At 63.4% G+C, this 102,649-nt stretch overlaps 2 protein-coding genes and 1 long non-coding RNA gene across 15 annotated transcripts; 1 reads left to right on the forward strand and 2 right to left on the reverse strand.

The window, feature by feature from the left end:
• Positions 1-40,986: 40,986 nt before the first annotated feature.
• LOC122696136 lies at positions 40,987-44,375 on the reverse strand. Of its 2 annotated transcripts, XR_006341693.1 has the most exons (4): positions 44,252-44,375; positions 43,594-43,690; positions 43,314-43,449; positions 40,987-41,123 (listed from the first exon to the last, which is right to left on the reverse strand). It is a non-coding gene; the product is annotated as an uncharacterized LOC122696136 (long non-coding RNA). The 2 variants fall into 2 exon arrangements; XR_006341692.1 differs by lacking the exon at positions 44,252-44,375 and having other exon boundaries at positions 43,594-44,178.
• A 195-nt stretch (positions 44,376-44,570) lies between these two features.
• On the forward strand, positions 44,571-59,477 carry FGFR3 (fibroblast growth factor receptor 3). 10 transcript variants are annotated; one of them, XM_043905955.1, is made up of 18 exons: positions 44,571-44,762; positions 45,128-45,338; positions 50,488-50,754; positions 50,870-50,923; positions 52,350-52,522; positions 52,613-52,736; positions 52,818-53,008; positions 53,639-53,789; positions 55,097-55,293; positions 55,587-55,732; positions 56,097-56,218; positions 56,302-56,412; positions 56,618-56,808; positions 56,895-57,017; positions 57,097-57,167; positions 57,330-57,467; positions 57,561-57,666; positions 57,760-59,477. In XM_043905955.1, exons 2-18 carry the CDS (start codon positions 45,230-45,232, stop codon positions 57,904-57,906), a joined length of 2,421 nt encoding a protein of 806 aa, XP_043761890.1. In that variant the 5' UTR covers positions 44,571-44,762; positions 45,128-45,229; the 3' UTR covers positions 57,907-59,477. The 10 variants fall into 10 exon arrangements, with proteins under 10 accessions (XP_043761890.1, XP_043761891.1, XP_043761899.1 ...); XM_043905956.1 differs by having other exon boundaries at positions 55,097-55,287; positions 55,584-55,732; XM_043905964.1 differs by having other exon boundaries at positions 52,818-52,969.
• Positions 59,478-63,265: 3,788 nt separating this feature from the next.
• On the reverse strand, positions 63,266-90,756 carry LETM1 (leucine zipper and EF-hand containing transmembrane protein 1). 3 transcript variants are annotated; one of them, XM_043905967.1, is made up of 14 exons: positions 90,379-90,756; positions 86,440-86,500; positions 81,215-81,626; positions 79,910-80,053; positions 79,245-79,382; positions 78,358-78,561; positions 74,128-74,247; positions 73,450-73,581; positions 73,036-73,194; positions 72,573-72,704; positions 69,311-69,445; positions 67,592-67,782; positions 66,319-66,457; positions 63,266-65,594 (listed from the first exon to the last, which is right to left on the reverse strand). In XM_043905967.1, the coding sequence occupies exons 1-14, from the start codon at positions 90,455-90,457 to the stop codon at positions 65,445-65,447; spliced, it is 2,196 nt and encodes a 731-aa protein (XP_043761902.1). In that variant the 5' UTR covers positions 90,458-90,756; the 3' UTR covers positions 63,266-65,444. The 3 variants fall into 3 exon arrangements, with proteins under 3 accessions (XP_043761902.1, XP_043761901.1, XP_043761903.1); XM_043905966.1 differs by having other exon boundaries at positions 72,573-72,707; XM_043905968.1 differs by lacking the exon at positions 72,573-72,704.
• Positions 90,757-102,649: the final 11,893 nt, after the last annotated feature.

The raw sequence follows: 102,649 nt of genomic DNA on the forward strand, positions 1-102,649 counted from the left end.
GCTTGCCCCCTGCTGCTTGCCACTCCACAAGCCACCCAGGGCCCTGTCCCCAGCTGAGGCCTCTGAGCAGGGCCTGGACAAGGCCACAAGGGGCGGCTGGCCACGCTGAGGACACGGGCCGCCGGACAGCGTCCTGGGCCGGCAGCCTCGCCCTGGACAAAGGGGCCTTGTGCAGCTGAATGGGTGTTTATCCTGGGGCCCGAGTCAACTCAGGGCCGAGAGGCCGGGCGGGGGCCTGGCACCGAGCTCCTGTGGGTAAACATGACCCGAGCCGGGCACGCAGCCCCAGCCCTGGCTTCCGCACCCCTGCGCCCAGCACGCCATCACCATGGCCGGGGGCCTCTGCCGGGCGGGAAGGGGTCGGCCAGTGAGGAGGCTGCGGAGGCTGAGTGGGCCCAGCCCTGGCAGCCACCTCTGGACGCACAGTCAGTGAACCCCTCCCAGCAGTGGGGTGGGACCCAGAACCCCACTTACAGAACAGACGTTCGTGCCCCCCAGATTCAGGGACTGGAGTCCTAAGGCCAAGGCGATGGAATCAGGAGGCGGTGGGCCCTTTGGGGGAAGCTGAGGGCTGGTTCCCGTGATGGGATGGACGAGTGTCCTCACGTCGAGGCCTCTCTGCCTCCACCGCGAGGATGCGGCAAGAAGGCAGCGTCTGCAGGTCGGCGGGACGCAGCCCCGCATCCCGAAGCCCGGATTGTGACCCTCCAGCCTCAGGGGCTGTGGGATCAGTGTCCCCTGCAGTGGAGGCCAGAGCAGTTCATGACCCCACCACGCGGGGTGCCGTCTCACCCAAGGCCCCCTGCTGCCGCCTGTCCTCCAGGCAGCTGTGGCCGCACCCACCACGGGCTGGCACCTGCCTCATGGAGATGCCCAGGTCCATGGCTATCACCGCCGGCCCCTGTCCCCCAAGATGGCCTGCCTGGGCCGTTTCAGCCCTCTCACTGGGGAGCTGGGCAGAGTAGGCTGACCACAGGGCTCCCCACTGAGCCTCTGTGTCCCCACCCCTGCCACACTCCTGGGGGTGACCCCAGCCCTCTCCAGCCACGGGTTCCCCCCGGCAGTCAAGCGCTGCATGCATAGCAACCCCCAGGGGAGGCCAAACCCCAAACCCCCTCAGCCCCTCACAGTCCAAGCAAGTGGGGACTGCTGCGCAGCCAGGCAGGGGCACACGGCTCTCCCTGGGGCTGGCCACCCCTCCAGGCTGCCTGCCCCCAGGGAAGAACCCACCGGTGGCGTCTGTCTGTGCCCGTGTGACCCGGGCGTGCCCCCAGAGCTCCCTCCCTGCCCCTGGCTGCCCTGGTGCAGGGCTCCTGTTCCTGATCTGGGGTGGGGGCCCAGAAGGGAGGGCCCAGCGGCACCCGGGTCACTGGGAGACAGGAGCTGGTGGGGAGCAGCCGGAGCCGCCTGGGCAGGGCATGAGCAGGGCCCTCCTGACTTAGCCGGGGCTTGTCTGGGGGCTTCCTGGGGTGGGATGCGGGGGGAGCGGGGGGCGGGGGCCTGCCTGGGTGTTGTGGGGGTGTGTTCCAGGGGCCGTGTGGGGCGTGTCCCCGGGGCCGCGTGGGGGCGTGTCCTCAGGTGCCGCGTGGGGGCGTGTCCCCGGGTCTATGTGTGGGGTGTGTCCCCGGGACCGTGTGGGGCGTGTCCCCGGGGCCGCGTGGGGGCGTGTCTCGGGGCCCCGTGGGGGCGTGTCCCCGGGGTAGAAGGCACACCCGCGGGGCTGTCCGTGTCAGCACAGACATGCCCTTCCCGGCCCTGGCGCCCGGTCCCGGGTCTCAGGCCCCCGTGCGCCCCCCCGGCCGCCGCTCTCCGGACCCTCAGGTGCCCAGCCCCCCATGCACTGACGGGGTTGCTGTGGCCCCTTGGGAGTTGGGAGCGCAGGCGACCTGCAGGGGGCAGTGTTGGGCAAGCCTGAGACGCCCGCGGGCGGTCCGCACCGCATCGAGGGTCCAGCCCGGCCCGGCCCCCCGGGTCTCTGGGACCCTCACCACAGGGAGTCAAGGGGCCGCCTCCCTGGTCCCCTGCCAGGCTGTCTGGGGCGAGGTCCTGCCCTCCCACAGTCCCCTCTGTTCTTCAGACCCCTGTGCCTGGCCCAGCCCCTCGTTTGTGGAGGGCAGGCCCACCCACTACACAGGGGCCAGCAGGCAGGGCCCAGGCCCAGGGAAGGGGGGGAGCTGACCGACACCATCGCCACCGAGCGTCTGAGCAAGCCTGGGGTGCGGCCGTGGGACCGTCCACAGCAGGGCCCCCCCACCTTCCTCCCCAGCCCAGCCTTGTCCAGTGACTTTTCTGGGCTCCCTCGTAGAGGGGTGGGTGCTGCCACCCCCCTCCCCAGCCAGACACACGGGCATACGAAGTGCTAGACTCAGGGCCTTCATGTCTATAATGACCCAGCAGTGGGCTGGGCTGAGGTGGAGATACAGCCTTTGTCCCAGACCTGGTGCTGGGCACCAACAGGACAGTTCAAGAGTGTTGGTAGGGGGAATGAGTGGATGGTGGGCAGGTACCCAGAGACCTCCTGCAGCCTGCCTGGATCCAGAGCAGAGAGAAAGGGTGAGTCCTGGCTCCTGTAGACAGTGGCTGGGATGACCTGACACGTGAGTGACTGAGTGACTGAATGAATGAATGAGTGAGCTAATGAATGAGTGAATGAATGAGTGAGCTAATGAATGAGTGAATGAGTGACTGAATAAGAGCATGAGTGAATGAATGAATAAGTGAGCAAGTGAGTGAATGAGTGAGTGAATAGAGTGAGCTAACGAATGAGTGAATGAATGAATAAGTGAGTGAATGAGTGAGTGAATAAATAGTAATGAATGTGTGAGCAACTGAATGAGTGAATAAATGAGTGAGTCAGTGAATGAGTGAGTGAATGAGTGAGCAAGTGAGTGAGTGAGTGAATAAGAGTGTGAGTGAATGAGTGAGCAAGTGAGTGAGTGAATAAAAGCGTGAGTGAATGAATGAGCAAGAGAGTGAGTGAATGAGTGAATAAATGAGTGAGTGAATGAATGAGTGAGCTAGTGAATGAGTGAATGAGTGAGCAAGTGAGTGAGTGAATAAGAGCGCGAGTGAATGAATGAATGAGCGAGTGAGCGAGTGTGAGTGAAGAAATGAGCAATAAGCTAGTGAGTGAATGAGGGAGCGAATGGATGAATAAGTGAAGGAGCAAGCGAGTGAATAAGATCGCGAGTGAATGAACGAATGAGTGAGTGAGTGAGTGACGGGATGGGGAGGAGTAGAGCCACGAGACAGCCTGGGGCTCGCCCTGCAGTCCCCCCACCCCGTTCTCTCTCTTGGCTGCGCACCGTCTTCACCGCGACACGTGGGATCTTGATTTCCGCTGCGGCACATGGGGTCTTTAGTGGTGGCATGGGAACGCTTAGCTTTAGCATGTGTGTTGCTGAAAAACCGGCCTCTGTTCGCTGACGCTAAATGTAAATATGGAGACAGAGTTTTGGAGGAGTAGAAAGGAGGAAATGGCAACCCACTCCAGTGTTCTTGCCTGGAGACTTCCGTGGACAGGGGAGCCTGGCGGGCTACAGACCACAGGGCTGCAAAGAGTCAGACACGACCTAGCGACTACACTGAAAGGAGTGCCTTTGTTACTTTGCCAGGCAGAGGGGACCACAGCAAGCTGACACTTCCAAGACTATGCCCCCGTTCCTGGGAAGCTGGAAGAGGTCTTATGGTTTAGGATGGAAAACAGGCTGAAGATAAGGAGGGTTGTTGGTGTGGTTGGGCGTTCTCCTCCTCCTGGAGGCACTGAGATCATTAGGGTGATTCCAGGGCAGGTTTGGGGGTCCTCAGGGTCACCATCACTGTGACATTCTTTCTGCAATGAAGACTGCTTGCAGAGGAAGGGAGAGTTAGGGAGTGTTGTCTTGGAAGGGTAAATGTCAGGTGTAGCTAGAGGGCACTCATTTTCAGAGTGCAGTTAAGCAAGAAAGTCGGAGGACAAACATCTGCGGGTAAAATGGGTGGGGAGAACAGGATGGATCAGGGCTAGCGATACGGGGTGCCTGGTTAGTTTCTGCCATAGCACGTGGGATCTAGCTTACCAACCAGGGTTCAAATCTGGGCCTCTGCATTGGGAGCTCGGAGTCTTGGCCACCGGGCCACAGAGAAGTCCCCCTTTTAACTGAGATCACACACCTGGTCTCAGGACTTAATGAAGCTAAAGATGTTTCACAGCAGAAAGAATTCAGTGAGCTACAAAGTGATAGCTAAGAAGTGGATTTATTCAGAGAGAAACAAGCCCTGCAGACTCCGGGTCATCTCAGAGGGCTAGAGCAGCCTTAGGGTGCGGGGGTTGTCAGTGCTTATACTGAAAGGGAAAGGCGCTCAGTCACGTCTGACTCTTTGCGACCCCAGGGACTATCCACTCCATGGGATTCTCCAGGCCAGAATGCTGGAGTGGGCAGCCTTTCCCTTCTCCAGGGGATCTTCCCAACCAGGAATTGAACCCAGGTCTCCCACATTGCAGGTGGATTCTTTACCAGCTGAGCCACCAGGAAAGCCCAAGAATGCTGGAGGGCGCAGCCTTTCCCGTCTCCAGGGGATCTTCCCACCCCAGGAATCAAGCCGGGGTCTCCTGCATTGCAGGTGGATTTTTACCAAACTGCGCTATCAGAGTTTATAGGGGTGAGTTATTTCAGGTGGTGCAGTGGTAAAGGCAACTGAGGGTGCAGAGAGTCAGAGGATGCACATATGCATTGCATAGGCTAATGAGTGGGCGGAGTATTCTGGGTAGCTTGGGGAAGGGTGGGGATTTCCAGGAATCGGGCCACTGCCCACTTTGTCACCCTTCCTGGTGGGCCTCCAAACTGCCCTGGCACCCGCGGGCGCATCACTTAGCTTACTGATCCATCACAGTGTGTTCTGAGGCTCAAGGTCTAGTGGAAATCAGCTCTTCTGCCATCTTGGACCTATTGTTTCCAATCAGTTTATCTCCTGTCCTTGGGCTCCGTTGTTCTTTAAACTGCTGTGGTCCGGCCCCTTCCCTCCCATTTCAGTGAGTGAGTGGGTGAAGCTGTGCCCCACGTGGTGGCGGCCTGGTCCCCACAGGGGTGCCCTGTCCTGTCCTCCTTCCTCATGCCCTGCTTCCCGTCTGTCCACCCACCATGTGCCCACTCCCGAGTGGGGCCGCTGACAGGCCCAGCTGGCTGGCTGCAGGGCTGGGATGGGGGCGGAGCAGCTGGATCGTGAAGGGAGCAGGAGCCTGAGGCCCAGAGTCCGGCCAGGCCTGGCAGAGTGGCCGCCGTGGACATCCATGGGAGCGCAGGGTGGAACACCGACCTGACCTGCTGTCTGCCCACCAGGTCTTCGCCAGGACAGGGCATCAGTGAGGGCCTGTCCTGGCAGGTGCCAGTGTGGGCAGAAGCTGGGGGGTGGGTGGGGCGGGGAGGGTGAGGGGCCCCCAGAGCACCGGGGTCACAGCGAGTGGGCCCGAGGGGTCCCCCGAGACAGGTCGCCCTTCCCCGTGTGCCTGGCCCAGGGGTGATTCCCAGATGGGGTGGGGCCCCGGGGCTCCTGTCTGTCCACGCCAGCCCCCTCCCAGGGCCCAGGGCTGGGTCCCCAACAGCTCCAACGGGTAGCAGGGGTGCTCGGGGCCGCGAACTCTGGGTAGACCCCTGTCCAGACCCCTACTCACTGCTCCCCAGCCATCAGCAGGCGTGTGATCCCGAGATCCAACGACTGCTCCACACGCTCAGCCGTTGGTTCTTTAGTTCACTAGCACCTTCCCGGCTCCACGCGCTCTTCCCGGCCCTGGGGTCAGCGCGGACAACCCGTCTAGTCGCTGCCCTGGTGGACTCAGCTTTCTGGCTGGGGGTCGGGTGGGCGGGTGAGGAATGAAGGAATGAATGGGCAAACGCAGAGCTCGTCGGTGGGTTGACCGCGGCAGAGGGGGGCAGGGAGGCAGGGCTGCAGCTGCTTGAGGGAGCTCCCGGGGGCCACTCCGGCCAGCAAGGTCAGGCCACGTCCTCACAGCACCCTGCCCACCCCTGCTCAGCATGCTGGCTCCCCACCCACCAGGCTTCCCGGCCTGGGGTGCCTGCTGTCCACGCAGGATAGCTGGATAGAGAGTCCTTGGTGCCCGAGGGCCAGAGGCCGGGGCTCCGGGGGTGACCCAGGGAGGGGCTGGACCTGCACCCTGGCCAGGCTCTGCCCCTTCCCGAACAACAGGCAGACCTCTCAGCCTCTCCCAGCCGCAGGAGGTCGCAGGCCAAGGACCCACAGGCTCCTCTGAGCCTGGAAGACAGCCTTCCACCGGGGTCCAGCCCCACGCCACAGGCCAGGGCTGCAAGTGGGTCCTCCCACCGGGATCCAGCCCCACGCCACGAGCCGGGGCCACAGGCAGGTCCTCCCGCCCCGAGGAAGGGGGTGCCTCTCGCACAAGCTCCACGCCGGGCAGGCATCAAGAAACCAGAAACACACGTGCAGCCAACTCAGGGTCCCCACGTTCCTGCATCCTGCATCCAGTCTTCGGGTGGCTCACCACTGAGCTGAGCCAGGACGGGACCCCGACGGCAGGATCCTTGAGCCACCCAGCCTCACCAGCCCGCCCCACCGGGGCCCTGCCTCCCAGTCTCCGCCCCGCCATCACACAGCCAGGCTTGCTTGCTTCCGCTGCCTGGAGGCTCAGGTCTGCATGCCCAGCTTCTCCAGTTGGATGTGGGGGCTTCTCTCAGGAGCATGTCACTCCCACCCCCAGGCCAGCATCTAGAGGACCCAAGGAGGAGTCAATGCCTCCGCCTTCACAGTACAGGCCTCAGGGGGCAGGAGGGGGCTTCTGCTCACCGCCCAAGAGCAGAGAGCCAGGAGCAGCGTCCAGGCCCGGCCACCCCACGCTGCCCGAGAAGCCTAGGCCTCCGCGTCAGGCCGGCCACTCCCCCCTCCTCTCCGTGAGGGCGCCGCTGTGGGCCGGCCTGGGGGTCCGGGGACTTCCTAGAGGAGCAGGTAGGCCGGGCGGGGGCCTCTTTCCTGAAGGCGGCACGTGAAGCCCCGCCTACCCCATGCCAGGAGGGTCTCGGCGTGCCCTGGGGCGGCCAAGCCCAGCCCAAGGGCCGCAGGCCGGGCGGGTGCGGCTGGGTACCTGTCCCAACCTGCGAGCCGGAGCCCGCCCGCACGGAGCGTGATCTCATTCCCCGACCCTGCAGGGCGGGCTGCACGGGGCCCACCCCACAGGGCCCACCCCTTGGCGAGGAGACTCGCCCACGGCCACGCCCCCACCCTGCCCTGGTCACCCGCCCTCCTCTGCTTCCTGGGGGGGCGGGCTCCGGGCCCACATGTCCTCACGCAGACAGCCTGACGTGGGAGCCGAGGGAGGACACAGTGGGCAGCAGAGACCGGGAGCCCGGCGGTGCCAGGGCCGGCGAGTGGGGGGACCAGCCTTGTCTGGTCTGCGTCGCGGAGGGGAGGCCGCGGGGCCTGGGCGGAGGGAGGCCAGGAGGGGGAACCGGGGGGGTGCCCAGGAGGGCGGGCACGCACAATTGTTGTTGCTGCCCTGCGCCCTCTTGCCAAGCAGGAAGTGCCGGGGGCTCTCCCCGCGGGATGCTGGCCAGGCCTCCCCGCGCTTCTGGGAACCCCCCTCCCCGCAGGCTCGGGGAGCAGGAATGCGCCCTCGCCCCGGCCCAGGCTTGTCTGGCCCCCCAGCGCCCCACCGGAGGCCCGACACACCCTCCCCGGCCAGGGACAGCCTGCTTCCTGGAGGAAGTTGCCTTGGGCCTTGCCTGCGGCCAGACCAGGGGGAGGCCTGAGGCCAGGATACACTGGGGGCCCGCACTGGGGCTGGGCGGAGGGGCGGGAGCCGGGTGACAGGGTGCCAGGGCTTCCCCAGCCGGCTCCTCCGTCACGCGGGCTGTGGGCCCCCCTCAAACCCGGCCCCCTGGCTCTTGACCTCCACCTGCTCACAGGGCCCCTCGACCCACCAGGCTGACGGGACGGCCGGCAGGCCGGGTCCTGGCCCGAGGCAGAGGCCTCGCTGCCCTGCGGCTGCAGTTCTCAGAGGAGCACCCCCACCCCAAGTGCTGACCCCGCAACTTCACTTTCCGGGGAGCCTGGGGTGGGGGGCGGAGGCTTCTCAGCAGGTGCCGGCCAGGACAGTGACCCCCGGGGCCACGCGAGACGGGGGCAGGGCCTCAGGGACCCTGCGGGGAGGCCCCGGGTGCCCGCGCCGGGCAGGGAGGGGCGGCAGCCGAAAGGTAGATAGGAGGGGCCGGGGTCCTGACCCCCACGGCCCCGGGTTAGGGGCGGGGTGACACGGCCCACCAGACCCGGACAGGCCGTCCATCCCGCCCGCATCCAGCCTGCCCCGCTGGGACAAGGGCTCCTCCCGACGGAAGAGCAGCCTCGGGGCGGGTGGGCAGGGGCCCCGTTGGGCCCGAGCCTGTGGTGCACTCTGGGGCCCACCTGACCTGGGGCCTGTGCCAGGGTCCCGGGTCGGGTCTGGGGGGCCGGCCTGCTGCCCCTTCCCCTCCCTGAGGGGCTGTGATGGGGAGGGGGGCAGGGACCTGTGGCTCCCTTGCCTCCCCAAGGGGAACAGCAGAGGGAGGCTCAGAGAGGCTCCTTGGAGAAGGAAGGGCCCCAGGGCCCACCCAGCACACACCTGCCCCATGAGCGCCCCCAGCAGGGGCCGGCATCTCTGGGGGCTTCATTGGGCAGGTCTCAGGCCCCGGACGCCTGGAGCCTGTGGTTTGGCTGAGGCACCTGGGCTGCAGGAGAGGCTGGCACCGCACACCCCAGACCCACCCTGGGCCACACACCCTCCCTGGGGGCCAAGACGCCCCTTGAATTGCCCAGGTGGGCTGCTTGGGGGAGAAGGGCCCCCCCCGCCAGGGAGGCTCCCGGGCGCGAGGGATGAGGTCTGGAGGATGAAGACGCAGAAGGGAAGGGGTGCTCCCGGGAGGAGGGGAGGACGGAGCCGGGGCCTCGCGTCCACCGCCCAGCAGGCCACCCTCCCGGAGCAGGACAGGGCCCCTCCGGCCGGGGGCAGCGGCCCGGGGCAGCCACGACCCAGCGGGCTCAGAGCAGCCATCCGTGCTTGCGATGCCCCAGCCCCACGTCCGAGCGATCCAGTTTCATAACCAGCCTGGATTCCTCCCCGGCCGAGGAAGGAGCATAAAAACCCAATATATTTTAATTATATCTTTGAGGGCCACGGGCGCAATCATTTCCAGATGGGGACCCCGCTGACGGCTGCTCCACGCTGGGCCTAGGGAGGGGGGCCGGGCCCCTCTGGGGTGACGGTGGCCCCCGCGGCCCAGGGCTCACTGCCCACTCCCCGCCCGGCCGGGAGCAGCCATCGGCGGTCGTGACTGCCGTTCTGCAGATACGGAGGCTGGAGCTTGGACCTGCTGGGTCGCAAGCCTGACGCAATGACCAGTTCCCTGACCTGGGGGCCCTCCCAAGCTGCAAGGGTGGCCGGCCCAGGCGCCAGAGGGGGCCAGCAGGAGCCCGTGTGCCACTCACCAAGGGCCCGGATCAGGAGGGGCCTGGATCACGCTGCCCAGGAGAGGCCCATCTCCTAGGCCCTGTCTGGCCCCTTCCAGGCAGGGACACACCCAGCAGCGGCTGGCCGAGGCCTGGGGTGGTCAGGACGTGGCCGAGGGCACCGATGGGCAGCCGGAGGCCCTGGTTTCCCCCCCAACACACGCACGCACACAGAGACCCAGCCCCCAGGAGCAGCGCAGGCACAGGGCGGACCACGGATGAGGAAGGTCGGCGGGCGGTCAGCAACGCAGCTTCGGAAGTCCACCTCTGATGACGTTTGCCTGCTCAGCCTTCCTGGCTCTGTCTGTGGACGCAGCAGTCATCTGCCTGGGACTCCCCTCTCTGCCCTCTGGCGCACCCCCACCCAGCCCAGCCCTGCTCAGAGAGCGGGGTGGCCACAGGCCCCCGCGTAGCAAGGAGGGATGGGCCGGATGGCAAGGGGCCTTGAGGGGCCGCAATCTTATGTCTGCCTCTGCATCCACCTGGGGACCCCATTACCTCTGAGGAGGAGATGGTGGGAGGAGGGTGCGAGGGGCGGCCCTCTGCCTCTGGGGTGCTGCTGACGGCCAAGCTGGCCGGCACTGGGGGGCAAGTGCCCGTCAAACCCGGGGGCCTGGGGCCAGCGCCGCGGGTCTCCCCTGGCCCTAATAGTGCCCAGCCTCAGTGCCCCGCCTGCCGGCAAGTGGGCACCAAGCAGACGGTCCCCTCCAGAGTGTCCAGGGCGCAGAGGGCTGGCGGCATCCCATGGGACCCCGGCGTCCTGGGCTCCTGCCTCGGCCTCCCTGCTCCTGCTCCAGGGGGGAGGCGCCCCCCCTGACCCTCAATGTCTGCCCCCCAGCCTGGCCCGTCTCCTCACAAACCACCCCAAACTCCAGAGGGTGGTCGGGCTCGACCCCCAGCCAGGCTGCCCCTGCCCAGCGAGGAGGCCGGGGACTCAGGGAGACCACGTGAGGCTGCCCAGGAGACGGTGCCCGCCCACTCAGTGACCCCGGGGTGACCTGGGGGTGCGGAGGCTGGCAGGGTTGAGGTGGGGGCCCGTGCCAGGCCCCGGGGCCCCCGCTGCAGACATGACATCAACCTTAGGCCTTGCGCCCGCTGGGAGCAGGAACAGCAGGGGAGTCCTCGGGGCCCACTGAGGCAGGCCAGGTGCTCCCCACCCCCTGTGTGCCCGCCGATGGTCCCAACTCTGCTCCAGGCCCCTGGGTGGGGCCTGGACTCCTGGGGCCGGAAGCCCCAGCCAGCCTGGAAACTCTCCCCTCCCGGCGCTTCCCTCCCCGGGACCCCCGCGCCCCACCCCCAAGGCCGCCAGGCCCAGGCAGGTGCCCGGCCACCCTCTCTGCAGGCGGGTGGATCGGGCCAGGCGCTCTCTCCCCTGGGACTCCCGCTGCCTCCGTGGCAGCTCCGAACACCACCCTCGCCCCACGCGGGGCTCCAGGATTCTGGGAGACATGCTCCTGTTTCCACGCTCATCCTCCAGGAACTCAGCCCTCCACCCACCATCCACCCGTCCACCCACTGCACCGCGTGCCCACCAGCCACTCCCGTCTCCTCACCTGCAGCAGCTGCCTGCACCGGCCCCCCCCCGCGCCCCCACCACGGCTTCATGGACCCACTGTGTCCCCCAGCCCCACACCCCTCCTCTGCCCGCCATACCCCACCTCACCGCTGGACCCAGCACCCATCGAGGGCTTCCCAGGGCCCTCAGCCCACCTGACAAACACCTGCTGACCGCGCTCCGCGCTGTCCCAGGAGCTGCGAAGAGCTGGACACGACGGAGCGACTTTCACTTTCACTTTCATCCTCTGACCTTGCCCCACAGGGTCCCAAGCACCGCTGGAGACCAGCGCTTCTGCCCTGGGGGGAGGCGGGCGGGGGGCCTCCCCAGGCAGATGGCAGGTGTCGGGTGAGACTTGGGGGCCAAGACCAGGGGGGAAAGTGGTGAGAGCCAGTCCCGGGACGCGCCCGCACACGTGGGAAGACCCTGGGACCCCGAGGCTGAGGGAGGCTCACCTTGGAACGGCCAGGCCACATCAGGGAAGGGGACGCGTCCCTCTGTGTCGCGGGGCCCTGGGGCAGGCCTAAACGAACCCCTCTGGCCTGGGCCTGCCTCAGGCCCACGGGGTGGGGGAACCTGACAGAAGGCTCCTGCCAGAAGAAGGGGGGGCACAGACCCCCCCCACCCAGCCCTGCAGCCTGGGGTTCCGGGAAGGCCGGGCCGGGACAGGCCTCGGCAGGATGGAGGTAGCAGCAGGCGCAGGCTGAGTGTCTCGAGAGCATCCCCCTCCCCCCGCCCCGCTCCCCACCCGCGGGGGTTCGAGGGCCGACATCTCCACCCACAGCCCGCTCCCCCTGCACCGCAGGCCTCCGGCCTCTGCCAGCTCCGCCACCGCCACCCGCTCCAGCCAGGCCGCGAGGGAGAGAGTCAATTTGAAGGTGTCCCCCCACAGATGGATTTCGAGGGGGCTGGCTAAGGACGGCTGCCTCCTGTCCTCCCCTCAGGAGCACTCGGAGGCCAGGGGGAGGGCCGGACACGTGGGGCTCCCCCACCCTGGGGCACACCTGTGAGGGGGCCGCCCGTCCGTGACTGCGGGGCACCCTGGGGGCTGCAGAGTGGACACATGCTGGAAGGGGACAGGCAGGGCGGGCAGGCTCTTCTCGGCCTCCCTGACCCCCGGCCCGCACAAGATGGAGCTGGAAAAAGAGTCTGGGACCGGGGGGCCGAGCCCAGAGCACACCTCTGCCTGAGCCGGGACTACCCGCCGAGCGACTGCGAGTCCCAGGATGGGAAGCAGGGTTCTAGCGAGACCCAGGTTGCAGCTGTACCCCAGCCCCACTCCCTGCCTCATGAGCAGCGGAGCGGGGATCGGGAGGGCTGCTCCCACCCTCACACGTCCCCCAGGCAGAGGGGTCTCCTGGGGAGAAGGGGTCACACATGGGAGCCCTCCCAGCTGGCAGGCCCTCCGGGGGTCCCCGACCTGCGGAGCCGCCCCACCGGCCTTTTCACCCCCAGGCCGCCTGAGGCCCTCGGTGCCCCCCTCCCTCCCAGGGCCCCACCCTGCCCCTTTTCCAGGCAGAGATAACCTGTTGGAGCCACACATGAACTTCCCCGCCCAAGGCCCTGATTAGCAGCAAATCCCAGGAAGTCTCCGCCCCATCCTGAAACCCCATCTGACCGGGCTCAGCCCAGGCGGAGATCCCACCCATCCGGGGCAGGCCCAGAGGGAACAGTGCCCACTTCAGGGGTGGGGTGCCTGCAGGGCCCATGGCGCCCCCACTCCAAGTTGGCTCTGGAAAAGCAAAAGCTTCCCTGGGGACACCTGCTAACTGGGGACCAAAGCGGGGTCCCAGGTCCTGGTGTGGCTGGAGCAGCACCCCACAGGTGCCCGGTGGTGAGGGTCAGCGCCCCACAGGTGCCCGCTGGTGAGGGCCAGCGCCCCGCAGGTGCCCGCTGGTGAGGGTCAGCGCCCCGCAGGTGCCCGGTGGTGAGGAGTCAGTGCCCCGCAGGTGCCCGGTGGTGAGGGGTCAGCGCCCCATAGGTGCCCGCTGGTGAGGGTCAGCGCCCCGCAGGTGCCCAGGGGTGAGGGTCAGCGCCCCGCAGGTGCCCGTTGGTGAGGGTCAGCGCCCTGTAGGTGCCCAGTGGTGAGAGGCAGTGAAGACGCGGATTCGTGGTTTCCTGTGCCCCCTCTGCCCTGGTGCCCTCCCAGGGTCCCCCCCAGGCTGGACTCCTCCTTTGAAGTGGTGGGGGGCTTTGCAGAGAGAGCGCAGGGCCCTGAAGGCAGAGCCCCCTCCCTAGAGGTGGGACAGAGACCAGCCCCCCCAGGAGGCCCTCCTTGGGGACGGGGAGACACTGGGAGCAGAAGAAAGGTCAGCGGGGGGCTCGTGGACCGACCCCCATGCCTCCTCTAGGTGAGGGGGCCCTCCACCCACACCGGCCCACTCCTTGGGCCCCGCGGCAGCACCCCCAGCTCAGAACGGAGCTCAGGCTGCGGGGCCGGAAAGAGGGCTGGGGGTGCATGGACAGGGCGTCCGGGCCCGGGGCCTTCCGCCTGCGGAACTGCTGGGGGTCCCAGGCCAGGGGTCCTGGCTGCGGTCGCCCTCAGGAGAGTGCCAGGGACACCTGGGCACTGGAAGCTCCACGGCAGGGAAGAGTGGACAGGGGCAGACCCCCGGACCTCGGCGGGGGGCTTTGAGCCTGGCCAGGGGGCATAGGGCTGGGGGGCGGTTCGCAGTGACCACAGGGCGTGGCAGGAGTGGCCCTCTGTTGGCCGGAGGGACGCGCGGGGCGCTGACGGGCAGATGACTTAATCACAGGCTGGCTTTGTCCCTGGGCGTCCGCCCCCGGCCCGGGTCCTCCGCCCGCCGCACGCCCCCACCCCCGCCTGGCTCCTAGCAACCTTCAGCGGAGCGTGGGCAAATGCGGGGGGCTAGGGGCTTGCCACCACGGGCCTGGGAACAGCCCAGGGGTGGCCGGGGGGTGCGGCTGGGGCGGATCCACCCCAGGCTGGGCTTGGGGGGCCGCCCGCCCGGCCTGGCCCGTGCCAGCCCCCGGGGAGGGCGTCCTGGGAGCGGCTCCGGGCTGGCACCCTGGCAGAAGAGGCGCCAGAGCTGGGGGGCTTTATGTGCCGTGCCCCTCGCTTCCTGGGCCCCCACCGGGCCGATCCTGTCAGACTCTTAGAAAGTGAGACAAAGGCCCCGGAGGCCCCAGGAGGGCTGGGACACAGGCGGGAGATGGGGTTTTAATGACCGACTGTAACGGCGGGGGCGCAGGCAGCCGCTTAACCCCGTCGGGCCCTCGCCTGGGGCTGCCCACACTGCCAGGTCCCACCACTGACCCCAACAGGCCAACAGGCTGGGAACGAAGGGCAAAGTCTCTCCTCCAAAGAGACCCAGGTTTCAGATGCCCCCAGCCTGGGCAGCCCACACCCAGGCCCCTGCCCGCGGCGCTGGGTGAGACGGAGGCCCCGGACAGCCCCAGACACCCACCTGCAGCAGCCCGACCCTGCCCGCCCTATGCTGTGGACGGTCTTCCCTGCTGCCTGGCCTGTGACCCCGCCCACCAAGTGTCACCTGCAGAGGGGGGACCACCCCCTCCTACGCAAAGCCCCCGCAGCACACCCAGGCAGAGGGAAACCAGAGCCCTCTGCGGGCCCAAGCCGCAGCGTGAGCCAGTCAGAAGGCCAGTGGCCGCCTCCCTCTGCACCATTCAGGGGCCTCTTGGCCACCTTGCCTCCGTCTCTCCAAGATGGGCGCACCCTGGGGAGGAGGCCGGGTGTGGGTGGGCGTCTGCCACGCTCCTCAGTGAGTGATGGAGTGGGGGTCTGGGGGCACCCTGACCATCCTGCGTGCGGTCCTGCCCAGGAGGGCCTGGAGTTCGGCAGAGAAACCGCCCACGTCTCCCAGGGGCTAGGCCACTGAATGGACCACAGGGGCCAAGTGGACGCAAGGAGGCCAGCGAGGAGCCCCTGCGGTGGCCCAGGAGCGTGGGGGAGAAGGCCGAGGTCCATCTGGGGGCGCCCCAGTATTCACAGGGTGACCAGACTCAAGGAGGACTCCAGGGGTGGGCCTGAGAGCAGGGGCTGAGGCTGGGCGGGGGGTGGGACCAGGAGCCGGCGTGACCCTCGCTGTCTCAGGGCACAGACCAGGATGTCCATCACCGCGCGGACGCGTAGGCAGCACGCCGTCCATGTCCGCATTCCTGTGAGTGCCCACGTCCCCACATCCCGTCCGTGTTCCTCTGCGCTCATGCTTCGTGCGTGCCTGCAGGCCTGTGTGTGCCGACCCGGAGCAGGGCCTGGACCTACAAACGCCCCCAGACTCGTGTGTGGCAGCCATGTCCACATCTGTGGGCAGCAGGCCCCTCTAAGAGAACTGGTCACAGCCCGGGGCCTCCATGGGAACCCCCCAAGTCCTGCCCACGACAGCATGCCCTGCTTGGGGTCCTGACTTTCAGCCTCTCTCCAGGGACCCCAGTGCCTCTCAGAGAAGGCCTGGCCCCGAACGGGCACCCTCTCCCTGTCCTCCTCGGGCTGGGGGTCCGGGGTGAGCAGGGCGCCCCGCACACACCGGCCGTTTCAATGGGTGAAGCCACGTCCTGGCCACAGGCCCGTCCTGAACCTGGAAGCCTCCAAGCAGGCTGTCGTTACCGGGATGTGATCAAGGTCCCCTCCTCCAGGCTGGCAGTCCTCCCGGGGGAACCTGACGTCCGGCTGACTGGATGGAGAAGCTGTCAGGGCCGGCCATCCGGGCGGTGGCCGTGGGCCGCTGGGCACCAGCAGGCGGCCTGTTTCCACCTGGGATTCTGCGGGGTTTCCACCGTCCTCACAGGGAAGGCGCCGGGCCGGGCGGGAGGGCGTGCTCGCGGCCGCCGGCGGTGGGGGGGGGGCCGGGATAAATGGCCCCAGTCATGCGGCCACGGCGAGTGCGCGTCGAAGAAGCTATAAATTACCCGGCCGGCCCGCGCCACCGCGGCGGGAGGGGCAGGGGGGCGCGGCGCTCCGTAAATCGGCCCTTTCACCACTGGAGGCCGCGCACGAAAGAAAAACTCTGTTTTATTAAAGCAACATCAGGGCTGTGGCCGGCCGGCCGCGAGGCGCCGGCAGCCAACCTGGGCACCGGGCGGGCGGGGGGCTCCGCCGCACCCGGGGCCGGGAGAAAGGCCCTTCAAGAGGGACGAGCCCCAGCCCAGGGGGCACGCGGCGGCCTCGCCTGAGCCCCCCAGAGCCTGAGACGCGGCCAGGCCCGCGCTGCTCCCAGAACCCACGGGGCCTGCACCCAGAGCTGGGCGGGGAGACCCCGGCCCTGGCTCAGCCCCGGGTCAGATGGGCAGACCCCTCTGACCCTCAGAGCCGCGGCGCCTGGGGCCACAACCTCAGGCTGCCCTCAGGGGTCCCCCAGCCCGGCCAGGCCTCCACCCACTGCTGGCAGCTCCAGCTCCGGGGAGGGGGCCATGGAGCAGCTTGGGATAATATTTAGACAGTTTAAGTGGAAGTGAGTGGGCTCATCTCCATTCCCTGCAGGGCCAGGCTTGCTGGGCGAGAGGCAACCCCGGGGCAGTGGGCGGGCTGCTCCCACGAGTCACCCCTCCTGGGTGGCCCTTCGTGGTCTCTGGCCCTGCCGCCCCAGGTGCTTGGCCCTGCAGGGGCTCCCCAAGAGGGGTCCTGGGCCCCCTGGTTCCTCCAGAGCGCCCCCCTCATCACTCCAAGCCCCATAAAGCCACAGCGGGCATCGCAGCTGGAGCCCCGCGTTGCCCGCACGCTGCCGGGTGACAGCCGCCCGCCTGTCTGTCCGTGTCCCCCGCAGGACAGCACCTGGCTTGTCTCTGGGGCAGGGTGAAGGCTCCTCTGGGCTTTCCAGGCACCTTGGCTGGACACAGGGCCCGGCGGGCTTCCTTGTGAACTGGAACCCCCCCTTGCTCCAGTGTGCCCGTCAGACTGGCCCAGGGCTGTCCCCTGCCAGGTCCCGTCCGGCCCCCCGGCCCCTCCAGTCCTGGCAGCCGGCGCCCTCCTGACCCCAGCCCCCCTCAGGTGAGTGTAGGTTTTCAGGGGCACCAAGAGCTGGAAGAAGGTGCCCTGCCGGGACCCCAACTTGTACCCAGGCAGCTCCTCTTCTCCAGGGGCCCTGGCAAAGCTCCAGGGACAACCAGGGTCCCCAAGCCCACCTGCCAAGCTTGGTTCACACTGCCCCCTGCTCCCAACCTCACACCCAGCCCAGAGGATGCCCCCTGGAACTGACCAGGCTGAAATGGGGCACCAAGGCTCAGACTGACCACAGCCCCCCCGGGGTCCTGCCCCCCTGCCGTCCTTCTGGGAGGCGGCAGAGGGGAGGTCACTCACAGGCACGCCCCACAGTGGGCCTGGGCGGGGTCCTCACAGTGCAGCCCCTGGGGTCCAGGCCTAGGCCAGCACGGGGCAGCCCAGTGTCGGAGCGAGCACCTGTGTGCCCAGCTCACCCAGCGGTCACCGGTCCTCTCTGGGGATCTGGAAGCAGAGTGGGGGTGGGGGGTGGTTCCCAGCTGCAGAAACGGGCTCCCCGGGGGTCACACAGCCCTTTGCAGATGGCAACCCCCTGGGGCATCGACCGCTCATCACACCTGCCCTGCAACTTAGAGTGGGGTCCCAAAAATGAGACAGGCCAGGGTGGGGCCAGCCACCCAGTGAGGACAGACCACAGCGTGCGAAAAAGACCCCCAGTGAGGGCAGAAGGGTGGGCCAGCGAGGGCTCAGGGAGGGCCGTGGGGCCGTGGATGAGGAGCAGGAACCGGCCCGAGGGCTCAGGAGCAGCGGGGCTCAAGGCACAGGGCTCCAGGCGCTCCGGCCTCACAGGCACTGCGGGCTCTTGACGCAGAGACCCTGGGAGCCAGGGCCTGCGGGGCTCCCGGGCCTCTGATGACAGGAACCAGCCTTCACTCAGCCTCCAGTCCCCCTTCCTGAGGTCCAGTGGGCAGGTCCGAGCAGTTCATTAGGGAGGGAGTGGCCGTGAGACCAGGGGGGAAACAAACAGGCAAGAAAAGACATGGGGTGACAGCCTGTCTCCCCACCAGCAGGTCAACGCAACGGGATCTGTGAGCTGTTCCGCAGACACGGAACCCCCTCCAGGTGGAGTTCACGTTTAACCGCGGTGAGCTGCCCACAGGCATGCAGACCCCACGAACTAGACGTCAGGGTCGATGATGCTGACGCCTACGCGCCCCGCCACTGACCACCAGAAGAGCGTCCACCCGCTGACCACGTCCTCTCTGCACAATCCCTGTAAAACTGCTCAGTACCGCCCCCCGGCTGGGACGCATGGTTGTCGGGGCGTTGGCCTGCTGTGGCCCCCTTCGCCTGGCAAAGGCATAAAGCTGTCCTGTTCTACTTCACCCAGAACTCTTGTCTCCGAGATTGGATTAGGCACCCCAGTGTGCAGAGGAGCGGAGCTTTGGGCGTCAGCAGAGGGCAGACCCCAGGCCGGGCCAAGTGCCAGGAGGGTGCCAGGGAAAGGGCCTGGGAGGTGGCTCTAACCCCCGGGATCAGCCAGCCCCCAGCTGGCCACCCACGAGATGAAAGGCCCTGCCCGTGCAGGCCCCACAGTGCCCTTTGAAGGCTGTGGGAATGCCCACAGGGCAGTCAGGTGCCAGGCGCTGGGAGGGGAGCTGCCGGTGCCGTGGTTGAGGCCTGGCCACCCTCCCGCGGCCACACTATGGCACTCCTGTCCCGCCTGCCGTGACAGCGGGCAGCGGGGTCAGGCCATATCACCCTCCTCGACCCCTTGCCAGAGCCTCAGTCTCCCAGATCGGGACTGCCCGGAGAGACAGAGGCTCTGGGAACACAGCCCTTCGGGGCTGGCCTTGCTGACCCCGAGGGCCTAAGCGCAGGCTGGCCGGGCAGGCAGGCTCCTCTCTAACCTCTGCGCTCAGGGCCAGGGTCCAAGGACCTGTCTGGGGCCGCTCCCACCCGAACCACCTCTTAGTGGTCAGCACACGCTCCAGCCATAAAGGGGGGTGCTGGGCCGGTCCCTGCCCTCTCTGCAAGACAGGCACGATGACCAGGAGGGCATGCCCAGCGTCTGCCACCACTCTGCTCTGACCCCTCCCCCACTGACGGCCGGAACCCCAGAACCAGGCGGCCACCAGCCGCGGGGGCGGGCGCCAAGGACCTGTGGGAAGGCGCGGGCCCTGTTGCTCCCCAGGGCCCGGCAGGGGCTGGAATGTTTGCACTCGCTGTTTGCCTGGGGGCAGGGCGGGGGGTGCCCGCGGCCCCTCCTGGGGCGCCCTCCCTCCGCCGGCCTGGCCTGGGGGCCCAGGCCCAGCTGAGTCCACAGCTCTCTGGTCAGCTGGGGAGGAGGAGGGACCCTCTGGCTGAGATGGGGAATTCCAGGGCGGCTCCAGTACGACAGCGTCCTCCTGCCTTGACCTGTCCCCTCGCCAGGTCCAGGCCCCTTCCGTGCGCCCGTCGGACTGGGAGACCCCAGCCCGCAGAGGAGCTCGGCCGGCTCCTCCCCGCCCCCGCCCCCGCCAAACCCGGGGCTTCCCAGCCCGGCTCGGAGATTATGCAAATCCCCGGCGGCTCCTTAATTAAATCCCTAACGAGGCGCTGGGGCCGGGCCAGGGGCGGCGCTGAAAGCCGGGGTCACGCTCCGGAGGGGCCCGGCCCGTCTGCGACGGGAGGCCCCCGCGCCCCGCCCGGGGCCTGGGAACCGCCGCGCCGCCGGAGAGGGAGGACGGGCCAGGCCCGCCTCGCCCTCCCCGGGATGGCGCTTCTCCCCCGGGGGCGCGGGCGCACCTGCGGCCCGTCCTGCGGCCCGGGGTCCCGGGGCCGCCGGGGTCGGGGGCGGGGCGGCCGGGGCAGCGGCCCCCGCGCCCCCCTTTCAGACGCCTGTTGTTGGGCCAACAGCCGGGGCCGCGGCCGCGTGAAAGGCCCGGATTAGCGAACATTAGCGGCCCTTTGAGCGGCGCCCGGGGCGCCCCTTCCGCCGACCCGCCCCCGCGCAGGCCGGACCGGGGCCTGGGAGGGGCGGGGGAACGGGGAGAGGGGAGTGGGGGAGGGGCGGGGGCTGGGGGAGGGTAGTGGAGGACCCCTCCCCCGCGGGACCCCGCCGTCTGCCTTTCCCCATCCCTCCCGCTTGGGGTCCAGCCTCATCAGGCCTTCGGCCTGCTTGGGAGCCGAGGGGCCCCGGGCAGAAGGTGGCCCTGGGTGCCCACCCCACAGAGCCCACCCTCCTGCCTGGCTTCTGAAGATCACCGGGGAGAGCCCCGGACCCCTTCAGGCCAAAGCAAAGCTTCTGAGTGGCCGAAGGGCCGGGCGGCCTGGCCGAGGGTCCCGCAACCCCCGCGCAGCTCCTGGAACTCCTGCTGGCGGGCCCACACCTCCCTCCCGCCTTGCGCTCCTCCCAGGCCCCACGTGGCCTTCTCCCTGCTGGCCGCGCGGGGTTCCCCTGGCCGCGCTCCCGGCGGATGGCTCCTGGCCCCCAGATCACACTGGAGGGAGATGAGCACCCCTCTCCGGGGGAGGGGCTGCGCCTTCTCCCTTGAAACAGCTCCTGGGCCCTGGGTCGGTGACTCTTGAGAGGGCCCCAAAGAAGACAGCAGGTGGCGGGGTGCAGAGGAACGGGGAGGACACAGGGGCTGAGCGCCAGATGCCCGACACACCTGACTCAGCATACGTCACGGGGAGGTGTGCTGTTACCCCACTTCGCAGAGGGGGACACTGAGGTGCAGGGCGGGGTCACACCGTGGGGGGGCCCTGGCCCCAGCCTCCCTCACCCAGGGTCTCCTCCTCACCCTCCCCCAGCTCCCAGCCTGGCTGGGGCAGCTGTTGACGGGGAGGGGGCGGGCCTCCTGGGATGGGGGGGGTCCTGACACTCCCAGTGCGGCCTGAACTGGGCCGCCTCTCTCAGTTACTGATCAGGGGCTGGGGGCTGGCTCAAAGCCCCACCTGCCCCCTGGGACCCGAGCCCAGGGCCCCATGTGCTACACCTGCACACACATGCACACGCATGCACACGCATGCACACACAGGCTCATGTGCTGAGGCCAGCACCCCCGCCCTGGGAAGAGTAAACATGTTCGCAGAGGAAGCAACAGGCCTGTCTCCCAAGAGAAAAATGTGGCCAAACCAGACCCAGGCGGCCGTGGGCCCCACTCTCGCTACCACCCCAAGTCAGGACAGCCTCTCAAGTCTGCTGGTAAAACATTGACAGCCCCCGTTCCCGTGACCGCCCAGCACCCATGGGGGCCAGGGTGGGGGAGCCCGGGGCTCGGCAGGCCTGCCGGATGGGTAGGTGGGCGCTGCAGGTGCTGGGGTCTGAGCACACACAGGCAGGGGGGCCACTGTGAGTGGCTCCCTGACCCACTCTGGGAGGGCCGACTCTTGGGGAACCCGGCCACCAGCTCCTTGGGCCCAAAGCTCTGCTCCTGCGTCTCCCCGGGCCCCCACCGCGTGCCTGGGCCCCAGATGGCTCGGGACCAGCTTCAGTCCTGGCATGGGGCCCGTGGGGCTTTAAGGGGCACCCCGAGCTGTGGGAGGCCCAAGACGGAGTCTCCCTGATTCCTGGCCCCCAGAGGGATGACGCTGAGTCCAGGAACATTGATTGCCTTTGCTGGCCGAGGGAGGTGTGGACCAGCCCTGACCCCTTCGCCTCTGGGCAAGGCAGAAGGCAGGAGAGACACCCCCTCCAGGGGCCCCCACCCCCCCTGGCCAGGACAAGGACAGGCCTGGCCAGATCCTGTGACTCTGGAGAAACCACATGGAGCCTGGGGTTTGCAGCGAGAAACCCGATCGAGTAATGACAGGGTTGGCGTGGGGGTGACCGGCCGAGGGAGCCACTCCACCGTGGGCCAGTCTGCAGCGAGGACCCCCAGGCCCTCCTCTTCCCACGGACAGCGGACGTCAGCAGCCAGGCGCCCAGGCCTCGTGCGTCAGCCGCACCCCCTCCTTTGCCCGCTGCGTGCCCACCTCCCCCAGACTCTCACTCAGCCTCACCACCTGCCCCCAGGGGTCAGCCCAGAGCAGGGTCCCCCAGGAACCCTCTGGAACCGCTCTTCTGGGGTACACCCCGGCACTGTCACCTACACCCCTCTTTGGACCAGGGTGGGCCCTCCATCCCAGCCTGAACCTCCTCTAGGCCCCAGGACCCCGAGGTGTGGACCTTGGGCAGCAGGGAACCCCAGGGGAGGTCAAGAGAAACCAGGGTCATGGTGTCCTGCAGCCCCTAGCCCCCTGGGACCCACCCAGCACACACAGGGACCGGCGCGGGCTCAGCCGGGGCTGAGTCTCAGGCTGCGGTGTCCAGCCACCTCGCTGGGCTCTGGGGCAGCTGCTGGGAGGCCCGAGGCAGCGGCAAGCCTGCAGGGGTTCCGGGAGGGCGCTGGAGCGGCCGGCAGGTTCACATCGCGCTCAGAAGCCAGACCCCACCACCCCGTGACGGCCTGTCGGCCGAGCCCCCCGGGGCGGACGCTGGGGCAGGCCCCGCCCCGGGAGCGGGGCGCACACTGCGCTCGGCCGCGCGGGCGCGGGCGGGCGGGCAGCTTTAATTACCTCTGGCTGGGGCCATTGAGCCGCGCTAATCCGGGGCCGCGGCTGCGGGCGGCTCGGGCGGGCGCCCCCTCCCCCCCAGCCCGGGCACGGGGTCCCCGGGTTCTCACGTCCTGCCGGCCCCAATTAAAGCGAGCTCGGCGGGGCTGCCGCTGCGCTAATGAGCTCCGTGGCCGCTGGGCTGCGCGCCAGGGGGGCGCGGGGGCGGGGTGGGGGCGGGGCTGGCTTGGGTGGGGCGACTTGGGACCATTCCCGGGGAGAGGCCCGGGACTCCCTGAATGTGCCCACCTGCGGAGGGGGGTCCCCGCATCCCCCACTCAGAAGTCAGGACGCCCTAAGTGCGGGGCAGGGACTGGGGTCAGAGGGCCAGGGGAGGGCCCCACGGGAGCGGTGCTGGGGCCGGTGGTCTGTCCAGGTCGTCCCCCACACCTGTGCTGCCCGTCACCCACACCTGGGCCTGGGACGAAGATGTCGGAGCTGCCGGTTCTGGCACCTGGCTGGGGTCTGCAGCCTCGTGGGGCTTGGATGCCGGGGCACCCCCACCTCAGCTTTGCACACGAAGAGCGGCCTGAGGCCTGGGGCCTGGAGCAAGGGGCCAAAGGGGCCCGTGCCCTGACCCTCCAGGCTCTCAGCCCAGGGGGTTCGTGGAGGAGGAGGGGGGCGGCACGGCAGCAGGACCCAGAGACTCTGCGAGAAACTCCCTAGACCCACCCGCGGGGCCCCGCTCCGCCTGGGCAGTGTGGCCCCTGGGGTCTCTGCAGGTTGTGCAAGCCTCCTCCCCCTCCCCCAGCCCCCGGGGCTTCGGATCCCTCGGGAGCTGCAGCCCAGGCAGGGCCCTGGCTCAGAGCGGAGGCCTCCCCGTGGGGACGGGGGGCCCGGTTCAGCACGAGGTTGGGGGGACAGGAGGGCCCCGGGCCAGACTCAGTGCTGGTGGGCCAGAGGGAGGGCTGGGGGGAGGGACTGGGGTGTCACCACTCTTTTTGCCTCCCACCCAGGGCTGCTGTGTGGCCTCGGAGAGGCTGCCCGTCTCTGTAGGGACCCTGAAGTCTAGGGCTGCGGGCTGGAGCTCTCCTCTCGCCCCCAGCCCGCCAGACGGGGGCTGTCAGCGCAGGGCCTCGCGGTCTCTCTGGTGCCCCAGGCCCGGCTTACGGGGCGGCCTGCACTCTCACTCCTGCCCTGGCCAGCGGACCGAGGCAGCAGGGCCCAGACACTGAAGGGGTGCGCGGGGTCTTGGCGGGCAGAGGCCCCATCTCAGCCCACCGGGGCCCCGAGAACGCTGGCAGGCGGGGTATGTGGTTGGGTGGGAGGCCTCGGTTTCCTGGCGGGCCGGCACTGTGACCCTGCTGACCGCACCACTTGGGGCAACCCCAGGGCCCGGAGCCCGACCCGTCAGTCCCCTGTGGACCCCAGCCTGCTCCTTCTGTGCGCACAGGTGTGCAGGCACACAGGGTGCGCGTGTGTGAGTGTGTGGACCGGCAGGCAGGGTCCAGAGTGCATGGACGGGCATGGTGAATCCCAGTGTGTGGCCGTGGAGGGGGCTGAAAGTCTGCATAGAGGAGTCTGGGGGCCGTGTGGTGACCCAGCTCCCAGCTGTCCACGGCACGGGCACTCACACACAGCTGCCAAGACCCAGCGATGGCGGGGGCTCGCGGAGCGGCCAGCCCATCTCACAGAGCGGGAAGCTGAGACCGTGCAGGTGCCGCAGCCACTAAAGGCCCCCTGCTTGCAGGGCTGCCTGAGTTGGACTGGCCAGGGCCTCCCTGCCTGCTCTCTTTGGCTGCGTTGTTGGGCCTGGGTTTGGGGCCGGTCGGCTGTGGGGGTAGTTCGTGTTTTGGAGAGGAGGGGACGTCATTGGACCCCTACCCCCTGCCCCTCCAGGAAGCCCCCTCCCCGCAGCCCGCTTGGGGCACTGGGTTTCGGGGCCATTTGTGGGCCCGAGCGAGTCGCACCCCTGAGCGGAGCTGATGGCAAGGCAGCAGGCGTCCCATCTCCCTGCCCCCCCCCCGGGGGCCCTGGCCCGCTGTGTCCACCCCCCGGCCCAGCAGGAGCCCAGTGCCAGCCCTTGTCCCCCGGACAGCCGGTGAGCGCGGCGGGCGCTATCTGTACCCGAGGCAGAAAGGGCCCGTCGCACCCAGGCCAGGTGTCGGCGCCTGGGAAGGGGCCAAACGGAAACCCGAGCCCGTCACCCCCGTCCGCGGCCAGGCTGGCCGTCCCCAGAGACGGCACCCTGGTCCCCAGCCCCTCCCGGGGCGATCCGTCCCAGATCCGGGCGGGGGCCAGCCCTGGGGGGCCTGCAGCCGCTTCCGGGGTTGGGGAGAGGGTGGGAGAGGCGGCGGGAGGGGAGGGCCCGGCAGGCCTTGTCCCCTGTCTGCGTGAGGGGCCACACGCTCGGCACCCAAGCGAAGGGGTGACCTCGGATCCCCGCCCCCTGCCTGCTCAGATGCCGTGAGATCTGGGTCAGGAGGGGGGCCGGGGGCAGCGGGGTGCCTGGTGTGGGCTTACCGCTCTCACGCCGCCTCCCGCCAGCACTCGGGCCAGACTGTCCCGGGGGGTGACCACGACGGGCCAGCTTGCCCGCTGCCTGCCAGGCCCGTACCCAGCTGCGGTCCCCACCTGGGCCCTGCACTCACTGCCCCTGCGCTGGCCACGCACGTCCTTGCCTCTGAGACCCCCACCCGGCTGGGGCTTGCCTGGGAAGTCCCTTCTGAGCACATGGCTCGGGGCCTGCCCCCCAGCCCTCACTGCCCGTGACAGGGGCTCCCAGGAGAGGCAGCCCCGCATCGAGGTCCCAGGCATGGGGCATGGGTTCTGAGCCCCCACAACTGAGTGAGGGGGATGGGTGTTGGGCCCCCAGAACAGAGTGAGGCGGGCGTGGGGAGGGGGGCCAAGAGGCTCATCTCCCCGGAGCCCCCCAGCCTCCCTGGCCTTCAGCTGGTCCCTGTTCCTAGGAGCGGGCTGTCCAGTCCAGGCAGCCCATGGGGCTGGGCCCGTCCTTGGAAATGCTCTCGGCTCGCCTTGTGTCCTCAGCCATGCTGCTGACTGCCGGGTCCCACTGCCTTCCCGGGCACTTGGGCAGCGTGTGGGGGTCCTCGCTGCCCCCCACCTCACAGCTGACAAGTGGACGGCCCAGCCCTGCCCTCCGCCCCCAAACGTCCCCTCCAGCCCCGGGCAGACCCCCGCCAGGGGCTCTCGGGACGCTGGCCTCCAGCTTGACCGCAGGTCTCCCCTGGGCTTGGCTGCGCTGCCCCCCACCCCCCCGGGGCAGCCCCATGGCCCTGAGTCCCGAGCTGTAGGTTCCGGGGGCTGTGGCCAGTCACTCTGCAGGCTCGGGGGAGACCTGGGTCCCAGAAAGAGCCTGGAAGAGGGACCGTGTGGTTCCGCCTGTGGCCCAGAGCTCCAGCGTTCCCAAGAAGCCCGGCTCACTGGGACCTTGGCCTCGGACACCAGCCCGAGCCTATCAAAACCACTGGATTCTGGTTGACGAAGGTGCCTCGTGGGCCAAGTGCGAGGGGGCGAGCGGAGCTCTGTGGGCTCCGGGGGGTGGTGGTCACGGCCGGACGGGGCTGCCCAGGACTTTCTGCAGGTCACCCAGCGGGCAGCCTCTACCTTTCCCCCGTGGCGGCCCCTGGGGTCTGAGATGGGCTTCCTAGCTGCACCCCTGGGGTGCACGGCCGTGACATACACATCGAGGGCAAATGCCCTCTGAGGGTGTGACCTTGGACACGCGGGTCCAGCCTCACCCCCGAGGTCCTCTACGGGCCGATCGACCCCAGCATTGGGGGTGTCTCCAGAGGGAGTTGATCTCTGGGACCCAACTGGGGGCTTGGGCCTCCCCATGCCACCTGAGGGTGGTCAGCACCCCCCACCGGGAGATGGCCACCCCAGGGGGCAGGTCCATCTGGGGCCCTGGGGCCCTGGGGCCCTTCCCTCGACCGTTGTGGCTCTGGAGGACACAGTCACAGAGGCTGAGGTCAAGGCTGGAGTCCAGTCAGCCTCAGCCGGGCGGACACAGCCTCATGGACGAGTGGACCCTGGGCCGACAGCCCCGGCCAGCACTGTTGCCCTCGCGCTCCGCTGGGCCGGCTGCTGACCCTGACGCCTCCTGACTCCGGCCGCCCCCGAGCGTGGACGGGCCGCGTCTGTGTCTGGGCCGGGCGCTGCAGGCTCCGTGCCGGGAGGAGGTGGCCGGTGCTGGCTCAGCATTGCCGGCTGCCCGGGGCGGGCAGGGCAGGGCACCCCTCCCATCCCTCCCCACTCGCGCCGGGCCCAGGGCCCAGGGCCCAGGCCCAGCCCGAGAGAACGCAGGCCTCCCGCCCCAGCCTGTCAGCCAGGCTTCTCCATCCAGCCACAGACACTACCCTCAGGAAGCCCTCTGCAAAGAGGCTCTCGGGGTCCCAGCTTTGCCTGGTGGCCTCCAAGGCCCTCACGCACCGTCAGTCCTGAGTGTGAGCAGGTGTGCGGTGGGTCCTGACCCAGGAACTCGGTTCCGTTGGGCGGTTCAGGGCAGAGGGGGTGTGGGGTCAGCAGGGAGGACTCAGGCAGCCTCAAGCCAACCTCTCACCTTCTCCCCCATGCCCACAGAACATCCACTGGGCTCTGCTTTTGAGACATTCCAGAAGCTTCTCAGCCTCGGAGCCACCACCCGATCCAAGCCTCCTGCCCTCCCACTGGGACCCTCCTTCACCTCCTCCCTGGCCTGGAAGCCCCTCCACCCCGCATAACTTTCCTGTCTCGCCCCAGTGAAGAAGTCCTTACAGTTAAACCACCCCCCGTCCAGCCCCCAGCCTCAGGGTCCCCGCAGTTTCCCAGGGTCCTTCGTCGGGCATTCGGGGCCCAGGTCGAGGGCCATGTGCTCAGTGTCCCTGCTCCCTGCCCCGGCTCGGCCGCTGAGAAGGTGCAAGCGGGGCAGCCGCGGGCGGCCGTGGGCGCTAGAACTTTGGTCTTTACTGCCCTCCCTGCTCCGTGTCCCCTCCGTGGGCCTGTGCAGCCTCAGAGGGTTTGTGGCCAGGCCTGGGGTGCACACGCCCGGGGTCCCCCCGGCAGCCTCCGCGCTGGCCGCGTGCCCCACCCCCAGGGGCCCCCTGGCCTGGACCACTCCCCCCCACAACATACTCTAGACTTTCCTCAAACACAACTTCATTTCCATTTGTGCCATTGATTGTCTGAGCGGACAAAGGCCTCTTTCAGGGACGTCAGAGGTTCAGCAAATAAATAAATGAATGAAGTCTCCGCAGAGGAAGAGGTGGTGGGAAGGGGCTGGGGGGCCAGCCGGAGCGTCCTCCGCCCTGGGAGGGAGCTGGGCTGGGGACCAGCCGGATGGCGGGAGAGCCGGGGGACACGGGGCCACCCAGCTGTGTCGGGGGCCTTGGGGCATCTCACCCAGAGGGCTCCACAAGGGCTAGGGGCGAGCTCAGGCTGCAGACCGGGGTGTCCGGCAGTGACACGGGTTCGCGGCCCCGGGCCTGGGTGATGGGAGTGGCAGGCCAGTTTGTGGTCTGGTATGTGCCCCCACAACACGGATGCCAGCCTTGACTGTGTGCCTTCCCAGGGTCCTTCCCAGTTTGAACCAGGAGACAACCTTACCCTGGAGGAGCGATGCTGCCGGCGGGTCTGAGATTCGTGATCCGGGGGCTCCCACGTGCCGTCTCCCACTCAGCCCTAACCCTGGATGCCCCACCCTGCAAACCCAGAGCTCGGGGCACGCGTGACTGTCACCAGGATGCCGGCCGGAAGGGGGCTTGTGCTCAGAAAGCTGCTCCAACTGAGGGCATGGCCCTGCACACCTCCACCCCCTGCCCTGAGCCTGACGCTCCCGGAGCGGGGCTCAGGAAGAGGCCAGGCTCGGCCAGTCAGGGAGTGAGCCGTCCATGGGCGAGTCTCCCCAGGGAGTGTAGATGCCTCTGTCAGGGCCCAACACTGGAGGGGATCCCACTCCCCCCTACCCCCAGCACAGACAGAACTGGAGCTGGAGGGCAGAGAGAGAGGGCTAGAGGAGTCCAGGAGGGCTGCCTGGAGGAGCGGGCAAGGAACAGCCCTCAGGAGGGCCGGGGGTGGGCCTGGTGGGTTGGCTGCTGCTCCAGTGCGGCCGGGTCCAGGCCCCAGGGCAGCGCTGACTCCTGGCCATTCTGGAGACAACAATGGCCAGCATTTAAATTCCAATTGAGTCAGCCCGAGTGGCCCCGGGCGTGAGAACGGGTGCCCCCACCCCCAGCCTGGGCCCCGCCCGCTGCATTCCTGCCTCCCTGGAGATGGCCGTGGCTGGGCGTCGCCAGGGGGCCCGAATGCCGTGCTCAATGGCCGGGGACAAGGGGCCATTGAGCGGTGACGGGCGGGATTGAGCCGTCAGCGCCCTCCGCCCGGGACCCCTCCTCTGTCCCAGCCCCCTCCCAGCGCCACCGTCAGCTGCCAGCATGGGCCCTGCGCACACCCTCCCGGGCCCCGAGCGGGCGTGGGCCTCAGGCCCCTCGACTGACCCACTGACCGCAGGGCCGTGTCTCCTCACCCCTCCCCACCACAGTCAGAGAGCGGCATCTTAATCAGATCATGTCACGCCCCCGCCCAGAGCCTGGGGGCTGCCCCCGCCCCTGGGATCGGGGATCGAAGGCCAGCTCCTCCTCTGTCCACCGGCCAGCTGACCTCGGCCCGCCCGCCCATCCTGTCCCCACCCCCTCGCTGCCTGGAGGCGCCCAGCGGGCCTGCCCTGCCGCCTGCCCGCCAGCTGCCCTGTTCCTGCTCTGCGGTCTCCCCTGGGTGCGCCTCCCCGCGTCCATCACCCCTGGACCATCAGCCCTGCAGGTGCTCTGTGCCCGGCGCCCATCCCGAGCCGGCCCTCGGGGTGTCCTCACACAGCCGAGGAATCCAGGTCTCCGTGCAGACGGGCCGCTGGCCATGTGCCCAGGACCCCAGAGGAGGCACAGTGTCCTACAAAGCCCTGCGGAGGGGAGGGCAAAGGAGGCATGCCTGGCCCCCACCCCGGGGAGCTGTGAGGCCCCGAGACCATCCCCTCCTCGGATCTGGGGCCCCCACCCTGGCCCCCTGCTGCCCTGAGGAGCCTCAGATGTCAGGGTGGGCCAGGCGGCGCCTGTCAATGTCCACGTCCAGCCGGACAGGGTCACCAGGCAGGGTGCTGGTCCTCTGGGGCTGAGCTCAGCCCTTCCTCTCTTCAGGCCGTGCCGGGGGCCTCGTCCTGGGCCCCCGGGGGGGAGGATGTCGGGCAGGGCGCCAGGGAACCTGAGCCCGGGAGGGGTGGTCCCAGGAGGCGGGGGTGCCCAGCAGGCACAAAGCGCTGGCGGCCCGGCTCCCGGCTGGCAAGAGCTCAGGGGCCCGAAGAGAGGCTGGCGCGGGGCCCGCGGGCGGCGCGGAGCGGACACCTCCTTCCGTCCTCCTGGGAAGAGGAGCTCCCCCTCTGTGGCCTGGGGTGGGCGGGCTGCCGGGGGTCCAGAGAGAGCGGGGGTGTCCTCGGCTGGGATGGGCAGCCTGCCAGGTCTGCTGTGAATGCCAGGTGGTCACGGGGGCCTCCCTCCCCCAGACAGACAGGTGTCAGAGCACCCAGGCGAGTGAGGTGGGATGGTGCGGGGCGCGGGGTCTGGGCTTTGTGGGAACCTCCAGCGGGGGGCGGGGGGGAGGTCCCAGGCAGGCCTCCCTGCAGTCTCCGGCCACACTGACCACACGGACCACCTCCCCCAGCCACCGCCCCAGGACTCCGCAGAGCGGCCTGAGCAAGTCATCCTCACCCTCCGGACCTGATCCAGGGCCAAAGGGCCAGAGGCAGGAAAAGAAAAGCCTGCTGCTGGGGACAGCTGCCCGAGGCACCACTGGGCCTCCGCCTGCCCGGAGCGTCCAGGATGCAGCCCACTCCCCCCCAGTAGCCCCTCCAAGCTGCGGCCTCTGCCCTGAGACCCCGGTCAGATCAGCCCCACCCTAGCTTGGGACCCTGTTGTGGCTGACACCCTGCTGGAAGCAAGCCCCCTGGGGTGCCTGCCCCTCCCGCACCCCAGCCGCTGGGCCCCTGGCCCGGCTCCGCGCGTTCCCCTGCCGGGCTCGGCTCTGTCGCCTGTGGACGTCCGTGGTCAGCACGTGTGGCCGCCGTCCCCCAGCCCGGACCACCGCGGACTGCATCCCATGACTGTCCAGCCCTGGAGGCCAGCGTTGGTCTGTGTCTTCCCGGGAGCCCCCAGGACTGTAAGCAGCGCCGGGCTCACAGAGGCGCTGGGGGGCTGCTACGGAATGGGGGAAGGCGCGCTGCCTCTCGAGTCCGGCGCTGAGGCTTGTGAGCAGGGCGGGCCCGGCGCGGGAGGCCCTCAGTGTGGCCAGGGAGCCCAGGCCCGGCCCCTTACCGCCCCCGTCCCGAGGACCCCCAGGTCGGGAGCCGTCCCACCCCTCTCGCCCAGCTGTCCTCGCAGGCCCCACCGCGAGGCCTGCGGCTCCGTCGTGGGGAGCCCTCGCCAACCCCGCCTTTGACAGGAAGCGCGGGGCTGGCTGGGCCAGCGGAGTGGGGTGTGCAGCCCCTAGGGCCGCCCGCCCCGGGCCCCTGCTGGCCTCCGTCTCTCGCTCCTCGTCAGGCGGGCGGCGCTGGGGAGGCCGCCAGGCCTCGGCTGTGTGCAGAGGACGAGGACATGCTGCTGGCACTGTTCTGGGACTGCCTGCCCCGGGGCCAGCCTGGAGGGCCTCGTCCTGGGAGACTAGCCTCCTGGTGGATCTCATTCCAGGGGACCAGCCTGGCGGACCCCTTCCTGGGGCACCAGCCTGGCGGACCTCTTCCCGGGGGACCAGACTGGTGGGCCTCCTCCTGGAGGCCCACACAGCCCGAGGCCCGTCCCTGCTCTGCGGCCCCCAGGTTGAGCCGGGCCCCTCACTGCCAACCCCTCACCCCTCCTCCCTCCCAAGCCCCAGGAGCGACTCCGCACGGCAGCCCCGTGTCCAGGCTGTGGGGCCAGAGAGGGGCTCCCTGGATATGAGCTGTCCTCTGGGTGCTTGCCCGGGGCTGAGCGTGCACGGCTGCCCCGGAGGAGCCCTGGGCCGGGGAGTGGGTGCTGGGGAGGCGAGGGGGCTGGGCTCCTGGGACAGGAAGGCCCTGCTGGGTGGCGCTGGTCTCAGAGTGCGCAAGGAGCAGCCGGCAGGAGGGTGGTCAGAGAGGGTGCCAGGCGAGCCCCCTGCTGGGTGGGGGTTCAGCAGGGAGCCCACACTGGGTGGGACTATCCGCCTTTGGAGGCGGGTCGGAGGGGTCAGGAGCCAGCAGGGCTGGGCCCGCCTGGGAAGCCCTGCCACACACCCGTCTCCCCGCACCCAGGGCCAGCTCCTTGAGCCTCAGACGACCCCGGGCACTCCTCAGCTCCTCTTTGCCTGGGGTGGGGTCTGGGCCCCAGCTGGGGGTGACCAGCGTGGCTCAGCCCCGTTCTGAGATCACGAGGTGGCTCTCCAGTCCCTTCCGGGGCCCACCTGCAGGTCAGGGTCCTGGTCTCAGCCCTGGGAGCGGGGGAGGCCGCAGATGCCCAAGGGCTCGCCGTCTCGCCAGCCACAGCAGCATCTTTCTCTCCTCGCCCTGGCTGCCAGGGAGCTCGGGATCCGGGCAAGGGCAAAAAATCTGTGCCCCATAGGCTCAGAACATGGAACAATGGACTGGTTCCAAATTGGGAAGGGAGTACATCAAGGCTGCATGTTGCCACCCTGTTTATTTAACTTCTATGCAGAGCACATCATGTGAAATGCTGGGCTGGATGAATCACAAGACGGAATCAAGATTGCCGGGAGAAATATCAACAACCTCAGATATGCAGATGACACCACCCTTATGAAGAAAGCAAAGAGGAGCTAAAGAGCTTCTTGATGAGGGTGAAAGAGGAGAGTGAAAAAGCTGGCTTAAAGTTCAAGATTCAGAAAACTAAGATCATGGCATCTGGTCCCATCACTTCATGGCAAATAGATGGGAAAAAAATGGAGACAGACTTTATTTTCCTGGGCTCCAAAATCACTGGGGACAGTGACTGCAGTCATGAAATTAAAAGACCCTTGCTCCTTGGAAGAAAAGCTATGACTAACCAAGACAGCATATTAAAAAGCAGAGACATTACTGCCAACAAAGGTCCATATAAGTCAAAGCTATGGTTTTCCCAACAGTCATGTACAGATGTGAAAGTTGGGTCATTAGGAAAGCTGAGTGCTGAAGAATTGATGCTTTTGAGCTGTGGTGTTGGAGAAACAGTCTTGAGAGTCCGTTGAACAGCAAGGAGATCAAACCAGTCCATCCTAAAGGAAATCAACCCTGAATATCCATTGGAAGGACTGAGGCTGAAGCTGAAGCTCTGATACTTTGGCCACCTGAATCAAAGAGCCAACTTATTGGGAAAGACCCTGATGCTGGGGAAGATTGAAGGCGGGAGAAGGGGACGACAGAGGGCGAGATGGTTGGATGGCATCACTGACTCTATGGACATGAGTTTGAGTGAGCCCCAGGAGTTGGTGATGAAGAAGCCTGGCGTGCTGCCGTCCATAGGGTCACAGAGTCAGACACGGCTTAGCAATTGAGCAGCAACAACAAGTGGGCTCAGGAATGTTTCTTTTTTCTCGGCCTAAATAAATCCGCTGTGGAAAAGGTGTGTTTTCTCAGCAGCTTGAAGCCCAAACCTGCACTGCAGACACCCTTGGCCCGCTTCCGCAGATGCGACTTCCTTCTGTCTCAGCCCCGGTGCCTGGATGGGGACCCAAGCCCCCTGCCCCCGCAGCCCCAGCAGAGACACTGCCCCTGGACCTGCAGTCCCAGCCTCATCAGAACTGGCCCCTGGACCCAAGGCGGGGCGGCTCTGAGTCACCCTGTGTTCTTCCAGCTGGCCAGCCCAGATCCCATCCCGTCCCCACACGAGCAGCCAGGTCACGTGTCTGCAAGGGTAAAGACCTGGGCCCGTCCTTGAGCCCGAGCTGCCTCCTAGAAGGAGGGGTGCCCTCTCTGCTCCCGAGGGCTTCCAGTGGAGGCCAGCCTGGAGACCTGGGCAGAGCTGCTGTGGGTGACGCGTCCTGCCCCGAGCGGGGGACATGCCTGGCGTTCCACTGGACTCGCTGAGGTCCGCCCTGCCTGGGTGCTCCCGGAGGGCAGGGCCCTGGCCGGCGGTGGATGGCTGGGGGCTCGGTGGGCCCAGGGCCTGGCAGGTGTCCCCGGGAAGATGGCTTTGTTCGGGACACCGTCAATGGGCCGCTGTGCTCCGCTAATCCTGCCCACCTGGCGGACAGACGTGGCCTTGCTGGCCGGCCCCAACTCCAGCTGGCAGCAGCTGGCAGCTGCACGCGGCCAGGGGCTGCAGCTCATCCTGGGGGGCTGTGGGAGCCCGACCCGAGCAGAGAGGGAGCCCCGCATGTAGCCGGCTGTCCCCCAGGCCCTGCTCCAAGCCGCCTGGGAGGGCAGAGTGGCCAGCCCCAGCCCCGAAGCTGCTCTGGCCTGAGAGCCCTCACCTTTCCTGGGGCCGCAGCGCCTGCTTCCTCGGGACCAGAGGTCTCCAGTCCCAGCTCCCAATGCCAGGTTGGCAGGGGCTCAGGAGACTCGGCCGGACCCTGTCCCCCCGGCACCTCAGGCTCCCCACCTTGAATAAGGGGACCCCCAGGAATCCAGGACAGAGGATGGCGCCCCGGGGGGCATCACTAAAGACCTGGGTTGGGGGCGGGTGGCGTGGGGGGACAGGGCCCAGCTGAGGTCCTTCCAGGGCCGGCCGTAGGGGGCTGCAGGCAGACTCTGCCGTGGGTTTCCGGTCCCCGGGTAGGGGGCAGCCGTCTGGAGGACAGGGGCTGAGGCCGTGGCCGCGGCGGCAGAGACGGGGCTGTAGTTGACTAGTGAGGTCTGCCGGGGCAGAGGCAATACCGCCACCCCGGGGACAGCCCCTGACCCCTCAGCTCCAGCCCCGGGGGTCACGAACGTACATCCCAGAAACCTCACAGCCTCTATCCCCAGGGGCTCAGCCCAGACCTCTGAGTCAGCGGCTGCTGGTGGGGCCCCACCTGGTTCCAGAGGAGCCAGCTCTGGGCCCAGGGACCTCAGGCGTCTCTCGAGGAGGACGGTGTGCAGGGAGTGGCCTCATGGGGAAGCCCCCCTCCACGGCGGAACTGCGGGGGGTGCAGGAAGGGACCAGGGCCAGCCCGCCCCTGGCCTGTCTGGTCACCTCGGCCTATGGCTCTTCTCCCCTTTACGGTCCTCACTTCATGAACAGGCCAAGGCCACCCCTCAGGAGCCCGCAGAGCCGGGACCACCTCCCTCTGGGGCAGGGAGGGGGGGTCTGGGTGGGGGCGGAGGGCACCATGACCTTCAGAAGCCTGTGGAAAAGCAGCAGGTGGTCGCGGGCCTGGCCCCCTGCTGCTGAGGGTCATCTGGGGGTGGGAGGGCCTGAACCGAGAGGCCCCCGGGGGTGGGCCGGCCCCCGTCGAGTCTCCACCTGCCTAACGAGCTGGATTTCTGGCACTACCAGTTCTGTGAGCTCAAAGCAGACAGCGGCCTGCACTCTCTGAAGCAATTTACAAGGAGAAGCGTCTGGGCCTCGTGGTGTGTGTGAGCGCGCGCGCGCCCCTGTGTGTGCAGGTAAGCACATCTTAGGGGAAGGAGGGACACTCTGAGCCCCCAGGTCTGCGAGGCCGGGTGTCCAGGGGCCTCCCTGGAGTGGGTGTTCCAGAGTCACAGGGAGCTGGGGCTGGGGGGGGGGCGCTCCTGCCACCCACCTGTGACCCCTGGGGGGGGCTGCCTTGTTCTGGGGGCAGGACTAAGGGTGTCCTGGCAGTGAGGGTGGATGGGTCGGGGCTGGACAGGGTTAGGGCAGGGACGAAGGCATGGGGACCAGGGGATGTCTGAGGCTTTCCATCAGCTCTTGGTTTTGAAGATTTATTGCTTTCTGCAACCTCAGTAGGGGGCTTCCCAGGTGGCGGTAAAGAATCTGTCTGCAATGCAGGAGACTCAGAAGACACAGGTTCGATCCCTGGGCTGGGAAGACCCTCCTGGAGGAGGGCATGGCAACCCACTCCAGCATTCTTGCCTGGAGAATCCCATGGACAGAGGAGCCTGGTGGGCTCCAGTCCATGGGGTTGAAAAGTGTTGGACACAGCTGAAGCCAGCAGCACGCACGCGCGCACGCACACACACACACACACACACACACGCGCGCATGCACCCTCAGTGTAGCCCTCCCAGGTGGCGCAGTGGTAAAGAAACCACCTGTGATGCAGGAGCCGCAGGAGATGTGGGTTGGATCCCTGGGTCAGGAAGATCCCCTGGACAAGGAAATGGCAACCCGCGCCAGTATTCCTGCCTAGACAATCTCATGCGGGCTACAGTCCGCCAGGGTTGCAAAGAGCTAGACAGGATTGGACGACTACGTGCACATGCCCCAGCCTCGGTGGGCTGGATGCAGCTAGGGGGCCACCCAACTACCTGGCCGGGGGGCTGCTTCACCCCAGCATGGAGCGTGGACAGCCCCTCTCCTAGCCAGCCCTGGTGAGGCCTGTCCCCCAGCCACAGCTGGCCACGGGGACAGAACGTGGCCCGCAGATGGCAGGGGCGTGAGCCGGGGCCCTGGACTCTTCACCCCCTGGGGTTGGGCACCTGGCCCTCGGCTGGATTGAGTAGACCCCCTCCACCAGGAAGATAAACCCTAAGCACCAAGGCCAGCCCAAGGCCTAAGCCCTGGGGCCTTCTCCGAGGGCGAGCATCGCAGGAGGCGACCTGTGCAAGTCAGGGCAGGGCGCCTGGGAGCAGCAGGAGGTCACAGCCACAGCACGCGGGGAGGCCTCCTGGACCCGCTGCGTGCGCCTCTGGAGCTGGCAGACAGCGTCTCTGTCCATCTGAGCTTCCCCTTCTTGGCCCCACAGGTCCACGGGGCCAGGGTCGGCCCACCTTTGTGGGCTAGCCTGGGAACTGGGCTGGCTCAGAGTCTGCAAGGCCAAAGGTGGCCCTTGGCCAGGAGATGGGGACGCCTGTGGGGACGGGGACGTCCAGATCCCTGCGCGGAGGCTGTCGGCTGGAGCGGCAGGGCACACACGCATGAGCACACACACGCACGTGTAGGCACAGGTGTGCCAGGCTCGCCTGGGCCAGGCTGTGTTGGGATCCGAAGCCCCTGCCCTCGCAGGGTGCACGCTCGGGTGCGGTGGGGACCCTGCCCAGCCTTGCTCTGACCCAGCTTCCCAGGCTCGGCCCGGCCCTCGCTGCTCGGGCAGGCGGGCGGCCTCTGCAGCAGGAGCTCGCAGGGCTGGTGGGCAGGACAGGGAGCTGGGGCCCACAGAAGCTCAATGGGCCTCCGCTGGCTCCACGCGCTGAGGGCTCAGGCCCAGGCTGCCCCCACGAGCTGGGAGGCTGGTGGACATATGTGCCTGCAGATGCACGGGGCACACCCGCCGGGTGTGGGGGGCTCCTCCCGGGCCACCGGGCCCACCTGCGTGCTGTCGCAGTCACCCACTGTACTGCCCACCCGTGGCCCTCCACTGCTGGCCGGGCGGGGTGCTCCCCAGCCACGCGCTCAGGGCCTTGTCGGAGATCAGGGCCCTGCGGGGCTGTGGATCGGGGCTGTGCCAAAGAGCTGGAGGGGCGTGCACGGCCTGGGAGGCGTCTGGAGCGGGGTTGGGGGGAGGGTTGGGCTAGGAGGAAGGACAGGAGGATGGTGGGATGGGAAGGGAGGCTGGCCAGATAAGGCTCTTTGATCTGAGCTGAGACAACCCAGACCCTCATCCTGAGATAACCTTGGCCTGGGGCACTCCGCCCCCACCCACTCTGGCTGGAGGCTGACCCTGGCCCTGTGACCGGTCCTCCGGGCAGGCATGGCTGGAAAGTGGGGCAGGGTTGGCCCGGGCCGAGCCCTGGGGGTGCTCCCTGGAGCAGTGTGGCAGCAGTGAGGGGAGCCTGGGGCGGCTGCCGCCCCAGAGCTTCAGGGGTGTCACCCGGCCAGGAGACCGCCCCCACCCACTTTCACTCTGAGCCCGGGGGTCCCCGGGAGGCCACTCCCTGTCTGTGGCCTGTTGGGTGGTCTGGTCTCAGCGGGGCACAGAGTAGCGTGGGCACAGGTATGGATGCGGCCCTGCGGGCAGGGGGCGGGGGTCGTTTATCTCACTCAGCCGCCCTCTGCCTGGGCAGGTCGGAGTCTCCCAGGTCTATCTGGACCACGCCCTCAGCGCCTGCAGGGCAGCCTGGGCGGACAATAAAGCTGTCAGCGGACTTGGGCCCTGGGGCAGGCAGGCAGGGGCGGGGGGGCTTCGGGAGGGCCCTCAAAGATGTCTCTATTAGGGGGCCTCCGGCACAGGCAGAGGTGGCCCTCAGACACAGCACAGGCCAGAGGCTCACCGTCCAGCAGCACCCACCCCGCTGGCCCCTGGACTCAGCCCCCGGGGGGCTGGCCATTAGGCAGAGGAGCCCCCGGACGCTGGGGGCCCAGGGTGGGGGGTGAGGAGGCCAGGGCATCCTCTCCCCCGGCCCTGAAAGATCTCCCTCTCGGGGGACCATTCAGCCTGGCTCTGAGCGAGCGCTCAGCAGACGGTGCGGGGCAGACCCTGGGGAGGCGCTCCACGCCACTGTGCCTCAGTGTACCCTTCTGTAAAATGGGGCAGTGCTGGCCGCTCAGGCAGCTCTTCAGCTTAAATACGTGCCTCCCAGAGCCCACGTGCGCTGAGGCTCCTGGGGCTCCAAGCGTCCAGGGAGCCGGGCCCAGGGGTGCTCAAGGCCTGGGGGGGAACCAGAGAAGCCCCAGTTCCCTGGGGAGGGGTGTGACTACAGCAGGTTTCCCGCCCGAGCATGTTCTTGGGCAAGACCCCTCACGAACTACAGTCCCTCTCCTTAAAGCCCCAATAGCTGGGCTTGGGAAGGGGTCCTGGGGACCACCGCTCCCATTCCTCCTTCCCAGTGGCTAGTGGGGGAGATGGGAGGCCACAGGGTCTGGGGTTAGCAGAGTCCAGCTAAAGCCTTCTCACCCAGAACCCACGGGGCCAAGCGGCCTCTCAGGGAAGCCCCACACAGCGCGGGGAACACGCACCCTCCCCAAGGCCAGGAAGCCTCCCCGCAGTGGGCGGCTGCAGCTGGTTATTGTGTCCCCAGGGAGGCCCTGCCAGCTGCAACTCCATGCCTCGGGGTCCCCCTGCAGCTCCACGCCCCCGGGGTCCCCCCGTCACACAGGACAGACACTGCAGCTGGTGTGAGCAGTTGGCCCCTGTGGGCTTTGCCAGGGGCCACATCACCTGAAAATTCGGTCTTTTTGTTCCCAGGTCCACAGGTTGTGGGGTGCCCCAGTCTGCCTCCTGGGGGGTGGGGGGCATGTCCTGGCCCCAGCCTGGACTGGACAGTGTCCACAACCTCCAGCCACAGACACTGAGGCCACCGCTGCCGCCTGTGGGACCCTGTGGCCCCTCTGAACTCCTGGGTTCTGCCTGGCAGCAGGCGGGGGCTGGTCCATGAGTGACCCACACAGGGACCGGCAGGGCCAAGAGCAAGGGATCGAGGTCCCCCCGCCCCGGGAGGGTGTGTGGTTGAGGCTCCCGGAGCAGGTGACATCCCCTCCTGGGAGGGCCAACAGAACCCAGAGGAAGGGGCATTGCTCTGGGGGTGAAGGCTGCCCAGGGGAGGGAGGAAGGCGTGATGTGCCGTGGGGCTGGCCTGGCGGCCGGCGATGGATTCCTAATTCAGCCGGAGCCTGTGGAGTCAGCCTTGTTTATTCTTGGCAGGAAGGCTGGTCCTGGGGGGTGGGGGCAGGGGGAGTAAAGCCTTTTCAAAAAATAATAATAATAAAAACGCTCATTTAGAAGGCTCCCAAGACGTGCTGAACTCCAAAAGGGTCCTGGAAAAAATGCTGAGAAGGTTTAAGTGTAAATGGACCCAAAACACCATAATTAAATTTCCCTTAAATTTACCAGAGTTTGGGGTCAAAGAAAAAATAAAACTTAGGGAAAATACACTTGAGGTTTCAGGCAAATGCCAAGTGCTTAGGAAAATAGATTACTGAGCTGCTCAGCGGCTACCGGCCTGGCCCCCGCCAGCCCTGGGAGCTGTGGAGGCCTTAACCCCTCCTTGGCCAGCAGTGGGTCCTTCTCCACCGTCCTCCTTCCCCAGCCCACTCCCCTGGGGGCCACCCCCACACCCAGGCTGGCCCTCCCCAGCCAGACTCTCCCCCAACCAGCACCTCCTGCCCTTGTGCACTTTGAGGCAGCCTTCTGTGCCAGGCTCCAGTACGGGGTTGAGGGATGGACCTCCCCTAGCCCGCTCCGCTCCCCCTAGCTGGGGTGGCACCCCGGAGAAGCCTGAGCCTTGCCCACCCCCCGCCCTGTCACTCTCCTGTGTCTACAGACACAGCACTGCTCTTTTATTGCTCATCTGGGACCAACCACATTTTCCAAACCTGAAGTCAGGATTTGAGGTCTAGTGGTCAGAGTGAACCAAGGGGCACAAGGCCGGAATGTTTGCACTGGGGCTGTCAGCGCACATCCGAGAAGACAGCCTCCGACAGCACATGATTCACAGTGTTGCCCTTTTTGCTCAGCCTGCCAGGAAGCTCAGAGCTAAAATTAAGGACCTTGTACAACAGTTAGTGTTGGCCAGCGGACCTTGGAATTTCTCCACTTCTCCATGTTCTTTAACATCTCTGCTATAATGAGCAAGTCAACTGTGCTTTTTATTTTCTGAGAATGAATTTAAAAGGCAGAAATTACCCACAATCTACAACAGGGCTTCTCTGGTGGCTCAGACGGTAAAGAATCTGCCTGCAGTGCAGGAGACCACGTTTGATCCCTGGGTTGGGAAGATCCCCTGGAGAAGGGAATGGCTGCCCACTCCATTATTCTTGCCTGGAGGAGCCCATGGACAGAGGAGCCTGGCGGGCTGCAGTCCACGGGTCACATAGAGTCGGACGTGGCTGCCCACTCCATTATTCTTGCCTGGAGGAGTCCATGGACAGAGGAGCCTGGCGGGCTGCAGTCCACGGGTCACATAGAGTCGGACGTGGCTGCCCACTCCATTATTCTTGCCTGGAGGAGTCCATGGACAGAGGAGCCTGGCGGGCTGCAGTCCACGGGTCACATAGAGTCGGACGTGGCTGCCCACTCCATTATTCTTGCCTGGAGGAGTCCATGGACAGAGGAGCCTGGCGGGCTGCAGTCCACGGGTCACATAGAGTCGGACGTGGCTGCCCACTCCATTATTCTTGCCTGGAGGAGTCCATGGACAGAGGAGCCTGGCGGGCTGCAGTCCACGGGTCACATAGAGTCGGACGTGGCTGCCCACTCCATTATTCTTGCCTGGAGGAGCCCATGGACAGAGGAGCCTGGCGGGCTGCAGTCCACGGGTCACATAGAGTCGGACGTGGCTGCCCACTCCATTATTCTTGCCTGGAGGAGCCCATGGACAGAGGAGCCTGGCGGGCTGCAGTCCACGGGTCACATAGAGTCGGACGTGACTGCCCACTCCATTATTCTTGCCTGGAGGAGCCCATGGACAGAGGAGCCTGGCGGGCTGCAGTCCACGGGTCACATAGAGTCGGACGTGGCTGCCCACTCCATTATTCTTGCCTGGAGGAGCCCATGGACAGAGGAGCCTGGCGGGCTGCAGTCCACGGGTCACATAGAGTCGGACGTGGCTGAGCGGCTTTCACAGCAGTCACCACCTCTCAAATCTGCTTGCTTTTCCTTGGGGGAGGGACCTGGTTCAGAACAGCTCGGCAGGGCGTCCCAGGGGCCCCCTCCCCGTCCCTTGTTGACCTGCTCTGAGTCCTCAGCAGGCAGGAGTGGCAGTGACTTCCCGAGATGGTGGGGACGTGTGCTGGGAGGAGGGGGGAGCTTGGAGACTGAGCCGCCCCTGCGGGGGGTCCCCCAAGCCTCCTGGAAGAGGTGGGCTGGGCACTGAACACCTGAAGTCACCCCGGGGCCTCAGTCTCCCCCAGCCCAGCCCCGAGCCCATGGCAGCCCCTCCCTGGGCCTGAGTCCCTCAGGAGGCTGAGCGGGAGGCTCTGGCTGGGGGTCCCCTATCCTGAGCCCCTGGCTTAGCGCTGGCCTTGACGGGTGCCCGTTGGGCACCGCGGCGGCTGCAGCGGGCAGCAGCACTGTAGATGCAGGCGGGGCAGAGGCTGAAACTCCCCCGAGCTGAGTGCACCTTGGCGCCATGAACCCAGTGTGGGCCCAGGCCGGGCGGGGCGGTGAGGAGGGGCGGGGGGGGGATGCTGACAGCCCGCTGGGGTCCGCACCCGGGGCCCAGGGCGGCCTGCTCACCCACACAAGCCCCAGCACGCAGGGCCGCCCAGCTCTGACTCACCCACCAGGCTGGGCTGGGCTGGGCCCGGCTGCCCTCAGCCTCCACACCCACCTTCCTTCCCCGTGCTGTGGGCCCTGGGAGGTGGGGTCAGTGTTTGGAGAGGGGAGCGGGCAGGGAGGGGTCAACTGTAAGCCCTGGGCTCCAGGGGGCCTGGGGAGCACCCACCACATGGGGTGCTGGGAAGACTCAGCCCGGCGGAGCTGCAGGGGGTCTCAGAGGAGATGCCCCGTCAGCGGGCTGTGATGAAACCCTGGCTACCAGGGGCATTGCCCACCCCAGGGGAACCAGCACAGGGGCCTGTGAACCACGGGCCCGCCCGCCGTCTCGGGAAGGCCCCATGGGACAGCTTGCTCCAGCTGAACGTGCTGACTTGGAAACAATAATTGTGAACAAATAAAATTATTTTGTCAAGAATATTAAAAATGCCTTCGAGCAGTGTCCTCCCCTGGTGGCAAGGGTGGGGCCAAGTGGGCAGCAACTCCTCCAGGGCTGCAAGAGGCAGTGTCAGACCCTCTGGAAGCAATCTGGCAGAGTCCGCTGCCAAGAGCCGTGAAAATGCTCCTGAACCCTGACCCAGATGCCACCCTACGGTGCCGCTGGAGACAGGCTGCAGTGGAGGGACCACTTCAAACCGTGGGCAGCACCAAAGAGACCAGCCACCGTGGGGGGAGGGTGTGTGGCGAGGGGCAGGATGGGGCCTCCAAAAGGGAGATCCACTCCTGGAGCCTGGGAATGCAGCCTTATTTGGAAAAAGAGTCTTGCAGTCGTTAAATTAAGCTCATGAGATCAAGAGATCAGCCTGGATGATCTGGGTGGCCCTACATCCAAAGACAAGTGTCCTTATATAACAGAAGAAAAACCACGTGGCTATGGAGGGAGATACTGGGGTGGATGCAGCCACAAGCCAAGGACAGCCAGGAACCACCAGCGGCAGGAAGAGGCGGGAAGGGCCCTCCCCTAGAGTCTGAGATGGGGCTGGGGAATGTGTGGCAGGGGGACAGCCCCACCAACACCTTGATTTCAGACTGTTGGCCCCTAGAACTGGGAGAGACTAAATTTCACTCAACCGGTTTGTGGGAATTTGTGCAGCAGCCCTGGGAAGGGAATCCAGGGTGTGAAGCACCCAGAGGTCAACCAGGGCCCTTCGCTGGAGGAAGCGGGGGCTCACGGCACACTCTGGGGGCACCGTGGGAGTGCCCTCTGCCCTCCTCTGCTAGCACTGCCCACCAGCCAGACCCACACGGACGTGGATGGTGCCCCTGCCCAGTCTGGGGGACGTGGGCTTGACCAGAGCCGGCAACCAAGGCGGCACACAGCAGAGGCGCTGATCTGTCTGGTGGGCACAGAGCAGTGGGCCCTTCTGTCAGCAAGTCCAAGCTCACGCTGCTCGCCGCGCGGCAGGCCAGTGAACCAGAGACAAGGTGTTGAGAGCCAGATGACTGAGGAGGTGGCAGACTAATGTCTCACAATAACTACCTTATTGGGGTCTGGATGCCAGCTTCTTTTACAGATCAGGGATGAGGGGAGGGGAGGAAACAAAGGAAAAAGTCCATGAACATTGCAAATACCTCCTAGAACAGCAAGCCTTAGGCAGGGTGATGTGTTGATTTCTTCCTCCCTGCCATCTGGAGGAAGGTGGACAGGGTTCTGAACCAAGGCACCTTTTAACAAGGAGAGGGGCAGGATTCTCTAAGGCAGGCCATTCTGTATGATTAAAATAAAAAGGAAAAAAGGAATGGAAAGCAAGTCAAAGAAATAGTTCCAACATAGAGTCAGACTTGACTTTTCCCTGTGACACTTCAGGGTCCCAAGGTCTAGCCCCAAAGGCTGGGGTGTCTCCAGGCTCACCTGGAACAGTGGGGTGGCCGGAGCAGCAGGTCAGAGACACTCTCCTCGACCAATTTGCTGATGAGCACACGGAGTCTGAGAAGCCAGAGGCACTTGGCTGGGGGACCCAGAGCCAGACCCAGGGGTCACCCTCTCCTGTCTGGCTCCTTTGGGTTCCTCCTGCCTTACTTGCCCCAGGTCCCTCTCCCCCCACTCCAGGCATCTCAGGCTTTGCCACCAGCCCCCCACCGCAGCCTTCCTCAGAGCCCCAGAGTTGGGGTCCTGCACCCAGGGCCATCCAGTCCCCTCTCTCCATTCTCATGCGCAGCAAGCACCCTGTCTCCAAACTTCTCCCTGGGGTGGAGTGTGCCTGGGTGAGCCTCTCTGGCCAGTAACTCAGGCAGCTGAGCTCTGCGCGAATGCAGCAGGCGCTTCATAAATGCAGCACCAGGCCCCCCAGCTCCCGGGAGTGCAGGCCCCTAGCATCCCAACCCCAGGCGGGCAGGCCGAACTGGCCTTGGTCCCGGGCTTTCCGGGCTGCTCACGCCCGCCCCGGGGCCTAGCCTGTGCGGTGAAGCCTCCCTGGCAAGTCTCACCCGCAGAGACCACCCCTCTCTACGTCCCCTCCCCACCCAGCCTTCCCCGGGCCTGAGCCCCTGGTCAGCGGCCCGCTAGTCACCGGGACAGCACGCTGTGCAAAGAGAAATCGCGCTCGGCCTCTCTGTGCGCCGGCCCGGCGCGGGGGGGCCCGACGGTGCGACTGGGGGCCTCGCGGAGGAGCGGGCTCCCACGCCCTCCGAGACCGCCGGGCGCCCCCGCCCCGCCCCGCCCCGCCCCCTCTAATCCCCTCGGCGGGCAGGGGCTAGGCCGGCCGCGGCCCCGCCCCCGGACCGCCCCAGGGGAGGGGCGTGTCCCCGCGCCCTGCGAGCCGGGGCGGGCGTGGCCGGGGCGGGGCGGGGCGGGAGCGGGCCGGCCCCCACTGGCTGCCGCGCGCCCGGCCGCCCGGGCTCAGTGCGCGGTGGCGGCGGCGGCGGCGCGGGCAGCTGACGCCGCGCGGTCCAGCTCGGCCGGGCGCACCGAGCACTGAGCCCGGGCGGACGGCCGGAGGGACGAGGCGCAGGCGCTGGGCCGGCGCGCGGCGGGCGCGATCCAGAGCCGCGCTCAGCGAGTCGGGCGCCCGGGGCCGCCAGGTCGGTGCGTGGGGACCCGGCGGGCGCGAGGGGTCCGGAGCGCGCGGCGGGCTCGGATCCCAATTGGTGTCTGCGGCGGGGCCCGGCCGGGGCGCGGGCTTCCCGCTCTGGAAAGTTTGCCGCCGCCGCCGCCGCCCTGGGAGGGCTCTGCAGCAGCCAGGGAGGGAAGGGGGAGGAGGGACCGCGGTGGGGAGGCGGCGGCCGGCGCCAGGCGGCCCGGGAGCCCTGGGCGGCGGCGGCGGCGGGCGGGCGGGCGGGGCGGCCGGGGATCGGAGGGGCCGGGGCGCAGGAGCCCGGCCACCGCCGCCTCCGCCCCTGCGCTCCCCGGCCCGCCCGCTTAACGAGTTGCCTGCTTCCTCCCGCAGACTCCGCAACGGCGCCCTCCTCCCGCCGGTGCTAGAGCCGGGCCATGGGGGGCAGCATGCTGGCGCGCGCCGCCTGAGGACGCCGCACCCCCCGCCCCCGCGATGGGCGCCCCGGCTAGCGTCCTCGCGTTTTGCGTGGCAGTGGCGGTCATGACCGGCGCAGTCCTCGGTTCCCCGGGCGTGGAGCCCCGCGTCGCGCGGAGAGCGGCAGGTACGCGGGGACCCGGCGGGCGGCGGCGGCGGGGCCGGGGAACGGGCGCAGAGGTGGGTGTGGGGCGTTGGATGTTTGAGTGGGCCCCAGGGCGCGCTCTGCTCTGGCATCGCGGGGCCGGCGTCCGGGTTTCTGCCGCCCGCCCTCCCCGGGGATCGGGGCCAGAGCTGGCGCGGCAGTTTGTGGGGCGCCTGGAGCCGCAGGGCTGCCACCCAAGTACGAGGCTGTGGCGGCGAGCTGGGCACCGCGGTGGCATCCGCGCTCCCCGCCCCCCGCGGCTCCCCAGCCGGGCGCAGCCTGCCCCCCGGCGCGGTCGGGAGGGCTTGGGGGCTGCGTTTCCACGATTCCCATTGTTCTGCGGGGTCCGAACTGACAGAAAGTTCCTGCTGTTGATGCCCCTGCCCCAGCCCCCTTCGGGCCCCAGTTCATGGCCAGCTGCAGCCAAAGCAGACTCTGGACTTTGAAGGGAGGGTATGAAAGTGCGTCAGCCCGCGGCTGGGCCCCAGCCCCTCAGTGGCCTGCACGACCAGGTGACACCTTCTAGTGCCTCCGTTCCCCTCCTCCCAGCTCTCACACTCCGGGAGTTAAGATAACTGTTACCCTGGGGCGCGCGCCGAGCGCCAGGCCGGGCTGGAAAGTGGTTAGCGCGAATGCCCGAGCGGCGTGGGGCTGTGGTCCCCCTCTGGCGACCAAGGTTCGGCGGGACGTCGAGGGTCGGCAAGAAGGGCCCGTGGGCGCGGGCAGCAGAGGGTATGGAGCGCGTCTTGGCGCGGGACCGCGCCCCTCACACGCGCCGGGCCCCCCGAGGTGCAAGCGCGCACCGCCCCCCGGCCGAGCGCTCCGTGTGCCCACGCCCGGCACGCGCTCTGCCAGGCTCCCGGTGGCCGCCGGGCAGAGAGGGGAGGCCCGGGGGGCGGCCGTAGGGAGCCCGCCCCTCTGGAGACCGACGACTTTGGGGCGCTGGAGAGGGTCGGCGCGTGCGAGGGGCTGCGCGCACCCCCGTCCCCGGCCGGGCGGCCGCGCGGAGGGAGGCCTTCGCCCGGTGAGCTCACGCCCCACCCGGGCGGGACCCGAACAGCCGCTCCTTTGTACCTCGGCGCGGCCACAGACGCGCATTGATGGCGGCCCGGCCTCGCGGGGAGGTGTGAGCCGGGCGGCTGCGGGCGCGCGGTGCCAGGGAGGCGGCGGCCGCGGGCTGGACGCAGGCAGATGGCGGCCCGCCCCTCCCCGCGCCCCCCGCGCCCCTTCCTGCGGCGGCGGCGGCGGCGGCCTCCCGGAACAATGTCATTTTTTTATGAATGAAAGTGGGCCCTGCGCTTGAATGTGCGTGTCATTCAGCGGCGTGACAGAGGCCGTCGGGAGGTCAGCGCGCGCTTTTAGCGCCTGCTAGGGCGGCCCCCGCTTCCAGGGGCGCCGAATAGGCGGCCGCGGGGAGGGGGGGCTGAATTAGCATTCGCATTCAGATAAAGATATTACTCCCTACGGCTGGGGAATGTCAACTAGCCCCGGGGGAGGGGCGGGGGGCGGGGCCCAGGCCTCCTGGATCCCCTGCGGCGCAGAGTGGGGTGGGGGGGGGGATGGGCAGCGGGTCCCCCAACCCCCACGCCGCCTTAAGGGACTGCTGGCGTCCCCACCAGATGCGGGCCTGGGGTAGAAAGACCGAGGACCGGGCCGGCCTCCGCAGGAAAGTTGGCGAAACAGGTAGCCAGTTGAAAGATCAATAAACTTAATCCGGTTCCTGAAAGAGCTGCAGAGCCCTCGTGAAATTTACAAAGGTCCCAGCCTGGCTCTCTCCCAGGGAGCGTAAGTTATGGCGCCGGAGCTGGCAGAGGTCAAGGACAGTGGAGGAGGTGTCCACAGCAGGACCGCCCGGCCACCCCAGCAGCTTCCCCTCCACGTGGAGCCACGTTCTCAGTGAGGGCCTGGGTAGGGGCCCCTACCGGTGGGGAGGTTGCAGGGGACCCACCCGGCCAGGACGGGTCCCTGGGGGCGCAGGCCACGTCTAGGAAGGCCCTGGTGGCAGCCTCCCCTGCCTGCTCCTCAGCAGGGCTGGACTTTGAGCCCCACAGGCCTCTGGGTGGTTCATTAACCTGGGCTGAGCCCGAGCCTGGACTTCTGGCCTCTGAGCGCCTGCATCGAGCTGGGGAACGTCCCCGCCCTCCCCCGCAAGCCCTCAAGTCCCACTTGGGGCCCTATCTGTGGCCCGGCACACCCCATTTTACAGTTGGGCCCAGAGAGGAGCCAGGGTCTCATTGAGGAGGTGGGGACGCAGTGCCCAGGCAGCGGTTTGGGGGCGGGGGTGGCCTGGCTGGCCCGAGTGATTTACAAGTGAACGCAGGCTTGTGGTGAGCCTCTTTGGGGGGGGGCGGGTCCTTAACCCCAGGCCCTGCTGGGCTCCGAGGGACTGGCTGCCTGCCCCAGGTCCGGGTGCTTGCCCGCAGCCTCAGTTTCCTTGCCCATCCAGGAGTCCTGGTGGCCAGTTGTAGGAGGATTAGGCTGGATAATCCTGTAAACCCCTCATTAGCCTCCGAATTAGTCAGGCCTCCGAATCCCACCCCTTTCTTTTTCTAACTTTGTTACCAAACCTTTCAGATTCTTTCCGGGTGGGGTGGGAGGAAGGCCCCGACTTCAGGGTCCTTGTGGGGCACCCTCCGGGATGCTTAAAGCACGTACCTGGCGGCAGAGAGCCTCACGTGTCCAGGGCCGGAGGGCTCTTCTCTTCCAGCGGCTCCAGGGGGTTCCTTTGAGTGGGGTGTGAATTCGATCCTTGTTCTCCTGGTCTCCCCTGACCCGGGCACACCCCCATGCATTGAGGGGGCCTCAGCTGTAGTGAATGAGTGAATCGTAGCATGTGAGTTTGAGCAAACTCCAGGAGATGGTGAAGGACAGAGGAGCCTGACGTGCTGCAGTCCTTGGGGTCGCAAAGAGTCAGACAGGAGTGAGCAACTGAACAACGTAGTGACTCCAAGCCTGCAGTGACCCCCGAACCAGGAGCACGTCCCCCCAGCAGAGGTCTCTGCCTTCCCCACAGACGGGCTCCGGTTCTGGTCGGCGTGGACAGCAGCCCTGGTGGCGGAGTCCCCCTGCTTGGGTGGTCTCCCTGTTCTGACAGTGCGGGATACTGAGTCACGGGTGGGGGATTCTGGGCCTGGGAGACAGGGCCAGAGGAGGGCCTGGCGTGGCTCCTCCAGGGCACGGTACCCCTTGGCGCCCCTCACTGAGCTTAGGCTTTGGGGGTGCAGGCGGGAGCAGGTGCTGTGGACCCTCGGGGACAGATGCTGGCACGTGGCACTCGGGCACCCACCAGGCACAGAGGACATTTGTTGTATACCAGGTGTGGCCCCGGTGGCTATCTGGGTGTGGGAGGACCCCCTTGTGTGGCTCAAGGAAGGCTTTTCCCGAGGCCCCTGGGGATAGGAGGCTGAGCAGTCCACGGCATGTGGCCCCCCCCACCCCCGAGGTAGAGCGCCCCCTGCACCCTGTCCATCACTGTCTCCCTGCCTGACCACCCTCTTGGCCCTTCCTGGTCTCCCCGGGGCCCTCCTGGGGCAGGGCAGGCCCGGTGGACTGGACCTGCAGGAAGCAGTGATGCCTCTGCTGTCCCCACCTGGGTCTGCGGCCATCTGGTGGGGCAGGGTGGTGGGCAGGTCAGAGGTCGGCCGTCGGCCGGGTCCAGGCCCCACCTCTCCCCACCCCGCCACCGGTGATGGCTGCAGGCCTGAGTCTGGCCTGGGGTCGGTTCTGAGTCCTTCCAGCCCCTGCTGGACCGGGTTGAAGCGGATACTTGTGCGGGTGGCTTGACCTGCCGTCGCCTCCCAGACCAAACCGGAACCAACCACTGTTGCCCTTGGGCTGGGGCCTGAGGCTGAGGTGGCCACAGCTAGCCTGTTCTTGGCCTTCTGGGGGGCCTCAGCTGACTCCTAGCCCTGGGTGGTCCCCACATGATACCGTGGCTGGGACTGGGGGCTGCCTGTCAGGCTGGGAGCCCCTCACTGGGGGCCCAGGGGACGCAGACACCGTGGACGGTTGAGGGAGCCCCCTGGTGGGCCCTGAGCTGGTGGACCTCCTGAGGTGGGCAGGCTGAGCGGGGCCTGTCTGGGGAGCTGGCGTGGCCAGAGTGGGCAGCTGGGCCTCGAATCTAGGCCATGCATCGGCAGAATGACAAGTAAGGGTGCGGCGAATCCAGCTGGGTCTGCGCGGTGGGACCACCCAGCCCTGCCCCGGGCCTGAAGCCCAGGCTACCAGGCATTGTCTGCCCCTGGCAGGGAGACCTGGGCAGGCGGTCAGCCCCTGGGTCTCAGGCCTTGTGGGCCCCTTGGGATCTGGGCGGGCAATGGGCAGCGGGAGGGCCCAGGGGCCTAGCGGACATCTGCAAGGACCCTCCAGCCCAGCTTCTTGGCACTTGCGGGGGAGGTGGGCCAGGGCTGCCTGCCTGGCCTGGGGGCCCTCCGCCAGCCGAGCCCGGAGCCCTCCTCCTCCTCCCACCCGTGTCCCTGTCTGTAACGTGGGGTCCTCGGTCCCCTCACCCCACCAACCATACCCGTGCGTGCATGGGTGCGTGCACACCACACGTGCATGCATTGCTGACCCCTTTCCTGGTGCTCACTGCTGAGGCTAGTTTAGGTCTAAGGCGCTCCCTTCCAAGTCCGCATGTAGGCTGTCTCAGCCCCAGCCGTTCTGGGAAGTTTGGGGTGCTCTGTCGTATGCTGGGCAGTATCTGTTCTCAGGTCCCGGGGTGGGTGGCACCCCCTCCTGGGATGAGTGGCCTTGTCCCTTCCCCGTGTCATCCCCACCTGACGTCCCCACGAGGCACGCGCGCACCCACCTCCCACGGTGCTGCTGCCCGTGAGGTCACTGTGGATCTTAAACATTTCCAAGTGGTTGGAAAAAAAGCAGGAGAAATGCTTCACGACAGTCTGGAGTGTCCCGTGTCCACGTGTTTGACTGGTGTGGCCCCCCCACCCGTCTCCTTGCGTTGCCAACATAGGAGAGTCGGCCCTGGCACCGCTGACGGTCACCCCTGCCCCGGCCCGCCCTATGGGACGGCTGGCAGGACCGCCTCCCCGGTCCCTGCCTCCAGGCCCCAGACGGCCCGGCACGTCCAGTGCTGCGTGGGGACACCCGCCTCACACCCCCATCTCGCCCGCAGAGGTCCCAGGCCCCGAGCCCAGCCCGCAGGAGCGGGCCTTTGGCAGTGGGGACACCGTGGAGCTGAGCTGCCGCTTGCCGGCGGGGGCGCCCACGGAGCCCACCATCTGGGTGAAGGACGGTGTGGGCCTGGCACCCTCGGACCGCGTCCTGGTGGGGCCGCAGAGGCTACAGGTGCTCAACGCCTCCCACGAGGACGCCGGGGCCTACAGCTGCCGCCAGCGCCTCTCCCAGCGGGTGCTGTGCCTCTTCAACGTGCGCGTGACAGGTAGTGGCCAGGGCGCGGTGCTCCCAGTGGGGGGAGGCGCGGGGAAGCCCGGCCCAGGGAGGGCCCTGCCTGGCTGCAGGCCGCTTCCCACATCGCCCTCTCGCCTGCCTTACAGACGCCCCGTCCTCGGGGGACGACGAAGATGAGGACGACGAGGCCGAGGACACAGGTGAGACCAGGCTTCAGGCGCGTGGGGCTGCCCGGGTGGGGACCTGCCTTCCCACCGGGGCCCAGCCCCGCCCACCCCAGGCACTGGGCCCCTGCTCGGCAGGCAGGCGTGAGACCGGGGCCGGGGGACCACCTCTGCGGGGTTCTGCCTGTGTGGGGCGGTGGGTGCCCACCCCTGGGCTCTGGGGCAGGTGAGGGGTGGGGTGAACACTGTGCTGCAGGGCCGGGGGCCGGGGCTCCGGGAGCAGCTGGGGGGCTGGCGTGGCCAGGGCTGGGGGAGCGAGGCTTGTGGTCACTCCCACATGCGTGTGAACCAGGGCAGGGGCAGCAGTCAGGGGCTCAGGCAAACAGGAGGCACCTGGGATAGCCTAGGCAGGAGAAAGGGGGTGGCCGTGGGTGTTGGGGTATCTCTGGGTGTTGGGCTGTCTGGGTGTCAGGGTGGCCGTGGGTGTCAGGGTGTCTGTGGGTGTCCGTGGGTGTCAGGGTGTCTATGGGTGTCGGGTGTCAGGTTGGCCGTGGGTGTCAGGCGCAGGCGCATTTACAGGGAAGGGGCTGCCCGCGGTGGTTCCTGGTGGCAGCCTGTGGGTGACAGTGCCCAGGTACCTGGGCCTGGAACAGCAAGCAGCCGGGGGCTTTGCCTGCTGTGGAGCGGCCGGTCTGGGGAGGTGGGCTGTCTGCTTTTGGAGGAGCTGAGTTTGCAACGCCATGAGATGCGGGGCGGGGATGAGGGGACCCAGCGCGCGCCCTGTCCGTCTTCTCCCTCCGCCCCTGTGGGTCCCGCCCACTCTGGCGGGTGGGTGGTCTTCCGCTGTGGCCGCAGCACACCCAGCGGGCCGCTGGTGGGGCTGCCTGCCTCCTGGGAGACGCCTGCCTGGCCTCCCCAGTCCAGCCCCAAAGGAGAAAAACCAGCTGGGCCGTGAGGGTGGGGTGAACAGTCCCGGAAAGCAGGGAGGGGAGCAGGACCTCCCGGAAGTCCTGTCACCCACGGGGCAGAGCGTGGCCCGGGGTCTCGCAGATGCCCACGGACTCCCGGCTGGTCACAGGGCTCCGGGTTCTCTGGGTGGCTGGGTGTTGCTCATCCATCGAGCTGGACTTCCTCACCTGCCGTGCCCTGGTCCCTCTGCCAGTCGGTGGGCCCTCCCCGATGGGCCTGCCTGGGTGGGTGGAGATCCCCGAGACACCTCTGCATCCTGGGTCATGGTGCGGCACCCTGGACCCCCCGACTGGAGCTGGCGTTTGAGGGAGGTGAGGGGACCTGGCTTTGGGTGTGCCCGGAAGTGGCATTCAGGCTACTGGAAGCTGCTCCAGCCCCGGGCGGGGGTCTTCAAAAGGCTGACATCCCCTCCGCAAGCGGGAAACAGGCTGGAGGGGGACAGGCAAGCCTCTACCCACCCCTACCCCGGTCACAGCCTTCCCTCCCCCGACAGCAGGGGCCCCTTACTGGACGCGGCCCGAGCGGATGGACAAGAAGCTGCTAGCGGTGCCGGCCGCCAACACGGTTCGCTTCCGCTGCCCGGCTGCTGGCAACCCCACGCCGTCCATCACCTGGCTGAAGAACGGCAAGGAGTTCCGGGGCGAGCACCGCATCGGGGGCATCAAGGTGGGCCCGCGGGGGGTGGGGGCGCGGGGGCCTTGGGGTGGGGGTGGGGGGCGCGGGGCCCGCCATCCGCTCACCGGTGTCCGCCTGCAGCTGCGGCACCAGCAGTGGAGCCTGGTCATGGAGAGCGTGGTGCCCTCGGACCGCGGCAACTACACTTGCGTCGTGGAGAACAAGTTCGGCAGAATCCAGCAGACCTACACCCTGGACGTGCTGGGTGAGGCCCCGGGCACGGGCGCGGGGGGGTGGGCCCAGGCGTTGCGCGCAGGCCACCTCTGAAGCCCTCCCCGCCCCGCAGAGCGCTCTCCGCACCGCCCCATCCTACAGGCGGGGCTGCCCGCCAACCAGACCGCCGTGCTGGGCAGCGACGTGGAGTTCCACTGCAAGGTCTACAGCGACGCCCAGCCCCACATCCAGTGGCTGAAGCACGTGGAGGTGAACGGCAGCAAGGTGGGGCCCGACGGCACGCCCTACGTCACTGTGCTCAAGGTGGGCACCGCCGCCGGCTGGCCGGGCGGGGAGGGCGTCCCAGGCGGGAAGCCTGTCCGCCCGGGGTGGGAACACAGGCGCTGGGCCTGGGGAGATGCAGCAGGGTGGGCCCGGGGGGCGGGGTCTGTCCACAGCGGCCTGCAGACCCAGAGCGGGGCTCTCCGCCGCCTGCAGGCGCCTCCCTGGGCCCTCAGGGCAGGGCTGTGTCTGTTCGGTTCCCACGGACCCGGGGTGGGGGCCACCCCAGTTGGGGTGATTGCGACATCTGCCGCCCAAAGAGAAACATCTGTTAAAGACACACGATGGGGCTGAGAGGCAGGACGGGAGTGCAGACTGGGGGTGGGGCGGTGCCCAGAGCTCTCAGGCCTGGCGGCGACACGGCTGGGACCCCAGGGGCGGGCGGCCCGAGCGCCCGGCGGAGGACCTCTCTGAGGGTCCGTGGGCAGTGGGGGTGCGTGACGGGCAGCTGTGTCCAGCGTGAGCACTGCGCCCGCCGCGAGGCGTCTCCACGCCTCCTCCAGGCAGCCCTCCTGGCTGTTCCTCGGTCCGGGTGAGGGCCAGCTCCTCGGCAGTCGTGCCCGCGTGTCCGGCGGGGCCCCCGCGCCTGAGCCGGGTCTCTTGTCCCCGCAGTCGTGGATCAGTGAGAGTGCGGAGGCCGACGCGCGCCTCCGCCTGGCCAATGTATCCGAGCGTGACGGGGGCGAGTACCTCTGTCGAGCCTCCAATTTCATAGGCGTGGCTGAGAAGGCCTTTTGGCTGCGTGTTCACGGGCCCCCAGCAGGTAACAGCTCTGTCCCACGCCTGCCTGGCACGCCGAGCTCCAGCTCTGATGCCCTGGCCCTGTGCCCACCTGCACGTCCCACCACTCCCGCCCCCTACCCCGGCTCACACTCTGCTCCCAGCGTGGCCGCCTCTGCACCTTGACCCCCCCCCCCCGCCCTCCGTTATGACCGCCTGCTCTGAGCCCCCATAGCCTGCGCTGACCCGCCTGCACCCCGTGTGTGCCCCAGATGTCCGGGCCCGAGCGCTCACCTTCAGCTGCTCTAGCACGCGTGCCCTCTCTCTCTGTCTGTCCGTCTCTCTGTCCCCTCCTCTCTCTCTGTCTGTCCGTCTCTCTGTCCCCTCCTCTCTCTCTGGCCCCGGCTCCCACTGCTACTCACTTCTGCCCGGCCCTGCCGGCTGCCTGCTCCCCGACCCCCGCCTGCCCCCCTCCCCCGGTGCACGCTCACCCCGCCTGCTGTGCTGACAGCCAACATGTCTGGCTCACTTGGGACAGAGGACTCGCCGGTGGAGGGACTGGCTTCGGGCTCGGTGTGGACGCGCGGGGCAGAGGCCGCTCGGCCGCGGGGGCCGCGGTGGCGGTGGCGGCGTTTTCCTTGCAGCCTGGCCGGATCGGCGCCGAGTGGACTCTGGCTGCGGTGCCCGCGGGCGGCTCTTGGCGCTCTCCTATCGCGCTGTGTTCTCTCTTTGTAGACGGCGGGCGCTAACACCACCGACAAGGAGCTAGAGGTTCTATCCTTGCGCAATGTCACCTTTGAGGACGCGGGGGAGTACACGTGTCTGGCGGGCAATTCTATCGGGTTTTCCCATCACTCTGCGTGGCTGGTGGTGCTGCCAGGTACCAGCTTCTGCCGCTCTCGCTCTGTCCTCTGGGGGCTCGGGACGCGCCAGTGCCGCCGGGGAGGCCAGGGGACCGCAGAGCCCGCCGGCCGGCTTCCACACCCGGCCTGCGGGCAGAGTCCACCGGGCCCTATCTCGACCCAGACGGGCCTTCCCCCCCCACAGCGCCCCGGCCCAGCAGGGTCCCTGGCAGCTGACATGGTGGCGCTGGCGTCTCCCGGGTGGCGGGTGAGGGTGCTGCTGGCTCTGCTGGGCTCTCTTCTCTCCTGGGTCTGTCTGCTCCTCGTGGCCTGTGCACTTCTGGCTGCTGAAGACTCAACGAGGCCTTGGCACTCCCCTTACCCCGCCAGGGGCGGGGCCTGTACCCTGTCCTGGCCCCCACCCCCACCATGCCCGCAGCTCCGGCCCTGGGCAAGGCGCAGGCTCCTGCGACGCTGGGCCAGGCCGCCGACTCCTGTGTCTTTGCAGCCGAGGAGGAGCTGGTGGAGGCCGGTGAGACTGGCGGTGTGTTTGCGGGCGTCCTCAGCTATGGGCTGGGCTTCCTCCTCTTCATCCTGGCCGTGGCCGCCGTGACGCTCTACCGCCTGAGGAGCCCACCCAAGAAGGGCCTGGGCTCGCCCGCAGTGCACAAGGTCTCCCGCTTCCCGCTCAAGCGACAGGTAACAGAAAGTAGATACCAGGTTCCGAGCCCGCCCGTGCCCTTGCCTGGCCCGCTGCCCCGGCCCCCAGGCGCGTCCCCTCTGTAGAGTCTGAGGACGTCGGGGTGTGGGCCGAGCCCTCCCCAGTCTTCACAGTCACCCCGCAGAGCTGGGTTACTCTGGTGCAAAATGTGTTAAAAACCTCCGCTCAGCACCACGCAGAAGTCAGGCCCCGCCCGGGCACGCAGTCTGTGGGCACTGCACTCCGGGTCCTGGCTGCCCGGCCCTGCGGCACCAACCTGCCCCTGCCGACCCAGCAGGTGTCCTTGGAGTCCAGTTCGTCTATGAGCTCCAACACGCCGCTGGTGCGCATCGCCCGGCTGTCTTCGGGCGAGGGCCCCACCCTGGCCAACGTCTCTGAGCTCGAGCTGCCCGCCGACCCCAAGTGGGAGCTGTCCCGGGCCCGGTCAGTGGTGTGCGCAGGCCTGGGACCCTGACCCGCTGGGGGATGTGGGGGCACAGAGGGTGGGGGTCCCATGGCGGGGAGGGGTTCCCACTTGGGCCTGACTGAAATCAGATGGGAGTCAGGCTGACTCCCTGATGAATATGGGGCTGGATGCCCCCTCTTGAGACGGATGAGGGGGGACCCACTCTCGGAAAAGTGACCTCACGGTCCAGAGGTCGCGGGGTAGTGTCCTTTATCACTATTAGCAGGGCTGCCGGGGCGAGTGTGGAGGGCTTCCTGGAGGCGGCGGCACTGACCTCAGGCTGCCTGGGATAGGACTTCAAGCAGGCTGGTGTGCTCATGGCCTCTCTGCTTCTGCTACCAGGCTGACCCTGGGCAAGCCTCTCGGGGAGGGCTGCTTCGGCCAGGTGGTCATGGCAGAGGCCATTGGCATCGACAAGGACCGAGCTGCCAAGCCCGTCACGGTGGCGGTGAAGATGCTGAAAGGTGATGGTTGGGTGGGGATGTGGCGAGGGGGCCCGTGCCAGGCTGGACGGCCTTGCCTGACTCCGCTGCCCATCCCCACACAGATGACGCCACGGATAAGGACTTATCGGACCTGGTGTCCGAGATGGAGATGATGAAGATGATCGGAAAACACAAGAACATTATCAACCTGCTGGGCGCCTGCACGCAGGGCGGTGAGAGCCGGGGCCTGCGGGCAGGGCGGGGGTCTGCAGGCGGGGCGGTGGGTGGGGCTTCATGCAGAGCGGTGGGCGTAGACTGCACTGGGGCGGTGAGGGCCGTGGGCGGGGCCTGCACGCAGACGCGGTGGGGGCGGGGCCGCGCGGGGGTGGGGCGGTGGGAGGCCCGCAGGGCGCCCCTCTGAGCCGCCCGCACCCCCAGGGCCCCTGTACGTGCTGGTGGAGTACGCGGCCAAGGGCAACCTGCGGGAATACCTAAGGGCGCGGCGGCCCCCGGGCACTGACTACTCCTTCGACACCTGCCGGCTGCCCGAGGAGCAGCTGACCTTCAAAGACCTGGTGTCCTGCGCCTACCAGGTGGCGCGGGGCATGGAGTACCTGGCCTCGCAGAAGGTGAGCGGGGCCAGGGGGTGGGGGGACAGGGAGCGGCGGTTGGAGAGGCCGTGGGACCGGCTCAAACCCGCGCCCTCCACCCCCAGTGCATCCATAGGGACCTGGCGGCCCGCAACGTGCTGGTGACCGAGGACAACGTGATGAAAATCGCCGACTTCGGCCTGGCCCGTGACGTGCACAACCTCGACTACTACAAGAAGACCACCAACGTGAGCTCAGCCCGGGGAGGTGGGGGCTCTTGAGCCAAGAGGGCGCCTGGCAGCCAACACGCCCCCTTCATCCCTCCAGGGTCGCCTGCCCGTGAAGTGGATGGCACCCGAGGCCTTGTTTGACCGCGTCTACACCCACCAAAGTGACGTGTATGTGGCCCCAAACTTGGCAGGGGCGTGGGCGGGGAGTGGAGCACAGGCCGCTGGGGGCAGGCACCCGGGAGGTCTTGGGCGCAGCCCCCTGGGCTGAGCCCTGTGCTCCGGTGGGGTCTGTTCCGGGGCTGACGCGGCCGCGCCCCCCACCACCCACAGCTGGTCCTTCGGGGTCCTGCTCTGGGAGATCTTCACGCTGGGGGGCTCGCCGTACCCCGGCATCCCCGTGGAGGAGCTCTTCAAGCTGCTGAAGGAAGGCCACCGCATGGACAAGCCGGCCAACTGCACGCATGATCTGTGAGTGCGTTCCCGCCGCTGGGGAGGGGGAGGCCAGCCCCGAGGGCGGGGCGCTGGTGAGCGGAGGGCGGGGCCGACCTGCGTGTCCCCCAGGTACATGATCATGCGTGAGTGCTGGCACGCCGCGCCCTCGCAGAGGCCCACTTTCAAGCAGCTGGTGGAAGACCTGGACCGCGTTCTCACCGTGACGTCCACCGACGTGAGTGTGGGCCCGCCCCGCCCCGCCCCTCCCCGCGATGGCTCCCGTGCGGAGGGGCTGCCGCGCTGAACGCAGCCCACCTGCCACCCGCAGGAGTACCTGGACCTGTCAGTGCCCTTCGAGCAGTACTCGCCAGGCGGCCAGGACACCCCCAGCTCCGGCTCCTCGGGAGACGACTCCGTGTTCGCTCACGACCTGCTGCCCCCGGCCCCACCCGGCAGCGGGGGCTCGCGGACGTGAAGGGCCGCGGCCAGCTGGCCGAGCCCCCATCAATGTGAGAACAGACCCCAGCTGCCGCTGGCGTGCCGTGATCACCGGGTCCCGCTGGGTCCCGCCGGCCCGGGCCCAAGACCTGGAACGGGTGGACGGATGGACAGACAACGTCACGTGTGTGTGTGTGTGCGTGTGTGTGGGCGTGCGTGCACACACGCATGTGCTCTGGGGTCCCTGGGGTGTTCGCCCTGCTGTACGGTGACCTCCTGGCCACCTGGACGGGCAGCACCAGGGGACCAAACGTAGAATGTAAGGGGCTCCTCCCATGGGACCCCTCAGGACAGGCGCTGGGCCCCTCCCCGAGCTCCCTGCCCCGCCCGCAGTCCCCCACAGGGAGCCCCGGGGGGCTGGCCAGGCTCCGGTGTCCAGAGCGGGTCGAGGCCCCTCCAAGTGCCCAAGCTGAGCCTACAGGGAAGCCCCCATGTGGCGCACCTTCCCCCCAAGTGGCACCTTCTGCCTGGGGTGTTAGCAGCCCCCCACCTCCAGGCCTCCCCATTCCCCACCCCGCCCCCCCAGAGACTGAAATTACGGGTACCTGAAGGCGGGAGCCTTTAACTTCTATCTGAAAGGTTTATTCCAGAAATGAGTGTACATTTATATAAATAGATGCTGTGTATATGATATACACATACATATATATATAAATATCTATATGGGAAAAGGCAGGCCGGTACAACTGAGGCTCGGGACCCTGAGGGGGCAGGGGGCAGGGGGCAGGGGGCCCCTTAGCCAGGGGAGGCCCCCCGGGACTCGCTGTTGAGAAACCACGGAGTAGGGAGGGGCTTTTCTGTCCTTGGACCTGTATATTTGTAAAGCTATTTATCGACACCCAGAGCTGTGTCCCGTCGCTCCCCAGGGCCCTAGTGTTTAGCCAGCTGCATGGCAGAGGTTTAAGTTTTAACTTATTAACAGTGAAAAGGTTTATGCTTCGTTTAGGGGATTGCTGAGGGTGCCTCCAAGCCCGCACCCCAAGGCTGGAGCCAACCCCTGGGCACCCTAAAGGGTCATTAATAGTTTGAGATGATTCCATGAGGATATTTTATTCCCTTTGGCCTTCTTTTGCAGGAGAAGTAGATTTCTATAGGATTTTTCTCTAGGAGATTTATTTTTTTAGACTTCAAAGCAAGCTGGTATTTTCATACAATTTCTTCTAATTGCCATGTGTTCCAGGCAGGGAGGCAATTTCAGGGGGGGCCACCCCTGCATGCAGGTTCAGATGTTATTAGATGTTACAAGTTTATATATATCTATATATATAATTTATTGAGTTTTTACAAGATGTATTTGCTGTAGATTTAACACTTCTTACGCAATGCTTCTAGACTTTTATAGCCCGGACTGCTACCTTTCAAAGCTTGGGAGAGAAAGCCACAGATTCAGTTTTGTTACTTTTTGTACTGTTAATGGCCCTGAGTTTGGGCGGCTGTTCTCTGCTTGTCAGCAGGCTCAGGGTGGTCTCTGTTCTCAGGGACCCCAGCCTTGTGGGGGCCAAACCGGCAGATGTGCTTTCCAAAAAATAAACAGACACCTGGTTCAGATCCATGCTTTCTTGTCTCTTGTCCTGGGCTCCCAGGCAGCTCCCAGGTCCTCCCTGCAGGAGGGCGGGGTCCCTGGTTGCAGCAGGGGTGGGGGCCTCCAGACTGGACCGGCCACCTGGGTCTCACTCTCCAGGGCTTTCCAGCCCAGATCTCTGGCACAGGGGCCCACCACTGGCATGGCAGAACCTTGAGATCACCGGTGGTCTTCACTGCCTTGGTCTGGGGTCTCCAGGGGCAGGGGATGCGGATGATGTGTTTGTGTGAAGGGGCAGTGAGGAGAGGCTGGGCCTGGCCATCCTGTTTGTCCCCAGCTCATGGTTTTCAGGGACTCTGGGGGATCACGTCCAGGTACTTGTTGCTGGTTCCAAGGCCCCCTGCCTCCACCCTGTCCCCTGTGCCTGCTTACCCAGTCAGCTGGGGAGAGGGAGGCTTCTAGGTGGGTGCCCTACCCCACCATGGGACCCCATGTAAACAAGGCCCCGGGCTTCGACAGTCTGCAGTCCTGGCCACACTCCTGCTCCTGGCTGGCTTCCCTCCCCATCCCAGGCCTGGCACCCCCTTGGGCCCCACCGTCGCCCCCTACACAACCTCCGGCAGGCACTGTATGCCAATACTCTGGCTGGTCAGTCAGGGAGCTGAGGCCCAGTAACAGGATCTGGGCCCGCCTACTGCAGCGTTCAGAGCCTGAGGGAGGCAAGACAGCAGAACACCCATGCAGCAGTGGTGGGGATGAGTCTGGGAAAGCTTCCTGGAGGAGGCAACGGTGGTGCCCAGCGGGGAGGCTAGGGTGGCTTCAGGGACAGGTGGCCGTGTGGAGTCCCGTCCTGCCCGGAACTGAACTCTGGCCAGGGCCGGCTGGCGCTACCCCATGCGCCCCTGCTTTGCGACCTGGTGCCCCTCTGTCCCTCATGTCCCACCATCTTGAGGGACAAATCAGCCCCTGGGCACTGTAAACTTTTACTCTGGCTTCAAAGAAACTTGCTCCCCTTACCGCTGTGTTCAGCTCACCTCTCAAGAGAGGGGTTTTTGGACCCTCTTTCTGGAGACCAGGAGAGGCTGCCAGGGGCTTGCCTCTGGATAACGGCGCCGCCCAACGCCTGACCACTCGGGAAAGCGCCTCCGGCCCCTCCCAAGCCTCTCCAGCCTGCCAGAGACCCCGTGTTTGTGTCCAGTGCTCGGGGGACACGCGGCGATAGCGGCGGGAAGGGCAAGGAGGCCAGGGAGGGCCAGAGCGCGGAGGGCGCGGGCAAGGCCAGAGCCGGGAGGCGGTCCCCGTCGGGACCGGCGCAGCGCGGGCGAGGCGCGCCCTCTAGCGCCGGCCGGGCAGCGTCCCCGCCGCGCCACGGGCTCCTCTCCGGCCCGGACCTGGCGGGGCTCTATGCGCTGTCTGAACAGCCAGGGCCCCGGCGGCCGGCGCGGGGCCGGCCTCCTGGGGCACAGGACGGAGACCCGGGGCTGGCCGCCGATCGGAGAAACGGGCCCCAGCGGGCAGGCTGGGCGCCAGGCAGCGGGCCGGACAGCGGCGCAGCCCACTTCTCCGCGCGCCCGCACCTGCCCGCCCCTCACGCTCCCGGCCCCGCCCCTCCCAACCGCTGCCCCGCCCCTCAACAGTTTGGCCCCGCCTCCACCTGGGGTCCCGCCCCTCCCATCGCTGCTCCGCCCCCTGCGCACCTGGCCCCGCCCCCCTATCGCTGTCCCGCCCCTCACCAACCTGGCCCCGCCCTCTCCTATCGCTGCTCCGCCCCTCGCCAGCCTGGCCCCACCTCCACCCGTGGCCCCCGCTCCTCCCATCGCTGCTCCGCCCCCCGCGCACCTGGCCCCGCCCCACCTATCGCTGTCCCGCCCCTCACCAACCTGGCCTCGCCCCCACCCGCGACCCCGCCCTCTCCCATTGCTGCCCCGCTCCTCACCAGCTTGGCCCCACCTCCACCCGCGGCCCCGAGGCCCCGCGGCAAGCAGGTGGGGGTCCGGCCCAGGCCCGGGGCGGGCCGCAGTGGGCTTAGGGTGCAAGGCGCAAACACCCTGCCTGCCCTCGGAGACTCTAGAGCCCCCAGTCTCCAATCTTGGACTCTTGGCCTGGTCTCACCCTCCGCCTTCCCCTCACGGCCTGGGATGCCTCACCGGGCTCGTGTGTCTGCACCTCAGTCCTGGCCCCCCTCGCCTTCGGAATCCTGTTCCCACCCTGTGGAGGCCTCCTGCCCACCTCGCCAGGCTGGACACCGACCTCGCAGTGTCCTCTTCCCCAGGTGGGTGCGTGAACATGCTTGGCTGCAGCTGTCTACTTCTGCCCCGCCGGCTTAAGGGAGCTGTGGCATCGCCCATGTAAAAACATGTGCCCCCACCAGGAACGAAGGTCCCCAGCCACCCAGAGCAGGCTGTAAATCAGGACCCCATCTGGCTGTCCCTCCCCAGGCCTCGTCTGAAACATCCCTGCCCTCCTCTCCTGCATGTGGCTTGTGGAGGGGGGACAGCCATGGACATGCTGGTGGCTCCTGTGGGTCAGACTTCCCTGGCTGGGCATAAGGCAGTGCTTGGGACACATGGCCGGCGGCCCTCACACACAGCTCCCCACCAGTCACTCCAGCTCCCTGTCCCCATGATGGCCATTCCGGGAGGCTGCACCCAGCACAGGTGGCTTCCAGCATTTCTCCTGGCCAGTCCACGGGCTGGAATTCCCCCTGAAGACCTTCCTGGGATGGGCTCCACTTCCTCCTGAGAAGGCCAGCTGCCCCCAGGTCCTTCCCGTCTGTCACCTGTTCTCACTGTCACTCTGGTGGCAGGGACGGAACTTCCTCAGCATCACCTGGGTGTGTGGATTTTGTTTACAATCGATTAAGTCTTCACTCTTATGGATACTCATTCTGACCTCAGTTTGGCCAGAAGCATCCCTTCAGGTTGGCTGCAGAATCCCATGACTGCAGCCCTGACTCCGTAAGCCATCCCTGCCCCGCCCTGGGTCAGCCGTGCCAGGGCCTGGTGCCCCTTGATGCGGCCTTCTGAACTGTGCAAGTGAGAAGCCTCTTGTCCCGGGGCACCGGCTCGTGCCTGCATCTTATGCAGCCCTTGTCCCTGGCCAGCTCCCAGCAGAGTGGACACATTCAGTGCACAGCATAAAGGGTCTGGGTGCCTGCTGGGGGCGAGATGAACCTTGGACGGGAGCCACTGCAGCCCAGCAGCCAGTTGTCTACGCCTGCACCCACAGGGACCATCATCCTCCCACCCGGTCACGAGCCGTATGTGAGCGCAGAACCCACGGGGCAAAAACAAGTGGCCACGGCCCAGTTCAGGGGGACAGGTGTCAGGGCTCAGCAAGGGCGGGAGGAGCCCCCACAGCGCTGTGGCCAGCACAGGGGGAGGCCGCTTGCGGCAGGCCGGACATCCCTGCTGGAAGGGAGGGAGACAGGACGGGGTCTGTCCTGCTCCTTGAACTGTCTGCCCGGCAGCCCTCCCGCTGGGCCTCAGTTTTCTGCCCAGGGAGGGCACAGCCCTGGAGCCGAGATGTGGGCCTGGGGCTGCAGGCCTGGTTGGTTCTCTTGGCTCTGCCCAGGTGTTGGGAGGCCTGCAGGACCTCAGGGCCCCTCAGACAGGGATAGGCTCTGGCCGGTGCTCCCCCCGACCCCAGGGGCCCTCAGTCTCTCAGGATCTCCCCCTCCTGGTGATCCTTTGGCCAAGGTCCCAGCCCTGCCCACTGCGGACCACCCCCAGGCCCACTGAGGGCTGTGGGGAGGAGAGCCTGGTCAGGCAGCGGCTGCCATAGCAACCTGGTCAGACAGAGCGTCCCTCAACAGTCCGGTCAGAAAGATGGCACTTTATTCAGCCCTCTCTGCACAGGAAGTCGAGTGTCCAGCCTCCAGCACAGTCTGCGGGGACGGGTGGGACACGTGCTCCCAGGGCAGGCGACCCCAGAGGCCGGGCTGGAGCGCGGCCGGAGCCCGACACTCAGACAACCCTGCCATTTCCCACCCCAACTGTGGACGGGCCCCAGGATTCAGAAATCTTGCTCTGAGCTGTTACATGAACATGAGTTTGATATTTTAATAAAAAAAGCTATTTCTAGAAAAGGTGTTTACACAGAGCCCAAGGAGGCAGCCCTCAGGCGAAGCTGGTCCTGGGCCTACTATGAGGGTCACTGCCTGGAGGGGATGCTGCACAAATTACACGGTGACCTTTGCTTTTAAAATCTGAAATTGGATATTCCAAAGTGACTCTGGAAGCTATGTCAGTCTCCTGAATCCTTCATAACAGGGGGGTGTTCAGCTGGTGCAAAGCAGGAAGAATGCCGTCGTGCTTCCAGCGGGCACGGTGTCATCGCCCCGGGGACTCGAGCGCACTCCTGAGAAAGCTCAGGAAGGTGGGTGCAGGCCCCGGGCACCCAGCCGACAGCCAGCCAGCCCAACGCCACATCACACCCCACGCTCAATCCCAGCACTGTTCACCCGTTACGCCCGCACCCGGGCACTCACCTCAGATGTAATAAATATAAGTTCAGGACAATAAAAACAAGCGACTCCAAGGGGAAGCCTGCAGCAGACAGGCCCGGGGTACAGATGCCAGAGTAGGGGCCCGCCGCGCTGGGGTGGGGGCAGTGGGAGCGGGGGGCTGCCTGCTGCCTGTGGCAGGCCCTGCGGGGAGGTCGGGGGCTTGAGAGCATGGGGGGGCCACCCCAGGCGCCCGGCAAAGGCGGCGAGATGAGGATGGAGCCGGAAAAGACTAGCCTCTCCTCAAGCACGCCAGCCACCACGAGGTTCACAAGCACACACATTTCTGCAGTGGAAAACTGGGACACTAAACACGTGGGCTAACTCATAAATACCAAGGAAGCCTCTAGAACACGCCCCCTTAAATAACTGAAATAAAAACCTTTAGCACCCACCGCCCCCTCACATGGGTGTCCAGAGGAGGACTCAGAGCTACTCCTCTTGTCCGAGGTCTGTCATCGGCTGAGCACCAGGTTTCAAATCATCTAGAAGCTGTCCCCTTCGCTCATTCCGCCAGCCCCACCAGCCCCCCGTCTCCCAGGACCCACGTCAGTTCCCTACGGAGCGCTCTGGTTGGCTCTGCCAAGCTTCCAGAGGGAGAGCCAGACGGTGCTGGGCCACGGCCACCCGGCTCCCTGACCTGTGGCATGCATGTGGCCAGGGGCCTCAGGCGGACACAGACAGGCCCCTCGAGTGCCCTCTGTAGTGAGACGCAATGAAATCCATCTGAACACCCAGAATGGGGGGCGAGGCGATGACATCCCAGTCTAGAAGCATGACCAATTCCTGCACAGGGGAGGCTTCATCTTCAAGGGCTTCGTCAGCACCTCTCCCGGCGTAACTGACACTCACTTTGCTCAGCTGGCAGACTGGCTGAAGCACGAGGAAGCTCAGCGCTAGCTGGCTGGTTGAAGGGTTAGGTGAGACTCCAAGGTCACTCAGGAAAGGACGTGGATGCCCACACGAGAGCGTCAGAGGAGGTTCCTGGGAGCCACGGAGATGGCAGGTGTGGTCTGCTCACTGGTTCACACCGACGCTCAGGAATCCAAGTCCGCGACATGCAAAACAGCTTCTCCAGGCTGAGGAGGCTGTGTCTGCCCGGTGCACCCCTGTGGCGGGTCCTCTCCTCCGCGGCAGACGCCACCAGAGGGTGAGCGGGGAAGCCCGAGCCGCCTTAGGAGCCGGGGGGTGTGCAGGGCCACAATCCTCGCCGGCCGGCCGCCCTAGCCCGCCATGGCTGGGACCCCACAGCGCGGGGCCCCTGCTGACCCAGAGAAGCCTCCCAGGATGGGCACGAGGGCTCCGAGCTGACTCAATCTTCATGGAATGATGAGTGTTAAAAATTACTTGATTATGAAGTTTCGGATTTATTCCAGATAAAATATTAGGTCCGTCACTAAGAATCACTTCAAAGCAATCAGCATCACATCGGGACCACTGAGGCGGGAGGGGGCGCATGGAGGCCCGCATGCCGGGGGCTGGGCCGGCCCTAGTTCTGCACCTCGGCCGCCTCCTTCTCTGCCTTCTCCTTGGCCTTCTCCTTCTCCTCCACCTTTTCCTCCTTCTCCAGCGTGGCCACGATCTCGGCCACCTGGCTGGTGGAGATGTGGATGTCCTCTTTGTCCACCAGCTCGATGACCTGTGCACAAGTGAGGGGACGCGGGGCTCAGGCAGCTCTGCCCCTCACGGCAGAGGCTCCCCTCAGAGCACAGCGGGCAGGCGGGACGCAGCGACCGGCCAGGCAGGCCCTCGGCACTGCCCCCCCCAGGGGCTGGGGTCCTCCACCTGCCCTGGCCTTCTGAGGCCCAGACCCCCCACCCCAAGGAGCCGACAGACTCCAGAGCCCAGGCCACACACAGCCCAGAGAGGGGCTCGGGGGGCAGGAAGCCCAAGGCCGCAGGCCTGGGCGGGGTGCCAGCTGGGCCTCCTGGGACCCAGGGCCACAGGCAGGGGGGCTGTACAGCCCAGAGGCTGCAGGTGCCACCAGGGTGAGGACGCTGGGCCGCGGCCGCTGGTGTTCTGGGTGAGAGTCCCCACTGGGCTGGGGACACAGGAGCCACAGAGACGCCGAAGCCCACAGGCTTCTGACAAGGCGTAGCCCCAGCGCTGGGTGCCGGGTGCCTCTCAGGCCTCAGGGGGCCCATGCCCACCAGCTGCCCCCAGGGATGCTGAGGGTCATATGTCTTCTCTCCAGGGCTGCACGCCCCAGGCACCCCAAGTGCTTCCCAGACTCTGCCAGGGCCCTGGGGGGATAGGAGAGGCCCCGTGCCCAGGCCTTACCGCCCTCCCCTTTCTCCACGTGGTATTCAGAGGGCGGGCAGGCCTGGCCTCTCGGGAGCAGGCGCAGGCGGCCCATGACCCACCTTGACGAGGTCGTCAATGTTGACCTTGCCATCCTTGTTGTCGTCCAGCGCCGAGGCCAGGCTCAGCAGCTTGCTCTCAGGAATGTGCTTGATCTGCTTCATGGCGCTGATGAGCTCAGAGACGCTGATCACAGTCTCCCTGGGGACACAGCCTGCATGTAGCACCTCACCCTCGCGGGCCCGTAGCCCAGACCTGAGCCAGCAGCCCTCCACCCAGGGCCCCCTTGCCCCATCAGCTGGGGACCCCCGGCCAGGGCGGACATAGGCAGAAGCCACCACTCTGGGAGGTCGCCCGTTGCGCACAGCTGCCTGGTACGCCTGGCCTCTCCGGGGTGATGAGGACAGGGGGCTCCTCAGGCTCGTCTGTGCCCGGGGCAGGGTGGGAGGGGCCGGGAGGGGACAATGGCCTCGTCTGGAGTTAGGGCCACTAACCCAGGAAGGCAGAGACCACCCGCCCCCCGGAGATGTGGGCACTCGAGGCGCAGGGCCCGGCCCACAGGAGCGAGGAGACAGCTGCTGCCACCTGGAGGGCTTTCCTTCATCTGCAGCCCCTCACAGGACACCCCCCTGCTGGCTGCCGACCCAGGCCCCTGGGACGTACGGTGCAGAGCTGGCCCCCGCACAGGGCTCCTGACTGCAGGGGCTCAGGACGAGGGAGGCGGCGGGAGAGAGTGCAGTGGCCTCAGGACGCAGGTGCCAAGCAGGGCTGAGGCCGGAGGGAGGGAGGGAGAGGCCGGGGGCGCTGTGACCCACGGAGGCTCTGGAAGGACCGGCGACAGTGGCCTGAGAGGGCCAGGAGGGTGGATGCAGAGAGCAGGCAAGCTGCCAGAGGCCTTCCCAATGTGGCGACAGCACCACACTGTGCGTGTGCACATGTGTCTAAGCGTGTGCACCTGTGCCCGTACATGTCTGCACATGTGCACTGTCTGCACGTGTCTGCATGCATGTTTCTGCGTGTGCACGTCTGCAGTCTGCACGTGTGCACATGTGACTGTGCGTGTGCACTGTCTGCACGTGTGCATGTCTGTGTGCGTGTTTGTGCATGTGCACGTCTGCAGTCTGCACGTGTGCATGTGCACGTCTGTGCACATGTGACTGTGCATGTGCACGCATGCAGTGTGCTAGGAAGACCTGACTCAGGGCTGCTTCACTGACAGCATCATGGAGAAGCTATAGCTGCCAGATCAGAGGGAAGGGGTGGCTGGCAGGTACCCAGGTTGAAAACGGTGCCGAGTCAGAGGCCCCGGGCTGGAGTCCAGGGCGCCGCACTCACCCTGCAGGCGCGCCCTCAGCGGCAGGGCCCAGCTTGCCTGCCTTCTGGTCAGCCTCCAGCTGCGCCAGCAGGCTGTCCATCTGCCCGATCATTTGCTGCACCCGCTTGGTCAGCCTCTTGCTGGCTTTAGATTCTTCCACATACATTTCTTCGCCAGTCTTTGAAAGTTCCTTCTTGATTTCCTGTAAATCCTAATAAAATTATTTAGTTGTAAACAGATCGTCTTACGGCAAAAAGGAAACCTTAAGTTTACCTTTTAAAGTAAGTGGGTCAGTCCAGGAGAAGGAAATGGCAACCCACTCCAGTATTCTTGCCTGGAGAATCCCATGGATGGAGGAGCCTGGTGGGCTACAGTCCACAGGGTCGCAAAGAGTCAGATATGACTGAACGACTTCATTTTTCACTTTCAACCCTCAGCTGAGACTTTCAGCTCTTGTTTACTATTGATTATTTTCTTGAGTTCTCAAAGACGTGTGACCATATTTTTTTTTAAGTTGCCTGTTTTCTAATTGCATCACTTTACACACTGTTGTCTAATAATATGTGGTATTTAGAATGCCTTCTTAATTATTTTGAGCAGCCACTGCCTGTATTTCTTAGCACCTCCGTGGTTTTCTTACGTGAACTCATCTGACAGGGAAATGCAGCCTTTTTGTTTGCCCTCTCTGCATACTGGACCGTCTGAGTCAGTGTTCTAACTAATTCCTGATGGTCTCTGAGCTACTGTTGTACCAGACTCAGTAGTTATGTGCTTCAGGAATTTTTCGGTAGAACTGGTCCTATAGGAGACTCTTGGTGTCACCTTTGTTATCTTAAAAGCTGGTCCCTTCGCTGAGGCTCTTAATTTTTTGAAAACTTGATGCTATTTCAGCTGAAAAAAATTGGCAAGGCTACTTAAAAAATTGAGGGAAGCCATTTAAGAAATTGAAAAGTAATCGCAAACAACATTGGGTAGTTGTGACTTTCAGTTCTGTATCAGCTGAATTTTTGTGCTCTTTTCCCTGTGTACGTGGTGGTTCTATTTTTTTCCAATAAAACTTTTTATTTAAAAAATAAAAAAATAAAATAAGTGGGTCAGTCCAGACTACACCACGGAAGTGGAAAGGTCTGGGCTGTGGTGGAGCAGACCCGCTTACTTCAGCCACAAAGCTGCTCACTCATTCCTGACCACCATGCAGGTCTGTTCTCATCTTTGAAAACTCAAACATGGTTTTCGTATCAAAGGAAATCCGGACTCATTTCTGAACCCTGACTGTCTTCCTAATGGATAAAAGAATCAAGGAATGGGAGTGTCTGCTTTCCCTACGAGCAAGCGTCACTGGGAACAATGGGAGGTGACATGGGGATTCGAGGACCGCACAATGAGAGGGCTGCCACGAGGAGGAGAAAATGGCAAATTAGTTTTACCAATCTCAAAAAGGAAAAAGAACTAGTATGTAAGAAAGAAGTCTCTTTTGGGAAGTCACGAACAAACATAAGATTTCATATACCCAGTGACCAGACTGTTCATCTGATACCTTCATGTGTTTAGAAACTAAAAAGATACCTGCTCGTCACCTACAAGGGTGAATGGCCAGCATTCCAGGGGAAAGGGACCCACTGGAATGACTGGAGGAGCTACCAAGTGGGATTTCTTTAAAGTCAGTTTTCCCTCCAAAGGCCCCCAGGCCAGCGGGCCCTGGCCTGCTGCAGGCGTGGAGGGCACTGAGCGCGGCCCACCTGGCTGTAGTCCTGGACGTCCTCCTTTAGCAGCTCCAGCTCCTCCTTCTCCTTCGTCAGGGATTTCTTCTGCTCCTTCAGTTTCGAGCACGCATTGCTGAGTACATCAATTTCCTCTTGAGTTATTTCCTCTTCCTGGAAACAAAACAAACCAGCAAACCAAAAAACCTAAGTGAAAGGGAGTAACTGGGTTTGTCAGAAGGGCTGGCCCACTTTTCCATCCGAGCCATGTCCGTGTAGGCAGCATCGTCGCGCCCCGGTGCGCCCCCCATGCCTGAGGGCGCCTGCGCAGGTGTGTCTGGCAGACCCCCCCGGAGCCACCACCACCCGACCGAGAAGCAGCATCACCCCAAAAGTTTCCTCCAATCAGGAACCCCCCACCCTGGGACTTCTGCCATGAAAGACTCATTGCTGGAATTCTGACAGATGGTGTCACACGGCTCGAGCTCCGTCACTCAGATTCACCGTGACGGTGTGTTCCTTTAACCGCCACGTACAATTCCATCCACCCGTACGAGGACCTGCTCGTTCATCATCATGGCTATCCTTTGCTGTTGTTCAGTCGTCAGTCGTGTCTGACTCTTTGTGACCCCATGGACTGCAGCACGCCAGGCCTCCCTGTCCCTCACTGATCCCCGGAGTTTACTCAAACTCATGTCCATTGAGTCAGTGATGCCATCCAACCATCTCATCCTCTGTCATCCCCTTCTCCTCCCGCTTTCCATCTTTTCCAGCATCAGGGTCCCTTGAATTTCCACATATGTTAATAAGCTTGTCAATGTCAACAACAAAGGATGCTGGAATTGTAGTGGTCTTGAATCCACAGATCAGCTAGGAAGAATTAACAGCCTACCAACATTAAGTCTTCATGTCTAGGAGTGCAGTGAAGCTCTCTACTTACTGCTTTAATTTACCTCAACAACAGTTTATAGCATCCTGTAGAGGTCTTCATGCCTATTTCCAAATTTACCCCAAGTAGTTCACTTTAGGGGTATGATCTATCTGTGATATGCCTCTGAAAATTTCAACGTGGGTGTTCATCTCTAGCACTAAGAACTCCAATGCACTCTCAGGCGCTCACGGCACCTGTGAACAGTCCACTGCCACGTGACTTCATCTTCTTCTCATCTAACCATCCTGGCTAGACCCTGCAGCCGACGCAGAGCAGGTGAGCCGCGGACACCCCAGCCGCCGGGGTTCCTCTGATCGGGGGCGCCCCTCACGGCCCTGCGGTCAGAAGGCTCACTCCCACATTAGTTGAGAACAGGGCTCAGTTCAGCCCACTGCTTTCTGTACCTCTGCTGAGATGATCGCTCACAGTTTCGCTCTTGAGTCTGTTAATGTGCTTGTGACACTAATATTTCTGGATTCCTTAGACAAACCCCACCAGGTCATGATGCATTTTCTAACTTAACTATTTGTTCATGTTAATCCTTATTTATGAACATCTGTTAATCGTTTTGACTGCACTGGGTCTTCGCTGCCGCGTGTAGGCCTGCTCTACTTGCAGTGGCTTCTCTTGGCACAGAGCACAGGCCCCCCAGTGTGTCGGCTTCATGAGCGGTGGCTCGCGGGCTGAGCCTGTGGGACCCTCCCGGGCAGGTGGACTCTTGACCACTGACCACCAGGGCAGCCAGTCACGCCGCACCGTCCTTCTTACAGAGCAGCCACACGGCACTTCCTGGAGTTCGCGGAAAACCGCACTCCGCTCAGGACAGACCCCTTCTGCGGCTGCCTCTAACTCCCCTGGTGCGGCCTCAGGAGGCGCTCATCTCAGGGTCCTCCTCCTCTTCAGCTTCCTGCCAAGAGGATGTGCGGTATGGGAAGGACTTCTTCCCTCCGTGTGGACAGAGCAGCACCGCTACCCGGAAGCCTTTCCCTGCGGTGAGGTTTTCAGCAACTTGGGTTCTCTGTCCCCAGAGACGGCTGACATCCCAAGACCCCTCCACTGCAGACAGGAAATGGCGCTGCCCCGCTCTCCGAGGCATCTTTCTCATAAGCCGAGGTTCTTTGTTCGAAGTTTTGTGTGCTTCCTGCTAAGTCATCCTTGGCAACCCTTAGTTCACAAGCTCTCCTAAGAGTTGAAACGTCCCTCTCTGTCTCAGTCCTTGATGCACTGGCAATGGGCCGCCTCTCTCTCCATGGAGACAGCCATCACCCCAGCCCGAGTGCAGACTGATGAGTCCTTCCACCAGGCTGCGCTCTGTGAGCCCGACCAGATCCCGCCTCTGCTCTGCTTCCCGCCTCAGCCCCAAACTGCCTTCAGAATGACCCTGGCTCCTCGGTCCCTGACCCTTCCCAGGTCTCTTTTCGAGCCAAGGTCAGCCCAGGCTCCCAGGAGCCTCTTTCCTCGAGCCTCACGTCAGTGACATGGAGTGCTGGTCTTCATCTGTCTCCCAGGCCATCACCAGGTGAAGCAGAGCCCACTGGGCATACCCCAGACTATGCTAGCCCACATCCACCACTGCCCCCCGAAGCCGTGCCCACAGACACAGCTCACATCAGCAGGACCCCCACCTGACGCTTCATGCCTTCTCTTCTCACATGAATAGCCTTTCACCACCCCGTGCCCCATCAGAGGCCCTTCCCACCCACCGGCCTGGAGGGCTCATGTCCCCCGGCTCCTCCCTGAGGCCCTGCAGTGGGGCTTTCTCCTCCACCTCCAATGACCCCACGCTGGCCCTCGGGGCTCCATCCTCAGATGGCACCCCCGGGCCCCTGGCACACCTCACGAAGGCCAGCCCCACCCAGGTGCTGACAAGTGTGACCTCACAGGGCCCCCAACCCACGACTCGCTGGGAGGCCCCAGACTGACCTGCCACCCGCCTCCTCTCTCCTACTCCAGCTTCCGGCGACACTGCACCTGCCCGTGAGCGCGGCCCCGCCAGCGCCTCCAGGCGGCCCCGCCCGCCGCGCCCCTGCACCCAGGCCCGCCCGGGGCGGGGTGCTGAGTGTGGGTCCAGGGCAGGACGGCGAGGCTGCCGGCAGCGAGCACCCAGGTACGCAGCACATCGGGAGGTGACAGCACAGCGAGCCTCCGCGAGGACCACACCCCTGTCCCTGCTGGGCGTCCTGCCCGAGGAGCACGGGCTGAGCCAAGGCTGGGCCGCCTCCCTTCCGGGCTCGCTCTCCACACCCCGCGACCGTCCACCGTCACCCTCCGCAGCCAGGCTGCAGCCGTCCGGGCCCCGCGTCCTCGGGAGCCCCTGGAGCCACTGGCGTCCGGCGGCTGCACGCCGCTCCCTCTGGCGAGCACCGTTACCTTCAAGCCTTCCAGGACGGGCGCGCTGTCCTTCAAGACCTCGGGAGACAGGGTCACAGCAGGCTCTTCTGGCTGCAGCTCAGCCACCGGCCTCCCCGGGGCACCTTCGGCCACCACCTCGGGCTCCGCTTCCTTCTGAAACGCAAGGCCGCTGCCGGCTCAGCAACCCCCACAGGACCGCGGCCTTCTGGGGCGTCCACACTGGCAGACACGCCGCTGGCCAGAGGGCCGGCTCCATGAGGGTCGAGGTCTGTGGAGCCTGGCCAGCCTGCAGCAAGCCCACTTCCGCAAGGCTCCCCCGCAGGACGCTCCAAGCTGGCGCTGTGTGGGCTGAGGCGCGCTCACGCCGCTCCTCCTCCAGGCCCCAGCATCCACGGGGCCTCAATCCTCAGTTTCAGGGCCGTGGGCCCAGGCTGGCAGCACCCGCTTCACCCCCCTCCCACGCCCACGCAGCCCCACTCACTGCTGCCTGGGCCGCGGCCGCCTGGCTCTTCCTCTGCAGCTCCTTCTCGCGGTGCTCCTGCTGGATGGCCGCCTCCTCCTGCAGCGTGGCCTCCAGCTTCGCCTTGTTGTCCACCTGCTCGCCCTCCACCTCAGCCACCTTCACCTGGGCTTCCTTCGCCTTCAGGGAGGGGAGCCTGTGAGCGTGCCCTGATGCTGGGCAGCATCCCCACCAGCACAGCCCCGGCACCCAGCCAGTGTCTCCAGGCGTTGTCCCCTCCAGGCCTGCTTCCCAAGGAGAAGGACCCCAAGGGCCACCTTCCCACATCCCGCAGGGCCCTCAGGGGAGGAAAGACAGACAAGAGAGAGTTGGGGGCGTCTCCCCGAGAAGCGAGGGGCCCGAAAGAGAGCAGCAGAGGGGTCCGGTTGCACGCACCACAATCTCCGGGAGGGTCTGCAGGGTGGACTTGAGCTGGTCGGCGGGTGACAGGGTCTCAGGAAGGTACATGGCCCGGGACAGGATGAGCAGCGATGTCGGGATCTCCTGGTGCAGGTGCAGCTCCAGCCACTGTGAGCGGGAGGTCAAGACCCAGGCTCATCTTTGGCCTGGCCGCTACCGGACCTGGCCGAGCCCTCCCCGCTCTGGTTTGCATTGGGGAGGGGAGCGGGGTGCAGGCTGGCAGCAACCATAGCAGTGACTGAGTGGACCCCATCACCCGAGCGAGCTCTCCCAGAAATGCCTCAAGCCCTACAAGGGGTCTGTCGGCCACCACGCTCACACCTGAGTCCCGGGAGCAGCAGACGCCCTGCGGCGAGACGTGGGCCTGGGGCACGTGGAGCAGGACGCGCCGCCCGGTGCTGCTGAAAGCAGGGCCGGCAGCGGCTGGGCTGGCCTGGGGCCCGCTGGCCCACACCCCGGTCTCCGCTGAGGGACACTCGGGACTCTCACAGGAGGCTGGCCTGGCCCTCGGGCATCCTCACAAGACCAGGCAGAGTGGCAGGAAATACTCCAGCGGTGACCCAGAGCCCTGCCCAGGCACACACAGGCCCCGCCGAGGTGGGCGCAGAGCCGCAGGGGCCTCCGGCCGGGGTTGAAGGGCCCTGCCCCACGCACCTGCTTCAGCTGGTCCCGCAGGCGGTCTTCTGTGACACCCAGGGCCCGCATGCCTCGCGCCCGACACGCCGCCTGCAGCTCCTTGACGTTGAGGCTGTCCACGCCCTCCTCGGCGATCAGCTGTCAAAGGAAGAAGCCGGTGACCTCCAGAGGGCTCACACCCCGAGGGAGGGTCTGTGCTGTCTGCATACACACACTAGTCTAAGCGTGATTAGAACCTTCCCGACACACTCTGCCAAACACGAGGTAAACACCCCCCCACACACCCGAGGCGCCAGTTCCGAGTTTGCAGGGACCAGACCGTCTGACAGAGGGCGGGACCTCAGGGTCAAGGGCCAGGACCCACCGCGGATGCAGGCCTTCCACCAGGCCCAGGCCCCGCGCTGCCTGAACCCCACAGTCCTCCCATCCCCCACACGGCCGGCGTCCTCTGTGTTCCCAGGACGGGAGAGGAAGGATGGGACTGGGGTGACTGCGCTCAAGATGCCTCCTGACCCTCCCTGTGCAGCCTGAGGCCGCAGTGACCGAGCGGGAAGCATGCAGGAGTGCCCGAGGCAGGGGGCACAGCACCGGGGTCTTGAGGAGCCTGTGCAGGGATGAGGGGACAGGAGGGAAGGAGGAAGGCCAACAGTGCCCCCTGTCAGCCCGGGGACAGCCACGCGGGCCCCCGTCACACCTGATGGGTGGTCTCAGGGCACGGCCGGGAGGCGATGCCGAGCCGGGCCCACGAGGACCTCAAGAGGCCCCTTCAGACACAGCTGCCCCCGGACAAGAGTCTGCTCTGCCATCGGTCGTCTGCACGCTGCGGAAGCTTCCAGTTGGCCCTGGAGACGCAGGCAGCCCGTGTGGGTGAGCACGCCACACCCACAATGGTCCTGCTCCCACCGCTGGCCCAGGGCGGGACGTCTGGTCTGTCTCCAGCGCTGAGTGGTTATGAGACGTGGCGTGATGACTCCCCCTGCCCATCCTCTAGCAGCACCCGTGGCCCCTCTGCGCTTCCCAGTGCATCGCCGCGTCCTTCTTCAGGGGCTGCTCTGATGGCAGGATGCATTCAACTCATCACGAGGTGACCCGCAGGGGCCTCACCCCATCCTCCCCCGCCGGCTGAACTTGTACGAACGCCACCACTGGACACGGAGTCCATCTCTGCTTCCACCACCACACCTCACCTCACAAGGCCGACTCACCATCAGGAGTGAAAGCCTGTCGCCTGTCACACATAGTCGCTTTCGGATGCTCCGCCACAAGCTTGGTTTTCCTTCACCTGAGAACATCCTGATTTCCCTCTCATCCCAGTTTTTTCTAAATTTTTAATTTAATTTTTATTTTTGCTAAATACAGGACTGAGTTGACAGTTTTTTTTTTTTTTTTCAGCACACAAAGAAACACTTTCCAGTTCCTCCTGGCCTCCAGGCTTCTGATGAGAAATGCACTCTCATTCAAACTGTTTGTCTTGCAGTCTCTCTCATCAGTTTCAAAATTATTTCTTTGTCTTTCAAGTTTGTTCATCTGATTCTGTCTTCATGTGGATTTCTATGGGTACATCCTGTCTGAGATTCACTTGGTTTCTTAAGTCTGTTGATTTATGTCTTTTACTGAATCTGGGAAATGGCCAGTGGTCAACATGACCCACTGTATCTGTCCACTCAGCGCTGGCGCCCACCAACTGCCTTTTCTCACTGAGGTCCTTCCTCCTGGTTCTTAGCACGAGGAGTGATTTTCAGAGGAGGCTGGACACTCTGGGTTTGGGGCTACGAGGTCCTGACTCTCTCTTCTGTCCTAGCAGGTTCCCTCCTACAGCACTCTGGCGGGGGTGTGACACCCCACGTTCACAGGCGTGTAACGGACAGTCTGGCATCTACTGATACAAGCTAACAGCCAAAGATGTTTACATCGCCCCTGTGGCCCTTCCTGGGTGTGCAAAAATCGTATTTCAAACTCTCCAACCACAAACCCAAACCTCTGTTTCACTTCCTGCCCAATCAGTGGGCGTGGTCTCCAGCTGACCACGCCCACTGAACCAGGGATAAAGGCCGAGTCACGCTTCTGCCTCCCCTCATTTCCTGGTCTCGTCTCCGGGAACTGTGAGCATGAGCTCCCTCCAACAGTCCTGAGTTCTCAGCGACGTCACTCAGCTGTACCCGTAAATTGCATCCTGGGCACGTTCTGGAACAGGTGGGACTGGCCTCCACTGAGGCTGGGGCAGAGGCTCTTCTGACTGCTGGACTGGGTGGGTGGACTCTGGGCCCCCGTTAGCATGCTCACTGGCTGGGAGTGGCAGGAGAGCCTCCTGACTGGCCCCTCCTGACACCACTCTAGCGGGGGGCGGGGGGAGGTGGAACTTGGGCCTGAGGATGGGTGTGGAGGGTGGCCCCCGGCAGGTCCCCACCACAGACGGGCAGCGAGGGACGAGCTGGCCTCGGCAGACATCACGGACGGGGTCCATGCTCGGCCCTGCCGCCCAGCACAGGGGGCAGGGTGGGGACACTTCCCGGGCACCTGGCTGCAGCAATGCTCTCAGATGCCTTCTGTCTTGCGGGGTGACCTCCTTCCTGTGCTCAAAGGACGAGCTTCTAAAATCTGTCCTCATCAGTGCCTTCGGGCCTCTTCAGGCCCAAGGCTGGGTCTCCTGAGGCACAGACCTCCCGTCAGTCCTGGGGTATCAGGCGCCTCTTCCTGCTTTCCAGACGTCTTATGCAGGTCTTCACCTCACGTCAGGAGGAAAGCACGCCCCATCCACTGCTCAACTGCAGAGGTCTGGCTGCCCCCCACCTCCCAGGAGTCCCAGCACTGAGGTCAGGCCACCTGTTCAACGTCACACAACAGTGAGTGGCCAGGCCCCAACCAAGGCTGCCTGCCTTCAGGCTGCCTGCTCCCAGGTGGGGCAGCCACACGGCAGGCTTTCCACATCACATCTCTTCATGCCTACGAAATGCGGTACTGATCTGCTTCCAGAGAACAAGACAGACAGTTTTACCTGAAAACGGGAATCTCAGAGGATGGATTTAAGAGTAATCAGATCAAGAGGAAGAGAGGATAAGTAACCTGATGTACTGGGGGGTGGGTGGTATTTAATGAGACAATGGAAACACCAGAACCAGGAAACAGGAGCACAGATACCACCTCGGGACGTTACTGTGAAACTGATAAATCCAAACAAGATCTGAGGTGCTGCAGAGAAAGACGGCCGTCTTCAGAGAAGAGTAACCGGCCTGGTGGCTGACATACCCTCAGCAGCATCTTTAAACGTGAAAAAGACCCGCGAGCCCTGGGTCCTCTGCCCAGCAACACCCCGCAGGAGGGAGGCTAATACAGGGGACTTGTCAAGTGGAGGAAACGGCCTGGGTGGAAACAGGCAGGAAGGCCCGGGGTCAGGAGGAGAAACATGTGGTGGTGCACAGACACCAGCTCCGGCGCAGACACGCAGGCAGTGCACGCAAGGGGGAGGGTGATGCGGCAGGGCCCCGCAGCCCCAGCACAGGTGTGGCGGGAAAAGCATCCACTCTGTTAGACTCCTGTGCTCAGGGAAGCCGGCTGTGAACTGTAGAGAAACAGCTCAGGTAATAAGTAAATAACAAGCTAATGGAGAGAGGACACAAGAGTAAATACCTAATTAATGCAAAGAAGGCAAGGAAAGAGATTAAGTGGAACATAAAACAGGCAGGAGGAACAGAGTATAGACTAAATATGCCAGCTATGAGACAGGAGGTCATCCTCGCAGGTCAGAACAACAGCAAGCACACTCAGCAGATGTAAGGACGGGAATCCTGTAAGTAAAACAGCAGCAAGCTGGCCCAGCTCTCAGACACCAAACACCACAGAGTGAAGGCTGAAAGGGCACCGGGGAGGACGCGGGCGCCTCGAGATCTCTTCCCGGGAGACGCACACTCGAGGCGCACTGCAGGCCAGCAGGGGGGCAACCAGGTCATGGTCAGGACCTGCTTTTGACTTCCTGCCCTTTACTTGGGCGGCCCCAGTTCTAGGTCACTATTTTTATAGGATCTATCAAAGGTCTGGGGTAAAATCTACGTTAAAAGGTTTTGATTAGAGTGCTCTTTAGGGAAGCACAAGATTAGTTAAAGTAACAGTTAATAAATTATGACATACCCGTATAATGGAACATTAGGCCGCTGTAAAACCCACCTTCTCAGGGACTACTTCCCACCACGGAGATGGGCTGTCATGGCGGCTGAACCCGTGCAACCCCAGCACAGCCCAGCACGCGCCCACCTTGTCGTCCGCCTTGATGGAGCGCAGCCTCATGGTGAGCTGGAAGCGCAGGAAGTTGTTGGTGCCGATGGACTGCAGCTCCAGCAGCTTGCACAGCGCCACCAGCTGCGGGCGCGTGAGGTTGTCCAGGGTCAGCTCGTCCTCAAACAGCTTGGAAAAACGCATGATTTCCTCGTTGCTGGGTCTCTCACCCGTCTCGCGGATCTGCGGGAGCCATCGCAAGGGTCACTACTAGCGGGCTGTGTGTCCCTCGGCACCCCTACAGCGGGTGGGCTGTGTGCCCCCCAGCACCCCCACAACGCCTGGGCACACGCCTCGAGTCAGGAAACAAAGCAGAAGGGCTGTCTACAGCCTCCCTCAGCTCTACGCTCAGAAACACCCACAAGGAGCGGCCCCTGGGACCCAGACCCGAGTGCTGACCGGCCGGCCTCCTTCGAGCAGGGCGTCATGCAGCACACGGAGTCTCGTCCCTGGACCCCGCGTGCTGTGCCAGCAGGCAGAGGTGGCTGGCAGGAAGGAGCTGGGGCCTCTCCACGTGGGGCAGGAGGCCCGCCTCCCTCCCCGAGGGTGGACATGGCCATGAGGCAGTCTGCCCCCTCCCCTCCAGCCCAGGCCCTGCCTGTCACAAGTGTGGGCCCTCGGTTCCTCCCCCAGGGCTGCTGCAGTCTGGAGACCAAGACGAGGCTGGTGGATGGCGGTGCACATCCCCGGGACAACGGTGTGGCCTCCACGGGTGCGGGGCAGGACCAGTTACATCCCTCCAGCCCTGGCCCTGAACCCCACCCTCACTGTGCACAGTGAAAGAGGGGGAAAAGAGGCAGGGGCCCCAGCCTGTAACCAGCTCCAGGGACCACAGGCCAAGCCACAGGGACAAAGCATCACAGCACCTTCTGGAAGAACACGGAGAAGTCTTTGGTGGCACTCCCCTTGGCAGCCTTGTTCTTCAGGGCCATCTCCTCGATGGTGTCCTGAAGGAACTTGGCCAGCTCCAGCTTGACCCGCAGCTCCTTCTTCAGCCTCTCCTCCTGCGAGGTCAGAGAGGGCACTGCACCCCAGCCCCCAGCCCCCAGCTGCCGGCGTGACGGTGCAGCCCCAGCAACGAGTGCACGTGCCCCCAGCCCAGGCTCCCAGACGCCTCCGAACAGCGCTTTCTCCACTGATGAGCTGTGTTCCCAAACTTTCTAGCTCATGACAGGAAATTCTGGGTGACACACCTGCCCCCCCAGACCCCACCACAGAAGGGACCCACAAATTCCATAAACAGCCAGTTAGTAAAGCTTTTCAGACCCTGTGGGCCGAGCCACGGGAAACGTGAAGACCATCAGACAGTACATACACAATGGGGCACTCGTGTCCCCAGAAGGCCTTATTGCCCAGGGGGGGGGCCGGCGTGGGCCTCAGTTGGCCAACCTTGCCCCAGACCCGTGTCATCCCCCGTAACAGGCCTCGGTCTGTGGCTTGGGGACACTGCTCTAGACAAACTGTAACCTATGACACTTAAACAATGCAGCTTTGGAACTACTTCAAGCTGGGTCTGGAACGGGCCGGTCACCTTGCTGGACTGGGTCTCAAACGTGGACGGCAGCATGTTGGGGAAGAGCTTCACAGCGACAGGCAGCAGGAACTCCATGAAGGGCACCACCACAAAGACCAGGAAGGGCACGAGGCGGAAGAGGTCAGCGCAGATGCGGAGGAACTGGACGGGCAGAGGGCCGAGGGTGAGCGGGGAGCACGCCTTCTCACAACGGCAGGGGAGCGGCAGTGGGCCCTCCCGGGGAGCAGACAGGGCTCCGCAGGCACCCCGGGGGCCAAACCATGCGGTTTCAGAAAAGCTGGGTGCGGGGGCTCCCCTGGCAGGCCAGTGCTTAGGACTCCTCGCTCCCACTGCAGGGGGCACAGGTCAGATCCCTGACTGGGGATCCGTCACCCATGCTGTGTGGAGTACGGCCAAAAGAGTTTAAAAAAGGAAAAGAAAAGCTGGGTGGGAGCTAACTCTGTGAGAAGTGGCACCCGTCACTGGCAGCTGCTGCATGTGGGCCGGCCCAGGGCTTCAGCAGTTGCCCCCTGGCCCGGCGGAGAGCTGGACAAGACCATGCCCTGAGGACTGGCCCTCAGCGAAGCCCCAAGGAGGGCTGCAGCCACACCTCGTACTCCACACACTGATAAAAATCAACTGTTTCTCTATACTCTCAATAAACAAATGGAAAATGAAGTTTTAAAATTCCATTTACCTACAATAGACAAAATATGGAAGCAACCCAAATGTCCACAGATGGATGAATGAATAAACAAAACTGTGGTCTATCCACACGATGGAAGGTTATCCAGCCTTAAAAAGGAAGGAGATTCTGACACCTGTCACAACAAGGGTGAACCTCAAGGACAGTCTGCTCAGGGAAACAAGCCAGTCACAAAGGACAGACCGTCTGCGATCCCACTGATATGAGGCCCCTAAGGAGTCAGATTAAGACACAGGAAGTAGGATGGTGGGGCCAGAGGCGGGGGGCTGTCATCTAAGGAGGCAGTGTCAGCTGAGGGAGAGACGAAGAGTTCTGGTGGTACCGACTTCACCAGTGTGCATGGACTTAATGTCACAGACTGTTTATTAAAAAATGGGTAAAAATAAATTTTAGGGTGCATATTTTCCTACAAAGGAACATTCCATTTAAATATCATGAAAAAACATGGAACCACACACAACTGCAGAGGAGACCAGGAAAAGTCCCGTTCGACCCCCAGGCCCTCCCCAGGAGCGCCCCACCGCTTATTCTCTGACACAGGTGGTCTTAGTACCCTGCTGCCCCAGCCCCCGATCCAGAGCCGGGTCCTTTGGGGGCGGTGCGGAGGCGCCCATTACCTGCCTGCGCTCGCGGCGGGTCAGGCTGTGGCCGTGGAGGATGCGCCAGAGCATGCGCGCGGCGATCTTGGTGTCGATCCAGAGCAGGCGGAAGCCGTGGTAGTAGTGCTTCAGCTCGTCCAGGACTCGCTGCCCCAGGGGCTTCCTCACTGCTGCCTGTGCGGGCGGGCTGTACACGGGGCCACCTTCCTCCAGCTTCTTGTTCTTGTCCTTGAGGGACCGGAGGGACTTCTCCACCACGGAGTCATCACCCAGCGGACGCGAGGAGTGCCAGCAGCGTGCAGGGAGAAGCCTCGGCCCCGTGAGCACCGCGCATGAGTGCTTGGGCCTCAGCGTCCAGCAGCCCAGGGGGTCGCCGCGGAAGGAAAGGTATACGGGGTGGACGGGAGTGCAGCCACCCAACGGAATAGGCCTTGGGGAGGGAGAAAAGAAGCGGTGAGGTGCCAGCCACCTGTCGTGGCCGCCCAGTGGCCCAGTCACACCTCCCAGCCAACTGTCCCGGCAGGACAGACAGACTCCCAACCCCTTCCTGACAGGGAGCCACTCCCACCGTCAGAGGCGAAGGGGCTCCTCACAGAGGTCTTGCAGGAGGCCAGCAGGGCTGGCCGGTGCCCACAGCCTCAAAGGAGCAGGTCAGACACAACCAACCAGCAAAGGCTCAACCCGCAGAGCAGACGGACCCAGCCTCCGGGCGGGGCCCCCAGGCCAGTGCTTTCCCCTAATGGCGAGCTTCCACCAAGACCCACGGCTCCTGCACAAGTGCTGAAACTTAGGGAGAATGTTCCAGTCAAGAATGACCCGGACCTATGCATCAGCTGACCACAGGCCTTTGTGCAGAAGGGCGGACGTGCAGGGTAGAGCCCGCAGCCCAGGCCTCTCCTCCCGCACAGGCCCCTTCGCCAGGCCCAGGCCCGCCTCTCCTCCCACACCGACCCCCCTCAGCCTGGCAGGGCGGGCTCCACCCGGGGCTTCCCCGGGCCCCTGACTTGCACGACCACCCTTGTGCTCGCCCTCTCAAATCCTCACATGCGGACCGCCTCCCACTGGACCACCAGCTCCAGGAGGCCCAGCGAGGAGTGGGTGAGCTGCCTGCACGCCTCGGCACCCTCTCCACTGGCCCCACATTAGGCCTGCAGGGTGCCTGATCCTGGCAGCGAGAGAATCAGCGTGCTCCTCCAGCGCGACACAGCTGTGCCCTCGGGTCTGCCTGCCGATGGCCACGCGAGGAGGGCCGCTGGCTGCAGCCTGAGTTCCTGGAGCCTGCGCCGGGCACTCCCCAGCTCTCAGTGCCCATCCAGACCTAGCACGGCCCAAGGTCTGGGCACAACGAGGAGGTCCTCCTCCAGTGGCAGAAGGCCACTCAGAATCCATCGCTGAAACAGAATTTACTTCACAGTTCTCCTCCTGTGTTTCACACCTTTGTACCTCACCTGTCCCTTAGAGACCTCTTCCTCTCACACACAAGTCCACCCTGGGGTGGCCAGAGGCCCGGCGACAGGGCTGTTTATTGCCAGCACACCCCAGCTTCTTCCTACCTGTCCGGTCATCTCTGCACGCCTGGTCTGCTGCCAGCAGCGGGGCTCAAGGTCTGCGCAGCCTGGCCCAGGTCAAACTCTGGTTCTGCTGCTGACTGCCACGTGACCTGGGACAGGCAGCCTCCCTGCTGTGCGAGCAGCCCGTGGGGATGAACCCCGAGCAGCTCCTCGGGCACGCCTGCGGCTGAGACGCCGCCAGTCGGGGTGGAGGAAGCTCTGCCCTTACACGCGGGGGCACTGGATGGCCGCCTTGGCTCTGGCCAGCTGGGCAGGGACGGCTGCGGCCTCTCTTTTGTCCCAGGCCCTTGCTCCTGCCTTAAAGGGCCAGGTCGGTCCTGTCCCACCGGTCCCTCAGCCCTGCCCTCTCCGAGTCCCAGTGGCTGGAGAATGGCCTCGCCCAGAGCCCAGCGGGGCCCCCACCTGCACCCTCTGCCCTCCCAGCGGGCAGTGACCACGCTCACCCAGGAAGGCGCCTCACCTCCTGTCTTCACCAAGCTTAACTATCCACTTTTCCAACCCCATTACCGAGGAGGCAAGTGGCTTCCATGAGGTATGACGTCACTGACAAGGGGCAGTCAGGAGGCAAGGACAGAGACCCAGGAAGGCAGACCCAGCAGAGCAGCCCAGGGCGTATTGGGCGAGGGCTGTGAGGGCCCAGGAATCCGGCTGCCTTCAGGCACGTTTGAGAGTTTATCAACTGTCTAGCCAGGGCAATCTAGCTATTTTCAAAGGGTACAAATTATATAATTTATCATTTTAAAAATCTCCATCGAAACGAAACTAACTGGTGGGCAGAGGGCGGCCCCCACCCTCCCCAGCCGCCAGGGCCCAGGCATCCGTGTCCTGGAAGCGCTGGCTGCTCAGCTGTGCGGGGCCAGGACCCCACCACCTACCCCAGGCCCCGCAGCCTTTCTTTTCCTTCTCTCTTTTGGGATAAACCATCTTCAGAGAGAGAGAGAGCGCATGTGTGTGTGCACCCCACTCTAGGTGAAAGCTGCATCTCAACAGGAAACACACATTGCTGCAGGAGGCCCTGCCCGTCTGCCCCAAGGACTTGGACCCAGGTCCACCTCAGCCCAGCACCTGCCCATACCTTCCGCAAGAGAAGCCAAGCAGGGCTGCCAGAGCGCCCCTGCGCCCAGGGCGCCCGCCGCAGGGACCCAACCAGCTCTCCACACAGGCACGACTCGACTCTGACGCCTGCCAACCCCGCGGTCAGCGTGCCAAGAGGGCGGCCCGGGGTTGGGCCAGGTGGGTGCCAACCCTCCCTGTGCCCCGAAGCTCCTCAGGGCAAACAGGAGAGGGAAGGCAGGATGGAGCAACAGGCACCGCAGCAACACATGACCCCAGAGGCGGCCTCAAAGCACAGGTGCCCGGGGACCCCACCATCGCCCGCAGAACAACGTGCACGTCGGCTGGGACCGGGGGACCGCGTCCCACAACACCCACTGGAGCCTTGGAGGCCACAGGACAGCCTTGTGAGGGAGGGCACTTTAACTTTCTAAATGCTGTGAACTTATACAACGCTAGATCGCTGTTTTCTGCTATCATGATAATGCATGAGTGACTACAGCTCTCTGATAACAGACCTGGCCACCGAGATTAAAAAAACTACAACAGAAGCAAATGCACTGGGAAGGAAAAGACAAAAAAAATCATTACAGTGCACTTGGCGATTAACTACCAGATGAGCTAAAAACAACTCACAGAGCTGTGTGAAGTGGCCACACAGGAGACCCCGAGTGAGTGACGTTCATGCCACCAACAATCACCGAGAAAGGCAACACAGAGGGGGCGCCCGGCACCTCCAAACGGAGCGCAGCTGGGAGCCGCCTTAAAGGCCACGCACTCTGCCCAACAGAGAGCATGACGCGCTCTTTCCCCAGAGAGAGAGTCTTAATAAAGGAAACAACTTAGCGCAGAGAGACTACAAAGTTAACATTCCCAAATGATGTTACAGATTTCATGACGTTCCAGTTACAGTCCCCCAAAGACCATTTCAGAACTGAACTCATTCAGAAGTTCGTCTGGAAGGCTGTGGAGAACAGAGGTGCCAGCAGGGGTGGACCCTTCCTGCTCACGGGCGGCGGGCACCAGCCCCACGAGTGCTGGGGTCGCTGACCCGAGGCACCCGGGCTGGTCCAGACGGGCGAGGCCAGTCCACACACCTGTTTGGCAGTCACTACCTTAAAACAACAACTTCACACCAGAACCCGACAGCTGAGCCTGCAGGACCACACCTGCACAAAATCCCCAGGTCACCACCTGGGCCCCCAACCCCCGGAGCGCCAGCCGCAGGTTACAGAGGTCACCGAGGACTCTGACAGCCGGAAGGGTGCACTTTAGCGAGAGCAGAGAGGTTCTAGGCTCGGATGCTAATACCTCCACCTCATAAAGAGACTGCATGGCGACAAAGTCTGGGGACTGTCAGGAGAGAAGCCTGATCAAATCAAAGCCCAGAGCTGGCTGGGAGCACCCTGGCAGCAGGAGGGGCCTGCGGGGAGGGGCTTTTGAAAACACTTTGTCGCGTCCCCGTCACACACTGCACACGAACCCCTGCCCCTCCACGAAGGAGCGGCTCTAGGGCAGAGAGGCTGGGCAAGCTCCTCATTCCAGCACTTGATGTTAGGACCAAAAAACTGAAAATACGCTTACACACACTTTTGCCTTAACAGCCAAGCGCGTAACTTGTGCAGTCTTTGTTTTAGGGAATTGAATCAGTCACAGGAAGCACCCTCCCAGAGTTTCAGAGCCAAGAGGAGGAGACAAATCAAAGAAAGAACCCAAAGCACCCCCAGCTCCGGGGACAAGGGGTCATAAGGGGCTGGACACTGTCACACAAGAAGGATCGTGGGTGTCCACTCCAGGCACCAGGGCAGGTGGACATGGATGCCCCACCACATAGGTGAGGGTCAGGAGACCAAGCCTGGGGTGCGGACGGGGGTGATGGCAGACAGGGAGAGTGCAACAGCCCCACAGGAAATACATCTGTGGGTGACGGAAAACGGGGAAGCCCTCCCGCCTCTCAGCAGTACCACTGACCTCCCACCACACTCCAGATCCATCCCCAGAACCAGTAGGGAAAGCCCCACGATCAATCCACAGGGTCCTTTGGGAAGGACTGAGCGTGGTGTGGGGGAGGGTCTGTGGGCGTTAACACGAGAAGGCCCTGGAACAGCAGCTGCGTGAGGATGGAAGAGACTCAGCAACTGTGCAGACTGCAGACACCGCTGCAGGTTTAGAGCAGAAATACAAGGGACTTCCTGTGGTCCAAGGGCTAAGGCTCCACGCTCCCAATGCAGGGGGCCTGGGTTCGATCCTTGTCAGGGAATTAAATCCCACATGCTGTAACTAAGACTCAGCACCAGCCTAAAAAATTAATTAAAAAAAAAAAAAAAGACCAGAATAATACACCAAAAAGGCTAATAATACCTGTAACAGGTCCTGGGATTATGAGTGTTTATTTCCCAAATATTCACTAAAATATGTGGTTACATACGTCAAGATGAAAAAATACCGGTTTAAAAGAACAAAGTAAAAAAAAGTAAAAAAATAAAAAATAAAAAAAAATAAAATAAAAATAAAAGAACAAAGTAGGATATACCACCCACACAAGCCAAGAATCACATCACCTGAGCATTTTCAAGCCCCCATGTTTAAACAGGCAGAAAATGACATTCATTTACTCACACGTAGCTCATCAACCCCACAGCGCTGGCACCACTAAGGCAGGCCAGATTCCCAACAGGACCTGTGACGAAAATAGAAAAAACAAAGTCAGTTTCAAACAGTGGCTTTATGCAGGCATCTCTTCCTTCTGTGGAGCAAGTTTCTGGAAGCCCACTCTGAGTGTTGTGTGGTGAGGGCTCTGCCCCAGGTGGAATGTAGTGTCTTGGTAGCATCCCTGGCTGAACACACCCTAACTTGGGGACCAGACTCTGGTGGCCATGGGCCCAGGGAGCCCGGGTCGTCAGGTCTCCCCAGGTGGGACCACCCCGACTCACTCCAGCTGCCTCTGGTTGAAGAGGCAGGGCACACATGACCCCTAACAGGCAGACAGCTGCACAGAGCAAGCAAGGTCAGGTCAGGTCAGTTGCTCAGTCATATCTGACTCTGCAACACCATGGACTGCAGCATGCCAGGCTTCCCTGTCCATCACCAACTCCCGGAGTTTACTCAAACTCATGTCCATCAAGCCAGTGATGGCATCCGACCATCTCATCCTCTGTCGTCCCCTTCTCCTCCCGCCTTCAATCTTTCCCAGTGTCAAAGTCTTTACCAATGAGTCAGCTCTTCGCATCAGGTGGCCAAAGTACTGGAGTTTCAACTTCAGCATCAGTCCTTCCAATGAATATTCAGGACTGATCTCCTTTAGGATAGACTGGTTGGATCTTGTTGCAGTCCAAGGGACTCTCAAGAGTCTTCTCCAACACCACGGTTCAAAAGCATCAATTTTTCAGTACTCAGCTTTCTTTATAGTTCAACTCTCACATCCATACATGGCTACTGGAATAACCATAGCTTTGACTAGATGGCAAGGGCCCCATCCAAATGACCCAATACCCTCCATGCCCATGTGAAGGGTGGGGGTTATGAGAATGACCAGGAAAACCAAAACCAAGAGTAAACCGTTTCTTGGATATACCATGTTGATGAGCGCACAGCACATTTTTAGGATTCTGATACACTTCTAACACTTTCTCTAACTCTAGTTCCCAAGACCTCACTCCAGCCGAGGTGGACCCATCTACCTTGTCTCCCAAACAGAAGCCTCCCCACAACCTTGCAACAACCAGACCAGCTGCCACAGCACCCAGCGCCCCCTGGCCTGCCCCCTCCCGACCCTGCGAGCCCCTTCCCCTGCTCTCCCCACTCAGAAGCCTTCACAGTAAACTCAGACTGGGGTCCAGGCTCTGTAGGGGGTTGCTGGGCCACTCCGTCCTCCTGAGGGCCCTTCTGTGGTTTCTTTCCCAACACCCACCCTCCACCTCTCACCCCGACTGGGTCTCCTACGACTCAGTTCTACTCTAACTCCCCAGGGGGCGTGCAGACCCACAGGTGAAGGGCTTGGTCCCGCAAGACTGTCACCACTTCAAATGCCAGTTGCAAGTGGGGTCTGCAGGCTACCCACACTTCTGCCAACTATAAACTCGGGAGTTCCTATGGCCCCTTCAGTTTTGATAATTTGCTAGAATGCCCCCCAGAACCCCAGAAAGTACTCAAGCCAATACCGTGGTTTATTATAAAGGATACAGATGGACAACCAGATGGAAAGGGATACAGTGTGAGATCTGGGAGAGTCCTTGGGTACAGCAGCTCTTGTCCCCTCTGCCTGGCAGGCACCCCCCAGCCCTAAAGCTCCCCAAGCCTCCCATCCCCAGTCCCTATCTTAAGGGCCTAGGGATTATCAATTACACCCTTGGTCACTGGCAACTGAATTCCGTCTCCAGACCCCTCCCCTCCTTGTGGGTCTGGAAGGTCCCACCCTCTAATCACAGGTGCATAGCTAGTGCAAACTCTGGTATGTGGGAAAGCGGCTCATTATGAATAGCAAAAGATCTGCTTATCATTCAAGAAATTCCTAGGGTTTTGGGGGCTCTGCCAGGAACCCAGGATGAGAAAAAGAAACCAAACTCATTTCTTCCTATCCCACACCTTTATTCACCTGGCTTCCAGGAAACACGTTCTCTGGGTTCTCCCTGCTAAGCTCCAGCAGGATCCTCCCCAGACACTCCGTACCTGAACACACATGGATACACGAGGCCTTCAGGTCTGCCAGGCACCTCACATGCAACAGCTCCAAGAACTCCTGGATTCCCAGCCCGCTCCCTTGTTTCAATAATGGCGGGAGGCCAGGCCTTCTGTCTCACACCCAGTCCTTGGCAAATCAGGTCAGCCCACCTCTGCAAGTCCCAGCCGACTCCCAAGTCCATGCCACACACAACAACTTCCTCCCAAAGAGCAAAGTGTGCAAAAGGGCAGGAAGTAACTCTACAGTAGACACCACCTCAGCCCGCTGATCAAGGTCAGCAGGCCATGGTAAGTCCTGCTGCAGGAGGCACCCTAGATGGAAGGGATGAGGACACACTTCACCTCCGGGATCTTCCTCCCCAAACCCTGAACCTGTCTAAACATGAGGAAAACATCAGACAAATCCCAACAGGTGATGTCCTACAATATACCTGACCAGACCTCCTCAAAACTGTCAAGGAAAGTCTGGGGAACCATTACAGTCAAGATACCAAAAAGAAATTGTGACTAAATGTAATGGGGTGTCCTGGATGGGGTCCTGGGACAAAAATAAAGGACATCAGAATAAACTATGTGCAGAATAAGGGAAACCTGAATACTTTATGCATTATGTAATACTGTGGGTTTACTAATTATGACAAGACCCAAACTGATGTAAGATGTTAATAATGGAGGAAATGTGCTCCAGAAACAGGCTGCCCCCAGCTCAGCTGGGAGCATCATTTCAAGGGTTCTGGGACTGGCTCCCTACAGTCCAGCCCTGGGTCCTGACCACCTCTCAGCCCCTTCATGTCTTAGTTACTATGGGAAACACCTATGTTCCCGGAATGATTCAAGCACAAAACAAATTCAGCTAACTTCTAAACTGTAAACATGCTACAGAAATGTGCGTGGCCAAAGTATCTTTACCACCATCCTTAAGAAGCAAGAGAGGAGAGAGAGAGAGCCCTGAGAACAGAGGAGACGACTACAGGCTGGACTGGGCAGCCAGACTGTGGGTTCACAGAGGAGTGCTCGCTGAGGCTCCATGCCCTTCTCCTGGCTCCAAAGGTCTAAGCAGCTGATCAGCCATCAGTGTCAAAAATGACAAGAACCATGTTATCTAGGGTGCCTTTACAAAGGGTAAATGCCTTGAAACAGATAATTTCACTTGAGAATCTCAATCTCACTGTACAAAATAATAAGCAACGAACTGAGAAAGGATAATACAAAAAGAGACACGGAGAGCCGGTCAGTGCAGGCGCCCTCCATGTGGGCTCCCGAGAGCCCGGCCTCAGGTGCGGTCTCTGAGTCCCAGCTAGCGTCTCTGAGGCTCCAGGGACAACGAGACCTGCCTGAGGCCATAGAGAAAGGCCCTGGGACCCTGCACGACGCCCATGTGGAACGCCATAAGGGTATCGGTCCCACGGACGTCCCGCAGGACGGGTACAAGTGCCCGCCGTGCCCCCCGCCATCTCTGCAGCCCCGAACGCGGCCCGAGGGCAAGGCTGTCTTCGCGAGTGGGCGCCAGGCCCGCTGGGCTCGACCACGAACGGGGAGCGCCGACACCGCCCCAGGCTGGCTGGCAGCTTGCTCTCTTCGAAACTTTCCCGACGCAGCGGCCGGTGGCCGGGAGACTAAGGTCAAGGCGCGAATGAGTCACGGACCCGCTCCCGCCCGCACCCACGGCCCGGGCTCTCCCCACCCCCGGGGCGAACGGCCGACCGGGGCAGGGCGGACGGGCGAGGCCGCGCAAGGTCCCCCCAGACGGGACCCCGGTTCTGGGCTGGGTCCGAGAGCCGCGACCCGCCCCGTCTGAGGGGGCGGCCGGTACCGCGGCCGGCCCATCCCAGCCCCCGGCCCGGGCCCCGTGCCATCTGTCGATCGCCGGCTCCTTACCCTTCGGCGCGGCGGCGCGGGGCGGCGGGAGGCGAGCGGGCCCGCGGCCGCGACAACTCCTCAGTAAGATGGACGCCATGTGCCCGTCGCGCCGGCCGCCCGGCCTCCTCCTGCTGTGGTAGCGGCGGCGGCTCCTCGCCGGCCAGCGGCGCCTCGGCCCGCCTGCGGACGGTTGAGGGCGGCGGTTGGTGGCAGGCAGCGGGCGCTCAGCTCAAGGACCCGGCGCCGGCAGCAGCCATGGCCCGGCATCGACGTCCGGCGGCGCGGGGCGGGGCGGCCGGGTCGCCTCTCCCATTGGGCCCCTCGGGCGCACGGCGCAGGCCAGCTGAGGGGCGGGCCCGTGCGGCCGCGGACTGCTGGTCCCGGCGTGCCCCGCGGCCGGCTGCCCCTGCGGCGCGCTGCATTCTGGGTTGGCCGCTCGGCCTCGCGCGCTGGTTGACCGCGGCGCACGCGCGCTGCGTTGTTCTGCGTCTGTGGCGGCAGCGCTGGGGTGAGGTGGCCGTGCGGCCGGAGAGGACTCCGCCGCGTCGAGTAGCTCCTCCCAGCTGGCCTGTCCGGCTGAGCGCCCTGCTCGGGCTCGGCCCACTCCGGGCTGTCGCACGCCACACCGAGGGCCCCGGCTTCGGGGTGGCGCCCCTGGTTCGCGGGTCCTCCCCGCTGGCCGCTTAGGCGCCTGCTCCCGGGCGGCAGAGACTGCGCATCCTTGACATTTGTGCCCCGCTTCCCCCTCCACACAGATGCGGTCAGCTGGTCGTCGGGGGGATTGATGAGGTGATGCAAGGGAAGCAGGCTGGGGGCCGTGGGGGTCAGCGGCTCCCGGGGCCCAGGGGTGGCCTCCCCAGCAGGTCACTTCCACCGGCCTGCACCGCAGCCCTTCTCCGGGAGGCCCCACCCTGCTCCCCACCCCAGCCCCAGCCTCTGCCCCTCTCAGGCCCTCCTCCTGGAAGACCTTTTCAGTGCTCGCCCCCTCTGCCTACCTGTCTTGTTCGCAGAGGCAACCCCAGGGCACCGCTTGGCGAGGTCCTGAACCTTGCAACAGTGCGCACCTGTTCTTTGCGGTGCGGGAGTGTGGAACTCCTGATCGAAGCTGGCGTCCCAGTCTTCAGCAGCTGCTGGAATGGCAGTCTTCCCAGGAGGCTCCCCCAACACTCAGCCCTCGCTGTCAGTAGGAAATCGCTCGCCAGAACTGCCAGGTGCTGGGCCACGTTGGCCTCAGTCCCCACCTCAGGTGGGAGAGGGTGACGCTTGTCCGTGCAGGGCACTTTGAAAATGTCATGAAGTGCCTGTATTGGCCCTGGGCGCTGAGTGCTATGGCCTTAAAATACAGGGTTAATCTAAGCTCACAGATACTTGAAACCCAGGCCCCACCCCGACCCCTCACCCCCTTGCCAACAATCCATAAAGCCGGGTTCCTATCCGTGCCTCAGGATGGGGAGGGGAGAAGGGAGTCACAAGAAAGGATAGTCCTACCTGCTTCCCGCCAACTGAGGGCTAGGCCCGAGCCAGGGCCAGCAGGCCCTCAGAGTTGGACAGGACTGGCCTTTTAAGGCCCAGAGGGTAGGAGTATGGCTTGTCTTAGTACTAGGAACTGATATTGGCCCTGAGCTTCTGAGGGCTCTGCCCCAAAGCTGTCCCCCATCTGTTGAGAGGCACAGGGGGTGAGAGTCAAAGCTGCTCCTTGGTAATGCCTCAGGGTTCCAGCTGGCCTGAGACTGGGCGGAGCAGGAAGCAGCGACCAGCCAGTGGGCACGAGAGTCAGTTTGCAGGACTTGGAACGGCAACGCAGCTCCCCTGCACTTGGGATGACACCCTTGGCCCAGCCAGGTGGAGTGGAAGGGAGAAAACCGAAACGAGGGTCGTCATAGAGGGGTGGGGGCGCCATGTCTGGGGCCTCTGGGCACCATCTCTGATGCTGTCTGCAAACTGGTTAGGGTAGAGTGTTAGAGAAACTCATTTTCAACCATCAGTAGCTTTATTGGGTTTCCTGATTACTATAGGAAGAACGTATGCTCCCTGTAGCCATTTCAAGTCTATAAAAACAAGTACACACTAACAGAAACCTGGCATCCTGGTGGCCGCTGGGAACACCCTTAATGCCAGATGAAGGCTGCCTTCCTGCCCCGCCTCTCTTTATGCTGCAGTCCAAGAATGCAGAAGCGTGGTGCAGCGAGTTTTAAAATCATGAGCTCTTGGAGAAGGAAATGGCAACCCACTCCAGTACTCTTGCCTGGAAAATCCCATGGACTGAGTAACCTGGTAGGCTATAGTCCAAAGAAAAAAAAAAAATAAAATAAAATCATGAGCTCTTTCTGCCTTTTTTCTTTTTTCTCTTTTTTTGGGGGGCTCCCTTTTTCCTGTTCTCTGTGCGCCCCACACTCTGCACATAGACTTCCACAGCCGCTGCACATTTACACGAGTGTCATTTGTGTAAATTTACACAACCTTACACAAGTGACAGAGTTGAAGAAACAAGGTGGGACGTCCGGGAAGCACGCCGCTCCACTTAGGGAGGTCAGAGGATCGGGTTAGGAATCGGGTTAAGGAGTCAGGTTAGAGATCACGGAAGGTTAGGGATCGGATTAGAGGTTCAGACTAGAGATCAGCTTAGGGAATCAGGTTAGGGGTCAGGATACCGGAAGAGGACTGGCGGGACTGCATGCTGTTCTCTGGCCACGCCCAGGTGAAGGCGGGCAGAACTGGATTGGACCAGGTTGCGGTTTTGCCCAGAGGTGTGATGAAGGGAGAGAGGGACAGGGGCGTCGCGGTGTGTGCAAGATGGGCTTTATATAAGGCTTGAGGGAGCTCGAGCTGGGGAGGAGGGGAAGGCTGGAGGGCACGGCCTTTGGGGAGAGGGCCCAGGTGTGCCTTCCTCCAGCAGGCAGCCAGGCACAAGCAGGGAGCCCTCTGCTCAGGTGGGATGGTGGCTGTGGGCTGGATATGGGAGGGACATGTGTTTGAGTCCTGAGACCCAAGGGTAGAGTCCGTGGGGCCGCGGTTGCACCTACTGGTTCCTGACAGCGACACCAACCCTGTCCTCCCCTCTTCATAGCAAAGCCCTGGGTTCGCTGGAAAACCTTTTTACAAATCTTTAAACGCTTTAATTTAAAAATTAATTTTACCTCAATGTGTGTGTAGTGAAGTGTCCAAGTCCCAAGTGTGCAGTCCAAAGCATCTTCCATCATGCACACACCCCTTTGGCCCCCACGCCAATCAAGGCAGAAGGCCGCTAGCCCTGAAGACACCTCCCCATGCCTGCTCCGACATCACCCCTTCTCAGAAATAACCTCCGTTATAACTTCTATCTCAAAGATCACTTCAGCAAACTTCCCTGGTGGTCCAGTGGTTAAGGATTGGCCTGCCAGTGCAGAGGACACAGGTTCAATCCCTGGTGTGGGAAGATTCCATGCGCCACGGGGCAGCTTAGCTCTTGCACCACAACTGCTGAGCCCAAGTTCTAGAGCCCACCAGCTTCAACTAGTGAAGCCCCAGTGCAGCAGCTGCTGGACCTGGGAGCCCTAGAGCCTGTGTTCACTTAAATCACTTTTGCCTGTTCTTTTACTTTATGTAAATGGAATCAACTAGTGTATCTGTTAATACTTTAAAAAAAAATCTAGCTGCTTTCACTTAGCATTTTGTCTATGGAATTCATCAGCATAACAAAGTAATGGGTAGTGTTAGTTTGCTGTTTTTCATTGTTATGCGGTGTTCCATTATATGAATATGCCTGCTTAGTCGCTCAGTCGTGTCTGACTCTTTGCAACCTGTGGACTGTAGCCCGCCAGGCTCCTCTGTCTGTGGGATTCTCCAGGCAAGAATACTGAAGTGGGTTGCCATTTTCTTCTCTGGGGATCTTCCCGACCCAGGGATTGAACCTGGGGCTCCTGCATTACAGGTGGATTCTTTACTCTCTGAGCCACCAGGGAAGCCCACTTATATGAATATACAGTTGATTTATTAGTGCTGTGGTCGATGGAGTCTCCATTTTCGGCCATTCTAACAAATGACGCCATTAATATTCTCGCACGTGGCTTTGCTGCATGCACTTAATGCCTTTGATAGAAGAACTGCTGGTCAGAGGCTGTGCTTAAGTTCAGCATTACTGACAGTTGGTTTCCAGAATGTTCCTACCGGCTTACCTGGCCACCAGCGGAGCAGGAGCACGGGTCCCCAGAGGTCCAGTTGCTGTGATGGTAATCACTCTTGAAGGTGGGGACACAGCATGGCTTCATTTTGCATGGCTTCGTTTCCTTCCATGACTAAGAATTTTGAGGCACTTTTTCATATACATCTGAGCATTTGGACCTCTTCTTCGATGGAGTGCCTGCGTAAGGCTGGTTTCTTGTCCATTTCCCCATTGGTCATCTGCCTTTTCGTTCTGGCTTGTGAGAGTTCTTTGTATATTCTAGATATGGGCCCTTAGGTTATATGTATTTCAAATATTTTCTCTCATTCAGGATTACCTTTCCAACTCCTAAATGGTGTCTTTTGATGAAGAAAAGTTCTTGATTTTAATGTTTTAATATTGTTTTCTTTTGGTGACTGCTTTTTGTGATTGAAGAAATCTTTGCTACCCAAAGGTCCTGAAGATATTCTCATTTTTTTTTTTCTTTTTTTAGGAAAAATATTTATTTTTGGCTGTGCTGGGTCTTTGTGGTGTTTGGGCTTTCTCTAGTTGTGGAGAACAGGGCCTGCTCTCTAGTTACGGTGTACAGGCTTCTACTTGCAGTGGCTTCTGGGTGAAGAGCATGGGCGCTCAGGCTTCAGGAGTTGCTACTCTTGGCTCAGCAGTTGTGGCCCTGCAGCATGTGGGATCATCCTGGACCAGGGATGAAACCAGTGTTTCCTGCATTGCCAGGGGAATCCATAGCCCCTAGACCACCAGGGAAGCCCCAGTTGTTCTCTTTCATACTTAGGCTTGTGGTGATTTGAACAGTGTTTCTTTGTTTTGTGTGTTGCGAGGCAGGGATCGAGAATGATTTTTCCCCTGTGGGTACAGAATGGACCCAGCACCGCTTATGGAAAAGACTTTCTCCCTTCACCTTCTGTAGGCAGAGTAGTGGTCCCCAAAGATGTCCGCATTCCATCCTAATTCTGGGACTTGCAATTATGCTACTTTGTACAGAAAAAGGGATTTTGCAGAAAAGGGGATTATGTGAAGGATCTTCAGATGGGAGTTTGCTCTGGATTATTCTGCTGGGCCCAGTGTAACCGTCAGCATCCTTAGAAATGCAAGAGAGAGACAGAAGTGAGGGGCAGAGGGCGGCCTGACCACAGAGCAGGGGACCAGGGTGATGGGTGTGAGGGCACTCAGGCAGCCAGTGCAGGCTTCAGTGAAGGAAGAAGGGGCCTTGAGCCAGGGAAGCGAGCAGCCTCTGGGAGCTGGAGAAGACAAGGAAATGAATCTTCTCCTAGCCCCGCCCCCCAAAGGAATGATGGACACCTTGATTTTACCCCAGTGAGACTTGTGTCAGATTTCTGACCTACAGAACTTTACGATGATAAATCTGGGTGGTTTTAAGCCACTAAGTTTAAAAGAATTCGTTACAGAAGCAAATAACTCATCTATCCCACTGAATTGCAGGGGCAATTTTGTCATAAATTAGGTGGCCACGTGCACATGGGATTCCATTCTGTGGCCTGGTCTTCTTGATTCTTGAGCTAATACCCAGTGGGTTTCCTTACTATAGCTCATAACTAGGCTTGAAATGTGCCATTAGACCACTGGCTTGTTCTTCTTCAAGCTTAGCCTGAGTGTTCTTGATGCAACAGAAATTCTTCGTTTTAGTACAGTGACATCATCCCTTTGACACCTAACAGATTTTCCCCTGGGCTTTGAGCAAAATCTTTCCTGACCGAAGGTCAAAAGTGTATTCATTTATATCCCCTACCAAAAGATTTGAACATTTCCTTTTACTATTTAAGATCTTGATCCATTTAGAGTTTCCAGGCATTTTTGCATGTAGTGTGAGGTACAAGCCCAGCTTCGCTTTTTTTACCCTATGGATAATTTCTTTTCCTAGGCTTCCTTAATTTTTTAAATTGTGTTTATTTATTTATTTTGGCTGTGCTGCGCTTTTTCTCTAGCTTCAGGGAGCGGGGCTACTCTCCAGTTGCGATTCACGGACTTCTTGTGGTGGCTTTTCTTGTTGGGGAGCACGGGCTCTAGGGCATACCGGCTTCCGCAGTTGTGGTGCACAGGCTAAGTTGCTGTCTCCCAGATCAGGGATTGAACCCGCACCTCCTGCATCAGCAGGCGGGTTCCTTACCATGCAGCCACCAGGGAAGGCCCTGGGCCTCCTTATTGAGTGGTCTCTCTTCTCCCCCAGTCTGCCACGGCCCTCTGCCGTGTGTCCGAGTTCCATCTGCCCTTGTCCTTCCTCGGTCAGCTGTCCCCTGTACCGCTACCCCACTCATGGCAGATCCCCCTCAGAGGCACAGCCACCCAGACGCTGAGTTCCCTGTGTGAGACTCAGACGAGTCAGTGTATTCACAGGGCTCTTTTCCTTTTTGGACAGACTTGGTAAAAGAGTGACATTTGGACTGCCGTTGTTCAAGACCAGTCTCTCTCTTTTCAAAGTATTTCTTTGGTTGTGCTGGGTCTTTAGTCGCAGCATGAGGGATCTTTGTTAGTTGTGGGATCTAGTTCCCTGACCAGGGATCGAACCCTGGCCCCCTGCATTGGGAGAACTGAGTCTTAGCCACTGAGCCACAGTTGACTCCCCTCTACACACTGGCCTCTCCTCCAGGGTCTTCCCCACAGATTCCAGCCACACCTCTGTCTGCCCAGTGCTACAGGCTGTCCTGCCTGGACTCTGCTCCTCTGTGCCATGGGAGACAGAAAGCTGGGCGGGCGGGGGGTCGAGGCATACCTCATAAACTTCCCTTTTCCAGGGAGCTCAGTCCTGCTCGTCCCTTTCCCCACCACCTGAACATGGGTTGCCTCATCTGTTTCCTCCAAGTTACAGTTGTTTACAATGGGAGGGGCAGTCTGGGCCCAGCATCTCTCTTAGAGCAGAAATCTCTGTCAGATTTGCCTTTTGAGAGTCTACATTTGTGGGAACACCGGTGAGCTCTGAATCAAGTCTGGGAATTAGTTCATGGTAACAGAACAATGTTGGTTTCCTAGTTTGTTGTTGCTGTTGTTTTAAATTATTTATTTAATTTTGGCTGTGCTGAGTCTTTGTTGCTATGCAAGCTTTTCTCTAGTTGTGGCGAGTGGGGGCTGCTCTCTAGTTGCGGTGTGTGGGCTTCTAGAACATTGCAGTGGCTTCTCGTTGCAGAGCATGGATTCTAGGGTGCTTGGTCTCAGTAGTTGCAGTCCTGGGCTCTGGAGCACAGGCTTGATAGTCCTGGCGCACGGGCTCACTTGCTTCTGTCACGCGGTGTCCTCCCAGGCCATGGATGGACCCCGTGTCTCTGCATTGGCAGGTGGATTCTTTACCACAGAGCCACCAGGGAAGCCCCAGTTTCCTTGTTTTGACAAAGCTACTGGGGAAATGTAAGGTGTCAACACTAGGGGAAACAGGTGAGTACTGACTGCAGTCCATGAACCGAGAACTTCCAGATGTTCAAGCTGGATTTAGAAAAGGCAGAGGAACCAGAGGTCAAATTGTCAACATCCACTGGGTCATAGAAAAAGTAAGAGAATTCTAGAAAAACATCTATCTCTGCTTTATTGACTACACCAAAGCCTTTGACTGTGTAGATCACAACAAACTGTGGAAAATTCTTCAAGAGATGGGAATACCAGACCACCTTAATGCTTCCTGAGAAATCTGTATGTAGGTCAGGAAGCAGCAGTTAGAAATGAACATGGAACAACAGACTGGTTCCATATTGGGAAAGGAATATGTCACGGCTGTATATTGTCACCCTGCTTATTTAACTTATAGGCAGAGTACATCATGTGAAATGCAGGGCTGGATGAAGCATAAGCTGGAATCAAGATTGCCGGGAGAAACATCAATAACCTCAGATATGTAGATGACACCACCCTTATGGCTGAAAGTGAAGAGGACCTGAAGAGCCTCTTGAAGGTGAAAGGGGAGAGTGAAAAACCTGGCTTAAAATTCAGTATTCAAAAAACAAAGATCATGGCCTCTGGTCTCATCACTTCATGGCAAATAGATGGGGAAACAATGGAAACAGTGACAGACTTTATTTTGGGGGGCTCTAAAATCACTACAGATGGTGACTGCAGCCATGAAATTAAAAGACTCTTGCTCCTTGGAAGAAAAGCTATTACCAACCTAGACAGCATATTAAAAAGCAGAGATATTACTTTGCCAACAAAGGTCCGTCTAGTCAAAGCTATGTATGGTTTTTCCAGTAGTCATGTATGGATGTGAGAGTTGGACCATAAAGGAAGCTGAGCATCGAAGAACTGATGCTTTTGAACTGTGGTGTTGGAGAAGACTCTTGAGAGTCCCTTGGACTGCAAGGAGATCAAACCAGTCAATCCTGAGGAAATCAACCCTGAATACTCATTGGAAGGACTGATGCTGAATCTGAAGGTCCAATACATTGGCCACCTGTTGTGAAGAACTGACTCATTGGAAAAGACCCTGATGCTGGGAAAGATTGATGGTGGGAGGAGAAGGGAACGACAGAAGATGAGATAGCTGGGTAGCATCACCGACTGGATGGACATGAGTTTGAGCAAGCTCCCGGAGTTGGTGATGGACAGGGAACCCTGGCGTGCTGCAGTCCACGGGGTCGCAAAGAGTCGGAGACGACTGAGCGACTGAATTAACTGGCCGCAGGCGCTGCCCTGGCTGGTCCTGGGTCAGGGCAGTCCCTGTGGAGATTGGGGGTGCAGGGATCGCAGGCGGGGCTGAGGGCAAGGTGGAGATCCCCGTCTTCCCACCATTGCTTTCGGTTCTCTGGCGGCCTTCCTTTCCCTCCCAGAGTCTCAACAGATGCAAAAACCAGGCAGTCCTGCGGGTCGCCGGGTGGAAGGCGGTCGGGGCGGTGGGCGGGGCCCGAGTGGTGGGCGGGGCCTTGAGGCGCGTGGCCAATGCGGGGGCCGGACTGCGGGCTGGGAGCTGGGGCCCTGCAGCGGGAGCCTTTCGGCCTGCTAACCCGCAGGTCCCTAAGCCCTGGGTCCCTGCCTCCGCAGCGCCCGGCTTCCACCGTCACCACCCAGCGGTTCCAGAGGAGGGCAGCCCGGCACGTGCGAGCTGGCACTCTCCAGGGAGGCGGGCTCTGACCCGGTGCAGCCATTCCTGCCTGGCTTGCAGCCGCTCCCGAAGCGGGCACTGCGCTATTGGTGTCACCATTTCTCTCTCTCTCTCTCTGTCACAAACAGACACACACACACGCGCGCCTCACAACCTGCCAAGTTTATGCAACTAGGAAGAGAGGGGCTGTGGTTTGAACTGTGTCCCCACAAAAGGCATGTGCAAGTATAAACTCCCACCCTGTGAATGCGACCTGGTTTGGAAACAGGGTCTTTGCGGATGTCGCCAAGATGGGGTCATTAGGTGGCCCTAATCCAATCACTGGTGACCTTGCAGGAAGAGAAACCAGAGTCAGGTGATGAGGCAGGGAGGAGGCCCTGTGAAGGCAGAGCCTGGGAGTGGAGCGATGCGGACACAGGCCACAGAGCACCTCCAGAAGCTGGGGCCAGGCCAGCAGCGGGTCTTCCACAGACTCGAGAGCAGAGACCCACCTCGCACCTTGGTTTCAGGCTTCTGGCCTCCAGATCTTAGAGGACAGCTTTGTGCTGTCCTGTGGCACTTTATCAGCGGTCCTCAGGTGCCCCCACAGGGGGAACCAGGACTGGAGGCCCAGCAGTCTGTCCCCAGGCAGCACTGGTACCTGGAGATAAACCTCCAGGGGACTCAAGCAGACTAAGCACGGATGGGGGAGGCTTCTGGAGAGAGTAGTGTCCCCACTGAGAGCTGGCATGGGGATGGGAAGTGGAGAAGTTCAGTTTGGTCCCTGTCCAGGGGTGGGTCCATGTGGCTGTCCAAGGGGGCATGAGCAGTGGGGAATCAACTTTGTTGGTGAGGAGCTCTCCAAAAAACTAAGATCATGGCATCTGGTCCCATCACTTTATGGCAAATAGCTGGGGAAACTATGGAAACAGTGACAAGACTATTTTCTTGGGCTCCAAAATCACTGTGGACAGTGACTGCAGCCATGAAGTTAAAAAAACTGTTTGGTCCTTGGGAGAAAAGCTATGACAAACCTAGATAGCATGTTAAAAAGCAGAGACATTACTTTGCTGACAAAGGTCCATTTAGTAAAACCTATGGTTTTTCCAGTAGTCTTGTATGGATATGAGAGTTGGACCATAAAAAAAGCTGAGTGTCGAAGAATTGATGCTTCTGAACTGTAGTGTTGGAGAAGACTCTTGAGAGTCCCTTGGACTGCAAGATCGAACCAGTCCATCCTAAAGAAAATCAACACTGAATATTCATTGGAAGGACTAATGCTGAAGCTGAAGCTCCAGTACTTTGGTCACCTGATACTAAGAGCCGACCTATTGGAAAAGACCCTGATGCTGGGGAAAATTGAAGGCAGGAGAAGGGGACGACAGAGGATGAGATGGTTGGATGTGTCACCGACTCAATGGACATGAGGTTGAGCAAACTCTGGGAAACAGTGGACAGGGAAGCCTGGTGTGCTGCAGCCCATGGGGTTGCAGAGTCGGACACGACTGAGCAACTGAACAAGAAGCTCTGGGGAGAGGGGTGGGCTGGAGAGGCACAGCTCGATGTCCTCCCCATTCCTGAATGTAGGATTTAAGTCTCACTGAGGAGTGGGCTTTGTGTGAATCTCGCTGGGGAGCCATAGCAGGGTTTTATGCAGTTGGGTGACATTGTGGTTTAGAAAAGTTCCCCTGGCTGGGTGCAGAGAATGAACTAAAGGAGGAGAAATCGGTGGGTTGAAAGCTGCCTCCTAATTCCTAGTAAGAAGCTGAACTAAGGGCCTGTGGGGGAGGGGCAGAGTGGCAGGGAAGGAGCGGCCAGCTCAGTGGAGGACTTAGGAGGAGGGGTGAACCCCAGGCCGGAAGGGGACTTTGGTGGGGGTGGGGAGGTGGGGAAGATGGTTCTGAGGTTGCCCTCAGGACCGGCCCACTGTTCTGGGCTGCGGTTTACTCCTGGAGACTGAGGACAGACACTGCAGTCCTCTCAGGGCCTCCCCGAGGTCAGCCCCGAGGCGGATGGAGAGGAGGTGGGCAGGGAAGCTGGCGAGGCCTCCGGCTCGGGCCTCCCAGCCAGGACTTGGGCGGGGGGGCTTCTCAGCAGGGCTTCAGTCTCCATGTCCATCTCCTGGCCTGCCGGGGGCCCTGCTTAATGGAGGGTTGGCCCACGTGACCAAGGGGCCTTACGGCCTGCTGGCTCTGTGGGCTGGCCCAGGGAGCTGAAGTGGTGCTTGGGCCTGGCAGGAGCTGAGGCGAGCTGGGCCTTTAGAAGGGCAAGCTGTCAGCCCAGGGAACACAGGTCTGAGCTGGGAAGGGGCTGCAGAGAAGGCTGGGGGTGGGAGGCCTCCCGCCCATGAGGCCTGGGCTCTGGCCTGCCCTGGGCTGAGAAAGGAGGGTCTCTCCCCTCCCCTCCTTGGAGGCAGGGGCCACCTGGGGCATGGGAGGAGGGGGAGTTGAGACCACTGGTTTCCACTTGGAAGCCCTCTTTCTTTGGCCAGGGATGGAGAAAGGCTGGGGTCAGAGTGCACACATCCCCATGGAAACAGCAATGAGCCTGGCCTCTGGGGGACCCTGGCCCTGGTGGGGGATGGGGCAGCCAAACCGGGGCTCAGGGACTCCTTTAGCTAAGGGGCCTGGGCTTGGCCTCTGGTAGCAGCTCTGACAGGGAGGCCTGGGCCAGGAGCTGCGGGGCCTGGGTCGATGGGGAGCAGGGGGGTAGAGTGGGCTCCAGCCTGGGTCACATGGAAATCAAGGAACGGGTCGGGCCTCCTAGAACTGTATGCCCTGGTGGGTGGTTACAGACGGCAGGCAGCCAGAGGTGGCCTGGCTGCAGACCTTGTGGCCAGGGGACATCCAGCTCCGCGTGAGCCCTTGTTCTGTCTGCTGGGCTGGTCCCAGAGCTAGCAGGCAGGCCTGGGGTACCCTGGTCCTAAATGCCTTGCCAGCGTGGCCTTGATCTGAGAGGTTGGGAGGGGGGCAGCAGGTGGGGGCTGAGATGGAGGACCGCTGAACCCCAAAAGGTCAGGGTGGGGCTGGCTTTGCCTTCTGAAATCCTCTCCTGTGTGGTCACTACTTCACATCGGGAGCAGACTCGCAGTCCCTTGGTCTTCTGTAGTCTCT

The sequence above is a fragment of the Cervus elaphus genome, chromosome 6, assembly GCF_910594005.1.
Source record: "Cervus elaphus chromosome 6, mCerEla1.1, whole genome shotgun sequence".
In the NCBI taxonomy this organism is placed as follows: Eukaryota; Metazoa; Chordata; class Mammalia; order Artiodactyla; family Cervidae; genus Cervus; species Cervus elaphus.

What these genes read in the sequence shown, in the direction of transcription:
- LETM1 (XM_043905966.1), bottom strand. Translation starts at nt 90,457, where the DNA reads ATGGCGTCCATCTTACTGAGGAGTTGTCGCGGCCGCGGGCCCGCTCGC. An exon ending in CCCGCCGCGAGCGCAGGCAG is followed by an intron (nt 80,054 to 81,214) that starts GTAATGGGCGCC and finishes CTGCCCGTCCAG; the next exon opens with TTCCTCCGCATCTGCGCTGA. An exon ending in TGCGGGACCAGCTGAAGCAG is followed by an intron (nt 73,582 to 74,127) that starts GTGCGTGGGGCA and finishes TCCCGCTCACAG; the next exon opens with TGGCTGGAGCTGCACCTGCA.
- FGFR3 (XM_043905955.1), top strand. Translation starts at nt 45,230, where the DNA reads ATGGGCGCCCCGGCTAGCGTCCTCGCGTTTTGCGTGGCAGTGGCGGTC. An exon ending in CCTACGTCACTGTGCTCAAG is followed by an intron (nt 53,009 to 53,638) that starts GTGGGCACCGCC and finishes TTGTCCCCGCAG; the next exon opens with TCGTGGATCAGTGAGAGTGC. An exon ending in GGGCGCCTGCACGCAGGGCG is followed by an intron (nt 56,413 to 56,617) that starts GTGAGAGCCGGG and finishes CCGCACCCCCAG; the next exon opens with GGCCCCTGTACGTGCTGGTG.